The 144,179-nt window shown below is 40.9% G+C and overlaps 1 pseudogene; it reads left to right on the forward strand.

The window, feature by feature from the left end:
- The first annotated feature begins 23,437 nt into the window (after nucleotides 1-23,437).
- LOC139170614 (uncharacterized) lies at nucleotides 23,438-119,507 on the forward strand (annotated as a pseudogene).
- Nucleotides 119,508-144,179: the final 24,672 nt, after the last annotated feature.

Consider the following 144,179-nt stretch of genomic DNA (forward strand, 5'->3'; position numbering starts at 1 on the left):
CACTGAATGAACTGTTGTAAGTCGAGGACTACCTGTACAGACACAGATACCAAGGTATAAAATACAAGTGTCATTTATTAAAAGAAAAAGAACCTGTGTGTATTTTCTTATAATTTCACAGTATTTCATGTTGTCATTGATTGTATTGATTCTTAGTAGCTGTGGTGGCACAGTGGTGCAGTATTGCAGTATTGCAGTCCTTGGAGAGGGGCGGCATATAAATCCAATAAATAAATAAATTCTGCTGACTGCAATTTGGCAGATCAAATCTCCCCAGGCTAAAGGCTGACTCAGTCTTCCATCCTTGAGGTGGGTAAAATGAGGACCCAGATTTTAGGGGGCAATATGCTGAGTCTGTAAACCGCTTAGAGAGAGTTGCTAAGGCACTGTGAAGCAAGATATAAGTACTATTGCTTTTGGTAGTAAGACATAAAGAAGCCTTCTCCAAAATGACAGGTCCCCAGTCTGATCTTCCAACAGGGCAGCCTTTGCAACTGAAGTCCACAGTGTTGCTAGGCTGTCCTCCTCTTTTCATTCATTCACTGTTACCAAGATTAGAGCCAGAGGTGGGTTCCTACTGGTCCCACCTGGTTCTTTAGACCCGTTAGTAACTCAGTGATGATGTCATGGAGCTGGTTCTATTGGTGTCTGTGTGGGCACCGCCATCTTGAATTTTGCTTCTTCACATGCACAGAAGCTATTTTTTATTGCTGCAAGGGCACACATTTATTTATTTATTTTATTTATTTATTTAGATTTGTATGCCGCCCCTCTCCGCAGACTCGGGGCGGCTCACAACAAAGTGAAAAACAATTTATAACAAATCTAAATTTCTACTAAAAAACATTTTAAAAACCCCATTTTCTAAACACACATACATACACATAAATTGTATATGCCCGGGGGAGATGTCTCAGTTCCCCCATGCCTGACGACACAGGTGGGTCTTAAGGAGCTTACGAAAGGCAAGGAGAGTAGGGGCAGTTCTAATCTCCGGGGGGAGTTGGTTCCAGAGGGTCGGGGCCGCCACAGAGAAGGCTCTTCCCCTGGGGCCCGCCAACCGACATTGTTTAGTTGACGGGACCCGGAGAAGGCCCACTCTGTGGGACCTAATCGGTCGCTGGGATTCGTGCGGCAGCAGGCGGTCTCGGAGATATTCTGGTCCACTGCCATGAAGGGCTTTAAAGGTCATAACCAACACTTTGAATTGTGACGGGAAGTTGATCGGCAACCAATGCAGACTGCGGAGTGTTGGTGAAACATGGGCATACCTAGATAGGCCCATGACTGCTCTCGCAGCTGCATTCTGCATGATCTGAAGTTTCCGAACACTTTTCAAAGGTAGCCCCATGTAGAGAGCATTACAGTAGTCGAACCTCGAGGTGATGAGGGCATGAGTGACTGTGAGCAGTGAGTTCCGGTCCAGATAGGGTCGCAACTGGTGCACCAGGCGAACCTGGGCAAAAGCCCCCCTCGCCACAGCTGAAAGATGGTTCTCTCACATGCGCACAAAGCATGCGAGAGCGCCCAGTGCATGCCTGAGCAAACCAACAGCAAAAAGATCCAGAACTCACCCCTAATTAGAGCCTTCTCAAGTGAGCTTGATCTTCATGTAATGTATCCAAAACTGATAATTTGAGTCTGGTCATATATATCTGAACTTGGGATTGATTTGTTCTGTATTGTGTTTGTACTGTATTGTATTTGTTCTTTTCTGTATTCTAAATTCTGAATTCTTGATTGGAAACGAAAAGACAAAAAAACAGCTGAAGATATGCAACTTAATTATTGAAATCAATACCTCACAGTGGTGGGACACAACTAATTTAACAACCGGTTCTTCCTAATAATCAGCTGAGTGGGTGTGGCTGGGGTGTCATGTGACTGAGTGGGAACGGCCAACTCTACATCACTTGGTAGGTGTTGACTGGATGTGCCAGGAAGAAAGAAAGATCCAACCTCATGAGTAGACCTCCAGCAGAGTAACCTTTTCTGAATTTCTGCTTTTCAGCAGCCTTTCCTGCTCTTGCATTCAGGCAAAGGAGTAACCTCTCCTTTCTCAGCCCTGCCAAGAGGCACCACAGGCTTCCAAAGGTTCTGGCTTCACAGACTGCTAGGCAGGCCACAACAGATCCAATCACTAATGTCAATACTGTGGTTTCCACAAAGTTAGCAGAATATCATCATAATATTATTTACTTTTTTTCCCTCTTATGATACAGGCCATTATTTGATAGTATACATTTTTTTTAATTTCCAGTAGTTAAATGATAGGCATTGCAAGCCTTCAATACGGTTCCACATAAAGAGCTGATAGATAGTTGCAGCTGGCTGAAGCTTAGACATCAGAGGATTGTTGTTAATGGTAAGTATTCTGAGCAGAGACTGGTTACAAGTGGTGTGCCACAAGGGTCTGTTATGGGTCCTATTCTTTTTTTCCCCCCTTAATTCTTTATTCTTTTTAATACCTTTGTGAGTGACATAGGGGAAGGTTTGTTAGGGAAAGTTTGCCTATTTGCCTATATGACTCTATTTGCCCATTTGCCTATATGACTTTAAAGTGTGCAATAAAGGAGGCATCTGTAATATGGCAAATGATTTAGCTTTACTAGATAAATGGTCAAAGCAATGAAAACTGCAGTTTAATGTTTCCAATTGTAAAATAATGCACTTAGGGAAAAGGAATCCTCAATCTGAGTATTTTATTGTCAGTTCTGTGTTAGCAAAAACTTCAGAAGAGAAGGATTTAGGAGTAGTGGTTTTTGACAGTCTCAAAATGGATGAACAGTGCGGTCAGGCAGTAGGGAAAGCAAGTAGAATGCTTGGCTGCATAGCTAGAGGTATAACAAGCAGGAAGAGGGAGATTGTGATCCCACTGTATAGAGCGCTGGTGAGACCACATTTGGAATACTGTGTTCAGTTCTGGAGACCTCACCTACAAAAAGATATTGATAAAATTGAACGGTTTCAAAGACGGGCCACAAAGATGGTGGAAGATCTTAAGTATGAAATTTATCAGGAAAGACTTAATGAACTCAATCTGTATAGTCTGGAGGACAGAAGGGAAAAGGGGGGTCATGATCGAAATATTTAAATATGTTAAAGGGTTAAATAAGGTTCAGAAGGGGAGTGTTTTTAATAGGAAAGTGAACACAAGAACAAGGGGGCACAATCTGAAGTTAGTTGGGAGAAAGATCAGAAGCAACGTGAGAAAATATTATTTTACTGAAAGAGTAGTAGATGCTTGGAACAAACTTCCAGCAGACGTGATTGGTAAATCCACAGTAACTGACTTTAAACATGCCTGGGATAAACATACAGTATATCCATCCTAAAATAAAATACAGGAAATAGTATAAGGGCAGACTAGATAGACCTTGAGTTCTTTTCCTGCTGTCAATCTGCAATGTTTCTATGTTTCTACCAAGAAGTATATTTACCTGAAGATGTTCCTTGCATGACTATTGGCTAAAAAATAAGTTTTTTTTAAAAAAAAAACCTTTCCTAATAAGCTTCCTAATAATCACCTAAAGTTTCTAAAATATACATTTTCCTAATGTATTTTTATCTGAAACGTATATGAACTTTCAGCGGAGATGTCATTTCTAAATAAAATTCTGTTTTATGAAGCTTGACATCAAGCACAGGCAATTAAATTAATATGTGAACATTACTTCTGTTGTGAGATTTCATAGGTGTTTTAGCCTAGATATAACACAGAGAGAGGAAGACAATTCAATGCATAAAGAAGAGCATTAGCCATGTATATTCTTTGGAGTCTCCCAGTGAATTTTCTGCAAGATGACATTAATTTGAGAATCAGCTGCACAGAAAATATGCATTGGAGAGGTGCATTTATTTTATCTTTTTATTTATTTATTTGTATCCTGCCTTTATTATTTTTTACAAATAATTCAAATCATCACCTGCTTCTTATTTTTCCCACAACAACCTGTCAGGTGGGATGGGCTGACAGAGAGGGACTGGCCCAAGGTTACTCAGATGGCTTTTGTGGCTAAGGTGGGACACAGCCCACAGCCTCTTATCATTTCATTTTAATCTGGTACCATTTGGCTGTTACACCTTTAGCACCACACACTCCCCCACGAAGTCTGCTTAGGACAATATTGTTTTTTCAGGATTTCTTTGGCTTAGTACTGATTTCTCTTCCTACCCCAGTCTTTCCTATAATATGTCCTCAGGAAGAAAAATAAACTATATGGAAAGTGAGCTAGAAGGTTTAACCTGATCAAAAAAGGCAATATTTCTAAAATATATCTTGCTTATTTTCTGACTTGGTACAAAGATGTTAAGAAAATAATCATTGACTATTATTGGAAAGTAACCCTTTTTTAGAGTCAAAGACTCTCAAGTCTGCTGCTACGCAGTTAACTTTAGGATTCCCATAATCAAACTCTTATGATATGGAAACCTCAGAAAGAGGCTTTCAAATGTTCTTCAATCACCTTCAATGTATATGCAAATATGAAAATGCAAAAATGGAAATGATTAGATGAAATTATCTTTAAGCTTTAATTAGAATAACCATGTGTCCTACTTTAACAAAGCATAGACTAGTATTTGAAGTGTAATCAGAGAGCTGCTTCCTATATGAACAGAGAACATGAAACCAGATACATATGTTCAGTGACATAAGCAAAGGCTGATAGACAGCATCATGCAAATGCTGGGATTTTGTATTTTCATCTTGATACTTTAATCAAATATTTTAGCTGCAGCATTTGCATGATGAGATCATTATGCTTTGTTTATCATTTGCTCTCCTTGCCACAAGACACCATTGGACCTACAATGACCATGCACAAACATCAATTATTCCTTTCACTGAAAAACAACCAGCTCTCAACCTGATGGGATATTTGAAGAGGCAAAAGAAAAATTAGTCTTGACTCTTGGGTAATAAGATAGACAGACAGACTGACTGACAGACAGAGACAGAGACAAACAGAGAGATGAGAGAAAGATGAGAGATAGATAGATAGATAGATAGATAGATAGATAGATAGATAGATAGATAGATAGATAGATAGATAGATAGATGATAGATAGATGATAGATAGAGATAGAGATAGAGATAGATAATGATGATGGAGAGAGAATGGTTATATACAGACTTACTGTAGATATGCATTTTCTGTCTTTCTACTCAACAGTCCTTTGGGATTGGGCAGCATAGAAGTTAAAGTAAGTGAGTGAGTGAGTGAGTGAGTGAGTGAGTGAGTGAGTGAGTGAGTGAGTAAATGAATGAATGAATGAATGAATGAACGAACAAACAAACAGCTTTTCCACTACTGTGTCCTTGAATTTCTGCTTGTTACCATTCGAGTTTGAAGCTGGGTGACACCTGGGTAGCAAGAAGTGAGGATAGATAGGCTAAATTTGTATGTATTCCTGTCCTTTCCTGTCCTGACCTGTCCAGAACAACTACCCAGATGAATGCCCTCCAGTTGAAACAAATGGAATGTAATTAATCTACTCCAGCAACATGAGTAGTTAGGTTAGACAGATGGCTTGTTGAGAAATGCAGCAAGAAGGAAGGAGGGCTTTGGATTTGAGAGGCCTATGGTTTTCTTGCTACTCCAGCCTGCTTCATATATGATTCTTTATTCCTTCTCAATTTCACAGCTTAAATACTAGAAAGAACATGCTGGTGGCTTCCCTATTAAGGATACTCTGACATTATTTATTTAATACAATTCTAAACCACTCAGCATTCATAAAATAATCCCAGTGCTGGGGCAGAACAAATTAAAACAATTTGCAGTGAAACAATTGCACAATAAATGCCCTCCAAGAATGCTTGCATCTAAAATAAGCCATAAATTAGCTAAATACCCTGGAACACTGGCAAGAACAGGCAGAAAATCAATAGCAAGACAGAAGGCTCAGCAGCACAAATTTAACCAAAGATCTGGGAGAGCAGATACATCTTCAGTTGGCACTGAAAGCTTACAAGATCCAGCGCCAGTCATAACTGAGCAGAGGGAAAAAATTTGCAGACAGCCACTTGAGAATCCTTGCTCATGGGTGGCGAGATAAAGGTAGAGATATATTCTCTGTCTCTGTGTTGCCTATGCATGCCCAGAGCATAGAACTTTTCTTTTTGAAAACAGGAACTTTTTAACCCATGTTGTTGTTGCTTTTTTTTCAAATCTGCAATGCGTAGTAAATTATATATAACAAGTAAAGTAGTAGTAAAGTATATAACAAGTAAATATAACATAAATGCTTCAAATCCCTTTCCAAAATATTATTCTGGCTGTACCTAACTATCAAGCCTTTACAGTAGAACATCTACTGTAATTATCCACTAAATTTTATGAGAGCTTTTTCAGAAACTGGATACTTTCAGATTTCTGAAATGCACATTTTGTATATTTTATCACTCTTCACCAATTCCTATATGAGCACTGGAGATTTCCCAATATAAAAAAAGATGTTGAGACTCTGGAAAGAGTGCAGAGAAGAGCAACAAAGATGATAAGGGGACTGGAGGCTAAAACATAAAGAATAGCTCAGGAATTTAATATATCCAGTCAAAAGTAGGACTAGGGATTGTTGCAATGTTTGAGGGGATGCCACAAAGAAAGGGAATCAACTATTCTCCAAAGCACTAGAGGACATGACAAGAAGCAATGGATAAAAACGAGTAAAAGAGAGAACCACTAAGAATGAAGGAGAAATTTCCTGATAGTGGAACAGCTTGCTGTCAGAAGTTGGTGCTCTATCACTGGTGGTTTTAAAACGAGATTGGGCAACCAATTGTTTGAAATGGTTTAGGGTTGTTGAGCAGGGGGTTGGACTAGAAGACTTCCCAGGTCCCTTCCAACTCTGTTATTCAATGAGAGAATCCCTATATCGGAGTGAAAAGTTAGTTGTTCATTGCTATTACAAAATTGGTCCCTTCTCCTTGCCCGCACTGATCTTATTCAGTAACAAGCATTTGACTCTAGGATTCAGTCCCAAATCCCAAATCATTTCATACTTACAAAAGCAAATGCTTTTTTCTTTTCTTTTCTTTTTTCCTTTTTCTTTCCTTTTTCTTTTCTTCTTTTTTATTTTTTCTTTGTTTGCATTATCTGAATACCCTCTCATTTGTAGTATGGGGATTATCCTATTCTGAAATATCTTAAAGCACCTACATGTTAAAAAAAACAATGAGATTCATGGAAGGATTTTAAAGAGTCTTCAGCAGCATGGCTAATGTATTATTCTAAGATCCCAAGGGCTGGACATGCCATTGATATTCAGAACTGTGTGCAATGTTTCTCACTAGTGACATTTGCCTTGTTTATTTTTACAACTGATCTAACTGCATGTTGGCAGAGGGAAATTCACTTGTTTGGCTTTGCTTTCCCTTGGTGGAGAGATTAATATTATAGTGAGAAGGCTATTACCATCATCTTAGAATCTTTACAGGATATAATCAATAATGTATTAAAGGACCAGGTTTACATTCTTTGTGGAATAAAAGGGCAAACACCACTCAGTGAAGAGGCTAAAGGGCCCATTCAGAGCATAACAGAACACAACCTTTACTATGATGCTTTGAGATGTGCTGATGTGTTTACACATTATCTCAGACTTTTAGAAAATAAGGAGCAGATGAAGTGGACAAGCTTCATATTATATAGATCAATCCATATAGCCATGATGGCGAACCTACGACATGCATGCCAGAGGTGGCACACAGAGCCCTCTCTGCTGGCACCTGCACTGTCACCCCAGGGCAGCTCTCCCTGGCATTCCTTTCATGAGCTTCTATTTTCCTGCAAATGACAAAACAGAAGCTCACCAAAAAAAAAGTTCTTACCTCTTGCCACTTTGCCAGTGTTGGGATGCCCCACCTCCCATCAGCCAGGTGGTGTTCGGGTCTCTGCTGTGCATGCATGCATGTCTGGCCATGTGCATGTCCCGGCATGTCCATGCATGTGCACATTCTCACATGTCCATACATGCAAACACACATGTCCATTCATGCATGCATTCGCACATGTGGATCTTTGAGTTTGGGCATGCGCACGCAGTTTGGGCACTCATTGTCTAAAAAGGTTCACTATCACTGCCCTACAGCGTTCCCAAAATGCCATTTTGGTAATATATACTTCTCTCTCTCTGCTCCTTACTGTTTTGTTTTACATTTTATGCAGAGATACAGATACAGAGGGGAACAGGCATGAAGAACTAAGGAATCACCACGCTTTCATGACAGAACGACCATTTAAGAAGTCTAAATATAAAACAAAAAGGGGTTTCACTATTGAATTGAGATCTCTCCTCTCTCATTTGGGTCTTTTAAGCTGCCATTTTAAGAGCCAGTAAAATCCTGAGGACTGAGGCAGACCAATGATAGAATAACAGAGTTGAAAGGGCCCTTGGAGGTCTTTGAGCAGGAGACCCTATACCAGTGATGGCGAACCTATGGTACGGGTGCCACAGGTGGCAAATGAAGCCATAACTTCTGGCATGTGAGCCGTTGCCCTAGTTGAGCTCCAGTTGATTTGAGGCTCACACAGGGGCTCTGGAAGGGCAGTTTTGGCTTCCAGATAGCCTCCGGAGAAATGGGGGAGGGTTTTTTACTCTCCCCCTGTGCCAGGGAAGCCTTTGGAGCCTGGGGAATGTGAAAAACGGGCCTATTGGGCCCACCAGAAGTTGAGAAACAGTCCATTTCTGGCCCCAGAGGGCCCCGGGGGGGCAGGGAAAGCTGTTTTTACCCTCCCCAGGCAAATAATAATAATAATAATAGTAATAATAATAATAATAATAATAATAATAATAATAATAATAATAATAATAATAATAATAATAATAATAATAATTAGATTTGTATGCCACCCTTCTCCGAAGACTTGGGGCGGCTCACAAGGTACAATATAAAAAAAAGCGTACAAAGAAATCAAATTAATTAAAGACTGCAAACTAAAAACCCAATATATTAAAATCAACCAACCAACCAATTCAATCACAACCATACATCACATTTAGTCATGTTCAATGATGGGTGTGGGTACTCGTGCATGTGCAATAAAGTGCATGCACACTCTTTCGGCACCTGAGGAAAAAAAGGTTTGCCATCACAGCCCTATACTATTTTAGACAAATGGTCTTAAAAGCCTCCAGTGTTGGAGCACCCACAACTTCTGAAGGCAAATTGTTCCACTGATTGATTGTTCTTATTGTCAGGATATTTCTTCTTAATTTTAGGTTGCTTCTCTCTTTGTTCAGTTTCTGTCCATTGTTCCCTGTCTTGCTTCTGGTGCTTTGGAAAACATTTTGATCCCCTCTTCTTTATGGAAGTTATGCAAATGTTGCTTCTAGTTCTTTTCACCAGAATAGAATAGAATTTTATTGGCCAAGTGTGATTGGACACACAAGGAATTTGTCTTAGTGCATATGCATAAACTATGGATCAGAAATTTCTACTTCCAAGAAGAGCAGGTGCAAACAGCCTTTACTTGGCCTCTGCTTTGATCCTATTTCCTGCTTGTTGCCAGCAATTTCCCTCTCCAAACAGACTCCTATGTCCACTGCAATTAATCTTCTCTTGTGGGACAAGGCCCCAAGGAAATATTGCCTTCTTCTAGGTTTTGCCATCATGAATCTTCCTTCCAATTAGAAATATAACCACATAGCTTTGGTGGGCCAGACCAAACACGTGTGGGCAAAATTTATACTAGTGACGCATTCACAAAAGAGAAGGAGAGACATGAGCTGTTCTTCCATACAGTCAGATAGGCCTTACTGTTCCTTTCCCCTCCAAATATATCCAAGCCTCCAGACTTTCACATTACCTCCACCAACCACCCCAGCATGGGAAATTGACAAAAACCGAAGAGATAGATCTGTCCATTACTCTGGGGGGAGGGGAATTCTGACCCCCTCAGAGAGGGTATGCAACTTGGGCGTCCTCCTCGATCCACAGCTAACTTTGGACCATCATCTTTCGGCTGTGGCGAGGGGGACGTTTGCCCAGGTTCACCTGGTGCACCAGTTGAAGCCCTATTTGGACAGGGAGTCTCTGCTCACAGTTGCTCATACCCTTATAACCTTGAGGTTCAACTTCTGCAATGCTCTCTACATGGGGCTACCTCTGAAAAGTGTTCGGAAACTTCAAATTGTGCAAAATGTAACCGTGAGAGCAGTCATGGTCCTCCCTAGGCATGTCCATATTTCTCCAACACTCCACAGACTGCATTGGTTTCTGATTGGTTTCAAAGTGTTGGTAACGACCTATAAAGCCCTACAAAGCATTGGGCCAGATTACTTGCAGGACCACTCTCTGCCGTATGAGTCCCAGCGACCGATTAGGTCCCACAGAGTTGGTCTTCTCCAGGTCCCGTCAGCCAGACAATGTCTCTTGGTGGGGCCTAGGGGAAGAGCTTTCTCTGTTGGGGGCTGGGCCCTCTGGAATCAGCTCCTGCTGGAGATTCGCACTGCCCCCACCCTCCTTGCCTTCTGTAAGAGTCTTAAGACTCTTAGGGCAATTAGGTCTCAGCCCCCTGGCCAATGAAATGAGATATATGTTGTATGATTGAACTGATATGACTGTTTTTAAATATTGGATTTTTAGATTGTAATTTTAAATTTAATTAGATTTTCTGTTGTACTGTATTGTCATATTATATGTTGTTAGCCGCCCCTCAGAGGCAATGGTGACATTGGCATATATGCTCACCCAAGACTCTCAATAGAAACTTTAGATTTATGCCAACAGAATGATTGTTTAGCCAATAGAAAGGAGTCATAATGAATACAGTATTTGCAAATATTCGTTTATTTATTTATTTATTGGATTGGATTGGATTGGATTGGATTGGAATGGATTGGATTGGATTGGATTGGAATGGATTGGATTGGATTGGATTGGATTTCTACGCCACCCTTCTCTGAAGACTCAGGGCACCTTACAACATAGGAATAAATACAAAAACACAGCATGGTAGAAATCAAAATTAAAATGGACCAATTAAAAATCTGTCTCCCTTCCAGAAAGTAAAAGGAAAGGATGGAACACTTAAAAACCGGAACATCTGTTTTTAATCAACAAATTTTGGGGAAATGGAAGGATTGACTTTTTTTAAAAAAAATCAAGTTTCAGATTCTTTTGACTTCAAGGCATTATTTTGCTACCTAGCTCTTCCATAGAGCTAATAAAATTGATTAATTTGCAAGTACTGTGACTATTCAGAAAAGAAGGTGGGTTGCTTTCTGACATAATTGTGGTTCTTCCATGATAAATACGAAGTCTGTCTTCTTGCTCTTCAAGACTCTTATGACAAGTGTATTATGAGCATAATTTATCGTGATCGTGAGTTTATGAAATCAATTTATTATGTTCCTTTCAGTTCCACAATAATTGTTGACTGCAAATATTACAAAAGTTAATATATCTCAAAACAGACAAAGGCAGCTGAGTTCAAAACCAGAAGTGATCGTTCAGGGGAAATGCAACATAGAAAAATTCTTCCAATATATTACTACAGTGGCTTTGAAAACAGAGACAACTTTCTTCTTCATATGTTATACAACTTATTAATAGGTTTAAGATAAATTCATTGGTAATCCTGAGGACAGCTTTGCCTAATTACAACAAATAATTCTACAGCAGAGGTGGTATTGATAATTCTGTGCCTTTTATTTCAGCTGCTGATTATGTATTTAATGTTAGGTTGTTGTTTGTGGAGATTTTAATTGTTGTTAGCTACCCAGAAAGCACCAACTTGAGCCAAGCCACTGTACTTTTGGCTATAGCCATTAAATCAGTGCTTCTCAATTATTTTCTGTTATGCCTCCCCTTAGGAAGAAGTAAACATTTTGTGCCCACTCCAACTCTCCGCCGGGATGATTGTTTGCAATGTTCAGCATATTTTCACTGAAAAAACTCAAGCGGCTTATCAGCGTAATTGGGGTGTAATGTGTTTAAGCGATGCCTTAATTTATTTGCCTTCATGCTGTTCACTGCCAACATTTTGAGACACATAAACATATTGGTCTTTCCTCATCTCCTACCATAGTCACAGTGAAGCCAGGCAGTACATACGCTTCATCATATTTCCTCGTCTTAGCTTTCAGGAGACTTACGTTTGTCTCATTATCTCCATCTCTCACCTCCTTTCTTTTTGTCCCTGTTAATATTTTTCCATGGTGTCTCTTAAGGATTTGTTTTCTACACTTCATATCTCCTGCTCTGTGCTGTGTGCTGTTGTTCAGTGCAAAAAACCCCTACTCTCTGTGGCAAAAAAAGTTCATATTCCCTGGGATCACATGCCCCCCTGGTATTGTTCCATGCCCCTCCAAGGGGGGCACTATTTGAGAAGCACTGCAATTAAATAATATGAAGTTACCATAAGCCAGAAATGCAATGAAATACTTATAACCCACCAGCATCCTGACCCACCCCATAAGAGCTGAGGGCCTAACAATTAATGTGATTTTTCATTTGAAGGAGATTAAGGTGCAAAGTATTTTTTAATACTTTCAGAGGCCTAAAGTAGCCAGTTCTCACATTCTGTGAGCATCCAATAATTCCTTTCCCTTTTTATGCTATCCATATCTAATTTTGAATTGAGACTCTTAACATATTGTGTCAAGCCTAATGTTATTGTTCTTGTGAAGTGGTGAGAAATTGTTTAAAACCTTGGCCTTTGAACTAGTGAAATTTTGTCTCCTGCCAAAGGGAATGTTTGCAGCTCCAGTTTTTGAAACCATCTTTATATGCAGAAGAACGAATCATGAAAAACTGTTCCATCCCATTACTTATCCTGTTAAATATTCATTATTTGTTGTAAATAGTTTGAATTTAAATGCTTGTGTTTGATTGGTTGTTGGGTTGAGCGGAAATTCATTTGAGTGTCAGTTTCTTCTAGTGGGAAAAAAGTAACAGTATAAAAGAGGAGACCCGGAGCCGTTTTATTCATTCCACACTCTCGAGTACTTGACTACTGTTACAGCGATACTTTGTTAAGACAATAAATGTCTATTAAGATTCGAGTGTTTCAACTCAATTTATTTCATTGGCGACAGAGGTCATATCCACGCTCCACTACCATGGAAAATCAAGGACTAGCGAAGGCACCCGACCTTTTCAATCCTGAAAAAATGACGTAGGAACAATACATGGGAAAATTCGATGTGTTCCTGGAAGTTTCAGGTATGAAGGATGCAGTCAGTGGGTGGAAAAGGGCTATTTTTCTGAATTACTGTGGGATTCAAATTTACAATTTAGCCCAGACCCTCACTGACCCTCTCCCAGCAAACTCTGTTTGTGGGCCACATTAACATCCAAATTGGCTGACCATTTTAAGCTGACTAAACCGGCCATTGTATACAGACATCAATTCTCCCAAATGGCACAAGCCGAGAGAGAATCCATCAATCAATTTGTGACACAATTGCGCACAGTATTATCGAAGTGCAAATTTGATAATCCAGAGGCTAGAATCATTGATGCCTTAATTTTTGGAATGAAGAATGTATCCATGCGAAATAAACTCTTCGCTGAAGACAAACTGTCCCTGCAATTAGTAATAAAGACTGCGCACACCGTGGAGGTTTTGGAAGCCGCTGCAGCTGAACTAAGACAAAGTGACAAAATCACTACTATCTGCAAGATAGAATCGCCAACAGCAACCGTAGATATCGAAGATCCTTTACCACATCAATATGAGGCAGAAGACACATGCCTCCAACTCAGAGCGACCCCGACCAGACAGCAATGCCCGTTTCACCAATGGACCCCATGCCCGGGATGCAAAGGGAACCATCAACGTTCTTTCTGCCCCTTCAGAGAAGCGATCTGCCGCCACTGTGATTGCCGAGGGCACATAGCCGAAGCCTACAGGGCTAATTTGTCTGAAGACTTTCCTCCAAACCAAAGACCCACCAGGCAACAACAATCATCCTGGCAGCCGAGAAACTACCGTTCATCTCGTTTTCCTGCTCGTCATGTCTCCAGAGCAACAGGGGGTTCAAGCCGGGATTATTTCCAAGGTAATAGCTCCTGTCAAATTAACTCTATCACAGCGAGCACACCTGCTAAAATTGTTATTCCATTGTGTATTAACAACCAACCATGCTAAATGGAATTAGATACGGGGTCTAAATACTCAATTATGCCGTGGGAAAAGTTAAAATTATATTTGCCCAAATTGCAATCGGCTCATTTGGAGCCTGTTACAGCTTTAATCTAAGATTTTCAAGGGGGGGGGGGGGATCTCGATATTAGGTAAGGCATTGGTGCCAGTAACATTTAAAAAGATACAATGTAATTTACCATTGATTGTGGTATCAGGGGCAAGACATATGTTGCTGGGGTTACAATGGATGGCACCTTTAGGAATAGAAGTGACAGGAGTGAACAAACTGTCAGAGAATGTGTGTCCGTATTTTATTAGAGAATTTCCTGATGTGTTTAATCCTACTTTAGGTTGTTACAGGGGTCCACCTATATTGTTTTCATTAGACCCAAATATACCACCCTTAAGGCTTAAACCTCATAGAATGCCCCTTCCATTATTACCTAAATTAGACCATCAACTAGACAAATTAATTGCACAAGGCATACTAATTCCTGTTGATCATGCTCCATGGGAAACTCCTATTGTAACCCCCCTAAAACCACCCCTGCATAGTGGGAAACTCCAAGTGGTCCCTGGTCAAGGGTTCATATAGATTTTGCAGGACCAATTGAATCACATTCCTTTTTAATTATAGTGGATGCATATTCTAAATGGTTAGATATTATTGCAATGAAAAGTACTACCACCAGTGCTGCTATAAGAACATTACGCTGTTTATTCACAACACATGGGTGCCCGGATGTTGTGGCCTCAGATAATGCGCTACAGTTCACTTCTAGACAAATGGAACTATTTTTAGACCAATTGGGTATTAGGCATGCACTTATTTCGCCCTACTCCCCCTGGGCAAATTGACTTGTAGAGAGGTACGTAAGGGTAGCAAAGGAAGCTTTGAAAAAATCAGCACCTGGGGAAATTCAGGAGCACCTAGATCAATTTTTGTTAACACAGCATATCACCCCAAATTCAGTAACCAACAAAAGCCCAGCTGAATTAATGATGGGTAGAAAACTGAGATCCCCATTGCACCGATTGCATCCATTATATTGTGAAACTAATAAAGTAATACAGGTCACCCCAGAAAGAATATTGAGTGTGAGGCAAAATGTATTTGTAAAGAAGTTTGATGGGGGTTGAATTGGGAAAGAGATACTATTGTACGACAGATGGCTCCAAAAACATATTCAGGATGGCCATACTTGGAAATGGCACATTGATCATTTGAGGAGGATGGCCATACTTGGAAATGGCACATTGATCATTTGAGGAGGCGCCTGGAACCGGTGAATCTCCAACAAAGACAATTATCAGCAGGGCCACCATCAGGAATTTTGGGGCCCCATACAGCCTAAGTGTCTGCCCCCCCCGCCATTTTAAAACTACTTTTAAAAAGTTTTTAAGAAGATGTTAGATAATCATCTGAAAATAGCTGTAAATAAAACCCGATGTTCCCAGAATTAACTTTATTCATAAGATTATGATAGCAACAACTTGACCTTAGTTTTACTGGAACTATAGAATAATCATATAATAACCGCTGATGTTACAGGCCGTATAACTATATAAAGAAGGAACTGTGAGGATAACAGTTCAAAAGGGATGGGGGTGGTGTTTGTTATGTTGTGTTGTTTTGTTGCTTGTCTTATAAAATGCAAATACAAAATTTAAACAAACAAATAAGTATATTGTAAAATGATAGATTATGTACTATCTTATTTTTTAATGTTTACATAATAACTACTTTTTTTAAAAAAAATCATCTGTCTGAAGTAGTGTAGGATTCCTGTCTAAGCAGGGGGTTGGACTAGAAGACCTCCAAGGTGCCTTCCCACTGTTATTCTATTCTAATTATCCAGGGGGTTGTGTAGTTATCAGTGGTATTAAAATAGGAGCTGTTAAAAAAAAACCAAATACAATTTCATATTGCTTCACATCTCAATATCCTTTTCGATCTAATTTTTACGCCCATCGGTGAACGCAGGTCTGAACGAGCCCGTGGTATCCAAGTTAATTTCAAAGTACACTGCTCAAAAAAAAGTGAAGGGAACACTTAAACAACACAATATAAACTCCAAGTTGTCAATCAGCGTTGCTTCCTAAGTGGACAGTTTGATTTCACAGAAGTTTGATTTACTTGGAGTTATATTGTGTTGTTTAAGTGTTTCCTTTATTTTTTTGAACAGTGTAGATAGAGCAGGAGGTCTCCAATCTTGGCGACTTTAAGACTTGCGGACTTCAACTCCTAGAGTTCCTCAGCCAGCGAAGCTGCCTGGGGAACTCTGGGAGTTGAAGTCCGCAAGTCTTAAAGTCTCCAAAGTTGGAGACCCTCTGATAATACAGGGATTCTATCGTTGTATAAGTCAGTGTTTCCCAACCTTTTTTGAGCCGCGGCACATTATTCATATTTTCAAAATCCTGGGGAACATTGAAAGGGGGGGGCGGGCTAAAGAAAAGTTTGGACAAAAAACCCCTCTTTCTTCCTCCCTTTCGCTCTATTTCTCCCTCTTTCTCTCTTTTCCTTCCTTCCCTTCTTTCTCTCTCTCCATCCGTCTTTCTTTCTTCCTCTTTTTTGCTCTCTTTCTCTCTCCCTCCTTCCCTTCCTCTGTCTTTCTCTCTCCCTTGCTCTCTCTCTCTGTCTCTCTTGCTATCTCTTTCTTGCTTTTTTCTCTCTCTCTTTCACTGTCTTGCTATATGTCTCTTTCTTTCTCTTTGCCTCTCTTGCTATCTCTCTTTCCTTCTCTTTCTCTCTCTCTCTGCCTCTCTTGCTATGTCTCTCTTTCTCTCTCTCTTTCTCTGCCTCTCTTGCTGTCTCTCTTTCTTGCTCTGTCTCTCTTTCTCTGCCTCTCCTGCTATGTCTCTCTTTCTCTCTCTCTCTGCCTCTCTTATATGTCTCTCTTTCTTTCTCTTTCTCTTTCTCTCTCTCTGCCTCTCTTGCTAAGTCTCTCTTTTTCTCTTGCTATGTCTCTCTTTCTTTCTTTCTCTCTCTCTCTGCCTCTCTTGCTATGTCTCTTTCTCTCTCTTTCTCTGCCTCTCTTGCTGTCTCTCTTTCTTGCTCTGTCTCTCTTTCTCTGCCTCTCTTGCTATGTCTCTCTTTCTCTCTCTCTCTGCCTCTCTTATATGTCTCTCTTTCTTTCTCTTTCTCTCTCTCTCTGCCTCTCTTGCTAAGTCTCTCTTTTTCTCTTGCTATGTCTCTCTTTCTTTTTCTCTCTCTCTGCCTCTCTTGCTATGTCTCTCTTTCTCTGCCTCTCTTGCTGTCTCTCTTTCTCTGCCTCTCTTGCTATGTCCCTCTTTCTCTCTCCCTCTCTTGCTATGTCTCTCTTTCTCTCCCTCTCTGTCTCTCTTGCTATGTCTCTCTTTCTTTCTCTTTCTCTTTCTCTCTCTCTCTGCCTCTCTTGCTAAGTCTCTCTTTCTCTCTCTGTCTCTCTTTCTCTGCCTCTCTTGCTATGTCTCTCTTTCTCTCTCTGCCTCTCTTATATGTCTCTCTTTCTCTCTCTCTTTCTCTGCCTCTCTTGCTGTCTCTCTTTCTTGCTCTGTCTCTCTTTCTCTGCCTCTCTTGCTATGTCTCTCTTTCTCTCTGTCTCTCTTGCTATGTCTCTCTTTCTCTCTCTCTCTGTCTCTCTTGCTATGTCTCTCTTTCTTTCTCTTTCTCTCTCTGCCTCTCTTGCTAAGTCTCTCTTTTTCTCTTGCTATGTCTCTTTCTTTTTCTCTCTCTCTGCCTCTTGCTATGTCTCTCTTTTTCTCTCTCTCTGCCTCTCTTGCTATGTCTCTCTTTCTCTCTCTCTTTCTCTGCCTCTCTTGTTGTCTCTCTTTCTTGCTATGTCTCTCTTATATGTCTCTCTTTCTTTCTTTCTCTCTCTCTCTCAATTGACCGCCACGTCAGGGCTCCCGCTTGCAGTCAGCTGAGAGAGAGAGAGAGCGCTCCCTCTCGCCGCCGCCTGGAGCTCCCTCTCGCCGCCGCCTTCTCCCTGCGACTGCCTGCGGCCGCTGTAGCCCCCCCTCCCACCGGGCCACAAAGGACATTTGCCGCCGACGCCAGTGAAGCTTCAGCTGGGCGGGGCGCTGCCGGTACTTCCCTCCTGGGGCTCCCGCTCGCAGCTGTCCCCCGGTTTCTGCTCAATGCCGCGGTTTTCGGTGCTGTCCTGCTGTGCCCCAAAGAAGGAAGGCAGGAAAAAGGCGAGAAGAATGGAGCTCTCCTTCTTCCTGCCTTCCGTCTTTGGGGCCCAGCAGGACAGCGCCGAAAACCGTGGCATCGAGCAGGAGCCAGGGGACAGCTGCGAGCGGGAGCTCAGTGCAAGGAGCCGCTGATTGCGGGCCCCAATTTGCCCGGGGCCCGGTAGCGCGCTCCCTGTAGTACCCGTCTATCGGCGGCCCTGATTATCAGACTCAAACCAAGACTGTTCCTATTCACAATCCACAAGGAACACAAACCAACGGACTTGCCAGCAAACAAATGACGAACCTGGAAGTATAGACTTTGATCTGTACTTACACAACCAGAGAAGACCTTCCAGAACTGTGGGATCATCTGTCAAGGAGGCCAGAGGCATGTCAGCAGATTCAACGCAAGGGTCTGCCCCAATGGGTAATTTGGGGGCAGCCCACAGAGTCTCTGATGAACCGACCTCCTCATCCAACGAAATCCTGGACTCGACTGATCTGCGCAGGTCCGAGTAGGAGACCCGCAGACCCAGTCGATTGGAGGACTATGTTACATGGTTAACTGACTGACCGTGTCCCAAACTAAGAGGGGAGGGGTGTTAAACATTTATTATTTGTTGTAAATAGTTTGAATTTAAATGCTTGTGTTTGATTGGTTGTTGAGTTGAGCGGGAAATTCGTTTGAGTGTCAGTTTGTTCAAGCGGGAAAAAAGTAACGGTATAAAAGAGGAGACGCAGAGCTGTTTTATTCATTCCGCACTCTCGAGTACTTGACTACTGTTACAGCAATACTTTGTTAAGACAATAAACATCTATTAAGATTCATGTGTTTCAACTCAATTCATTTCATATCCCATCATTGAAGAGTACACTGAATTTTTCCTATACAATGGGCTTCAGGAAAAAAAAATATGTTGTTGCTAGTGCAGCTTGGGAAACAAGGATTTCTTACCGTTTCTTTGAAAGCATGATGGATTCTTTCAAAAGTCCTCCTTACTGTTGACATCAATTCTGATTCTATTATTCATCTGTCATTTTTTTATGCCAACTTACTATAAGTTAAGAGTTAACATTCTAGTGACAAATACATGGGAGCAGTTAAGTTGGCCATCAATTAGGCCATCTGGGTGCACAAAAATATTAATTCAGGCCATGTTAAATTGCACTCTTAAATTTCCTTTTTTATAACTCCTCTGAAGGAACTAAGGTTGATGGATGGGAGATGTTTTAGGATTAATAGAACATCTTATAGAGTCTTACCGTGCTGAAGACTAGATCAATCATAACAGCTGAGATACCATGATAATGAACATGGAATAAATATCTAGAAAGACAGTAGATCAGAATTTGCTGGAACAGTTGTACTTCTTTGTCAGTTTGCCTAAAACCTACACAGGTAATGAGTCTCCATATTTCATGTCTGCAAATTTCAAACAAATGCACGAAATGCATCATTGTAAAGCTTAAAAGTGAACAAACAATGCCAGAATGCTATCTTCCTTCACATCCACCTCAATAACACCATGATTCCATGAAGCCTTCAAACATTTGAGGTGCTGATGAAAGACAATCAATATGTTTGTGTGCTGCCCAAGAAAAATTCCCTCTGAGTGTACAAAAGAACCAATTTTTAAAAAATTGTGTGGGTAATATTCTTTGTTGCAGGTTAGAACAATGATTTATTCTTCCTAAGCATGTTTTCCTTGATTTTTATTTTTATTTTTAAATTTTTATTTATTTTGTCAAGTACGTATTGGTGATATACAAAGATATAACAATGTTATATCTTTGTATATACCGTATTTTCCGGCGTATAAGATGACTTTTTAACCCCTGAAAATATTTTCCAAAGTGGGGGGTCGTCTTATACGCCGGATACTGATTCCACAGTATAGAAAATTCGCCGGATACTGATCACACAGTCTGTAGAATGTGTGATCAGTATCCCATTACTACCGGTACCTCACTGCAGATTCCGTGATTCGGTTCCGTGAAGGGCCGCGCTCTCTCACTGCCAAGAAACCCCTCCCACCCAGTGAAATGGTGTGCTCCCCGGCTGCCGATAAGCTCCGCCCATTTCATGTATCTGGCCCTCCTATTGGTTCCTTCCCCTCTGCCTTACAGACCTCAGCACACGCTCCGGCTGCCGATAAACCCCGTCCCTTTGATGTGTCTGACTCTCCTATTATAGTAATTGCTTCCCTGCCTCCCACATGTGCACCACTTCATTGAGTGACATCTGCAAGCCAGAGGGGAATGTACCAATAGGAGGGCCAGGCACATGAAAGGGGTGGGGTTTATATACAAGCAGGATTTGGATACAACAAATCACCAACAAGGAACCATACATCACTTGCTGTGATTGGATGGTTGTTATATACTGTGTACCATATACAGTACATCACAGCATCAGTATATATACCTGTTCATACAGTATAACACCAGTACATACTGTATAATACAGTATACAAATGTCCAAAAGTCAAAACCCCACCATGGCTACACCAGCAAGAAGAAAGAAATATGAAGCCAGTTTCAAAGTTAAAGTTGTAAACTTTGCCACGGAACATAATAACTGTGCTGCTGCAAGACAATATGGAGTAACAGAAAAAATGGTTCGGGACTGGAAAGCAAATGAAAAAGCATTAAAGAATATGCCAAGGGGTAAGTGTGCATTAAGAAGAGGCACCCCACACTGGCCAGAACTCGAAAAACATGTAGCAGACATGGTAAATGAGCATCGCCAAAACGGTTATGTGGTGACACGAAACCAAATACGTCTGTTTGCACTTCAATGGGCCAAATCTAACCCAGATCACAGCAACAGATTTAAGGCCACTATATCATGGTGCACTAGATTCATGGGAAGGCATAATTTGGCATTGAGGCAAAAGACAAAAGTTGCCCAAAAATTACCTGCAGATCTTGATGGCAAACTAAATAGCTTCCATGGATATGTAATAAAGCAGCGCACTAAACATGGCTATGCATTAAGTAGTATTGGAAATATGGATGAAACTCCAATGAATTTTGATATGATTGGAAATAAAACTGTCCATCAAAAAGGTGAAAAAACAATTCTAATTAAAACAACAGGACATGAGAAGTCCAGTTTTACAGTGGTGCTAGCATGCACAGCTGATGCTGCCAAACTGAAACCAATGATTATTTTTAAAAGAAAAACAATGCCGAAACTCAAGTTCCCTGCTGGTTGCTTTGTACATGTGAATGAAAAAGGCTGGATGGATGAAGAAGGGGTAAAACTATGGTTTGATAATATATGGAGCAGGCGACCAGGTGGACTTATTAAAAAACGTAGTCTACTAGTGTGGGATATGTTCAGGGCTCATTTAACCCCCAGCACCAAGCAAAGGCTTACAAGACTAAACACAGATGCAGCAGTCATTCCTGCAGGTCTGACATCGTTGGTACAGCCACTGGATGTCTGCCTAAACAAGCCATTTAAGGATCGCATTCGAGAACAGTGGAATGAATGGATGGTTAGTGGCGAAAAGTCATTCACAAAAGGAGGAAACATGCGGGCTCCACAGCTGGATGTTTTGTGCCAGTTTGTCATAAAAGCCTGGAATGATATTGATGCAGAAACAGTAATCAGGTCTTTCAAGAAGTGTGGCATATCCAATTCATTAGATGGCATGGAGGATGACTACTTGTGGCAAGATGAAGAGGAAGCCAAAGCTGAGACCACACTATCTGATGCGGAATTCAATCCATATGATGACTGCCTTACAGATGTACCACAAGATGTCATTGATGTATTTATGATATCAGATGACGAACAGGAGGATTTTGAAGGCTTCTAAAGGGAAACAGTCACGGCAGAAAAACTTAGCTTGCAGTTATAGGTGTTGCTAACTCGCCAGGGACTTGCCCGGCACTTGCTCTCTCTATTACCGTATTTGTTATCTTCCTCTTATCATCATCAGTTTCAGTTTGGTTGACAGTCTAGAAAACAAACAGCATGGCAGCTCCCATGGGTTTATTTCAGCTTTAGAGTGAATTAGGAAAAGTTTAATCCACTTGCACTGTTTTATGTTTGATGACAAGCAGTCTTATGTTTTCCTGCTAAGCACCTGCATGTCATAAGCAGTTGAATTAAAATTATTATCATATTGAAATCAAATCTGATGGGGGTTTTTTCATTTTTATTTGGTGTGCGTCAGAAGAGGGGTAGTCTTATATGGCGAGTATATCTCAAATTCTATATTTTAACTGGAAAAGTTAGGGGGTCGTCTTATACACCCAGTCGTCTTATACGCCAGAAAATACGGTACATGATATTTGTACTAATAATAGAGGAACATTAGGGCAGGGACAGTAGGCTTTCTTAGTGCTCCCGTCACCGCTGCAAATGCCACTGGCCTTAAGGCGGCCAACGGTCCCTTGTTACGAGTAGAGGAGTAGATGGCTCTTCTTGTAAAGTATCTCTGGACATATTCTAATGTATTTATGTCTGAAATGTGGTGTGGGTTCCAGACAGATGAGCTGTATTTGAGAATCTTGTAGGTTCTCTCCAACACACTAGCACTGCTCTGTCCCAGCTCCTGTATCTGATCTCCTTTAACAAAAGTTGCCATGAATTGAATATCTACGGAGCTGTCTTGGTTACCCAGTTTGAAAAAACAAATTGAATTGTCATTTGAAAAAGCACCTTGGAACATGAATTGAATATTGGACCATTTTTAAAAGCATGGGCTCTACCAACTGAAAAGGTTGCCTTCAACAAACTTCCAGTAGCACCTTATTATCACTTTTACAAAAAAAAATCTTTAATTATTTCTTTGGTTTTTTTAGTTACAGTACTTCCTTGGTGTCGTGATGATCTAACTCAATTATACTCACATACATGGTATCTCACTTTATTAATGTTCCCTTAGAGAATATGTGCTCTACCTGTTAATTGGGCAGAACAAAACTCTCTCTCCTCCGATTTTAGTTTCATAACAATAAAACTTTTGACATAGATTAGGTAGAAGGATAGTGTCCAGCTGAAAAGGATTCAATGAGCTCTATAGCTAAATAAGAACTTAAATCAGTACCTAATCCAACTCTCTAATCAACATACCATACACATATACAAACTCTGTGTGTGTATATATATATATATGTGTGTGTGTGTGTGTGTGTGTGTGTTTTCGTAGATTTTCACAGGTACAGGTATGACGGTCTTGGCATGTTCGGGTTTCTTCCTGTGTAGCATTCACAAATTTCTGGTGACGTTTCAACGAGGTCCCACTTGTCATCTTCAGGCTGGTGATTCTGTCCTTGCCCTAGAACAAGGACAGAAGCACCAGCCTGAAGATGACGAGTGGGACCTCGTCGAAACGTCGCCAGAAATTTCTAAATCCTACACGGGAAGAAACCCGAATATACCAAGACCGTCATACCTGGGGTGGAGGGTGGGGAGGTGAACTGAGGGAGCTGCTTGATTGCCCAAACTGAAACTACATTCCACAAATGTTTTTCTGCAGATTGTATCCTAGATTACCAGAGTCAGCAGGAGGGATGTGGGTTTTATAGCCTGCCAAATTGCCAACATGGGTCATTGGAGAATATGATTTATGACTTGCCCAAGGAGAAGGTGGGAGGGAGACGGGGTCATGGGGGCCTGTAAATTACATGAGATTAGTTCTGACTCCATCGGAGTATTGCTGGGATGTTGCTCCTAATAAATGACTGGATTTCTTCTGAAGCTTGGCTGGTGGTTCATGAATTACTTAGGGCATCTTTGGGAAAAATTTCACACTTGCCTTTATTACTTTTACAAATAACTTAGGGTGGAGAATATATCCAACACATCTCCCTCCTTCTATTTTCTCCACAACAACATCCCTGTGAAGTGGGTTGGGCTGAGACTGGCTCAGCATCATCCATCTGGCTTTCATGGCTAAGATGACACTTGAACTCATGGCCTTCCCTTTTGTAAACTTCTCTTTCAAGTAGCAGAAATTAGTTTAATCCAACTAAAAAGGAATAGAAGTAGAAGTAGAAAAGGTTGAAGCAGGGTTATGGCAATGGAGTTGTGTTGATTTCATCATCCCTCATAAACTAACAGAAGCCATCAAAGCTTATTTCAACATTACAATCTCCTTCACTGCAGCTGAGAACTGAACCAGGTCTGATGTTTTTAACTCCACAGTTATCTTTGCAATTAAAGACAACCGTTTCATTTTACTAATGCCAGGTTTAGGCAAAGGGATGAATAAATCTCTCAGAACAAAAAAACTTTGCTTTGTTTTTGTTCATTTGCTTCTTCCAAATCTCATATTCTTTCTGCTTCGTTCATGAACAAAGATATGGATTCTGGCAACGATTGGTAAAACAAGTAAAACAAATAACAATTGCACCAGCCCCAGCCTGGGCTGCATTGAAAGGGAGTGTCACTCATAGGAAGAAAAATCCACAGTACATATGTTACTTTCCTCTGGATTCTAAAACCCTTAGCTGCCAGACAACTGGGTTCTTGGTTGCTTTCCCAGTCATGAAGGCAATCCAATATTGTCATGGTTTGAAATGAGACCTAGCAGGAGCTGAGCAAAAACTTGGACTTTTTCTGCCGGGAAATGATGTGAAATGGAGCAGCTAAAAGGAATCCTGTATTTAGCCTGACCTGCCAAGATTCAGAGAACTTCTTGCTCTTTTATGCATTGTCAATTATTTATTTCTAGATGAAAACTAAAGGCCCCACTCCAAGACTGAAGCCTTGAAACAACATGTCAGGGAGTACATTTATGCATTCTTTCCTTGAGAATGCACCTGCTTGGTTCTTTAATTATCTTACTTTGTTTGTGGCTCTCACATTCTTCTTTAGCGTTAGACTTTTTTTGACCCATTAACTGTCATTTGGCCACCATCAGGGTACACAGGACAGGAGGACCCAGGGGGACGGGGGGAGTGACAAAATGTGCGTCACTATCTGGCAATGTAAAGTCTGCCTGCTTTGTATTTGTGTGTGACTCACAGTCCAAGTTCAAAAATCTGGTGCGTACATTATTTTGTTGGTATCATGGTGGTTAAGAATGGAGGTCTACTTTCACTGTTTTTCCAGTGTCTCTTTGATACATGCTTAAGCAGTGGTTTCAGAACCATAGTTACACCACCTTATAAAGCAATATTGAGCATACAGAGCCTCCAAATTGTTTTTCACATCCACCCTTACATCAAAAATACTCATTTCTCCCTCCTCTCCTCCTCTCCTGAAGTGTATCATTTCTGGTCCATCGATTCTATTATTAAAAAAGTTCTGTCTCCCAAGTAAGCTCTCTAGTCCCAGGCAGCCCTTTTTCTGACCTATTTCTAGAAATTCACAATAAGGTGTCGGTGATGATTAAGCACTGTATATATCGGTAACAGCACTTCCCTAAACAAATGGATTGCAGCAGCTGAGAGACCCAAATGCTGTTTTCTAAATATGATGACTAAATAAAGCAGAGCCACTGGCCTTTGGAAGCAAGTTTGTGGTCCTCAGAGGATGCCCACAATTGCAACTATATTCATCATCCATTCTTCCTTCTATTTATTGTTTTTCCTCTTTGGGGTGTCCTTCATACTTTGGAAAATGATTCTGCCTTTCCTAATTCTGTAGTAGGTTACATTTTTATGACTGACGTTATCTTTCCAGCTGAAGAACATTGAGTAATGGAGGCAATTTTAATTGATGCTATTAATTGGGGCAAGTCATCCAAAGATATTATCCGTTCTGAGGTTCTGTGAAGCACTTTTATAAATAATACCAAAGAAGACTGTAGAATTCTGGACTGTGTCTGTAATATGGAAAACATATGTTTTAATGCTAGTTCTCTAAAGTTTCCTAACCATAACACATCAACTTTCTATAGTATGGAAATTTACTGATACAAGGATCCTTTTTAAAATGTAATGCCCTAAATAGTACAGGTCAATCTTCAACTTATGACCATTAGTTCAAGGTCATTCATTTGAATTTACGATACTGTGTTTCCCCAAAAATAGGACCTGCACCAAAAATAAGCCCTAGCCTGATTTTCGTGCCTGTGCCAAATATAAGCCCTGCCATATAAGTCCCCAAAGGGACTTATGACTGGTCCTGAAGTTATGGTTCTTGTGCTACCCTCACAGTCAAGTGGCAACCTGCTTGCTCTTACTATTGCAAGGGCACTTCAAATTAAGCATTTTCAACATATTTTTATCCATTTCTTGTTAGGTCTTCTATTTTATTATTACAAAATTCATTTTCAATTTTTTTTTTCATCCATCCAGCATTTTTGTTATAATCTCTCCAAGTTTCCCATACATTTTTCCAAATCTTGGTTGTTGATTTTTGTTTTGTTTTCCATTTTCAGGTTTTCAATTACCATCTATGCTTTTGTAGAATCACCTCTAATATTTAAACAGGTGATCTGCCTTAAATTGTATGATTTATGCTTCATGGCATGCTATTTTCCCACCTATTGATATTTGTTGCTTTATTGTTTTCAAAGATTTTCCCTTTTTTTAGTGCTTAGCCACTAGAATTATTAGTTTTGTCCTGATTTTTCCATACTTCATTTTTTTCTCTTTCATGGTTTTTTTTAAAAAAACTACTTGCATCTAGTCTTAATTTCTTTTCCTGGTCTCTAGTCGAAAGTTCCTCTTTGGGATTGTAATGTGATTTTGCATTTGATTTTCTAATTTTGATAATCAGCCCTTCTGTAACCACCACTAGTGTACTGTAAGCAAACTCATTGCTCTGTTTGATAGATGGTATTTTTTATCCTTGCAAGTACCTTATTCATATCCAGTATTAGAGATACCGGATCTATTTGGGCATTACTTTCAATGCTGAAAATCTTTGTCTCAACACTTCGCAGGTAATTCTGCAAATGTCATTTTTTCTTGTTGGGTACTCAATCCATAGGTTGTTTCAGGGCTGCTTTGTAATAGTTCTATTGTTACATCTTCCTCTAAGTTATCATTTGTAGAGTTCATATCAGTTGCTTTTCTTATTTTTCAATTGTTGTCATCTACGTTTATTCTTCTATTATAGTTTTGAGGTCTTTCATTTTCACAATTGTTTTGAACCCTTTCCAGTTCAATTCTTCTCTCTGATTACTTTATTTCTGGTAATGAATCCACTTTGATCTGCTAATTGTTGTGAAATGATATTTGAATCAAGATAAATTATTTTCCAGTGTTCAAACATTTATTTCAAGTGGCCTCACTTTATTGGCTTCAATTTATAATACTGGCCATAATGCTGCAATTTTCAAACACAGTATTCTTCTCTCTTCTTCCACTAATTGTTCTTCTTCCACTAATCCTACAGGACTAGGTTCTGGTTGCTCATACCTCCTCAGCCATATCTCCTGAGTCTCATGGCTCACCTGTTGACAGATGCCAGGGAACTTTAATATCTGACGTGATCCTTATTATCCTGGTTATTGACTAATTCAGTATTGGATTCTTTTTCTATTTTGTCACCGTATTAATTGGATTAATATGGATAAATTGATAACTGATTAGTCTGGCTCCTCTGCTGAGGCCTATCTCTTCTAGTAGAGTTAATTCCTTTTGTGCCCAACCACACTTGATCAATAAAGAATTCTATTCTATTCTATTTGATTTGATTCGATTCGATTCTACTCTACTCTACTCTACTTTTCTCTACTCATTAGTGAACAATTAATCAGTGGAACTTCTCCAGAAGTTGTGAATTATATTTTAAGTGATATAGAGTTGCCTACCCTAGGTGATTGCGCTGAAAGGAAGGAGACTTGAACACTTTCATCCATATGCCTTGCAACACCATCTTGTCTTCATCTTGTCTCTAGCTCATGACTGACACTGCTCTGTGTGTGTGTGTGTGTGTGTGTGTGTGTGTGCACATGTATGTTAGACTTTGCAACCCATCATTTTGGAGAAAAGTAAGATGAACAATCGGGTAATCGGAGCAGGTAGGGATCAGCAAAACTCCTACCACTATAGTTTCTCCATAGTGGATAACAGTACAAAGCAGTTTGATTTATTGATTGATTGATTGATTGATTGATTGGATTTATATGCCACCTCTCTCCGAGGACTCTGAGTATAGTACAAAAGACCCTTTCTCTTCACTTAGATCAAAAGGAGTCACTAGAATATATGTCTATGAAGGTTCCTCTAAACTCCAGTAGTTTACATGTGTCACAACATTTAAAGAAAACCTCCAAATATTCCTTGGACTTTTTTAATATGGGAATACGCTTGCATAATTTGAATTTCATGAAAAACTTCATCTACGTAGAGACCTAATTTTTTTTAAAAAAAAATTGTGGAGATCCTTCAACTTTTTTTCTTTTTAAATCTAATCCATGCATAATGCTCAGAGTATTAAAATTTGAATTTCTGAATCAGGTCATCTTTTCACTAATTAATTTTCTTATCACCTTCAAATACAAAGAGGCGGGGGGGGAGGCATGACAGATCAAAGAATGGGGAGAAAAGAATGAATCGTGTCTTTTGTGGGTTTCCCAAATGTGGGCAAAGGATTTCCAGCACTTCCAGTCTCAGCAGTTTTGCTGTTGTCGTAGCCTGTGAACTTTTGGCAAAATCATCCTAGGGCAGTGGTTAAGTAGCAATACAATAGTTTTATTTAACAGTACTTGCAGTTGGAAAAATCAGGGCATTTGGAACTCTTCACCACAAAAGAGGGGATGTATTTATGGTTCCAATAAAATAAAAGGCAAAGAAAAAACATATAATTATGTTTGCTTTCCTAATTCATATCAGTTTTCTCTCCATTTTCTTTCCTCTGGATTACATTGTGCACTAATGTCAGAGAACCCCAAATAAATAGATTGTACTGCTTTATATAAATATTTGAGTGTCTCTAGAGGAGAACTCCTAACATGTGAATCCATGATCTTAATGGCTCATGTGCCAGGCAATACTACCATTTTTATTTTTACCATTATTATTGTGCAGTATTGATTAAAAATAAAATAGTGGGAAGTATAAAACAAAAAATGGCCACTGTAAAGCCCAGGTTCAAAACCCAATCTCTATGTGAGCTCCCATCCTCATCCAAGTTCCTGGCAAACTAGCAGTTTGAAAGCATACAAATGCAAGTAGATGAATAGGTGCCATTTTGATGGGAAGGTAACAGCACTTTGTGACATCATGCTGGTCACATGACTGCGGAAATGTCTTCAGGCAGTGGCCTTGAAACCATTGGAGATGAGCATCACTTTCTAGAGCAGCAGTCACCAACTGGTGGTCTGTGGACTACTAGTTGTCTGCAAGAAAACTTTGGGGGTCTACAGAAATAGCGCCAGCGGACTCACCCCGCTGGCAGCGTTTGTCGGAGGGTCGGGCAGGCACCGGACTCCTCATGGCTGCCGCCATCTTGGATCTCGGCCGAAATCTCGCGATGCGAGATTTCGGCTGAGAGTCAGGCCTGCAAGGCCTGATTGGCTGCTTGGTCCGGGCGGGGCTTGCTGGCCCTATAAAAGGGCGTGCAGGCCCGGGTTCGGCCTGTTCGCCCGGACCACGTTGGCAGAGCAGACACTCGGCTGTCTGCTCTTGGAGCCTTTTTCGGCGGCCTCGTGGAGACGGCCGTCATTTTTGAATGCCTCGTCGGAGGCTTGAGGCGGCTGCTGCTCGTGGCGAGCAGCTGGGGGAAGACCCTCTTCGGCCCGTCCGAGGCCTGCGGTCTGTCCCTCGTCCACTTGGAGCTCTCGGGCGGCAACCAGGAGTTCGGCTGGAGGCTGGCGTGAGCCCCCTCCCCCTTAGTAGGAGGCAGCCGCGTCTTGCGGCCGCCATTTTGGGAGCCTCGTCGGAGGCTCGTGGAACGGTCTAGGGGCTTTGGGTCCAGTGGAGGCTGGGCCTGGTGCTGTTTAGGCTGTTGCCCCCTCCATTTCGTCAGGGGGGGGATCGTTCTGCGTCGCCCCCTCAGGAACATGGGGGATCGGGGAGGGCTCGCGTGTGCGACCCCCCCTGGGTTCGTGGCCCCTGTACAGAGGGCAGTTAGGCCCTTGGCGGCAGCCTCCTGCTGCTGCGCTGCCTGTTAGGGCAGAGGCCACTTGCTGCCCTCTTTCGGGGGCCTGGGTGGCCCAGTTGCCTTCTGTGTGAAAAATAAAAGAATAAATAAATAAATAAAAATTCTCCTTGGGGGAGCGGGGAGGGCGGCGGGGGGTCAGTTTGGGTCCCCTTTCAATGGGTAGCACCCCTACTGTTACTCCCCTGCCTTCCTAGGTGGGGGTGTTTATTTGCTTTTGGCGCCGGGGCCTTTTTGGCTTTGGCTCCTGGTTCAAAAAATAGAAAAGACACACCACTGAAATAGAATTGAATAAGTTCCTCCATACATACATACATAAGTATGATAATTTATAAAAATAATAATAATAATACACACGGGTCGGGATTGGACACTGTAGCCTTGAGGTTACTTCTCTGCCTTGCAAGGCAAAGATTGCAGGTTCAAGTCCCAGTGCTGGTATGGCCAGCTGATAGGCCAAAATTAGGCGGGCACCTGTAATCAGGTGTGGTCCCTGCCAGCTTTGGCTGCTATGGCTCTGGCCCCAGTGCTGGCTTACCCATCGGGGCCTGGGGTTTAGTTAGGAGCCTTTACGGTTTGGGCGTCCCCAGTTTGGGGCTCCTGGGCCGTTTTTCATTTGTCCTAGGCCTAAGATGGGGAAGGACAAGAAGGGTGGGGGTCAGGCGATGCAGCCCCCGCCTGCTGGGGGGTAATGGGCCCCAGTTCAATTAATCTTGTTGTTCTCGCAAGAGAATGAACGCTCTTCGGCTAGGTTCAGCTGGGGGGTAAAGGGGCCCAGCCCACTTAATTTTCAGGCTTTAGAGGGTTGGTTGGAGGACTACCACCCTCGCTCGAGAGCGGAGGCTCTCTTGCTAGTTTTTCTAAGGGATTTAGGATCCCTTGGTGGGGGTTAGGAAAGCCTTCATGTCCGATAACCTTGTCGGTTGTGGGACATGAAGCCATTGTTCGGGGAAGGGTCCGGAGAAGGTGGCCGAGGGCAGGGTCCTTGGCCCTTCCCGGAGCCGCCCTTCCTGAATCTTAGGGTGTTCCCATTGGGCGTGGTCCCCAAAAAGGCGGGTGGTGAATTAGGTTGATTCACCATTTGTCTTTTCCAAATGGGGAGTCAGTGAATGACTTCATTCCAGACGAACTTTGTTCAGCCCGGTACGCATCCTTTGATGCGGCCGTGGCCGTGGTGAGGGAGCGTGGGGTCGGAGCCCTTATGGGTAAATGCGACATTAAGTCAGCATTCCGGCTCCTCCCCATACACCCCGACGACTTTGAGCTCTGGGGCTTCCACTTCGAGGGTGGTTTTTACGTGGACAAGGCGTTACCTATGGGTTGCTCTGTTTCATGCTCTCTGTTTGAGGGCTTTAGCACCTTCTTGGAGTGGGCGCTCAGGAGGCGCAGTGGTTGGGGTTCGGTCGTTCTCTACCTTGGTGATTTCTTGATGGCCGGGCCTGCGCATCCGGAGCAATGTTTGGCTCTGATGCAGGACTTTGAAGCCCTTTGTGCTCAGCTGGGGGTGCCTTTGGCCCCCGGGAAGACCGAGGGCCCTGCCACCAAGATTACCTTTCTGGGTATTGAATTGGACTCGGAGGTACAATCTTCTAGATTGCCCCTGGAGTAGTTGGTTAAGATTCGGGGTGAGCACGATATGGTCTTGGGCTGCAGGAAGGTCACTCTTCGGCAGCTCCAGGAACTGGCTGGGATCCTCAGTTTTGCCTGTAGGGTTGTTGTGCCTGGGCGGGCTTTTTCTAGGAGGTTGTATGGTGCGATGAAGGGGCTATGTCTGCCCCATCATCGTACCCGCTTATGCACAGGGGTCAGGGCTGACCTGTGCGTATGGCGGGAGTTCTTGGAACGTTAATGGATTGTCTTTTTGGTGGCAAGAGCTTCTTTTGGAAGCTGCGTTGCAGTTGGGTTCTGATGCTTTGGAGCCTGGGGGGGCTCCCGGGCAGTGGAGAGTAGAGGTCTGCTGGGCTGTGGCCCTCTCAGGGGTGCCTGGCACTCTGGGGGCTTAGCGGCAGGCGGGTAAAGAGTTTGGGGATTTCAGGCGGGACAAGGGTTGCCCCTATAGTTGGCCTGCCCCAGTTGTATTCTTGGCCATAATTTGGGTCCAGCTTAGGCAGCGTGGCCTTTCAGCCAGGTCTCTTAGGTCCAGGTTAGCCGGCCTCGCCTTTATGTCCACGGCGGGGGGGGGGGCTTATTGGTTTTTCTGGATCTTCCACTTCGGAAGAGGTGGGCGGGCTGTGCGAGGAGTCTCCTCCGTCGCTAGTCAGGCCCTGACGGTGTAGCAGCTGTCGCTGATTAGTCAGGTTTTGGGCAGTCTGTGCCTCTCTGTACGAGGCCCGTCTTTTTAGGGCAGTGGCTTGTGTCAGGTGTTGCGGGGCCCGATGGGTTAGCAAGGCCAGGGCCGTATCGCAGGCTGCCGAGTCACTCCGTGCCTTCCAATTTTCGCTTTAGTCTAGCTGGGTTATAGGGTCCAGGGTTTGGCCAGGCCAAGTATGGAGCCCGCCGGTTAAGAAACGCTTGTTCCGTATCGGCACTGCCACTAGTGCGGTAACGGCATTCTCGATATGGAGGATTCGGGGAAGTCGACCGCTGGCGGTCAATGGCCTGTTTTAGGGTACGAACGGCCTGTTGAGGGTCCGGGGTTAGATCTTAGGCCAGGTTCCCCCTTTTTTTGGTCCCCTTCTATTCAACCCCGCCAGGACGCGACCGACGGTGTTGCTTTGGGGTCATAGAGCGCTCCACCGACTACTCAGCAACAATGGTACCGTCGGGGGGGGGGGTCCCTGCCGTCGTGGCGACTGGGTCATTGTTGTCTGGCTGGGGAGAAGGGGTGTTGCGGTGGGACGGGTGTTTCTACCGCTAGGGCTGGGAGGGCAGCATCCCAGTGCTGCGCCCAGGTACATTGCTGCGCCCAGGTGGTACTGGGGGGGGGGGTGGCATCCCATTGCTGCGCCCAGGTACATTGCTGCGCCCAGGTGGTACTGGGAGGGCAGCATCCCATTGCTGCGCCCAGGTACATTGCTGCGCCCAGGTGGTACTGGGGGGGGGCGGCATCCCATTGCTGCGCCCATGTACATTGCTGCACCCAGGTTGTACGGGGAGGGCGGCTTTCCATTGCTGCGCCCAGGTACATTGCTGCGCCCAGGTTGTACTGGGAGGGCGGCATCCCAGTGCTGCGCCCAGTTGTTCGGGGAGGACGGCATCCCAGGCTGTGCCCCAGTGGCCGGTCTTGCTACTATGGGCAAGGACCGGTATTTGCTTGGGGGTCTGTGGGGGACCTGCCAGGCTGGCGGAGGCCTGCGGTGGCTTCGCGCTGTGTGGCCCACCACGCATGTGGTGGGGTCTTCGATCTGGGAGGGCGGCATCCCAGTGCTGCGCCCAGTTGTTCGGGGAGGACGGCATCCCAGGCTGTGCCCCGGTGGCCGGTCTTGCTACTATGGGCAAGGACCGGTATTTGCTTGGGGGTCTGTGGGGGACCTGCCAGGCTGGCGGAGGCCTGCGGTGGCTTCGCGCTGTGTGGCCCACCACGCATGTGGTGGGGTCTTCGATCTGGGAGGGCGGCATCCCAGTGCTGCGCCCAGTTGTTCGGGGAGGACGGCATCCCAGGCTGTGCCCCGGTGGCCGGCCTTGCTACTATGGGCACAGACCGGTATTTGCTTGGGGGTCTGTGGGAGACCTGCCAGGCTGGCGGAGGCCTGCGGTGGCTTCGCGCTGTGTGGCCCGCCATGCATGTGGTGTGGTCTTCGATCCTCCCGGGGATCATTTGTGGGTCGCCATTTCCCTTAGGGCCCTTCACCGGGTTAGATGGGGAGTTATTAAGGCCCTGGGCACAGTAGTCAGAGAGTTAGGCGGGGTGGTAGTGGCCCATCCCTGCATCACCATAGTTCAGCTGTGGTTTTTCCTGGCTGCTGGTCTTCCTCTGTCAGAACAGAGGACCACCATTTTCTTACAGGACCTGCAGCGGTCTCTGCGTGAGCTGGCGCAGCTAGAGGGGGGAGTCGGGGGGCCAAGATAGAGATCTGACCCCCGCTCCTTGGCAGGTTAGGGGCGGAAAACTGGGTGGTGGTTTAGCGCGTTCTCCCTTGGGCATCTTTGGGGATGATTGACAGGTTCTCTCCAAGCTCGTGGTGGGGGCTACCTGAGCAGTTGGGGGGAACCTGTCTTTGGGTCCCGCACCTTTAATTCCCCTGTTAGGGGTTAGCTGGCGGGACCCCCTCATGCAAGTGCATGGCAGGGTCTCACGTGAGGGAGGGGTCCCTCACCTGGACTAGCATCGAGATACGCCCATATGTTGCCCAGGAATGTTTATTGCTACGTCATTTCCGCCCCGGAAGTATTTGTTTGACCCTGCAGGTCCATTGTTGGGTCATAGTTAGTTATGTGATTATGCTAATTTATTAAAATTAAATTATGCTAATTTATGTTAATAAAAATGACCCAGTTTATATCCAGCTCTTGTGTCCGTGTCGTTACTCCGTCTCTTCGACAATAGCGCCAGCAGACTCACCCCGCTGGCAGCGTTTGTCGGAGGGTCGGGCAGGCACCAGACTCCTCATGGTGGCCGCCATCTTGGATCTTGGCCGAAATCTCGCGATGCGAGATTTCGGCCGAGAGTCAGGCCTGCAAGGCCTGATTGGCTGCTTGGTCTGGACGGGGCTTGCTGGCCCTATAAAAGGGCGTGCAGGCCCGGGTTCGGCCTGTTCGCCCGGACCACGTTGGCAGAGCAGACACCCGCCCGCCCTCCCTATTTTGCAGTGTGCTATTAGGGGTCGCCCTAGGGGGCCGAATGGGAATTTTTTGCAGCTTTGCCCCTTAGCCGGGCCGTTTTTTCGCCCATTCCACACTGGGGAGATGGATGTGCGGTTAAGGGGTGCTTGCACCTTTTAGGCTGATTGGCTTACCTTTGGTCATTTGGGTAGGCAGGTTAGGGGTGGAAAACTGGGTGGTGGTTTAGCAACTGCGCGTTCTCCCTTGGGCATCTTTGGGGATGATTGACAGGTTCTCTCCAAGCTCGTGGTGGGGGCTACCTGAGCAGTTGGGGGGAACCTGTCTTTGGGTCCCGCACCTTTAATTCCCCTGTTAGGGGTTAGCCGGCAGGACCCCCCTCATGCAAGTGCATGGCAGGGTCTCACGTGAGGGAGGGGTCCCTCACCTGGACTAGCATCGAGATACGCCCATATGTTGCCCAGGAATGTTTATTGCTACGTCATTTCCACCCCTGAAGTATTTGTTTGACCCTGCAGGTCCATTGTTGGGTCATAGTTAGTTATGTGATTATGCTAATTTATTAAAATTAAATTATGCTAATTTATGTTAATAAAAATGACCCAGTTTAAATCCAGCTCTTGTGTCCGTGTCGTTACTCCGTCTCTTCGACAAAATCATTTGCATTTTTTATACTATACTAAATCAGGGATCCTCAAATGACGACCTCTGGGGCAGATATGAGCAATGAACGCTTGTGCTTCTGCATAGACTGACCCATTTTGGGGTCTTTTGTGCAGGTTGGAGGCGGGCAGACATTTCAACTTGAGGGCCTGCTCCAGCCGCCTGGTGCACCATTTGTGTGAAGACTGAAGGGAAGTGCCACTGGTGACAAGGAGCCAGAGGGCCTTGTTCCAGTGAGACTGTGTCATGGTCTGGAACTGGTTAACCATCTCAGCCCACTAAGCCTACAGGCACCTTGGCCTTGCACTTCTGCAGGTCTTCCCTCTGCTTGAAAAGCCTATGCATGTAGTCCTCAGTGAGGTGCTTCTGCTGAGGAGGAGGGAGTAGAGATCAGCAAGGTGCCCTTCGATGTGAGTGACATTAAGTTGGCCACACCCCACAGATCATATTAGTGGCCCATGGGATTTAAAATTATGAATTTAGTGGTCCCTAAGGTCCAAAGGTTTAGGGACCCCTGCTCTAGAGTCACCAATGACTAGTGGAGTAAAATCTGCAGGGACTCCTATAAAATAAAAACACTTGAACCATATAAACTAATTTTGAGTCAAAATAATGGGTGCAGCAAAAAAATAATTTTGCCTGGCAGGTGAAAAGGGTAAATCTCTTTGTACTAAACAATAAACTAAAAGCAAAAGCTTCAAACTAAAAACATTAGAAGTTTGCCATGCTGCATGGCAAATTATATATTATCCCCCATGGTGCCTGATTAAGTAGCAGAGATTTAGCATGCTGTTAGAACTTATTTTCTTCTTATACACCCATCATATTCTTTCCTCCCATTATACCAATTAGCAGTAATTATCTCATTACATTCTAAAAAACTATTTCAAAGATGAGAACCTGGTTGCTTGGGACTCATTAGCCCTCTTTAACATATTTATTGCATTTTTTATTTCTGACCACATGGGGGTGAATTGAAAGATTTAAAAAGTGTCCTGTTTTTTTTCTTTCCCCTGTGATATTCTATTTATGGGAATAAATGTCTTCTCTTAGAATTGTGTCTTAATTTTCTGTCAGGGTTCAGCTGAAAATAACAGTTGGTCAAATCATGTTGTGTCATTTATCTCTTTCCTCCTAACCATGTTAGTAGTTACATTTGCAAAATGTCCCCTTTTTATCTGCTACGCTATCAAAATATCACCTATTCATTTCATAAATAGGAATTCCTAAAATGCAAAATAGCCCTAGAAAAGAGCTGAGTTCCATTCACACCATATATTAGTCTATGTAAAGGCATGTGGGAATGTTTTAGGAAGACGGGTGAAAAACTGCAGCTAGGCAACAACAAGATAAGCAGCACAGTATGCATAAAAAATGTGAGTATGGCAAGTATCTCAGAAAGCTCCCATTCTAGTTTCTTGAACTGTAAAGGTGAAGGGTGGAAGCAGAGATGGACTTTGAGACTTGCAAGATTCTCAGTAATGCAACTTTAGAATAAAATATAATTAGTTCAACTTTGTGCTTCTTGTGTGGGCTACTTTGTAAGGCTGACAGTTTTGTCAAATGTGAAGTCCCATTTGACAAAATAACACATAGGTGTGGGAAGCCTCCCCCCACTCCTAGAAGAATGAAATATTTTGGGGAATATTAAAATAAGCAGAATGTTACATTTCTCCAAAGGGAGAAAGGGAGAAGCATCTTCTTAAAGGCAGAAAGCAGATTTAGTCTTTCTTATAGCCCCTGGCAGATATTTTGTGTCCATTAAGAAATATTGAGCCAGACTATTCACAAAATAAATTACCTTCATCTCCAGAGATGAATTAAAAATTATATTCTCCTCTCCCATCTGAACCAGATGGATTTTTCTTCCAACAAGGGTAGGAAGAGTAATTAACTCATGTCACCTGAAAATATGCATATTACAGCTAATTTTTAAAAATTGGCTTTGAAAGAATTGGTTGAGATATTTAAAACTAACAATCTTAAATAAATTAAACTCTTTGCTCTCCCTCACTGTTTTCTTATGCAACCACCACTCCCAACTCAATTTTCTCTCTGCAGAGTTTTATCCACCTACTTGCCCAGTGGAACCCTGAGAAGTGGGAGAGAAACTAAAGGTCTTCTAAAGGTCTGTGAGAGAGACAATGCACTACTGCATATTATTTCCCAGGCATCCAAATAAACCTGGACATGCATATCAGATGTATGTAGCTCATATCCAGCCTTTTACTTTTTTAAGCTTCTAGTGTGTAGTATTATTGTCCACTCATTAAAGTGAGTTTATTATATAATTATAATCCAGCACTGTATGCTGGATCTGAAAATAAATAATGAAGGACTGTATTTTATTTTATTATTTTTTTAAAGATGGATCCATAGTCACTAGCTTCAACAGCTACAGTCAAAACAAGATTTATAGTTTCTTATGTTTTAACTATATTATACTTTAAAACTCTGTTAAATAAATGTCACTTTTACTGTTTATCATAGTGGTTAGATTCACACAAGTTGCTAAATTCAAAATTCCCTTAACAAAATACAATCCAGATTATATACAAATCCCAGATTAAATTACCATATTACAGTTTAACGTATCTGTCTAGTAGTTTGCACAGCATATGACAATGTACACTACTTACGAATTACCTAACCTCATTTTAACCTCTTGTGTATTGAATATACTAGTACTGGCAAAAGCTAGAAGTAAACAAACTAAAAAGTTCTGCTTGTCAACGCAAGGAGGCAAGCTATTTATCTTTCAGCAGCAAGATTTTATGCCACTTTAAATTATGTTCCCAGAAAGTCCCTTAGCCATCAGATTTTGTTACAGGGGAATGAAAAAGAATGGCATTAAGAGTAAGTATTAAGCCCCTGACAAATATTATAATCCAGTTCAGAACTATGCATACTTAAAACTATGGAAATTGGAGACTGTTTTCTCTTAGCCTTCTCCATTCCCTTGTTAGCCATTCTTTTACTAAAACCCAGCTTTCAAAAAAAAAAAAAATAGATTCCCCTCCCACTCCAAATTCATGAGAATGGTTACTATAAAGCACACTCTCACTGTTGGTGAATCTTTGCCTTTTTAAAGCAAGCTAGTTTGCCAACACTGAAGTAGGAAGAACTGGCTAAATAAATGAATAAATGTGAGAGAAGCTGTCTGATATATTTCATTATCTAATAGCATTGTAGAACTAGAGGGACAATCATGTTAGCATTTTAGCAATTGGCTAAAAGATATTAATTGAGCCCATTGTCACATTGGCAGGGACTGTATTTTGATAATGTATGGTAATGTAACAGTTTAATGAGAATGTTGTCAGTACAATAAAAATGGCTCCAGCTGTCACTGCTGTAGGGTAGGGTTTGACAAGTGGTAGAAGGAATTTAATGATAGTCTGGTGCTAACGGGGAGATTATATTAATAAAAGATCAATAGCAGAACTCTGTTTCATTGTGGATGATTATGCTCTCTGAAGAGAGTGCTTGATTTTGATTGATTCATTAGGCTGCTTCATGATAAAAGGCAGGGCACTGTATCATACATGTCAGCAGACTAAAAATTCCAAGCTAAACAACAGAAAGAAAATTGACATCTGTTATTTGGGAATGGAGTAATAAGTTCAAGGTAATAAGTTCAAGATATACTGATCAAATCTTTGCCACCGAGTTTGGTCAAATGTACTCTCAGGTAAATGAGCAGAGAATTACAGCCTCATTTCTCCTGAAATTACCTCTTAGAGAATTGTGTAGACCAGGGGTGTTCAACCTTGGCAATTTTAAGACTTGTAGACTTCCACTCCCAGAATTTGCCACTTACCCTGGGCAATTAGGCTACAAACTGACATACAAAATGGATAAAGGTATAAATAAAGTAGAAGGGAAGGTATAAAACTAGACACCTAATCATAACATTTCTGCTTGCAGTTTCAGTTCATAAGAGTAGTTAAATTATTATGCCTACTTAAGATATGCACACATCTAGGGCACAGATGGTGGGCTGCTGCCCAGACAGGGTGAACACAGTAGGGTATTATGCCTACTCAAGACATGTGTGTACACTCATGCACACATCTAGGGCACAAGGGTGGGCTGCTGCCCAGACGGGGGTGAACGCAGTATGGTAGCGAAAAGAGAGCTCCACCCAGAGCTTCCAATTTGCACTGAAAGATGTTGAAAGAAAATGCAGGGCATCCTGCATAAGCCACGCCCACAGTGTGGTAGTAAAAATTTTGGTAGCCCTTCACTGCTATTACAGTTCCTGAAAGAATCTCTTGGTATATCCTGGTCACAAAGATATCATGACACCAAATTAGTTAATCATTTTATGACTTTTCATGATATCCATAATGGCCCAAGATAGTTTCCTTATAAAGCCTAGATGTTTCCCAGCCCTGCCCAGGGCCACCATCAGGAATTTTGGGGCCCCATACAGCCTAAGTGTCTGGGCCCCCCCACCATTTTAAAACTATTTTAAGTCGCCGAGCCACTCCATTCCCCGGGGATCATTTCCCGCTTCATGCCAAGTGAGGCGGTCCCATAGGCCAGTGTTTCCCAACCTTGGCAACTTGAAGATATCTGGACTTCAATTCCCAGAATTCCCCAGCCAACAAACGCTGGCTGGGGAATTCTGGGAGTTGAAGTCCAGATATCTTCAAGTTGTCAAGGTTGGGAAACACTGCCATAGGCTATTTCAGGAACTGGGTTAAGCCGATTGTGTGGACTCTTCCAGGAGAAAGAAAGAAGCGGGAGCGGCAAGGGAAAGAAAGAGCCTCCTGGCATTGGTCAGGCGGAGCATGGCTTATTTACAGCTCCTTGGCACTTCTCCCTTCTTGGAAGAGGCCTTGTTGACAAAACCATGTGCTTTCTAGCGAGGGGAGAGGGGAGGGGGATCCCACACCTGGCAGCCACTTGCGAGGAGCTGGAAAGGACGAGGGGAGAGAAAAAGCAGGGTACCAGCAGTCGGGCAGGTGTCTTGAGGGGGCACTCCCATCTGGAAGGAAGGGAAGAAAGGCAAGGGCGAGCTAGGAAGGAAGGAAGGAAGGAAGGAAGGAGGAAGGAAGGAAGGAAGGAAGGAATGGTAAAAGGGGCGATCAAGAGAGGAATGGGTGAATGAATGGACGGAGGGTGGGAAGGAAGGAAAGAGGGAAGGGACAGGAACAGAGGAAGGGTGCAAAGAAGCAAGGAAAGGTGTGAAAGGGGAGAGTAAGAGAGGAAGGAGTGAAAGAAGGGAGTGAGGGAGGAAAGAAGGGAGGAAGGAGAAGGAAAGCAAGAAATGGAGGGAGGGAAGGAAAGAAAGAAGGAAGGAAGGAAGGAAAGAAAGAAAGAAAGAAAGAAAGAAAGAAAGAAAGAAAGAAAGAAAGAAAGAAAGGGGGAAGGGACAGGAACAGAGGAAGGAAGCAAGGAAACTTATGAAAGGGGAGAGTAAGAGAGGAAGGACTGAAGGAAGGGAGGGAAGAAGGTAGGAAGGAGAAAGAAAAGAAGAAATAGAGGAAGGGAAGGTAAAAGAGAGAAAGAAAAAGAGAAAGAAAGAAAGAGAAAGAAAGAAAGAGAATGAAAGAGAAATAAAAAGAGAGAGGGGGAATGAAAGAAATGGAAGGAGGGAAAGAAGGAGAGAAAGAAAGCGAAAGAAAGAAAGCAAGAGAAAGAAAAAAGAATGAAAGAGAAAGAGAGAAAGAAAGAAAAAGAAACGAAATAAAGAAAGAAGGAAAGAAAGAAAGAAAGAAGGAAAGAAAGAAAGAAAGAAAGAAAGAGAAAAGAAAGAAAGAGAATGAAAGAGAAATAAAAATAGAGAGGGAGAATGAAAGAAATGGAAGGAGGGAAGGAAGGAGAGAAAGCAAGAGAAAGAAAGAAAGCAAAAGAAAGAAAAAAAGAATGAAAGAGCAAGAGAGAAAGAAAGAAAGAAAAAGAAATGAAAGAAAGAAGGAAAGAAAGAAAGAAAGAGAAAAGAAAGAAAGAGAATGAAAGAGAAATAAAAATAGAGAGGGGGAATGAAAGAAATGGAAGGAGAGAAGGAAGGAGAGAAAGAAAGAGAAAGAAAGAAAGAAAGAGAAAGAAAAAAGAATGAAAGAGCAAGAGAGAAAGAGAGAAAGAACAAAAGAAAGAAAGAAAGAAAGAAAGAAAGAAAGAAAGAAAAAGGCAACTCCAAAGAAAGGCTCACTGAGCAGATGCATGAAAAGAGGGACCTGGATCTCCACTTGCCTCCTCCTCGCGCTTACCTGCTCCCAGCGCCAGCAGCAGGAATACAAGCGAGTAAGCCGGCGCCCGCCCAAAAGAAGCTATTGGCTCCGGGCGGCAAGCGGTGTTCACGGCCCCCCCGAACCCATGGCCCAGCACCTCCGAAGGCCGAAAGGCGTGGCTCTCTTGCCCTCTCAATCCTCGGGGGGACACAAGACCGGCAGAGAAGCCGGACGGGCTCAGCCCTCTCCTGGCTTCCTCAATTCCGCTTCCCCAGCAGCGCGGCTTGGCTTCCGGAGGGCCGAGACTCCTCCTTCCGCAGCTGGCATCGGGGCTCCATGCCTGTCTGCCGGCCTCCCTGCCTTCTTTCCTCGCAGGGGTGGGAAGAAGGTACGGGGCTGCTGTTGGAGAAGCTCCGCATAGGCAGAGTTCGTCGCAATCGGGGTTGGGGAGTTTTTGGCAGGCGCCGGGCCCCCCCATTTTTCAATTTGGCCGGGCCCATGACACCACTCCCAGTAATACTGGTCTATCGGCAGCCCTGGCCCTGCCCATCAGCATTTTCACCTCTTTTGTTGATTAACAAGAAGTTCTGTTTTACTGTTTACTGACTTTTTGCTTATACGAAGCAAAAACAAATGTTGAAAAAGGAGACTTTCTGCTGGATGAGCTCTTTTTGTGAGGTAATATGCTTTTTTAAAAAAATGTGGAACATGCACATCAAATTTTCTATGACAAATCAAAGGAAAGCTTAGAAAATTAAGAAGCCTGGGTTAGTTGTTTTGCTGCTTTTTTAAAGAGAAAAGAAACAATTTCAAGTACAGACACTTCCTTTAAAAGGGAATGGAAAGAATTTTGAGATTGAGAAATATTTATCCTCCTTAGCAAAACTTGATTCTTTACAAACTTTTCTAAACTATGTGTAGTTATATACATATAAAACCAAAGATCAGTGGCATTCTATGTTTTATTGTTCTTCTTTGTTTATGGTTTTCAAGATAACATCTAGCATAACTTGATTAAATTGCTCATTATCTCCAACATTCTGTTGTTCTGACTGAAACAAATCATACCATTAAAAAAGTGAATGACAGTTTATCATCTCCATAGCAACTTAGGTCCTTACATATATCTCAGACTGCAGTCAAGTAGATATTTGAGGGTCTTTCTTCATCAGTGCTTGAGTTTTGAACCTTCCTGCTTCAGCCACCTTAGCTCATCACTTCATTATAATTACCTGCAACACTGAAGTGGATCTGCAATAGCATAAGTAACAGTATTGACAATATCCATTGACTCAATAGGTTTCTGGATGCAATCTGACACAGGTTTTAGGGGACTGTTTTAATAGATACAACTTAGAACAAAATAATGACCAAGAGTCTGCTAACATGTCTCATTATCTATTTCAATATCTGCACAAGGACTCATGCATTTGAAAGCATAACCGGGAAAGATATGTGCCCCAAATACCATATTAGGGTAGTTCCATTAGTTTGTTGGTGGGCTCATTTATTTGCTCACCTTATGGTGATTCTAAAGCAAAATATATTAGAGAAAATTGAGCAGTAAATCATAAATATCAGGGGAAATTGTGAATAACATCAGCTGCTGGTTTCAACGGTTTATCATGGTTTGTCACACAGCCAGCCAGATGTTTAGATTGAATTTTTAAAAAAACATTTTTATTGATTTTTATAATATAAGAAAAACACACACACAACATATAACAAGTGCTCAGTGATTGTGCCCACCACCAGACAAACATTCATACCCCACCACCAATTGGGGGTGTTTCTTATATAAATCGTTTTAACCCAAGAGCGAAATATTTATTTACATATTATAAAGTGATTCCAACTTGTTTCTTATAGCTTGGTCTCGGATCCTACTCGCCATATATCATCTTACCTTGTCCCATCGCCCCATCAGTGGTCGCAATTCAGTTTCATTAGTCAGATTCATCCTTTTGTCCATAGTCTCAAATTGAATGTGGTCCACCATGTACCTATACCAATTTTGCATTGTCCATTTTGTCGTGTCCTTCCAACCTAAGACTATTACCGCCTGAGCGCTTTCTATTGCTACTTGTTTTATTTCTCTAAATTCTCCCATCTCATTACTTTTAACTAATACTGCAATTTCCTTAGTAATTATCCATCTTATATTTAACATACTATTAATATCCTCTTGCACTTTTTGCCAAAAATTCTGCACTACTGGGCATTCCCAAAGCATATGCATGAACACCCCTTTATCTTAGCACCCATGCCAACAAATACCTTTAACATTCTGCTGAAAATGTGCAAGTTGAACAGGTGTGTAATACCACTTATGTAATATTTTTCTTCTCATTTCCCTAACTCTTGTATTCTTAGTTTTCCTTATATTCTCTATTATATTTTTCATCTCTTGCACCTCTACTTGAATTTGGCATTTTTAAATCTATCTAGTGAATCCTTCCCAAGTATCTGGATGGACATGTTATCTGACAGTGTTATTATTGCAGGATATAAGAAGTTCCAAGTAAAGTTGCCTTCTGCAATTGACTTATGAAGAGTGTTTCAATGTCAATGATGTTCAAATGGTGCTCCAGATGTTTTGGGACTGCACACAAGGCACCTATTCTTATCGGCCTGTTTTTTCTTAATTCTACTGTTATTAGAAGACTTTTGTAGATGATGATGATGACTGTGATGGGGGGGATGGATATGACATTGAAATATAAATATTTGAAAAGGCAAGATATTAGAATTAAAGTTGATGAATGATTCTGAAGTAATGTGGTGCCCAACATTCGCCTCTGGTTTGTGGGGAGTCTCTATTCCTAATTGCAGTTACAGTATCTTGAAAATTGTATTGTCTGCAGCCACAAAATCTCAATAGAGTCCATGGTGTCACCTTTCTTTTAGTAGTATGGAATGATATTTTTTTCAAGAATTTCAACAAAGAGAGTATAGATGGTAAGTGAAACAGTAACCTCTGGAGAACCAAGACAAAGGAAAAAAACAAGAATTGTTGGTGCCCATGGTCTAGACTCTAGGGCTCTAGGTGCCTGTTATGGATGCAAGCTAAGTCTCACTAGCAGAACCCAAGGGAAAATATAGCCATGTTCAGTCTTAAACTGGCAGTTGTTCAGAGACAAATCTCCCAAAGTGGTAAAGAAACAGCCAAGACAAATGGATTACTTAAGCCTGATTTAATATATAAATGATCCAGATATGTCACCTTTTTTTAAGTGAAGCAGGTGGATTCACCTTTGAGGTTAGGTCAGTGGTTCTCAACTTTTCTATTGCCATGACCCTTCATGTTGTGGTGAAGCCCAATCATACGTCTAGTGCCAATTCTCCCAACAGAGCTTAAAGCTGATTGGCAGGAAGGTCAGAGAGACACCCCCACTGTAAATGCCTGATTGGTCAGATTGTAAAAATATGTTCCAAGGCGTCAGAACAGAAGCTTTAGTTCCTAACACCATGGGAAATTTGCTCTTTTCCCATGGTCTTAGATGACTCCTATGAAATGGTCATTCAACCCCAAAAGGGGTCTTGACCCCCAGGTTGAGAACCACTGGATTAGGTGATTGCCTTGTATATATTACACCTAACATAATATGCCCATGGCTAACTTCTTGCCATAAATATTTTTAAATCTCCTAGAAGCACACTTGTGCAAGCACATCTCATATATTATTTATTTGTTTCATAAGAAAACAGTTTCTTAAAAGGGTATATCTAGGAAATGCTACTTTAAACATCTGGTAGAAGATCATGTGATCACCTCTCTCTCTCTCTCTATCTCTCTCTCTCCCCTCCATACCAAATATATAAATAAACATTTTGCATACATAAACTTGCCTTACAGGGGAAAGACCGGACAACCACTGTTTTTCTTAAATATTAAATTTTTACATAAAGTATTTATTTTATGGGAATAGGGACACATGTGCACCTGAATTCTATATTTTCTGTTCTTCATACTGTATGTAAACAGAGCCCTTCTAAAAAATTTCCATTGCAGACTCATTAGGGAAACTGCTTCTTAAACCCAAGGCAATACTGTATTTGTGTTTAAAAGCAGCTTTAACCTTTGCTATAGGTTCTCTGCTTATACATATACACACTTCTTGGAAGTGCCAACATACTGCATCAGCACAGATGAATTTTAGGAGTGATCTTAAAATATCTTTGTTCATGTAGCTATCCATTGGAAAGGCTAGCAATTTGTCCCCCAAGTTGTGGCAGCTGTCAAAAAAGTAGTGATCTGGCTTAAATTAGCAAACCGAGCAGGACACACATAACATATCGTTTCAACAAGGGAAGTTTTTGATGCCAGCTTATATGTGCATGGTATTTGAGATGGCAGCTAATGAAACTGACAGAACTAAATGAACATTACATGCTCACGGATGAAAAGCTGTTAAGTGTTGAGAATCTCAGTGGCTTAATGAACAAAGAATGGCAACAAAAGAAAAGGAGCAGTCATTCCTCAGAAGAGCTGAAGCCAGAAAGCACAACAAGAAGTAGAGAGCCTGTCAATTTGGTTTGACTAGATCACCTTCACGGAATTGTCCTTCAACAGATTTTGAATGTTATTTGTTCTTGCCCATATTGATACAATGCAAGAGACACATCAGAAGTAAAGACAAGTACCTAGTGCTTGGAACTGATTTTGTTCCAAGAAAGGGGTGGGCTGCTGGGGTTCGTGAAAATCTCTAGCTAAGATTCTGTGCAGTTTGGAGAACCCCCAAACCCCACTCCTGGCTGGCCCTGCCAACTCCATCCTGCCCCTCCCAGGAGTCCCCACGTGACCGGTTTTGGTTGCACAAACAGAAGCTCAGGGAGGGCAAAAAATGAGCCTACCAGAAGTTTGAGAGGCTAAAAACAGGCCTGTTTCTAGCTTCCAGAAAATGGGGAAGCCATTTTCAAGAAAGCCTCCAGAGCCTGCAGAGAACAAAAACATACCCTGCCATGGTACAGGAAGCAGAGGAGACCAAACCTACCTTGTCCATGTCCATCCAGCAACAGGGCAGAGAACCCCTTGCTAACATTTTTGAAGCCCACCCCATTCCAAGAGTATCAATCTTAGAACCCAAGATGTTCACTTCTTTAATTTCTACTATGAGACCATTTAGAGACAAAGAGACAGCCAGATAGATAGATAATTATGTGACATAAGTTATGGCATTCAAAATAATATGTACCATTGTTTTTTAATGGAGTGGACTTAAATTATGGCTGCAACATCTAGTTCCAGAGGTTTATTACATGGAACAGCTAGAGACCAGATGTAAGATTTTTTGTTTCTGTCTTTAGAATTTCTACATAGGTAGCAGAAATTTCATGCATGCACAACAGGACATATTTAGTGAAATGTTTCTCATATTTTTCTCCCCAAAGGAAGTTGGCAATTTGAGTGCAGGTGTGAACCTACACTGTATAATCTCAAAAGAAATAATAAGTTTATTATGCTTATAATTAAAAAAAAACATCAAGGGACAAAGTTTTGAGGTTCTCTTCATCCCTAGCAGAAATCTTTCAAAAGGTACTTAATTTCAGCAAACTTTGTAGGTTTCATGAATGTGTGCTATAGAAAATTGCTGCATTGTGAGAGAGTTAAAGGTTTGGGATAGGTCAAATCATAACCACTCTGTGGAAGCAAAGTTTATTGAGCAAAGTTTAGAGTCAAGACTTCAGCATTCAGCATTCAGATCCACAGAGAAAACTGAATAGGATCTAGTGCTAAAATCTGACCAGTATTCACTACAATACAATTGATTAGTTCCTACAATCAATTTGTGCAAAACCTAATGTCTAAATTTTTGATTCAGAGTGCCTGTCAATATATTGCATAACATTTCAAGTTGGTGGTAGATATGCAGGAAATAGCTTGGTATCTTAATTCAGTGGCCCTAGTTTGCATTGAATATCATGAGACCTTCAGGATAGCAAGAGAAGCTTGGTCTTCTAGACAGGTGTTGGTGAATTTATGCATTGAAATGAAAATATTGAGCTAATTATGAATGAAAGAGTGAATAGAATAGAATAGAATGGAATAGAATAGAATAGAATTCTTTACTAGCCAAGTGTGATTGAACACACAAGGAATTTGTCTTTTATGAATATGCTCTCAGTGTACATAAAAAGAAAGATAAATTTGTCAAGAATCATAGTGTACAACATGTAATGATAGTCATAGGGAACAAAGAAGCAATCAGGAAACAATCAATATCAATATAAATCCTAAGGATACAAGGAACAAATGATACAGTCATAAGTGGGAGAAGATGGGTGATAGGAACGATGAGAAGATTAATAGTGAATAGTTTGAGAGTGTTGAGGGAATTATTTGTTTAGCAGAATGGTAGTGTTCTGGGAAAAACTGTTCTTGTGTCTAGTTGGTCTGGTGTATGTATATCACAAACAATGAACAGCTACCAACTACATTATTGTTGATGAATATAAAACACACAATCTGGTGGTGGTTGGCATGCATATTCCAGGAAATGGTGATAATGAAAAAGTACAGAATGATTTTGGGATGCCATCTTGGGGTGGGGATGGGAAGATTAGATGGTCTATTGGATATCATAAATGAATAGATGAGAACAAAAATAAAGGAGTAAAAATTGGGCCATTTCAGAAATTCAGAAGTAAAAATGTGATTGCTTAGTGAGTCTTTGCAAAAAAAGAAAGCTTTGCCGACAGGAGATAGTTGGTGTCATATCCCCTCCCCCTCTGTTGATGCTAGACGTATTTAAAGGTAGCAAATGCTGAAGAGTGCAACCAATGACAATGTGATGAATAGCACCACCCAAGAAGGTGTATGTGGCATTAATGGAGAAATGCTAAGTAAAGATTGTGGTGTGCTTATGGATTTTTCTGCAATTCGTTTAACATATGTGTGAAGGTCATATCCATGTCTGACAATGTAAAAATGCTATTGTTGTTTTCTTATGAATAATATATTTTGAGATCAGTTTACTAAATCTGCATGAGAAGAACTTAGGGTTAAGGCCATGGTTTGAAATGTGATAATGAGCAAAGGTTGACAAGGGCACTCTAGATCTATGCCATGGAGTATTCATATGAGAATTTTGTATCTTGACAGAAATATAGTTATATGAGAAAGAAAATTATGGCCATCTATTGATTTAAAGAAAGCATATGAAAAGTGAGCAGTGTTAAACACTGTAGGTGAACATTGAATGCACTTAAATAATGAACAAATAGAATGCAGAAAAGGTGGTGTGTGTGTGTGTGTGTGTGTGTGTAGCAAGAGCAACATAAAAGGGATATAAAGTTGCATGAAAAAATTGAATGCTTAGCAAATTATTCAACACTGCAAAACTAGTATTAGGGTCTATAATGTCCTCTCAGTTGATTTATGTATTTAGAGATAGACATATAAAGGATGCTTATGGCTGATATTAGAATTGTGCTGCTTGGGGAGTTGAATATGTATGTGTTTGCATTTGTACAAACATAGTGGTGTGCTTTTGTCTAAGAAACAATGATTTGCAACAGATTTTGACTGTATAATGCAGCGAAGAGTTCAAATCTGATGAAGAAAGAAAAGGGCTCAGAAATGAATAGATGATAAATGAATGTGAACTGAATACAAAAGTGCGGGATCAGTATAAAAGAAGTACATTGAATAGTTTGGCTCACTGAATAAATGATGATCACGTTGTAAAACAAATTTATGGAGGAAGGATGAATAGGTTAAAAGAAAGTGTGGTTGGATACAGTTGGTGAACAATAATGAGAAGAGTGAGAAATTTAAAGGATAAAAGTCAGCAAGAATGATTTTCAAGGACATAAAGAAGATTTGGTGGTGTTGATATAAATTAGATCGATTTCTTTGATATTTAATGTGCCCCACATTGACACAAGAAAGTGTACCCAGGAAGGAAATGCTTCCCTGTTAGTCATCAGAGAGCCCATCACGAAGAGAGCATGAGGCTCTGCCCAGATGCCCAGATGCTACCATTTGGGTTCATTTGCCTTCTGTGCATATAAAAGAACCCAAGTGGTGGCATCCAGGTTGGTGGGCGGAGTCTCGTGCTCCCTTCGCGACCAGCTCTCTGATGTTTAACAGGCACAAGCAAACCGGGAGCGTTTCACCACTGAGTGTACCAGAATAAAAGCCAAAGCCAACAGAAAACAGGCCTCTCTACATCGCTATGACACTCATAACTTAATTACCAGAAAGTAGAAACAATAAACAGAAAAAGAGAAATCCACCATTTCTCAAATGCTTCTCAGAATGGAATTGTTTTCAAAGCTTTCTAAAAAGCTAATCTGATGGAGGCCATCCCAATGTCAGAGGATAAAGTATTCCACAATGTTAGAGACAAAACTGGAAAAGATTGCTCACTGTCCCTCACTCCTGTTCATGGAGTGGGAAGCCTAAGCATCCCTCTTAGAAAGACTCTTTGGGTGCTTAGTTAAATTTCCTCTTGCTTCCTTTTATTTGCTTTTTCCAATAACTTCTATTCAATGCTTCTTACTCTCTTTCGGTGCTTTGCATAATGCTGCTTAGCTCGAAACGGAAGTTAATGAACTTGCAAATCAACTTTTCATTGCAGATCTCTGTCATTAATAAACATGTGGACCTTTATTAATTCTCATCTCTTGCTACACATCAAAGCAAGGACTCCCATACACATTTGCACAGAGAAAGAGAGGCATGGGCAGAGACATCCACATCTACAGATGCTATGGCAAGATGCAAAGACAATTTTCTGTGCAGTTGCTCTTTCAAACAAATACTTTTGTTTTCCCTTTGGTTTGGTTTGTCTTCCTTAGTTTGTGTCCAAGGCTGGATAGTGATTGCAGCATTTAAATTTGAAGGCACGCACATGTAACAGCCTACATGTTTTCATACTTACTTCTCCTTATATCTTCGTATAAGGACATATTGACAGATTGATGACATGCCTTGGTCATCCCAGCATTGTGTAAGGCATAAGACTACTGTTTCCAGTGTAACTCGGTGTTCAGACTTTGTCATGAGAATACTCTGAACCTGTGTGCACAAATAAGCCTGTGTTGCTCCATCCCTTTGTGGTCTTCACTGCCGCAACTGGTAAACTCATTCAGCTGCAACAAAGTAGCGGCGAGATTTAAATATGACTTAAACTGCATGTAGATTTAGTCTTTGTGAAATAAATTGGAGCAATAGAGAAGGATACATAATATTCTAAACTAAGAAATATGATCATGGAGTGGGATGATTGCCAAAGTTGCACTCTAAAACACCACTACCTCAAATTGGTGGCATTTGGTTAATTGTGAAACTGCTTCAGATGTAACAGGAAATAAAAAGACCTGTGGGGTGGGGGGAATGTAGGCTTCTTTTCTAACTTTGATTGATCGTCACACTTCAGTGAATTGATCAGTTTTCACATTTTGGATATAGAAAGCTCTTTCGCTTCTTCAGGTAGGGCTAGAAAAAAGAAACCTTCCTGAAAACCTGATGAGCTTCTGCCAATCTAGGTTGACAAAACTAGGCTCCATGGATCAATATCTGACTTAGTATGCAAACATTATTGTGTGTTCTTGTCAGTCAATTGATTAAAGGGAGAGAGAGGATTAATCCAGCAATGCCCCCTCCCCCTAGACTAGGAGCCCAAATCTATGCTCTTTTTCGCTTGTGTGCAGGATGCAACAAGCCAAAACTTGCAGCAACTTGTTTATTTTATTATGAGATAAAATGCTCTAAATCGTCATTGTGGAAGGATATTTCCAGTGTCAAGCAATTAACACCACCTGTGGCAAGTAAAGATTGGGTTCAGGTAAGTATACCTGGAGAAACAGTGCATTGTTTTCCAAAAGAGCTAGCAAAAATGAGTAGCCCAGGTTCAAATTGCTCCATTGTGGCTAATTAAAACACCAGACAGCTCTTACTTCTGGCAAGCTTTCCTTATTTTATAACTGGCACTTCACCAGCTTCTGTGCATAATGCTATAGAGCCAGGCAGGTCTTTCTATTTAAATTGTGGCTTGACTTCCTGGCTCCAATCCTTCCCTGTAGAGAGGCAGAACCGATTAGATGTCTGATGGACCCAGAGGGCTTTCACAGGGCGCTTGAGGTTATTTCAGATGCACTCATCCACAGTTCGGCAGAGTCTCTTGCTGAGGCCTGGAACAAGGCTGCAGCGGAGGCTCTTGACCAGATTGCGCCTTGCAACGTCTCTGCGGCACTAGACCCCATAGAGCTCCATGGTTCAATGAGGAGCTCTGGGATTTGAAATGCCAGAAGAGACATCTAAAGAAGCGATGGAGGAAGAGTAAGTCCAAATCCGATCGAACACTTGTAAGAGCTTATATTAAGACTTACAAAGTGGCGCTCAAGGCAGCAAGATGTGTGTATCATGCCGCCTTGATTGCATCAGCGGAATCCCACCCCGCCGCTCTGTTTAGGGTGACCCGCTCCCTTCTTAACCAGGGGGGAGTTGGGGAGTCCTTACAAAGTAGTGCCGAGGATTTTAACATGTTTTTCACTGATAAAATCGCTCGGATCTGGGCGGACCTCGACTCCAATTGGATAACAGATTTGACTGACAATGAGTCAGTCGAGGTGACTGGGGCCCCTACTTGTCCACCTGTCTGGGAAGAGTTTGATCTGGTGACACCTGATGAAGTGGACAAGACCATTGAAGCGGTGAGTTCCGCCACCTGCTTACTGGACCCGTCTCCCTCCTGGCTGGTCTCGAACAGCAAGGAGGTGACACAGAGCTGGGTCCAGGAGATTGTCAACACTTCTCTGGGGAGGGGGTCCTTTCTGGATCCCTACAGGGAGGCACTTCTGCGGCCCCTCCTCAAGGAGCCTTCCCTGGACCCAGCCATTCTTAACAACTATCGGCCAGTCTCCAACCTCCCCTTTAAGGGGAAGATTGTTGAGAAGGTGGTGGCACTCCAACTCCAGCGGTCCTTGGAAGAGGCCCTCAACAGTCAGGATTCAGGCCCGGCTACAGCACGGAAACTGCTTTGGTCGCATTGATGGATGATCTCTGGCAGGCCCGGGAAAGGGGTTTATCCTCTGTCCTGGTGCTTCTTGACCTCTCAGCAGCTTTCGATACCATCAACCATGGTATCCTTCGGTGTCGGCTGCAGGACTTGGGAGTGGGAGGCACTGTTCTTCAGTGGTTCTCTTCCTACCTCTCCAGTCAGTCACAGTCGGTGTTAGTGGGGGGTCAGAGGTTGAATTCTAGGTTACTCCCTTGTGGGGTGCCTCAGGGGTGGGTCCTCTCCCCCCTGCTATTTAATATCTACATGAAACCGCTGGGCAAGATCATCCAGGGGCATGGGGTGAGGTATCATCAGTATGCTGATGATACCCAGCTGTAGATCTCCACCCCATGTCCAGTCAATGAAGCAGTGGAAGTGATGTGCCGGTGCCTGGAGGCTGTTGGGGTCTGGATGGGTGTCAACAGACTCAAACTCAACCCTGATAAGATGGAGTGGCTGTGTGTTCTGCCTCCCAGGGACAATTTCATCTGTCTGTCCATAACCCTGGGGGGAATTATTGACTTCCTCAGAGAGGGTCCACAACTTGGGCATCCTCCTCGATCCACAGCTCACATTAGAGAACCATCTTTCAGCTGTGGCGGGAGGGGTTGCCCAGGTTCGCCTGGTGTACCAGTTGCGGCCCTATCTGGACCGGGAGTCACTGCTCACAGTCACTCATGCCCTCATCACCTCGAGGTTCGACTAGTGTAATGCTCTCTACATGGGGCTACCTTTGAAATGTGTTCAGAAACTTCAGATCGTGCAGAATGCAGCTGCGAGAGCAATCATGGGCTTCCCTAAGTATGCCCATGTTACACCAATACTCTGCAGTCTGCATTGGTTGCCGATCAGTTTCTGGTCACAATTCAAAGTATTGGTTATGACCTATAAAGCCCTTCATGGTATCGGACCAGAATATCTCCGGGACTGCCATCTGCCGCACGAATCCTAGCGACTGGTTAGGTCCCACAGAGTTGGCCTTCTCCGGGTCCCATCGACTAAACAATGTCGTTTGGTGGGACCCAGGGGAAGCCTTCTCTGTGGCGGCCCCAACCCTTTGGAACCAGCTCCCCCCGGAGATTAGAACTGCCCCCACCCTCCTTGCCTTTCGTAAACTCCTTAAAACCCACCTCTGCCATCAGGCATGGGGAAATTGAGTCATCTCCCCCAGGCCTATACAGTTTATGCATGATATGTTTGTGTGTATGTTTGCTTTTAATAAGGGGTTTTTAATGTTTTTTTTAAATATTAGATTTATTGTACATTGTTTTATTATTGCTGTGAGCCGAGCCGAGTCTGCGGAGAGGGGCAGCATACAAATCTAATTAATAATAATAATAATAATAATAATAATAATAATAATAAATATTACTACACATCCCACAGCTTGGAAATTCCTTTCTTGAAGGAAAAGCTCCAGTGAAATCAAAGACATGATGTGGATGAGTAGAACTCTATTACAGTTAGTCCTCATGACCATTCATTTAGCAATTGTTCCAAGTTTCTACAGGACTGAAAAAGAGTGACTGGTTCCTGCACTTATGATTGTTGTGTGTTCCAGAAATTGCCTTATCAAAATTTGGATCTTCTTAACTGGTATATATTTGTGATGGTTGTATCATCACAAGGTCATATAATTGCCATTCATGAACTTCCCAGATGGCTTCTGACAAGCCAAGTGGGAGGAAGCTGGATTCATTTAACAAGCACACAAACTGGGCACTACTCATTTAATGATAATTGCATTTAGTGACAGAGGTTCCTGTCCCAACTATGGGCCTAAGTCAAGAACTACCTGTATATACCTTCAAATCAACTGTTTAATGTGCACATCCCAAAGAAATACACATTATTCTATGTAGCTTGTTCCTGGTTTCTCCAAATAATGTCTACACTAGGGAAAATCCAATACAAAAATATAGTACAAAAAATACCATTTTAAGGGTAAAAATCTGGTGTGGCAAAATGTCTCCTATATATATAAAACTGAATAACAAGTTTCATGGGTTGTTTTTTTTTAAATGATGCAGAAGTCAAAGGGAACAAAGGTATTGAAAAGTGCAACTCTTTGTAGACAAAGAAAATCCCTGACAACATTCACATCATGGTTAGAGATGAGTTTGATCAACCTGTCAGTTGGATGCTTGTGGATTTTGTTTTAACTTTATTGCTGTGTTGCAACAAAAGACGAATGGAAATGAAGCAAAAGCATCAGTGGGATATCCATCCCAATAGCTATAAATCCACATCCTCAAAATCAAGGGGAAGCTTTTTTCTTAATTTATTCTTTTTTTGCTTTACAATAGTGATGAAATAGAGGAAGGGCAAGAGCAAAATGCAAAGATCAAAATACATCTATTATCAAAGAAATAAGAAAAAAAGCATAAAATGGAATTTTTAAAGAATTGAAGTAAAATGCAACAAAGGAAAAATTGAATATGTTATTTTAACAGTAGTTACAACTCCACATATCTAGTGCAATTATTAGCAATCTTTATATATATGTAAAGGTGATTCAACACAAAAATATGTAACCCTTCCCTGGTGCAGAGCTGAAGGGATTGGATTCTGTAGCCTGGAGGATAATTCTCTGCCTTACAAGGCAAAGGTTGCAGGTTCAAGTCCCAGTGGGTATGGCTAGCTGATGAGGCCAAAATAAGGCCGAAATAGATCTATCCTAGTCTCCCTTAATTTTCAAATTCAGCAAAAAAAACATGTGACACATATAGATAGAATTGTCGGCTATCAATAAAATTAACTGCCTTGGAAATGGCCCTGGGTTGGGCCGAGAACCAAATAAGGAGCTGTGATGTTCCTTCGATACACCAGGGTGATTCGACACAAAAATAAGTAACCCTTCCCTGGTGCAGAGCTGAAGGGATTGGATACTGTAGCCTAGAGAATAATTCTCTGCCTTACAAGGCAAAGGTTGCAGGTTCAAGTCCCAGTGGGTATGGTTAGCTGATGAGGCCAAAATAAGGCCGAAATAGATCTATCCTAGTCTCCCTTAATTTTCAAATTCAGCAAAAAAACATGTGAGATATATATATATATATACACACACACACAGACAGACACACACACACACACAGCTGGAAGGGATCTGATCTGATAGCTCAACTGCTAATTCTCTGCCTTACAAGGCAGAGTCCACCGGATCAAATCCCAGTAAGGAAGGGTGTGGCTAGCTGATGAGGCCAGAACAAGGCCGAAATGGGACCATCCTAGTCTCCCTTAATTTTAAAATTCCAGCTAAAAAAACATTATATATATATATATATATGATGATGGTGAATGTGATTTCACCGAAACGTCGCATAAACATGCAAAATATTACACAGGGCAAAACCCGAACTCAGAACAATCTATATACATGATGATGGTGAATGTGATTTCACCGAAACGTCGCATAAACATGCAAAATATTACACAGGGCAAAACCCGAACTCAGAACAATCTACATATATATATATGGCAGCCTAGGACATACTATCTACCAAAAGAAAACCCATACCAACCGTTATCTAAATGCACACTCACACCACCACCCCGCACAAATCACCTCAGTGGCCAAAACTCTCATCACCAGAACCAAACGCTTAGCTGACCATGAGCACTTAAAAACTGAATTGAACAAACTCAAAGATGTACTAATTTCTAATGGATTCAAAGAGAAAACAATAACAAACCTAATCAATAAAGAGACACCCCCCAAAAAACAAGATCAAGAACAGGACAATGGCACCACCATCCTTCCTTACATCAAAGGCACCACGGATAAAATTAGTAAAATTCTACAAAAACATAACATCAAAACCTCATTTTGCACTAACCAAAAAATATCTAATATCCTAAGGAGCCCCAAAGATAAAATCCAATTAGAATACCAAGGTATCTATGAAATCCCTTGCAAAACATGTGCAGCCACATACATTGGACAAACTAACCGAAGAGTGAGCCAGCGCATGGCAGAACATATGAATGCAGTCAAGAAACAGGAGAAGACCTCCTCCCTTGTCCAGCACATTAAAAAAACAGGGCACGAAATTGACTTTGAAAAAACTAAATTACTCCACAAAACAGAGAATTTATATAAAAGAATCTCTCTAGAAGCTATTGAAATTGAAAAGAGGTCCTTTTGTTTAAATAAAAGGGATGATACCTCGCGCCTGCCAGAGATTTGGAAACCAGCCTTAAACAAAATAAACACTTCATTATAATCAATATGTCAATCCTTTAATTATTATGATTTTAGAATTTTATATTTGGAAATCAGACTTAAACAAAACACTTCATAATCTTCATGCCATTCCTTCTATAACCATGATTACACCAACCAATCAGATCACGGAAGCATAGTCACCCAATCTATTTGCTACATTCAAAGCAAATCTCCACCCCCACACTACATGCTAAGAAGAAATGTCAGTTGCTAATATTCATTTGCAAAAACACAAAGATTGGAACTCCAGCCTGATGATGGTGAATGTGATTTCACCGAAACGTCGCATAGACATGCAAAACATTACACAGGGCAAAACCCGAACTCAGAACAATCTACATATATATATATATATATATATATATATATATATATATATATATATATGTGTGTGTGTGTGTGTGTGTGTGTGTGTGTGTGTGTGTGTGTGTGTGTGTGTAGATATATATATATATGTAGATATCAATCAATAACCTAGGACACACTATCTACCAAAAGAAAACCCATACCAACCGTTATCTAAATGCACACTCCCACCACCACCCCGCACAGATCACCTCAGTGGCCAAAACTCTCATCACCAGAACCAAACGCCTAGCTGACCATGAGCACTTAAAAACTGAATTGAACAAACTCAAAGATGTATTAATTTCTAATGGATTCGAAAGGAAAACAATCACAAACCTAAGCAAAAAAGAGACACCCCCCAATGGTACCACCCTCCTCCCTTACATCAAGGGCACCACAGACAAAATTAGTAAAATTCTGCACAAACATAACATCAAAACTTCATTTTTCACTAACCAAAAAATATCAAATATCCTAAGGAACCCAAAAGATAAAATCCAATTAGAACACCAAGGAATCTATGAAATCCCTTGCAAAACATGTGCAGCCACATACATTGGACAAACCAATCGAAGAGTAAGTGCACGCATTGCAGAACATAAGAATGCAGTTAAAAAAGAAGAAAAGACTTCCTCCCTTGTTCAGCACATTAAAAAAACAGGGCATGAAATTGACTTTGAAAAAACCAAATTACTTTCCAAAACAGAAAATTTATATAGAAGAATTACTTTAGAAGCTATAGAGATTGAGAAACACCCCCTCTGCATGAATAAAAGGGACGATACGTCCCGCCTACCAGAGATTTGGAAACCAGCATTAAACAAAAAAACACTTCATAATAATCACCATGTCAATCTTTCTAGTAATTATGATTCCACCAACCAATCAGATCACTAAAACATAGTCACCCAATCTATTTGCTACATTCAAACCAAATCTCCACCCCTAACACTATATACAAGAAAGAAATGGCAGTTGCAAACATTCCATATTTACAACAGCACGAAATTTGAAACTTCAGCCTGATGATGGCGACATTTCGACGAGGTCCCACTCGTCATCTTCAGGCTGGTGTTTCTGTCCTTGTTCTAAGGCGAACACTGCGAGACCTGAACTGCCTTCCTTCTATAAATACTGGTGGCTGGGTGTGGTCTGATGGCTCAGCAATTGCCTGCTGTGTAGAAACTTCCTGGTGAGTCAGTGGGGTAACATCTGGGGTCATTGATGTAGCTGAGGTATGCTGATTACTTAATGGTTGTAGATTAGGCGTGATATCCTGAGTAGTTGGAACTTGCAGGCTACTTGATTGTTTTGTAATGTGTGTTCTGAGTCTGGTTTCTATGGCTGGGATACGTTTGAGGGCTGGTTTCCAGATGTCTGGTAAGCGGGAGGTATCATCTTGCTTGTTCATATTTTGGGGATGTTTTTCTATCTCGATGGCTTCCCTGATTATTCTTTTGCTGTAGTGTTCTGTTTTGAAAATTAATTTGGCACTGTCAAAATCAATTTCATGTCCTGTAGTTTTGAAGTGTTGGAAAAGGGAGGAGGTTTTTTCTTTTTTCTTTAATGCATTCTTATGTTCTGCAACATGTGCATTTACTCTCCTGTTAGTTTGTCCAATATATGTGGCTGGGCAGATTTTACATGGTATTTGATAAACTCCCTGGTTTTCTAGTTGGATATTGTCTTTCGGGTTTCTTAGGATGTATGCTATTTTCTTATCTGTACCAAAGGCTGTCTTGATGTTGTGTTTGCGGAGAATTTTACTGAAACACCAGCCTGAAGATGATGAGTGGGACCTCGTTGAAACGTCGCCAGAAATTTCCAAATCCTACACGGGAAGAAACCCGAATATACCAAGACCGTCATACCTGTACCCGTGAAAATCTACGAAAACAAATATATGTATATATAGATAATTTTAACCTATTGTATTTTATATAAATGAGTCCCACATTTTATTATCCATTCAAATTCTATGTCTATAGGCAATCCACTCACAGGTGACAAGTACAATCAGGTCCTCAATCCATTAAGTAAAAGGGGGCATACTTTTATCTTCCCAATGTTGCAATATCAGACTTTTGGTCATAGTAAAGGCATAGAGAATACATTGTCTAGTTTCAAATTTACATTGTTCAGTTTCAAATTCCAAGTTCTATGATAGTTATATAGTTCAAAAGAATATTATCCTCTGAAAATTTTAGTGATTGTCACATATCTGTAGTCCATTACTTTCTCTCAAAAGTTGTTAAATATAGGACAGTGTGCAAACATCTATTTTAAAGTCAAACAAACAAACAAGCAAACAAACAAGCATTGTCCTTGTGAATCTCTAACAAAGTGCTACACTAGGCAATCCTTTTGTACAGAGATACAATGGAATCCAATTTATTTTATTTATTTATTTATTTATTTATTTGTTTGTTTGTTTGTTTGTTTATTTATTTATCTATTTGTCAAGCATGTACAGGGTAATAGGTATTGTAGGTAATAAACATTTGCAAGGTAGGTTCAGGTAAATTGGGCAATAGGAGAGTAGGACAGGGACAGTAGGCACAATGGTGCACTTACAGATTCTTAGGAATGGGGTGAGGTCGACTGTAGATAGTCTAAGGTTAAAGTTTTGGAGGTTTGGGGAAAAAACCCACAGTCAGGTAGTGCATTCCAGGCATTGATTACTCTGTTGTTGAAGTCTCTGACGTTGAGTTTGGAGCAGTTTACATTGTTTAAATCAATTGTGTGCTCGTGTATTGTTGTGGTTGAATCTGAAGAAATCATTGACAGGTAGGACATTGTGGTAAATGATTTTGTGAACTACGTTTAGGTCAGATTGAAGGCCATGAAGTTCTAAGTTATCTAAACTCAAAATTTCATGTCTTGTGGAATAAGATATTCTGCTGTGAGCAGAGGAGTGGAGAATTCTTCTTGTGAAATATTTTTGGACTCTCTCAATTGAATTGATATCTGATATGCAGTGCGGTTTCCAGATAGGTGAGCTGTATTCAATAATTGGTTTAGCAAATGTTCTGTATGCTCTGGTTAGTACATTAATATTGCTAGAGAAGAGAGAAGGGCATGGGGTGAGGTATCATCAGTACGCTGATGATACCCAGCTTTACATCTCTACCCCATGTCCAGTCAACGAATCAGTGGAAGTGATGTGCCGGTGTCTGGAGGCTGTTGGGGCTTGGATGGGTGTCAACAGACTCAAACTCAACCCTGATAAGATGGAGTGGCTGTGGGTTTTGCCTCCCAAGGACAATTCCATCTGTCCGTCCATCACCCTGGGGGGGAATTATTGACCCCCTCGGAGAGGGTCCGCAACTTGGGCGTCCTCCTCGATCCACAGCTCACATTAGAGAAACATCTTTCAGCTGTGGCGAGGGGGGTGTTTGCCCAGGTTTGCCTGGTGCACCAGTTGCGGCCGTATGTGGACCAGGAGTCACTGCTCACAATCACTCATGCCCTCATCACCTCGAGACTCGACTACTGTAATGCTCTCTACATGGGGCTACCTTTGAAAAGTGTTCGGAAACTTCAGATCGTGCAGAATGCAGCTGCGAGAGCAATCATGGGCTTTCCCAAAAATGCCCATGTAACACCAACACTCCGCAGTGTGCATTGGTTGCCGATCAATTTCCAGTCACAATTCAAAATGTTGGTCATCACCTATAAAGCCCTTCATGGCACCGGACCAGGGTATCTACGAGACCGCCTTCTGCCGCACGAATCCCAGTGAACGGTTAGGTCCCACAGAGTGGGCCTTCTCTGGGTCCCATCAACAAAACAATGTCGTTTGGCGGGGCGCAGGGGAAGAGCCTTCTCTGAGGCGGCCCCGACCCTCTGAAACCAACTCCCCCGGAGATTAGAATTGCCCCCACCCTCCTCGCCTTTCGTAAGCTCCTAAAAACCCACCTCTGCCGTCAGGCATGGGGAAACTGAGATATTCTTTCCCCCTAGGCCTTTACAATTTATGCATGGTATGTTTGCTTGTATGTATGTTTGGTTTTACAAATAAGGGTTTTTTAGATGTATATGGTTTGGATTTACATGCTGTTTTTGTTACTGTTGAGTCTGCAGATAGGGGCGGCATACAAATCCAATAAATGAATGAATGAATGAATGAATGAATGAATGAATGAATGAATGAATGAATGAATGAATGAATGAATGAGATGTGTGAGATTAGATTAATAACCCTTAGTACCTTTTTGGCAATGTTGTTACAGTGGGCTCTGGCACTTAGGTCATTAGATATGAGTACTCCAAGGTCCTTGACAGAGTGAGGTTCATCTATAAGGACGTATATTGAGACAAAAGTCAATCATGCTGTTGTCACTGTTGGAAAAGATTCTTTTATTTGTAGTCCATAAATTGAGTGTGAACTGTTGCAGAAGATGAGATCAAGACAATTGCTGAGTTTAGTATTGTTTGTGACTAGTTGTTTGAGTCCTAGATTGGTAATAGTCATTACCAATTACCAATTGGTAATGAGCATAGTAGCAGTTAACATTCATTTATTTGGAGCTGACAGCAACTATATCCCATCCTTTAAGATGGGATATGCTGGGGAGACCTGGGATGGCATGCCAGAAGAAGGAGCTAATACACAGCTGATATCTTTCTGAATAATCCAGTGAAGCAAAGAAGCAGCAGAAAGTAGCTGCTGTCTGTATCACCATCCATCAAAGAGGTATCACAGAGAGCAACAGCAGTTACTTTAATCTAGAGTAAACTTGCAATATTTCTATGTCTAATGATGCCTAACAGCTGCTGTTCACATCACTGTAACTCAGTAAGTTCTATCAGGAAAGGGGAAGAGATGTAACCAAAAATAAATAAATAATTACAAGCATTGACCCGAAATAGCAAAAAAAAAACCAAACAATTACACAAGTGACAAATGAAAGTAATTATGAGTTCACAACAAATTTCAGGGGGCTTTAGGCTCAGCTTGTAATAGGTGGATATGACATGGAATTCTGTATACTGAATTCTATGATTACAGATTTTGCATCACTCTCAATTCGTTCAATAGAAGGAATAGAAAGCATAACTTTTGCATATGTAAAAGTTTCCATGCACAGTCTCTTACAGTGAAAGACTTTGTACTGAATAGAAGCACCACTGAGCACCATTGCTTAATATACCAAGTACAAGTGCATATTGTACATTGCGAGGAAGGGTATTGATCAAACAACCATAATGGGTTAATGGTCTTATACATTCTTTTTTCTACAATTTAATGTTCTTGCACAAAACTTTGAATATCTCTAATCGTCAGTTCCAGAACTTAACATTACATTTTCTTTTTCTCTGCGACAATCTTGGTTGGATTTAATTCAAAGGAGTTATTTTTTTTTCAAAGGAACACTTGTTTTGAAAGAGTTCTCTTCCCCCAACCCATTCAATACTTTGTTTGCTGGAGAAAAGCAGAGATTAGTACACCAAACTGTTGCTATCAACAGAGCTTGACATCTATTATAGATTTCCGTTCAATCCTTGCTATAATTGGCATACATTCAGGCACTGAAACAGGCTGTATCCCAAATTGTTCTCAAGGAAAATAACAGACCTTGATATATTCAGAATCTGATAGGGTACATGCTTTTAATTCAAGTAAGGAGAGGATTTGTTTACAGGGCCCTATTAACACACTGATGGAGAAGACACCTAAGTAAATAAGGTGAAGACATATGGCACAGAATTTCAGTTTGTACATAGTAGAAATAACCACATTCCAAAGGGTATTCATGCTGAATTTCAGCAATCCCAAGAGAATCATTCATCTGAAACCTAAGGTAGAAATCTTGCACATGATCATGTTGGTATTTTCCTAAGGAACAATCTGACCTTATGAATTTTCCAGATAACAATAATAATTAACAATAATCAACCTTGAAGCAAATACTATATCAAAGCCAGGAAACTCACTTTGAGGTCAAAAGGATAGTGAAGAAATAAAATAAAATGCAATTAAGAACAAACTCTGTTTCAGACTTAAACCCACATGGCATATTTCAGTAGCAGCATTTCCTACCAGCATCTATTTTAGGGCTAAGAATTCCTGCTGCATTTTTCCCTACCAGTTCTGAAGTGGAGGGAACAAATTACTTTGGACATATTTAAAGGAGAAAAGTGTGGTGATATTCTGTAGTTAAGAGGAATATTTGAATATCTTTCCTTTCTCTTCTTCCAAGGAAACATCAAACAGAAATGTACTGCCATTGAAAAGAGATGGGAGAATATTTCCTCCTCCTCCTCTTCCTGGAAAAACTTTTCCAATTAAGTCCTCTGTTGACCATAGGGGCAAATTATAATATATGCACTGCGACCCTGCATGCAAATATATTGGAGGCAGAGCTTGTATCATGATGTCATGGCGCACATTTTGACAAACTCTCCACTTGATTTTGATGACCCTCAAGTCCATGTATTTGGTGGAACATATTGAAACTCTGTTACTCAATTCTCGCTGAAGTTGAATCTAACACTCATTATTCTGGGGAAGAAAATGACTGCAAGAATAGAATGCAATAATTCTATTGAATATAGAATGATATTAAGCAATAATGATAATATTTGTGGAATGGGTACCGTTAGATTAAAAGTGAGGAAGAAAATATCATTCTGTCAAATATGATGTGAGTAAGGAGGAGAAGCACTCAAGGGAGGGCAAAAGAGGAAGGAAGAGGAAGGGAGAAGTGAAGGGAGAGGAAAAGAGAGGAGAAAGAAGAATTGGAAGAAAGTAAAATAGAGAGAGAAAGTGGATGGATGGAGGGAAGGAAGGAAGAAGAGGAGAGAAGGAATAAGAAAGAGGAGAGAAAGGTAGAGGTGGGAGTGCAAAAGACAGAGATGAAAAGGAGTGAAAAATAGATGCAAAACAGGATGCTGGTTTATGATTGATTTAAAATGTATGTATATGTATATTATTGATACATTTTAAGGTATGTGTATATTGATGTGTAGATGGAGTTTGTAGCGAAAATAATTTTTTTAAAAAAGGAAATGAATGCAAGACAATTTAGGATATTCCCATTGATAAAAATAGAAATGGGTGGTGGCCCTGGAAAGGTAAAAGGCCTCTAAAGCCTTTGGATTAAGAATTTAGGGTAAGATTGGAGCCAAAACAAATATTAAATTCCTTTAATTACATTTAATTAAATCAATTGTATAGTTCAAATTATTGCTTTCCAGGTATTTAATCATTTCTCCTTTCTATTACATTAAATTTATAGTTCATTAATAACCATGAAATAGACTTTGGAGATGGCACTGAAGGATTTGATGTAGGGAGAGGGCAGATAATGTCAGCCTTAAAACACTTTTATTGAAATTGTCTATAATAACAGACTCTTGCAAGTTTGACTGTGCTGTACTTCCTTCCCCTTCTTATATTCCAGTGAATCACAAAGTTTCTGCCTGATTCATTTCCCAATATGATCTTGTTTCCCAGGACTTTAAAAAAAATGTTTCAACCCCTTTGGTGTAGGTAGGGTTCTCACACATTTCCAGCAAGGTCCTCCTCTTCCTTGCTATCTACAGATCGCCCATGGGTAACCAACTCTATACTTCTGCTCTATGACCTTGTCAAAGGTTTAAGGACTGATTTTATTTATTTATTTATTTTATTTGTCAAGTTCATATTTGTAATATACATAAATATAACATTGTTTATATACATGATGGGTACTGATAAGAAGGAACAATTGGACAGGGACAGTGGGCACACTGGCGCGCTTATGCATGCCCCTTGGAAATTTTGAGGAAACTTTTGAGGAAAAACAACAGTCTTCGGAGAGGGGCGGCATAACAAATCTAATAAATTGAATTGAATTGAATTAAGACTGGAGGGCTTAGAGCAGGCCTGCACAATATGTGGCCTTCCAAGCAACCTCTGGCCCACCATTGTTTTGTTTTTGTTTTTCTTAAACACTAAATTCATTGCTAGGGCCACGTTGAAAGATGCACTGCCAAGCACCTCCAATGATTCCAGACCTCACCACTATTGCCAGTTCATGAGTTGTTCACACCCTACTGGCCACCAAACCACAAACTGGAAGATGAGGTGTTCCTTTGTCATCCACAAAGATTTTAAATTTTATATTTGTTGTCTCCACAAGTTGTGTAGGGCTTATTTACAAGGATACAGAGGAAAGAAATAGTTAATGGATATATTTCTCTGATTCCAAATCAGAAGTAAATGTAGGCCAGGTACCTTTTGGAAACAGTAATCTTAAGAATATTTAATAGTCTGTTGGTTTAAGGAAAAAAGAAGAGAACAAATATTCAGGAAGTCTGGATTGTCTGCCTCTCACCAGTTGTATAGATTTGATTGGATCCAAGTTCTAGCTTGTATTTTAGACATATGTCTATCTCCTTTGGGTGCCACAAATCACTTGTTTTTGTTTCACTACATAAAATGACTGCTTTCTTGGGGGGGGGGGGTTCTTCTGTAACAAGTGGGGTTTTCTTCAGATATGTCCATTATACATTAGTTTAAGATATTCCTACTCCTCTAGGATTTTAGTTAAAAGGGTGATATGCCTTCATAATTTGTCTAGTCTGGTCCAATTAGGTTTATTTTTTTTTTCCCAGTATTATCATCAGGTTTCAATTTAAGGCAAACTTTTTTCAGTGTATTATATTCTATTTTGCAGTAGTAAAAACCAAAAATCAAATACAATAAATAGCCGTATGGATTTCTATTTGAAATTATCATCATGTCTGCAAGGTTCAGGATACCTTACCTAGAGGGTGCAGCTTGGCAGCCTTCAGAAGTATTAGATCAGCAATTTTCTGAACCCCCAGACTGCCTATAGTGCAGGTCCATTCATGGGAGGCAGTACCAAAAAAGTCAAAGCCTCATCCCTTTCTATACAGTATTTTATTCATGTGTTGCACATCAAAAGGCAGCAGGGCCTCAACAACACAATTGTGGCAGCCATCTTGACTTTGTAAAATTTACCTGGCATGAATGTCCCTAATGTAATTGGTAAGAATTTTGGGAATTGGAGTCACATTTATTGTATTTTTTGAAGGTTACTATAGCGTATTTTATGACAATTGTGACATCACATTTTATCCCCTGCACCTTCTCCCCATCATTCTGCTAAAACCAAGGCTCGGGATGGCACATTGGATTGGGTCTAATGCTAGTTTTCTATTGCTTTACTTCCTTAATTAAAATAACAAATCTTCACAGCAGCCTTCTTTAGATTCCCTTTTATCACCATAAACTAATTAAAGTAACACCACTGGTGGCAACTCATTAGATGTCAACTATATTTTCTGCATAATTGCATAGCCTACAGAGGAGAATATGTGCAGAAGTGCTCAAAAGGGATGGCTGCTCCTTCCTCCATCTTCATGAAGCACAGGGAAACTAGATGTGCAGAAATTATCAGTCTTCGGCAGTCGAAAGAACTTGTGGCTTCTGATATGTTGGTTTCAGTCTAAATACCACGATTGCCCACAATCAATTCATCTTTCAAAACCATCTGAGTCAGGGTTGACCAATCTCTGACCTTCAGTAATTGGTGGATCCATCATCTCTAATTGTAGCCTATAGCAGGTTGGTTCTAATAAGAGTTGGGAGCCCCATGACAAATGGAGGGCTAGAAATTAACTCTATATTACCTACAACATTTGTAAGAGAATATTTGGAATCTGGGAAAGAAACAGGGGATTTTCAAAATTTCCGTAAAATAAAATACCACTTTAGAGCTTTGCATAACCCTGATGCAAGTAAAAGATATGTATGGACATGTAGTGTAGGTATAAATAAATATTTTTTTAAAAAAACAAAAACCTGTTTTTCGTTATCTTGCTTGAGTTTGCCATTGCTCGGAAATTTAATATGAATCCTACACATTTTAAAGGGGATTTAATCATTTATTTACTGTAAGGCCATTATTTTAATTGGCACTTTCTCAGGTTTTTCTTTCCCACCCACTCTCTGCAACTTCTCTTCAAGTTTTGCTTGTGAAAATATGCCTTGACTTTTCTGAGCTGATCCCAGCTTCTGAGTCTTTTTTGTAAAAAGTAAAACTCTATTTTATATTCTGTATCTACCAGAAGCTACATTAAAAAAAAAACTAGGCAGACAAATTGTATGTATATATCCACTTCTTTTATAACATTTCTTTCACAAGATTGTTTCCCATTCCTAACACTTGAAAGTAGTGCAATGCAGAAATACTCCCCTGTATTTTTCTACCTGTTCTCCTTTTGTTTCCTAAAACATTTGGATCAGACATTCATTGACAAAGGAAAAATATATTGATAACATTGTTAGAGGTAGATTGTGACAACATTTTGTTCTTTTATTTTATTCTATTCTTTAATTTATTGGATTTTTAGCATCATCCGGTTCCAAAAAGAAAATATGCATTTTAAAAGCACACTTAAAAACATAAATGCAGAGGCAAGAAAAATGTCTATGGAGATTCTCAGTCATCCAGGTCATGATTGTTCCAATAGTGCTTTTTCAAGAGGCAACAAGACTGTTGTTTTTTCTTGAAGACGTTTTGCTTCTCATCCAGTAAAGTTCTTCAACTCTGACTGGATGGTGAGGAATTAAAAGATTTATGCTCCTTGCAGACAGCAGGTCATTTGCAATTTTTTAGAGAGCCATTGCGGCCACCTGGAGGTTGCTCTGTGTCATCAGTGTCACCTCAGTAGGGCAAATGGGTGCAGAGCCTTCTTGGAAGGACTGCGTTGTAGGCTGGAGCTAGATGATGTTAGATTCACAAGTAAATGTATGTATGTCAGGTTTGTCTTTTTATGGAAAACTTAATAAAGTTTATTTAAAAAAAGATTCACAAGTAAATGAAGAGGCAAGTCACAGGAGCAGTTCAGCACCTTTATTTTCTCCTAGCTGAAGCAAATATTAAATGCCGGCAAGCAACCCTTAAAAGCAGTTTCCCTGCAGTCTGTTAGCCACTGACAGGGATTTAAATCTCCCGCTGCTAGATTAGCCAATCAGCAGTGGTTATGCAAATATTTGCTCCGTATGTCAGTATGTAACAGATGATGTCATATTCCTCTCTGCTTTGAGAGAGGGCTGTTCAGCTTTGAGATGGATGGCCTCTTTGACCCCTCTTTCCAACCAGCAGTCCTCTATGTATAAAATGTAGACTTTGTCTTGCTGGATATTGTCCTGCTGGGGTGGTTCTCCTATATTGTGCCATGCATTTATAAAGTGGTTGTTTTGTTTCCCCAATGTACTGCACTGCATTGTATTGCATATACCATGTTGATGCATTTGAGTCTGGGTGTTTTATCCTTGGGGTGGACAAGCTTTTTCTTGTATATCCTTGGGTTTGAAGTGTGCACATATTTTGTGTTGGCTGAAGATCCTCCTGAACTTTTTTGATATTCCTACAATGTTTGGAATGACAACATTGGCTTGTTTATTGTTCTCTGTGTTGTTTCCTCCATAATAGACAGAGATACAGTACAACATCATATATCTCCAGGCTACAACACAGTCCTTTCAACACTTCCAAGAAAGCTCCACACCCATTTGCACCACTCAGATGACCCTGATGACACAAGTAAACCTCCAGGTGACTCCCAAGTACTCTCTAAAAGAATGCAAATGCAAAAAGTATAAATCATTCCATTCTCTACAATCCAGTCCAGTTATCTCTTGAAAAAGCAACTTTGGACAAGAGGCAAAACAAATTAATATTAAAGAAGATTTTACAGGGACAGAGTTAGATTCTTAAGGGCTTTGCAGAACCACAGGAGAGTTGGTACTGTAAAGGGGTATGCTGTTATGGAGGCCAGCAAGGGAGAAGGCAGTCTTGCTCAGTCTCACAATTTGACAAACATTTAATTGAGAGACCTACAGTACACCTATTCTGCCTAAAACTGGAGAAAGGCAATCCTATGGGCTTTATAAATATCGATAACCAGCATTTTGAATAGCACCCAGAAACCAACTAGCAACCAATATAGTATGCAGAGTAGTATTGACACATGGACATAAATAAGAAGTGTCCATTACTTCCCACATTGCTGCATTTTGGACCAGCTGTAGTTTCCATTAGTTCTTCAAATGCAATTCTGTGTAGAACACAAATAATGCCAGAATAGACTCTCATTCAAGGAAGGAGCACAATGCTACATAAGGTAAACCTGTGCAAAAGCCCTCATGTTATTATCAAGAAATAGCAGAGGTAGGCTCTTCCCGGTTTGGTGCAGTTCTTTAAAACTGGTAGTGGGAATTTCTCATTGCTTGCCAAACTGGGAGGGATGGCCTGCTGGCCATGCCTATGAACTGGCTCTCTCAGAAGTGCTATGGGTGCTGCCATCTTGTTTTTTTTGCTTCTGCTTATGCACAGAAGCTTTCAGCACCCTTCACCAGCAGCTGGGTAAAAAAAAAGCCTCTTGGCTTCCAACTTCAGGCTCGGTCCCTTCACAGGGTCACTTTTCTCCGTGCCCAAGAAAGATCAAAAGGTGCAGAGCAGCCTTTAAGGACAAAGTTGGCATAGCCACCAAGAGGCAAGAAAACAAATCACTGAGGGAAGGAGCTCTCTGGGACGGGTAAACAAATGTGGAGAAATGAAGGGGAGAGAAAAGAGAGAACACTGGACAGGAGCCATAGGAGGAAGTGGGCCATAAGAGCTGGCTGGAGAATTCTGAGAGCTGAAGTCCACAAGTCTTAAAGTTGCTAGGTTTGAAGACCTCTGCACTAAAGCAACCCTCAGCCTTGCCCCGACTACAGAAGGAAATACTTTTCACTTCCTGTTATCTCCCTGATTTTTAATTTTTTTCTTTTCTCCAAAGAAGAGAGAGAAAGAAGAAAGAAAGAAAGAGGAAGTGTGTGTGCATGTGTGTGCGTGTGAGAGAGAGAGAGAGAGAAATCCCACCCCTCTACTTCTCATTGGAAAATAGTTAGCATCTCCCAGAATGCTTGATTGCCATTCATTTAAAAATTATCATTTACATTGTAGGATCCTCACTTAAGAATAATCTACTACAGGTGTTTTAATTCTAGAATTCTTACAGGTTCGCCTGGTGCACCAGTTGCGGTCCTACTTGGACAGGGACTCATTGCTCACAGTCGCTCATGCCCTCATCACCTCGAGGTTCAATTACTGCAATGCGCTCTATGCTCTACATGGGGCTATCTTTGAAAAGTGTTCGGAAACTTCAGATCGTCCAGAATGCGGCCGCAAGAGCCATCGTGGGGCTTCCCAGATTCGCCCACATTTCTACAACACTCCGTGGCCTGCATTGGCTGCCGATCAGTTTCCGCTCTCAATTCAAAGTGTTGGTAATGACCTTTAAAGCCCTGTATGGCATTGGACCAGAATACCTCCGGAACCGCCTTCTACCGCACAAATCCCAGCGGCCGATAAGGTCCCACAGAGTTGGCCTTCTCCGGGTCCCGTCAGCCAAATAATGTTGTTCGGAGCGCCCCAGGGGAAGAGCCTTCTCTGTGGTGGCCCTCTGGAATCAACTCCTCCCGGAGATTAGAACGGCCCCCACCCTCCTTGTCTTTCGCAAATTACTCAAGACCCACCTATATCGCCAGGCATGGGGGAACTGAGACATCTCCCCCAGGCTTTTATATTTTATGTTTGGTATGCATGTATTGCATGGTTTTAATTGCTGGGGTTTTATATATCTTTTTCTTTTAATATTTGATTTGTTTCACTATTATATTGTCTTTATTATTGTTGTGAGTCGCCCCGAGTCTTCAGAGAGGGGCGGCATGCAAATCTAATAAATAATAATAATTATTATTATTATTCTCTACTTGAAATACTGTAGGTTGAAGTGCAATAAAGTGGAAGGAATCTTAATGGAAGAGGAGATTCAAACTTTCATTTGAATGAAAGAGCCATGGTGATGCAGTGGTTAGAATGCAATATTGCAGGCTAATTCTGCCAACTGCCATCAGTTTGATTCTGACCAGCTCAGGATTGATTCAGCCTTCTATCCTTCGACCAGCAGTGGGTTGCTCCTGGTTTGATTCAGTTCTCTGAACCAGTAGCACCGGAGGTGGGAGCCTCTGCTACCCATCCGGGATGCTTCTGCACATGCACAGAAGCATCATTCACATGTGCTTGCATGTGTGCGAACCAGTAGTAAAGGATCTTGGAACCAACTACTGCTTCTGACGTTGGTAAAATGCAGACCCAGATTGTCGGGGATAATATGCTGACTATGTAAACTACTTAAAGAGGTCTGTAAAGTAATATATAAGTCTAAGTGCTATTGCTATCTTGAGCAACACATAGCTTCTGCCTAGTTAAATCAAGATATTTTGGGGGAAATTGCATTTCCCTTTGACAATAAACAACTATATAGAATAATTTGTGCTATTACTATCAGATCATTCATTTCAAATGCCTGCAAATTTAAATTACCAATATGTTGAAATGTCAATAGAAAGATTTGCTGGTGTGGCAAGAGGAAGTGCAGTTTGCTTTCTATGAAGCTTGATATACAAATTACATTGTTAATTTGAAGTGATTCCATATAAAGTGAATCTATTTTTCTCTTCTGCAAAGAAATGAGCAGCTTGAGTGTACCCTAACAGCTTTGTTGTGTTTTCCTATATTCTTTGCAAAAACAAGATCTCTGTGAAATGAAAACTACAAGGAAATCACGCATCAATAGGATTGTACTATTTAGGAAACTGAACATACAATTGCTCCAGAGAAGCTTGTAGGATGCAGCCTGTATATTCCAGGAAGAATGTCTCTGCTTTCTAGGTAGGGATTGTCCATCCAATTATCTATTCTGCAGAAAATAAAGTGTATTGTTCATTTCTAAGGCCCATTCAGGGTCCTGGTATACATGTTTACATAGCTGAAAGCAATGTTTCTCAACCCTGACAACTTTAAAATGTATGAAGTTCAACTCTCAGAATTCCCCAACTAGTTTTGCTGGTTATGGAATTCTGACAGTTGAAGCCCAGATATCTTAAATTTTCCAAGGTTTATTCTGTTTATTTATCACATTCAGATGAGTAGTGGGTTCTAAAACCCTTTACTACCGGTTCGTGCACATGCTTGGGTGCATGCCCAATGCTTTTGTCCATGCACAGAAGCTTTCCAGGCATAGAGCATGGCTATCTAAAAAGCTACCTATTTCCTTGTGGATTTGTATTCAATACCCAAAGCCTGATTATCTGAACCTCCTCTTAAAACAAAAGAAGAGGAGAAGAATACCAGTTGAAGAATTTATACAGCTGAAGATTATCAGTTGTAAAACTTGTTTGAGGGAAATGTTGTTTTCTTTCTTGTACTGTCTTCTACTAGAATGCTTATCAATTACATCTTGGGTGCTTAGAGGCTTTATTGATTGATTGTCCATTCATGTTTTGTCTTATTTCTTATTATTTTTAACTGAGAAGCACGCATTGCATGGAGTGTTAAAAGGCTATACTGCCAAAATAAATGACATTTATTCAGAAATATCATATATTGACTATAGATATTTTTTTTCAATTATTTTATCAGAAATGGAATCAAATAGTATGAGTGGAAACTTGAACTATTGATATGAACAAGAAAGAAACAGAGTCATTTTTCTCTAACGTGATGCAACTAGAAAACGTGAATGAAGAAAAGATTCTGTTTAATGAAATTCTGCCTGACTATATTATGAAACCAATATTACATAGTGGGAATTACTTCTTTTCTTGACCTGACCAGTGATGGGATACAAATTCTTTTACTACCAGTTCTATGGCTTGGTGGGTGGGGCATGTTTGAAAGGCATGGCAGGGGAAGGGTACTGTAAAATCTCAACTCCCTCCCCCCTCCAGGGGAAGATTCTGCAAAATCATGCGTTCTGCATGATCTGAAGTTTCCGAGAGCGTTGCAGTAATCGAACCTCGAGGTTATGAGGGCATGAGCGACTGTGAGCAATGACTCCCTGTCCAAATAGAGCCGCAACTGATGCACCAGGTGAACCTGGGCAAGAACTGGCAAGGACCTGCTGAAACCCACGTCTATTCCTTCATTGTAGTTTCCTATCAAAGGCTCATCTTATTGTCTCTAAAGTATGTTTCAACCTTAGCAACTCTAAGATATTTGTACTTCATGATGACTAGGGAATTCTAGGAGCTGAAGTATCAGGACAGCCCTATGAAGACAATGTGTGATGCAAAGTATACAGTATATACGTATATGGAAGAAGGAGGGGTGCTTTGTATAAATGCATTAATACTGACCCAAATGCAATCATACCCATTGGGACCATGACCCAGATTCCGTTCATGGGCTGTAGCAAAAAAAATGCATAATTGCTGGCATAACTGTTGTCTTAACATTTGGCTGGTTTGACTAACAAGAGTTGCTTGCCTTTTTTACATGGAGCAATGCATGACACAGAGTGTCAATTACCCTTGAAAGTCTGTGCTAATAGTTCAGGTAACATTAGGTAATGGAGTTGTGGCTTGGAAATAAGCTCCAGCCATGAAGAAGCCATTGGAATCAATCCTATGCTTCTAAAACAAAGAGCATCTCCTTTGAAAGGCAGGCAAAACAAGACACTGCTTAAACACTAGCTTGGACCATTCCCATTTCCTTTCAGTCTAAATCCATGTCCTTTTACCATTAATATTCATAAGTTGCTCCTGGCTGTGCTCCAAAAGGCCATCAGAGGTCTGCATCATTAACATGCTAATTGGGCAGCTTTTCCCTGTGGACTAAGAGTAAACCAACCTAGTTAGCTCTACTTTCCTGACAATACAGTATTTTGCAAAGGGAAGCCAAGTAGATTCTCTCCTCCCCTAACTTGTGGAATAAGGCAGAAGATGCATCACTTGTCTACTATTGTTCAACAGGAAACTACATTCGGTTCTGTGAGACTTTTTCTTCAAATAATCCTATTGAAGACTCAACAAATATTGAGACATAAGCAAAGTTGAGTGAAATAATGGGATATGTTTTGTCCTCTTCCCTTAAGGATCCCAATAGTCCAAATGTTAGTTTTCTATGATCTTTTGTTTCTAAGAAACTCCCATTAAAAGGATGCTAATATTCACAATCATAAGAGAGGAGTTCTACGAATTCAGGCTTTGTTAATTTGGCATTATCAACAAAGTGATTACTTAGACTGAATCATATCTATTTACATGATACACCCCCACCCTCACCCCACCCCGCCCACATACTAAAAGCAGGAATCACACATTGCAGGAAGCAGCCACCTGCCTCTTCTGCCAATCAAGTGAGTCACTCATCCTAAGTTTGTTTAGCTCACTAAAACAATTCCAGCAGCAAGTGGGTTGAGGAGACTGCAGTTTCCCACTAATAGTCTTCAGTATTTTAATTCATATGAGGTGTGCAAGAGAATTGGGATTTGGGGATAAGCAATACTGATACATAAAAAAGATAGTAGTCCTTGCGGATTTTACTCCGCTAGTTGTTATCAACTGTAGGGGGCAGTGCTCATCTCCATTTCAGGACCATTAAGCCTGTACTGTCTGAAGATATTTTTGCAGTTTAGTGGGAAGATAACAGCGGTCCATGAAGTCAAAATCATGGACTGCAGTTATCTTCCACCAAAGTGGTACCTATTTATTTATAGTTATAGTTATAGTTTATTAGATTTGTATGCCGCCCCTCTCCCAAGACTCGGGGCGGCTCACAGCATAACAGTAATACAATACATTACAAATCTAATAATAAAAAATTAAATTCATTTAAGAAGGCATTAATAACATAATAAAACCCTTAACTATACACATTCAACCTAATCTATCATACAGTATTTATTCACATTTGTATGCTTTTGAGGTGCTAGGTTGGCAGGAGCTAGGGCGAGAACTGGAGCTCACCCCATCGTGTGGAGTTTGGCTCTAAAAACTGGGCTGCTGACTTTCCAGTCAACATGCCAAAGTCTTTATCACCACACTGCCAAATATTCATATGTATCTGCCTGTATTTCCTAGGATCATGTTATTATTTCTGTAGCAATATAACAGTAGACCTGCAAATCAGGGGGAAATCCGTTTTTACAATCCAGAATCCTTGCAGTATTAAAAGATATATTTGACATGTAACACAGACATTTCTGAAATATCCTCTGAGAAAACTTATCTCATAATACAGTATCTATGTTTCTCCTTCCCCCCCCCTCCTGCATTTTTCATTGTGGAGAAAGCAGTTGATACCTAACCTATAAAACTGATCTTAAACAGCTGAGTGTGACATTCAAAGCCATTTCATTAAAAAGAAGTCGTAGTAGTAGTAGCAGTAGTAGTAGAGAAATATAACTATTAAACAACCATAGACAGTCATTCAATAGCAGCAAAATTCCATGTAATAATCTCATATGACGGGATGGGTGGCAGAAGTGGAGAGACAAAGGGTTAGAAATTCAGCAAGATCATTCTGTAGAGCAGACAGAAATATGAGATTCTAGGAATGCTTCTGCTAGAAATCCATTTGAGATGTCCTTCAAATGACAAGAAGATGAATCCAAAGGGATATGAAAGAGAAAACCAAGAAGATGGTGTCTGACTTTGATACATGCTTAGTGTGATAGAATAACTTACTCACCACACAGATCTCTCTGTATAAGGCAAGAAAGGACAAGGAGAGAGGAAGGAACCAATAATGTGTCACCTTATCTAAATAAGATACCTGTCATTCCTGAAATATTGTTTAAGCTGTGATAGTGGCTTTAGTCAAGGGGAAAGAACAAGACTTTACTGCAACGAAAGCCAGCCTTTTTTAAATACATAGGGTTACAATAAGCCCACATTTCCTGCTTGATGATGGATATGGAAGAAGAGAGAAGAAATCCAATTTTGTTTACAGAGAAGCTGCTATATTTCTACCTCCTTGTCTTTCAGCTTGGAAGTTTATTAGAGCTGGATGAGCACTTTGCAAATTGTCGGGGAAAAGACTGCAAACTGTTCTTGTCCTTACTGGCCTGAAGAAGAAGATTTCACTCCTATTAATGGAGGGAGGCACACACAGAGAAATGTGCACACACACACACACAGAGCCACCAAAATTAGTCAAGTTAGAGGAAAGGAATGAAAGATGGACTGGGGGATGCTATGATTAAGTATGAAAATTAACAGGTGCAGAATGCCTGCAAGTGAAAAATGAGTAAGTTCCTGAGAGCTCAGAGAGTTTTGGCATCATCATTTTCGCAATGAGAGAAGGACGAAGCTTTCAGAGTTTAATCACACTGCAACTATTCAGGTCAGTTTCCAACTCAATAATGAGATAAATGCGACAGGCAGCAAAAAATTAAATGGTGCCCTCCGCACCTCCTAAGAGAAATGTAGGGTGTTTCAAGTGCAATTCTTCCAGCCATTGAAAGAAAAGCTTGTGTTCCTTTGTCAGACGTCCGATCACCTGTGTCTTTTATTCTGAATAGTCCATTCCAAAGCTCTGGTTCTGAGGTTCAGTGAGCTAGATAAATAATTCCGATAGATCTAAAGAAGAGATTGTTCACCATTTCTATGGTTTCCAGTTCTTTTTCCAATGTTTTCTATTTTAAGTCAATTAAACAAAACCAATCCTCATTAACTAGGAGGAGGAAGGAATTCACTGAGGTTTAATAATAATAATAATAATAATAATAATAATAATAATAATAATAATAATTTATTAGATTTGTATGCCGCCCCTCTCCAAAGACTCGGGGCAGCTCACAACAATAATAAAAAACAATATTATAACGAAACAAATCTAATATTAAAAAAAGAAGCATATAAAAACCCTATCATATTTAAAACCAAACAACACATACATACCAAACATAAAATATAAAAAAACCTGGGGGAAAGGTGTCTCAACTCCCCCATGCCTGGTGGTATAGGTGGGTCTTGAGTAGTTTACGAAAGACAAGGAGGGTGGGGGCAGTTCTAATCTCCGAGGGGAGTTGATTCCAGAGGGTCGGGGCCATCACAGAGAAGGCTCTTCCCCTGGGGCCCGCCAAACAACATTGTTTAGTCGACGGGACCCAGAGAAGGCCAACTCTGTGGGATCTTATCAGTCGCTGGGATTCGTGTGGTAGCAGGTTTGGTTGTTGTTTGTTTTTTCTTTTTTAACATTTCTCCTCCTCCTCAAAACATGTTTCTCGGCATCTTTGGGTAGTTCTCGTTTATCAACCACAACCGGGATCAACAAATCAATTGTTAAGTGAAGCAGCCGCTAAGTGAAACTGCAACTATGTTTACTTCAGATTTCCTTTGCTTTACAGTCCAATGAAAGTTATAAATCTAAGGATTGGTTGTAAAGTTATTTTTTATTATTATTATTACTGGAACAGTGAACAATCATTAAATGATGCAGTCATTAAATAAGGGCTACCTGTAACCTTTTCATCCGCAATATACTCAGCACTCAGTGGAGTAATTGAGGGTAGACAAAAATGTATACATAGAACTTTGTTGTTGAAAATATCCTTAACTTGGCTTAGCAATAAACACTAATCTGTTTGTCTTTCAAAGTATATTATTTATTAAATTAAAATATGTCATATGCTCTTACAGACTGCCTCTTTCAGCAGTCTAGTGCTACTGAAAGAGAACTATCCTATCTGATAGATATGCCCAGTAATGGGCAGCCAAATTTTTTACTACCACACTGTGGGTGTGGCTTATTTTGTGGGTGTGGCTTGATGGTCATGTGACTGGGTAGGAGTGGCTTGCTGGCCATGTGACCAGGTGGGAGTGGCTTGAACAGTCATCATCGTTCAAGTGAACTGTTAAGTCCTCGACTTACAACCTCACCAGTCTCGCTCTCTGGGGTGACAATTTGCTTCGCGTTTCCCGCGCTCTCCTTCCTGGGTCACTCCCAACCTCAGGCTGGGCAGCTAGGTAAATGGTGCCAATCAGCTGTTCAGAAAAGAGTGGGAACGAAATGGGACCCTGCAACTCCTGCCGGTGCTGGTCTCCCAGCTGCTTTCCGAGGAGGAGGAGGAGGAAGATGAGAGGGTGGGATGGTCAGCTGGAGCTGGGCACACAGCTTCATTTATGTTGTGAATTGCCCCAAGTCCTCGGAGAGGGGTGGCATACAAATCCAATAAATAAATAAATAAATAAATCCAGAGTTCTTAAAGAACTCAGATCTGTCATTGCTACCCCCCTGACTGATTTGTTTAACCAATCCCTGTTAACAGGAGATGTTCCTGAGGATTGGAGAATGGCCAGTGTTGTGCCTATCCACAAGAAGGGCAGTAGAGAAGAAGCTGGAAACTACAGGCCAGTTAGCTTGACATCAGTTGTAGTTAAAATGATGGAGACTCTACTCAAAAAGAGGATAAATCAGCATCTAAAAAACAATAACTTATTGGACCCAAATCAGCATGGTTTTACTGAAGGCAAATCGTGTCAGACTAATCTCATTGAGTTCTTTGACTATGTCACAAAGGTGTTGGATCAAGGTGGTGCCGTGGATATTGCCTATCTGGACTTCAGCAAAGCCTTTGATACAGTTCCACATAAAGAGCTGATAGATAAATTAGTGAAGATTGGACTTAATCCCTGGATAGTTCAGTGGATTTCAAGCTGGCTGAAGCATAGACATCAGAGAGTTATTGTTAATGGCGAGTATTCTGAGCAGAGACAGGTTACAAGCGGTGTGCCACAAGGGTCTGTTCTGGGTCCTATTCTTTTTAATATGTTTGTGAGTGACATAGGGGAAGGTTTGGTAGGGAAGGTTTGCCTATTTGCCGATGACTCTAAAGTGTGCAATAGGGTTGATATTCCTGGAGGGGTCTGTAATATGGTAAATGATTTAGCGTTACTAGATAAATGGTCAAAGCAATGGAAACTGCAGTTTAATGTTTCCAAATGTAAAATAATGCACTTGGGGAAAAGGAATCCTAAATCCGAGTATTGCATTGGCAGTTCTGTGTTAGCAAAAACTTCAGAAGAGAAGGATTTAGGGGTAGTGATTTCTGACAGTCTCAAAATGGGTGAGCAGTGTGGTCGGGCAGTAGGAAAGGCAAGTAGGATGCTTGGCTGCATAGCTAGAGGTATAACAAGCAGGAAGAGGGAGATTGTGATCCCCTTATATAGAGCGCTGGTGAGACCACATTTGGAGTACTGTGTTCAGTTCTGGAGACCTCACCTACAAAAAGATATTGACAAAATTGAACGGGTCCAAAGACGGGCTACAAGAATGGTGGAAGGTCTGAAGTATAAAACGTATCAGGAAAGACTTAATGAACTCAATCTGTATAGTCTGGAAGACAGAAGGAAAAGGGGGGACATGATCGAAACATTTAAATATGTTAAAGGGTTAAATAGGGTTCAGGAGGGAAGTGTTTTTAACAGGAAAGTGAACACAAGAACAAGGGGACACAATCTGAAGTTAGTTGGGGGAAAGATCAAAGGCAACATGAGAAAGTATTATTTTACTGAAAGAGTAGTAGATCCTTGGAACAAACTTCCAGCAGACGTGGTTGGTAAATCCACAGTAACCGAATTTAAACATGCCTGGGATAAACATATATCCATTGTAAGATAAAATACAGGAAATAGTAAAAGGGCAGACTAGATGGACCATGGGGTCTTTTTCTGCCGTCAGTCTTCTATGTTTCTATGTTTCTATGTTTCTAAATTTCCACTGGCGTTCCACCCCATCCTGCCTGCTGCCTATCCTGGATATGCCTATCCTTGAAAACTAACTTCAAGGGTAGGTGTTCCATATATATTGTGTTTTTGATACTGGCTATACCAGGGATTGGCAACTTTAAAAACTCAAAAGCCATTTGGACCAGTTTCCCACAGAAAGAAAACCCTTTTGACATCTACTATGAACATCACATTGCATATATCATTTTTTACCTTTATTCTATGTATATATAAAAAAAACTACAGTATGTTGCATTTATGAAACAAATGACCTGCTATAGAGAAAACAAATTTTTATTTCTGCGTGCAACAAAACATTTAGAACTCCGGAAAATACAAAGATGGGTAAAAAATCACATGCTGGCAGGTATCGCACATTGGCAGTTGTGATGCATATTTTGAGAGACAGGGAACCACAGCAGAAAGATGAAAGAGCCATATGCGGCTTCAGAGCCACAGATTGCAGACCCCTGGATTATACCAATGTGTTGTTTTTGATTGTAACAACATGGCAAGTCTTAATATCATAATGAACAATCATTCATAAAAGTAGTAGATTAGAAAACTCCGGCCTTTAGCATTTTGGTATAAGTTTCAGAAAAACAACATAAATTCAAAATCTGCAACCCATGTTGCACTATTCGTATGCATTTTGTTTGCCCACAGACAATTAGAGGGACTGTCTTATACATGTATCGGGCAAAGAGAGCCAACTGGTTTTGCATTAATAGTACCAGTTCATAATGCCACTTGTTTTGTGATCCATCTTGATGTGAAGTTGTGAAACTATGTTGAAGGTGAGTTCTGCTAGGCAACAAATGAATATTTCATTCACTGAGTGTTTCACTGTTTGTCCTATCTTTTCATCAATTTGCTGCTCACCAACCATGGAAGAATCTGATGGATGAGACCTATCTAATTTAGTCTATGTCTGCCCAACATCTCAGCAGGAGTAGAATGTTGAGTTTTTGAACTAGATAAACAGCATAGTCTAATTCCAGTGAGTTTAGAGATGTTAAGGTTAATTTATTCTCTTTGGGTTCTTCACAATGCCTATTGTATTATTTTTGACTAAGTTCACTCTCTTCACTTTTTGCCTGTGAATAATGGGAGTTATAGTAGTACATATTTGGACAGCAAAAACACCTTAAGCCTTACATTTCCTGTGATGGCATTTTAAAGGTCAAGATTTTGATTGTCCCTCTTTTCTAATGGTGATCATGGGGGTTTCATGGCTTTGAATATGTTACTAGACATTGATTTGTATTATATTTATAACCTATGTTTCCCCCCCCCCCTGTAAGGTAAAAATAGCCCATATGTAGGTATCACCCATTTTACCCTCCCAAAAACAAACTTCTGAGGATAACCATTGTGTCTGTTTGAAAGAGACCTGGTAGACTTCAAGCCACCTTGTGAGCTGTCATGGCTACAGACTGAAGTTTGATCATAAGTGCTATTGCTGTATGACTCTGACTCTAAGAGCTAAGAATTTAATATTAGTTCTGTTTTAAATGATGACAGGCATACTGTTTTTATGAAGAAGAAAATGTAGAAATATTAATGCTTATTTCTAACTATGCAATAAGTAATTGGATCATTAACCAGAGCTGGAATGGAACTATTTTAATTTTCCTAAGTAATTCACCATTCTTCATTTTGGCATCTCTTCAGTTGTACCATGTGAAAAAGTCTATAGACTACAATTCCAGTCTGCATACCATAGAGATCTCAATCTGGTAGAGGTGCTATAAACCAGTGAGTAGGTATTTATGCTGCTTTGCCTGCATCCACTCCTTTTTGGCAACAGCTGTTCAGCTCTGCAGCTGAGCTTCTATGCAAGACTTCAGAGCAATTGAAATGTCTGTTTCTCTTTCTTTTTTCATTTAGGGATGTGTTTTTAAAATTGTCACTTTTTGAATAGAAGACGGTTATTGAATTGCCGGGGAGCTAATTCGCTGCTCAATATCATTATTTAGGCATATGTTAAGAGAAAAAACAGGCAATGTTGCTAAATAAAAGTAGAAACACAAATAAAAAGAAATAAAATATTTTCGGGTGGTGGTGGTGGTAGAAGTAGAGACTACCTAAAAGAAAGCAAGACTTGCTATGTCTATAGGGTTTTCATTGTTCCAATTATTCTGGTGGGGTCCAGGAGGAGGGGCCTTCTCTGCTGCTGCTCCTGCCCTCTAGAACATCCTACTTTCCTTATGTGAGGTTGGCCCCAACCTTACTATATTTTCATAAGGGGCCTAAATATGTGGCTTTGCCAGTCGTCTTGGGGGCCCAATTTGGCAACAGAACAATGGCAATGGTTGATTGAGTAATTACAAATCCCATCCCACTCCCCACCGTTCCCATGTGTCCTTGGTTTTAATGACTGGTTTTAACTTTTTATGTTTCAACTGTATTTCTAACTGTAAGTCTCCTAGAGTTACCCTATGGTGAGGTGGGCGGCCAATAAATTTTATAAATGAAAAAATAGACAAACAAACAAACAAAATTGTCTCTCTCTCTGCATTTTTTTTAAAAAAAGCAGAATGGACCCCAAGTGAAAGAGCCATTAGCTAGATGCATCGCTTTGCTATTTTCATCTACGTTCTTCATCCCCTACCTTTCTCTTTCTCTCTCTTTCTCACACACACACACTTGTTTCCTCATGTGCCATACATCTCCTTTGTTTGGAAGGACTAGCAACCACAGTGGAGAATAAATCCATGGAGGATTAAGGCTGGGGTGAACAACCTACAGCCTTCAGGTTGCAACCATAGAGTCCTTGGCCTACTCACAAAAACCCACAAATAAATAAACCAGCTCTCTGGAGAAAACCATTGGTATTTTCCCCTGGCAACTCTCTTCTTGGAAAGGGTTAGTGAGAGATGAGACAGTGACATAAATTAAGAATGAAAAAAAATAGAGAAGTTGTAAAAACAGAGGAGAAAAATGAGGTAACAAGAACAAATCAGTTGTTTTACCCCTTCTGTTATTTATTAACTACTTTTATGGAGGGTTTTGAAAAGTACTGTTTTTACTATACTTGAATTCTGAGTGCAAAAACGTTAAGTATAGCTCTGGTGAGACTTGTAAACATATTCTTAGTCCAGATTATGAAAACAGAATGACTTTGCTTAGGCATAAAAGGAAAACATCAGTAGATGTAAAGCTTCCCAAAGGCATAGCAAAAGGTTTAGACAAACGAAGTACAGACTCTCCCACCACCACAATTACAACAAAAATGAAGAGAAACACCACTGTTGCAAAATGCTAATAAATAACTGGGAGTGGCAGGAAGGAATCATACTAAAATCTCCTGAAATATGATATGACTGTCTGAAGAGGAATATTTTTATTTAACACAAGGACAGTTTTTCCCCCGAATGCCATCACTCTACTAAACAAATAATTCACTCGGCACTGTCAAATTATTTACTAAGGCTACATTACTGTTACTATTAGTCTGCTCTTTGTTCCTGTCTCCCATCTCCTCCAACTTATGACTCTTTATTGTAGTTTGTTGCTTGTATTCTTACAATTTATATTAATATTGATTGTCTCCTGATTGCTTATTTGTACCCTATGACAATCATTATGTGCTGTACCTTATTATTCTTGAAGAATGTATCTTAGGTTTTTTTATGTACACAGAGAGCATATGTACCAAAGACAAATTCCTTGTGTGACTAATCACACTTGGCCACTAGAATTGTTTTCTATTCTATTCTATTCTATTCTATCTAGATCTTTCTCTGTAGAGATGACTTTAAGCATTCCATTTTCCTGCCTACCTGAAGATCTTTTGGAACTTCTGATCTCCCTGAATGGGCTTTTCATATTGGATTAACCATCACAACTAAGCAGTGATGGGGATTTAAAGGTGCTTTGATATAGTATAACGCTGTCTGCAACTCCTTAAAGCAACTATGTCTTTTCCTGGCATCACAAAGTCATACAGTCATTCTAACTGTAACATGTCTCACTGGAATTACTTTTGAAACAGATGGATACTATATGAATCTCAAACTACAAGCCAAATGGCAATATATAGAACTGTTAGCCCAACAAGGTGGTATGCTTACCAAAAGTGACTTTATATTGACTGACAAATTCCTAGATGAATAATCACTCAAGCTTTCCTCTTAATCTGACTTTATCTTTTTCCTGCTATTTCATTCTCTTTCATGCAGAGGAAAAGATGAAAAATACTGAGCTCAACCAGGGCCATTTTGCCCAGTTGATTGGGAGAGGTGGTGGATTTTTTCTTTTCCCTTTTTCCTTTTCCTTTCTTCTTTTCTTTTCTTTTGGCAAACAATGCCAAAAGATGCACAATTTTATTGTTTTTATCGAATTAATCCATTATAGAGCCAGGGTGGTGTATCAGGTGGAGTGCTGTACTGCAGGCCACTGAAACTGACTGCAGATCTGTAGGTCAGCGGTTGAAATCTCATCACCAGCTCAAGGTTACTCAGCCTTCCATTGGGTAAAATGAGGACCGGGATTGTGGGGGCAATAGGCTGGCTCTGTTAAAAAGTGCTATTGATAACACATTGTAAGCCGCTCTGAGTCTAAGGAGAAGGGCAGCATAAAAATCAATCAAATAAATAAATAAACAAACAAACAAATAATTGTCCACCAACTTTCTACTCAATTTTAGAATTGGGAGAACAGTTGAAGGGTTTTAAAATGGGTAAAATGGAGTGCTCTGAATCTTACAAAGGCTTAATGTCATCTCTCAACTAATATGGGGAGTTGGAAGGGGGGAAATATATCAAGAGTAAGCACCCATTGTGTTTCTAGAAATAGATGTTTATTTATTTGTTTATTAGACCAAAGTGACTCTGGATAGTGTACCAAGATTAAACCCAAAAAGAAAGAACAACTTTCATAAAAATTAAGATTCCCAAATCTTATTATTGTTGTTATTGTTATCATCATTATCATTATTATCATCATTATTAATTTATTAGATTTGTATGCCGCCTTTCTCCAAAGACTCCAAAAGGAGGCAGAATTTTGGTCCCATCCTCTAGGAAGGCTTTGAGAGCTGCAAACAGATTGCTGAGGATCACATATTTTGGCAATGAGTTGTCCTCCTAATTCCTATGTCATATATATGAGAGACTTTTTGTATCCAGAACCAATCAGTTTGAGTATTTAACAGTTGTAGGTAACAGTTGAGTCTTCGGAGAGATGCGGCGTACAAATCTAATAAATTGAATTGAATTGAATTGAATCATTCACAACACAGTTATATGTTCATTCACAACACAATGAATGACACAGCTGCTGGTTTACAGAACTAACTTAATAACTAACTGTAATACTAACTTAGGGAAGGAGCAATGTATTTAATGATGTGACAAATACATCAAGGAAATCACCAGGAGTCCGAATGAACAATAAAAAGCATTTATTATATTCTTTTGCAAATGGAAGGAAAATTTTGAGTTCTCCAACTAAAGGCAATACTGTTACCTGAATACATCATATAAATACAATCTCTATAGACAAACAACAATTTTACTCCTCCCATTCCATTGTTCCATTCTTGACATTTTATTCTGGTGACTTCCAGCATGGAAATTCCCTAGAACTTCACATCTGCACACTTGTTATTGTTAGCATAACCCAATCTCACACTCTAGTGTCAGCATAATACATCCTGTTATTCTCTTTTTCTGTGAGAACAAAGAAGCAGAAAAAAGGCTGACAGGCAAAACATATACATTGATCATACAATATAATATGTAATAAAGATGGCTGTGCCATTGCATTTATTATGCCTTTGCTCTTATTATGGAATAAAGTTCCATTTCTCACAAATGACAACTGGTAAAGATGTGCCCTGCCTAACCAAAATGTCAAAGAAACTCTCGGAAGGGTTAAAGAAATCCTGATTATTCAGAAGCCAAACTGAGAAACCCTGTTTGGCCTAGATATAACTATGTTTTATGCCATCATCAACTTCCTGACTGCTTGCATATAGAAAGATGTACAACATTACCTGTGGAAACCAGCGTTCTCCCAGCATTCCACATTTGTTTCAAACCAGACTGATTATTCCATAAGGATGTCTGTAAACCACTAGAAATGCAATGCTCTGTGGGGGCCTCAGCTGCGTATTAGATTATTCATAATTGCAGCTCTTGGATTTTTTGTGAATCAGAGGCAGTTTGTTGTTTGTAGTAACCAAACATGACTGGAGTTTTCTTGTGATTTTTCAAGCAGAAAACAGCACCTCCCCTTCATTATCCCCTTCAGCATGTGAGAATTACCTTGGGGGGAGATATGAAGGTGACAGATATGCATACCTACTTTATTAAATATCACTAGCTGAAGTTAAAAGCAACACTGCAATACTTACAGTTGAGGTCTTTGATTTTAAATGTTAAAAACTAAGGGGTTATTACAGTTATTAGGAAATATTGCTTTGATACCATGGTAAATCTTCCAAGAAACCACAGGAGACAGTGAAATTTCCATTCCTCAGGGTTGAGCTTCAGTGCAGGAGGTCCCTCCATTCAACAAGAGTAATCTACTTGCTTTCTGCTGCTTTCACCAACAGCAGAAAGAATAATAAGAATAAAATGAGATGAGCCAGAAGCAAGGCGGGAGTAATTCAAAAGAGAATTATAGGTGCCAAAGCAACATTGTTCTCTGGCATCCCTCCTCCAAATAATGGATCAACCTGGGCAATATGAATCTGGCTGGGATTGAATGTTGTAGTTCCTTTTCCCTGGACTTTTTCCATCCAAACTGTCATATTATTCTGCTTTACTTTCAGTGCATTGTTGATGAAATTTATGAAACCAAGTCAAACCTGCCAATGTAAGCAAGATAAGTTCCTCGGTGGGAATTGCCTCTACACAAGCATTCAGAGAGATTTCATCCTTGATTATGAGCTAAATTGATTATATTATAATCCAATTTTGAGTATAGCATTGGTTACTTACAGTACCATATGGTACAGATGCTGATTCCTCAAGAGCACAATGATATGACAGGAAGTTAAAGGAGGAGGAGAAGAACGACATTAATGAACATGTTGCAATGGGGGGGAAATTGTCTTTTACATGGCATTCCTTAGCTCGGTTTTTTTTTCCCATGAGAGTAGCTGAAAAATGGAAAATGCAATAGCTTGAGAAGCACTTTTTTCAGTCATCTTGGAATGCCCTTCTACAATTTCCAGATATTGTGGATTCTACAATCACAGATATTTTAGATGCATACTTTGATACCTTTAGAGAGGAAGTGGTTAAAAAGTGAAATGAATACATCCTGTTCCAACGGTGAATAGGCAACTAACAATAGAAGTCATTTCATTAACATTAATAGTGAAATAATGACAGGAAAGCCAGATCAAGACAGGTAGAAAATCACCTTTTCCATAAAGTGCTCTGCACTCAGGTAAGAAGTCAGTGGCCGATAGCTGTTGTGATTCAGCCTGAGGCTCCTCAGGGACCGGCTGCGTCTCTGCTGGATCCATGCCCAGAGGAGGAGGACAGTGAACAGGAGGGGGAGGACCAGGCAGACGGGGAGAGGAAAGTCAGGAAGAGGAGGAGGGAGAGCAGCCTGAGAGCCCGGGGGGGGGGCTCTCCCCAGCTAGTAGCCTGGACTCATTGGATGAACAAGCACAGGCTATAATTGACATGAGACAGTGACGTGCAGCTCAGAGACGGGACCAATTAGAAAGGTATTTGCATCACTGAATTGGCAACAGCTGGGTTCTCCTCAGCAGGGTTTAAAAGGCAGGCCCGCCCTTGCAGCCTTGTGGAGCGTTATCAACTGGAAGTTCTGTGACCCTGCTTTGCTTCTCAGCGTCTCTGATCTTGGCTTGTGGCCTAGAAGTCTGGAAGACTTGGGGGAGGCGTGTGTTTGTTATCCCCAGCGTTGTTTTTGACAGCAAGAATCCTGTTTTATTTCATGGCCTTCGTGAAACCTCTGTGAAGTTCCAGCGTGTTCCTGTCTGTAAGAACAGTTTCTGTTACCTGTGTTGGCTTTGAATTATATAAACTGCCTTTGCTTTTTACCAGTGTGTCTGGATTCTCTTTTTGCTTGGTGTTGGCTTCTGGAGGGACCCAGACAGAACAGATAGCTATGGATGTAATCAAGATAAAATCTATTTTGAGTTATGCTTAATTCCTGGTGTCTAACAGAGGCAAACCAGGAACATTTCATATGAAAGTGTATTGTAACTGCATTTTTCTGACATGTTTTTAAACATTTCAGTCTGGCTTTGCATAGACTGGGGAGTCACTTAAATTGTTTCTTAATGACCTCCTATTAGCTATCCTACAGTACACCTCCCTTGTCAGAAACAGTATGACTTTGAAAATCTGCTTGTGCCTGATTTCACTTCAGGGGAGAAATTCCAAAATTTTCCCTATCGGTTTTGTGGGCGTGGCTTGGTGGGCATGACAGGGGAAAGATACTGCAAAATCTCCATTCCCACCCCACTCTGGGGCCAGCCAGTGGTGATGTTTGCCGGTTCTCCAAACTATTCAAAATTTCTGCTACCAGTTCTCTAGAATTTGTCAAAAACCTGTTGAATTTCACCCGTTCCACTTCTATGTACTCAAGAGAAGCCAGACACTATACTTGAATCCAAGAACATAAGAGTGATATCATGAAAGTTTTGTCAAGCTAATATATTCCAAACTGTAAACAAGAAGAATCAACATATTCTTCACCTATATTCAGGATGAATTTTATTTTTTTTAAAAAAAATTCTACTAGAAGTAAGAACATTTTCTAGTTCTCATCTAATAATATAATCTAATTCACCTGTTTAATTCTTCAATTTAATTAAACCTAAATTGAATTCAATAGGATTTATTTGCAGATTACATCTTCAATCACATGAAGAATCAAAACAAAAATTAAAGGGGATCTTTTATCAGAAAATTAATACAAAAATATGAAGGCATATTGGGTTTCAAGCAGGAAATGTGCATTAAATGAATGTTATTCATTATATGATTATATGGCATGATAACATCAAGCACACTGAAACGCAGTGGCAACAGGGATAAAGACAGGAAAGTTGAAAGGAGAAGACAATAATAGACAGGAAATGCCTTCTCTACAAAGACCAAACTGTTGTGTCCATAACAAAGCAACAATGGTATATTGGAATACCTGTAAAAATACCACTTTACTGAAAGAACTAGGGAGACCACAAAAAAGACAAAGAAGCAGAAAATAAAAATGCTCAAGCAGTGTGGGACTTTAGAATTCAAACAAACAAGCGAAAGATCTTCCTGCAGGGAAAATGGAATGAAGAATACAAATGGAGGAATGTTTACTTTGTTAAAGGACATGCTAAATCACTTAATATTAGGAGTTTAAAATGAATTTAGGATTGCAAGCCCATCTCTAAACTAATGGCATTGCCAGATTGCATTTTTGGGGAAATGTTTTGTATATTGCTCTAAATAACACAAATTTAATTATTTAATCCCATTAATTGATCTAAACATCAATCATGTTTCCTATTTGCTTGTGGTAAACAGACAAAACATAGATTTCAGTAATGAATTTGCAAACATTGATTTCTAATCAGCATACACTTGTCTGTGCATAAAAACATTGTGCTAGGGAATCTTGCTTACACACACACACACACACACACACACACACACGTTTAAAAAATAAGGATTTTTGTTGCTGCATGATCTGTAGTTGGCTGGGACAATGATTTGGACTCCTTATTTTCATTGTTCTAATCCTGCAAAAGTGAAATCGATGAACATCCACTGACCAATTTCATCTATTTCACTGTGAAATGATATTGAAAATTGTAGCAGTATGAAAGTGCCTAGAAACAGAAGCTCTGCAAAAGCTGGAATATTTCTCCCCAGACTCTCCATGGAAAGAGAAGGCCAGAGTACAATAGAGGCAGAGAAGAAAGAGGTGACATTTTGAGGGTGGCAGCTATGACTTCTAGTAATAGCAGACGGATTCATCTAGACTCCCCAGTCACAGTGCATTAGTCCAGAGAAATTGAATAAATAGATTGCAGAACTATTTTGTCTTTGATCTGTCAGAAGTTAACACCCACCCCTTTCTTAGAAAAATGAAATATCCTAGTAAATATTAAAAAGGCAGAATATTATATAGAATATCCCTGGAAGCATGCTTTTAGACAGAAACAAGACTTACTCTGAGTAGCCCCCAACTTTGTCAATGTGCCATCAAGGAATGGCCCAGCTCATTCATCCTCCCCACCTTTGTTAATAGCCTGGACCAGTCTATTCTACATAACAAAGATCTACCTCCTTCAGACAGAGTCATATTAGGAATTGCCCAAAGCCCTTTCATTACACCATCACCCAGCAAGGCTCAGCCAAAACTGAACTCAAAAACACAATTTACAGGGTTGTCCCTGATGGTCCCATGGGAGTCTGACAGCCAATCAGAATGCATTTTTTGCACAGGAGCATGAGGCCCCTGGGGCAGGGCCCAAGAAAAGGCATAAAATAAGGAATGTCATCATCTCTTTCTTTCTCTCCTTCAACATACTCGAGGCATGTGATCCCTCTTTTTCTTAGGACCTCAGATCATGTAGCCCTGCTGTCCTCCATTAAATCATCTTTCTAAGCAGTCCCATACTTCCAGTGTCTTTTACCCCACTTGGAACTGAAAACAGAATGATATTCCTTACAATAGATACAAATAAATAAGCACACATACACAGTTTGAGAAACTAACTAACTAACTAAACAAACAAACAAACAAACAATGGACAAAAATAAAACAAAAACTTGGCATCTCTTCAAGGGATTCATTTTAGAAAAGTTTGCATTGCATTCCCACCCACCCCAGTTCTGCCAAGTAAGTTCTAAAAATGGATATACCGTACTTCTTTTCACTTTAAGGAAATTGTCACCCCACCAAGTAAACCTGGCAGGAAACATGAGTAGATGAGCTCATTCTACTTTATTATAAGGCCACATTAACAGAAATTTGCAAGTCTGAAGGTTCCCACCATCAGTTTTAGCCACCCAATAAATTAAGGTAGGTTCTTCCTACCAATAAAGCCATTGTGTGTTCTTACTATATCTCTTGATTGATTTTTTTCCCCTAGACATTCTCCCCTCCCCTGAAAGTCATTCTCACCTACCATTATGGAAATACGGAATGTTTTATCCAAAAAGTATTGAAAACTATTCTGATTTTTCTATCATAAAAATTCATTTCTTGATTTCTAATTATTGTCACTGGAAAATATGAGGATAAAAACCTCTAATCAAGATTTGGGTCCAAAATTAAATCAGGGATTTCAACCCTGCCTCCTTCCCAAATAAGGAAAGCAATGGAATCCGGCCCAGTGGCCACTCCAAGTTGGAATTGTAAGGCAGCTTTCTATTTAAACAAATTCAATAGAATATTTTTTTTGTTGAATTAATACATTCAGCTGACTTACCTTTATACATTTGAAAACATAGTTTTAAGTTGCTTAGTGCCATCGCAATCCCTTGCCTTTAAAATATATATTTCAAGTACAATATGATAGATCAGACAAGAAACATAGAAACATAGAAACATAGAAGAAATCCCAATCACAAATCTTCCCTTCTTACTTCAGAAAATAACTTTATAGCTATTTGTTCTTCAACATGAGCTTGATGTGAGAAGTACATGGGTGAAGAACATGCATGAGCAGATGATGAGTGACTATGGTAGGTCTTATCTTAAATGCACCTTCTTTTCTGTGGTATCTTCAACATGTAGGCAATGTTAGACTAGAGCCGAGAGGATTCTCTTCCATTTTCTTCACATGAGGATAATTATGAATGAAACATCTTCCTAATGATAAGTCCACCTTTCTAGCCTTTTAGAAGGCCACTAACATTTGGAATTTTACTGAGGCGCTGGGATTGTATTCATGAAAGGCAGTAGTGAAATCCAAATGTTTTTACTACCGGTTCTGTGGGCATGGCTTGGTGGGCATGGCAGGGAAAGGATACTGCAAAATCTTCATTCCCACCCACTCTGGGGTCAAGTACAAGTGGTATTTGCTGGTTCTTTGGACTAGTCAAAATTTCCACTACCGGTTCTCCAGAACCTGTTAGAAGATGCTGAATTTCACCTCTGATGAAAGGTATGGAAATAAGGTACCCAAGCTTGCTATGAGGCTTCCCAAGGGGGACAAGTACAACACAAGATTTTTGTTTATTGTTTTATTTTTTTAAAATAAATAAACTGCATACACCATGCAGTCTATAATGGTAAGATCCTAAATAATGGCAAATAATGCTCCTTCCTGATGCCTTTCTTAGTAGTACAAATATGTTACCGGACTGGAATTTTTTTAAGCCTCCAATGCTGGAGAATTCTGAAAAGGACAGTAGCAATTCTGTGTAAAGCACAGCCTGCAATCCCATGAACTTTTCTACTGAAAACATAGCCCACGGAACCCAGTGGGGCATACTTGTTCTGCCGGGCTCTTTGATAGGGGCCTCCCGAAAATTCAAGGATACAAATTTCAGACACACACACGTTTGAAAATTCAAAACAATGTTCTTTATCACAAAATGCAAAATAAACAAAGCACTCTTTTTGTATTGCAAAGAGCACTCATCCCAAAACAACAGGGTAGTCTGTACAATTACCCTTACACAGTCATTAAGTACTTAGCTAGCTTCTGTGAAGAAACTTCACACCCCTTCTTCTTCCAACGAAGTGAGACACACACACACACACGTTGCTCTGCTTTGTTTTCCAAGGCATGAAAAAACAACAAAGTCCAGAAGACACAGGATTCCTGACAAACTCTGATCAGATATTCTTCCACAATGGTCAATCCCACATGCTGCTATTTATAGCAGCAGCCCTAATTACTGGAGCCCCACCCAAACACAGGTGGCCTCCCTTATTTCCTGTAATGTTCTTACTTGGTCTCTTCTACGCATAATTCTGCGCTTGTGTGGGTCCAAAACGTCATCATCTGAATCAATGGAATATAAGGGAGATTGACTGCCTTGGCTTTGTGCCAAGCCCTCCTCTGCCGAGTCACTCCCACCTTCTTCTTTGTCCGAGGAAACTAAACTCTGAACTGATTCTGTCGGCAATAACACAGGCCTGTGACATGTTGAATTTTCCCCTGCATCCATCTCCCCATTCCCTGGGGCAGGAGCTGGGCCAGAGCCAACCACAACAATACCTATGAGCAAATCTTCAATGGGCGGAGAGGGGCGGCATACAAATCTAAATAATAAATAAATAAATAATACTTCTATTATTATTGTAGCTGACGCAACAAGTTTCAGACCTTTTCACTGTGTGTCAAATTCATGTCCCATTATAAAAGACTGCTAGCCAATGTTTTAGTTCTAATAATAATAATTAAAGTGATTTTTCAAACCCATATGTTTTCCTTTTAATCAGAATGCCATTTAAATTAACCTTCCCCCCACCCCCCACTCCCCCTCAAGAAACCTCAATAACATCAACTCCCATCTTTGCAAATCCATCCTCAGGGAAACATTTCATCAAAGCAACAGAAGGAACAATGGATCCTCTTTTCCTTGCAGTTCTCTCCAAAGGTCTTTTCTTATACAGTCATTTTTTGGCAATATTCTCAGAATGTGACATGGAAAATGTGACAATGAATATTTGATGGGTCACCCCCCAAAAAACTATGCTTTTGCAAATATTCCAAGAAAAGATTTCTGAAGCTATCCACAAAGGACAGAGATTCATTTTCTTTGTATGCAAACACTGTGCAAGATCTAAAACAATCAATTATATTATTTATATTTTTAAGGCTTCTGGTGGCAGTTTGCTTTAGCATTATCCCAGCATTATTCCAACTGTACACTACCCAGTAGATAGACAGTAGACCTTCTCAATCAACAAAATGGCAAAATCCAAAATCCACCCAGTTCCAATCCGGTGCTAACAAAAAAAAAATAGGAAAAAAGAACTTTTTTTCTTTTTAAAAAAGAAAGAAAGACAATAATGGGAATATATAAAAGAGAGAAGAATGATTGCTCTCCTAAATCTTAATTTAAAATTATAATCCACAAGAATCAGGAAGGTGCAGGGAAAGAAGCAGAAAATATTAGGTAATAGGTTTAGCTAGAGATATGGTGTAAGATTATTTTTGAATGTGTTGGTATTTATCAATTTGAATTGTTATTTGTCTATAAGCTCTGAACAAACTCAGCAGTTGTGTGTTTTTATTCAGCTTGGACCATAAGGAAACATCTAGAAACATCTAGCAATCCCATTCATACATCTTAAATTATGAATCAATATGTAGATAACATCTTTGTCATATTAAAAAAGGAATCACTTGAGAATACCCATCAACAGCATCTTCAAAGGGAAAAAAATAACAAGGGAAGAAGAAAACAACAACACAGATATCCTGGATATTCTCATCAGCAGAGAAAATGGTGGCATATTAAAAAAAAGACATCTATCATTGAACTACACACACTAATCAAGTGCTCCTCTATCATAGTAGCAATCCAATTTCCCATAAGAGGAACTGGATAATAACATTATTCACCTGAGTACCAACATACAGCCGCAACCAAGCACAACAAAAAAGGAAAACAGCCTGCTTATGCAACATCTTCCAACAAAATGGATACCCATGCAATCTTATTAAAAAGTGCTTGACTCTTCAACTCACTACTGCACAATCAATACAAGCCATGAAAAAAGATAACATTGTCATGCATCAAAAATGTCTAGGAAAGACAGTTGCAACCATATGGCATCACCTTACTAGACAAATCAATTAAAGCCTGCCAAAACATATTAAGTAAAGCAAAAGACCCAACCCAAGAAAACAAAACAACCCAGGAGTCATCTCCAAAATATAGCATAAGGTTTATAAGAGCCACTATGAAGGCCAGACAGGCAGAAGACTAGGAGAACATATCCATGAACACCAACTAGCAATTAGAAGATGTGATGAAAACACAGAGACAGATTTACAATAATTTCAAATGGAAAACTGGAAGCATCCTCGACCAAGCTAAATGTGAAAACATTAGAGAATTCCTAGAAGATTGGCATTCATACAATCAGCCATCAACAGGTGCATCAAAATAAATACCATCTACACACCATACAAAAGAGGTAATAAAAAGCAAAAAAGGAAACAAAAACACCTTTTCACCAACACTCAATCAGATAAACAAGCATTAACATCCAGATTAACATCAAACAGACCAATAAACAACCAGTAAATCAAGCAGTAATCAAGGAACTACCAACTCAGACAAGCAATTAAGCAATGAACAACAGCTCAATCAAGGAACTATCAGGAAGAAAAGAGTATCCCCAATAACACAAACAAGACAAGCTACATATATAAACAGACAGTAAATCCCATTCCTTTCTAGCACTAAAGATATTATTTAACCAAATAACAAAATGTCTGCAGGAAAACAGCCAAGCTTAAAGAGAACCAAGAACTCCACAGCTGGGAACTTTTTCACTTCAGGATTGACTCTAAATAGAAGCAAACCAGGGTTATATTGTGGTTTCCAGTCTTATATTTTCCAGTATATTTTCCTATGCATCCTAGAAGACAGACACAGATTTCAGGGGATAATTAGAATTGCAGAAAAAACCATTACTACCAATCTGACTTCCATTGAGGACCTGTATACTGCATGAGTCAAAAAGAGAGCTGTGAAAATATTTAGACCCCTCGCATCCTGGACATATATTGTTTCATCTAATACCCTGAAAACGATGCTATAGAGCATTGCACACCAGAACAACTAGAAACACGGACAGTTTTCCCCCCCGAATGCCATCGCTCTGCTAAACAAATAATTCCCTCAACACTGTCAAACTATTCACTAAGTCTGTATTACTATTAATTTTCTCATTGTTCCTATCACCCATCTCCTTCCATTTATGACTGTATGACTGTAATTTTGTTGATTTTATCCTTATAATTTGTATTGATTGTTTCCCAGTATGATTTGATTGCTTATTTGTACCCTATGACTATAATTAAGTGTTGTACCTTATGATTCCTGATGAATATATCTTGTTCTTTTATGTACACTGAGAGCATATGCACCAAAGACAAATTCTTTGTGTGTCCAATCACACTTAGCCAATAAAGAATTCTGTTCTGTTCCATTATTTTCTTCTATTCTAGTTTATCAATCTCACAGATATGATTGACTTTGTCATTTTATCAACTCCTTTGCTCCTGACAAATTGCTGGCAATTGTTTAAAAGCAAAAACTGACTTTTATATTCTGTTTTCCTAATAAATACTGTAAATAAAACTTTGATTTTATTTGTATTGTATGAGATTGGTGTGTTTGAAAAAGGATAAAAGGTAGCATACACTGTTTCCCCTGCCAATAAAAGACACCTAAGAAATACTTTCATGTGGAAGATAGGTCACAGTGGTCAGTTTAACCAAGGTGAAAATAGAACTCAATATATTTAGTGAGAATATGTACTAGTGTGTGGAAAGATCTTGGGATATGAGTCAAAGAAGTGCTATCTAGGGAATATTCAGACAAGAGACAGCATAGCCTGCAGCTGAATAGTGGGACAAGAGACTCCAAAAGGACTTAGTTTTTGGACTTATAAAGAAGATGGTGGGAGATTTGTACTTTCACACTTGCAAAGTTCTGCTAATGTAGCTTTACAATAAATTGGAATTAACTTATCTGATTTCTCATCTTATCTACCTAGTAAGTCTGAGAGAAGACTGTAATATAATTTGATCTGACTGTAAATCTGTAACTCTGACAATCTTTTTTAAAAAAGCAAAATTGTTGAAGAAGATGAATTAGAGATAATGAATGGACATGCCTTAAGACACCTGGTCCCAGAAAAAAAGACTCAAATACTTAGAATTAATAGAAGCTCCTGACATGACTAAATTAAAAAGGAATGCTACCTCTAACACTTGGCCTATTCCAATTCTTAAATATACTGCAAGTATAATTGATTGGACACAAGCTGAGTTAGACATACTTGACTCTGTAAACTGATAGGAAAACAAGAAAATTAATGGTGGTGAATCATTTTCTCCATGAAAGAAGTGATGTTGACAGGCTCTACTTTTCCAGAAGTGAAGTACAAAACAAAAACAAAACAAAACAAAAGATTTAAGTGCCAAAGCCCACTGCAACAACATAGCCAAGAAGGCTTCAAGAGTTGTAAACCTAATCCTATGTAGCTTCTGCTCTGGCAATCTCACACTACTTACCAGAGCTTACAAAACTTTAGCCATCCTCGAATACAGCTCATCTGTTTGGAACCCATATCGCACCTCAGACATTAACACCCTTGAAAATGTCCAAAGATACTTCACCAGAAGAGCCCTTCACTCTTCCACTCGAAACAGAATACCCTACGAGACTAGACTTTCAATCCTGGGCCTAGAAAGCCTAGAACTAAGATGCCTTAAACAAGATCTAAGTATTGCCCACAAGATTATATGATGCAACGTCCTGACTGTCGGCGACTACTTCAGCTTCGACCACAACAACACAAGAGCACACAACAGATTTAAACTTAATATTAACCGCTCCAAACTTGACTGTAAAAAATACGACTTCAGTAACTGAGTTGTCGAAGCGCGGAACTCATTACCGGACTCCATAGTGTCATTCCCAAACCCCCAACAATTTACCCTTAGATTATCTATGGTTGACCTATCCAGATTCCTAAGAGGTCAGTAAGGGGCGAGTACAAGTGCACTAGAATGCCTCCCGTCCCCTGTCCTATTGCTCTCCTACATCTCCTATACCTTTCTTCTACTCCTATATCTCTTCTTCTATTCTTTCATTGATATGTTCTATTACTATATCTTCTTTTCTATTCTTTCATAGATATATTTTACTATGAGTATCTCCTCTATAACCTTCATCATGTATTTTACTATGTATGTATGTATGTATGTATGTATGTATGTATGTATGTATGTATGTATGTATATACCCACTAAAACCCTCATTGTGTGTTGGACAAAATAAATAAAAATAAAATAAAATAAATAGTTCAGCTCCAACATGCATATGTGTGCGCTGGGAGGGAATTTTTGGCTTCCAGAGAGCCTCTGGGGGGATGGGGAATCCTTTGCACTTTTCTCCCCTTTAATTTTTATCCCTTTGTGAACTCTCTAAATGTTTCCCTTATCATAATTCGCTAAATCAATTGAACTGCCAGATTTTAAAGATAACATTGTAGATGACTGAGGAGATATCGCACTAGGTAGTAGTCAAAATAAACAATAAAAAATATATACAATGGGTTGACATATTTTTGTCTCCTTTTATATCAACAAAGTCCATGTGACCAGGCATAGTATTGATATCCTTAACATTATCTATGTTTTTTAAAATTAAAATATTTTAGTGACTCCTTACATTAACATGTTTCACCTTAGTAACTTTGACATACTGGCTGGGAGTGGAATTCCACATGCTTTAAGTAAACATATTTTATGTAAAAGTCCTGTGTAATAGTATGTATTTGAGGCTCACAAGTTTAGAAAGAAGCACTGGAAGAAAATGCCATGGGGAGGGAGGTGGAAAAATGTAATATTAGTATATATTATGACCATCTGGATATCAGTTCTATTTAAAAAAAAAAAAAGAATAGTTGTCTGTGTTATTTGGTGACATTTGAGAAGGCAGCCTGACAGAGATGAGAGAGAGAGAGATAGTAGGATCAATCGAATGGTCTTATTCATTTCTGGTTGGCTTGATGTTTAAGGATTACATTTTCTTACCATGGATCTTAAAACATTGAAAAGATCACTAAGTCAAAGACATCTGCTTCCCTTTCCCAACTAAATTATATGCAAACATTAAGGACCATCATCCACAAAGCAGAGTTTTCTTTCAAGTTTCTACTAACTGGCTGAAGGGTGTAGCTCAGTGATGATGAATCTTTTTTTCCTTGGGTACCAAAAGCGCATGCGCCTATGCTATTGCGCATGTGTGAGTGCCCACATCCATATTTCAATATCTGGGGAGGATGGAAATGGCATCCCATGTCCCCCTGGAGGCTGGAAACTTTCTGTTTCCCAATTTCTATTGGGCCCCCATCCTCTGGAGGTCCTCTGGAGCTGAAAACCTCCTCACAGAGCCTCCATGTGAGATGAAAATCATCTGGCTGGCACGCACATGTGCGCTGGTACTGAGCTAGGACAACAGCTTCCATGACGGCAGGTATGGCTACGTGTGCCATCACTGGTCTAGCTGCTTTTCATTTTAAATGTAAAGTTAAGAGTTGTCTCTGCAAGCTACAGGGGAACTATTTGGCTCCGATTACAGAGGTATTTCATTATAGCATTAGGAGAAATAGTTTCATCATATTTCACAACAAGCTACTTATTATTATTATTATTATTATTATTATTATTATTATTACTATTATTATTATTTTATTAATTCATTTATTTATTCATTCATTCATTCATTTATTTATTTATTTATTAGATTTGTATGCCGCCCCTCTCCGTAGACTCGGGGCAGCTAACAACAGTAATAAAACAACATATAACCAATCTAATATTTAAAATAACTAAAAACCCTTATTAAAAATCAAAACCCTTATTAAAAACCATACACACAAATATACCATTCATAAATTGTGTAGGCCTGGGGGGAATGAATATCTCAATTCCCCCATGCCTGAGGACAGAGGTGGGTTTTGAAGAGCTTACGAAAGGCAAGGAGGGTGGGGGCAATTCTGATCTCTGGGGGGAGCTGATTCCAGAGGGTCGGGGCCACCACAGGGAAGGCTCTTCCCCTGGGTCCCGCCAAATGACATTGTTTAGTCGACGGGACCCGGAGAACTCTATGGGACCTAACTGGTCGGTGGGAGTTGTGCGGCAGAAGGCAGTGCCAGAGATATTCTGATCCGATGCCATGAAGGGCTTTATATGTCATAACCAACACTTTGAATTGTGACCGGAAACTGATCGGCAACCAATGCAGACTGTGGAGTGTTGGTGTGACATGGGCATACCTAGGGAAGCCCACGATTGCTCTCGCAGCTGCATTCTGCATGATCTGAAGTTTCCGAACACTCTTCAAAGGTAGCCCCATGTAGAGAGCGTTACAGTAGTCGAGCCTCGAGGTGATGAGGGCATGAGCAGTGACTCCCGGTCCAAATAGGGCCGCAACTGGTGCACCAGGTGAACCTGGGCAAATGCCCTCCTCGCCACAGCTGAAAGATGTTTCTCTAATGTGAGCTGTAGATCGAGGAGGACCCCCAAGTTGCGGACCCTCTCTGAGGGGGTCAATGATTCCACCCCTAGGGTGATGGATGGACAGATGGAATTGTCCTTGGGAGGCAAGACCCACAGCCACTCCGTCTTATCAGGGTTGAGTTTTAGTCTGTTGACACCCATCCAGACCCCAACAGCCTCCAGGCACCGGCACATCACATCCACTGCTTCGTTGACTGGACATGGGGTGGAGTTGTACAACTAGGTATCATCCGCAAACGGATGATACCTCACCCCATGCCCTTGGATGATCTCGCCCAATGGTTTTATGAAGATATTAAATAGCAGGGGGGAGAGGACTGACCCCTGAGGAACCCCACAAGGGAGAGACCTAGAGGTTGATCTCTGACCCCCCACTAACACCGACTGTGACCAACCAGAGAGGTAGAAGGAGAACCACTGAAGAACAGTGCCTCCCACTCCCAACCCCTCCAGCCGGTGCAGAAGAATACCATGGTCAATGGTATTGAAAGCCACTGAGAGGCCTGTCCTGGGCCCACCAGAGATCATCCATCAATGTGACCAAAGCAGTTTCCGTGCTGTAGTCGGGCCTGAATCTTAACTGCTGAGGGCCTAGATAATCGGCTGCTTCCAAGGACCGCTGGAGCTGGAGCGCCACCACCTTCTCAACAACCTTCCCCATAAAGGGAAGGTTGGAGACTGGCCGATAGTTGTTAAGAATGGCTGGGTCCAGGGAAGGCTTCTTGAGGAGGGGGGCGCACAAGTGCCTCCTTGTAGGGATCCAGAAAGGACCCCCTCCCCAAAGAATTGTTGACAATCTCCTGGACCCAGCTCCATGTCAATTCCCTGCTGGCTGAGATCAGCCAGGAGGGGCACGGATCCAGTAAACAGGTGGCGGAACTCACAGCTCCAATGGCCTTGTCCACTTCATCAGGTGTCACCAGATCAAACTCTTCCCAGACAGATGGACAAGTATGGGCCCCAGTCACCTCAACTGACTCATTGTCAGTCGACTCTGTTATCCAATCGAACTCGAGGTCCAGCCTGATCCAAACGATTTTATCAGCGGAAAACGTGTTACAATTCTCCGTACTACTCTGTAAGGGCTCCCCAACTCTCCCCTGGTTAAGAAGGGAGCGGGTCACCCTTAACAGAGTGGCCAGGCGGGATTCTGCTGATGCAATCAAGGTGGCATGACATGCGCATCTTGCCTCCTTGAGTGCCATTTTGTAAGTCTTAATATGAGCTCTTGCAAGTGTTCGATCAGATTCGGACTTACTCTTCCTCCGTTATTGTTATTGTTATCGTTATCGTTATCGTTAGTTAGATTTGTATGCCGCCGCTCTCTGCAGACTCGGGGCAGCTCACAACAATAATAAAAAACTGTACAATGAACAAATCTAATATTTAAAAAATATCTAAAAACCCATTATTTAAAAACATACAACACAAGCGTACCATACATAAAACTATATACAGTACTCCGTTACCAGTATTTAGGAAAAATCCATGGATCTGCTGAATCGCATGAGATTACCTTTTTTTTCGGGCCAGCTCTAATAAAGAATTTTATACTCTGATAAACTACCAGTTTATAATTGAAATACTGCATAGGAACTCCTCTTAAAAGAATGAGATATGAAAGTAATGTCTTCCTCTATGGGATATAGCAAACTTGCTGGAGCTTCAGTTCTGCTGAAATAAATGAAATTGTATGATTTGCCTGTCATTGAATATGAAGAACAAGAAAAGGATTCACAATGTAAGACCAGAGGCCAAATAGAATCTCTCTAATTCTCATTGAAGAGAGACTATTCTAATTGAAAGGGACATCAGTAAAAAATGAGAAAAAAATGGAAATTGGTTCATCAATAAAACAGAGTGATTCATGTGGACCCAAACAATGTAATGCAAGAAGATTGCAGAGCAGTTTCATTTCCTAGTCAGTTTCATCATTAGGAAATTGTTTCTAAGCAGCCTTGGTTGATATATATTTTATTTTCCAAGGAAAAAAGCACTGTCTTAGTAATGTATATACGGAGAGCAATGCCCTAATCTAAGATTAAAGCATATTTGCATATACATCACTAACCATATCACATCCACAGTATTTTTCATAAAGGTCCTCATGCGAAACTCATGGGATAACAGCCTTTCTCTTCTAAATAAGACTAAATCCTATTTTATTTCATAAGGTTTTTTTCCCCCTCACAGTGGCCTACTACGGCTCGACTTCCTGGCTCCAATCCTTCCCCGCAGGGAGGCGGAACCAATTAAGATGTTCCGCCCCAGACGCCTGATGGACCCAGAGGGCTTTCAGACGGCGCTTGGGGTTATACCAGAGGCACTTGTCCACAGTTCGGCGGAGTCTCTTGCGGAGGCCTGGAATACGGCTGCTGCGGAGGCTCTTGACCGGATTGCGCCTTTGCGACCTCTACGTGGCGCTAGACCCCGTAGAGCCCCATGGTTCAACGAGGAGCTCCGGGAGTTGAAACGCCAAAAGAGACGTCTAGAGAAGCGATGGAGGAAGAGTAGGTCTGAATCTGATCGAACACTTGTAAGAGCTTTTATTAAGACTTACAAAGTGGCGCTCAAGGCGGCAAGATGCGCATACCATGCCGCCTTGATTGCATCAGCGGAATCCCGCCCGGCCGCTCTGTTTAGGGTGACCCGCTCCCTTCTTAACCAGGGGGGAGTTGGGGAGCCCTTGCAGAGTAGTGCCGAGGAGTTTAACACGTTTTTCGCTGATAAAGTCGCTCAGATCCGGGCCGACCTCGACTCCAATTGTAAAACAGTGTCGACTGACAACAAGTCAGTCGAGGTGATTGGGGCACGTACTTGTCCATCTGTCTGGGAAGAGTTTGATCTGGTGACACCTGATGAAGTGGACAAGGCCATTGGAGCTGTGAGTTCCGCCACCTGCTTACTGGATCCGTGTCCCTCCTGGTTGGTCTCGGACAGCAGGGAGGTGACACGGAGCTGGGCCCAGGAGATTACCAACGCTTCCTTGGGGAGGGGAGTTTTTCCATCACTCTATAAAGAAGCGCTTGTGCGCCCCCTCCTCAAGAAGCCCTCCCTGGACCCAGCCATACTGAACAACTATCGTCCAGTCTCCAACCTTCCCTTTATGGGGAAGGTTGTCGAGAAGGTGGTGGCACTCCAGCTCCAGCGGTCCTTGGAAGAAGCTGATTATCTAGGTCCCCAGCAGTTGGGTTTCAGGCCCGGTTACAGCACAGAAACCGCTTTGGTCGCGCTGATGGATGATCTCTGGCGGGCCCGGGACAGGGGTTTATCCTCTGTCCTGGTGCTCCTCGATCTCTCAGCGGCTTTCGATACCATCGACCATGGTATTCTTCTGCACCGGTTGGAGGGGCTGGGGGTGGGAGGCACTGTGCTCCAGTGGTTCTCCTCCTACCTCTCTGGCCGGTCGCAGTCGGTGTTAGTGGGGGGTCAGAGGTCGGCTCCGAGGTCTCTCCCTTGTGGGGTGCCTCAGGGGTCGGTCCTCTCCCCCTTGCTATTTAACATCTACATGAAACCGCTGGGTGAGATCATCCAAGGACATGGGGTGAGGTATCATCAATATGCTGATGATACCCAGCTTTACATCTCCACCCCATGCCCAGTCAACGAAGCGGTGGAAATGATGTGCCGGTGCCTGGAGGCTGTTGGGGCCTGGATGGGTGTCAACAGACTCAAACTCAACCTGGATAAGACGGAGTGGCTGTGGGTTCTGCCTCCCAAGGACAATCCCATCTGTCCGTCCATCACCCTGGGGGGGAATTATTGACCCCCTCAGAGAGGGTCCGCAACTTGGGCGTCCTCCTCGATTCACAGCTCACATTAGAAAACCATCTCTCAGCTGTGGCGAGGGGGGCGTTTGCCCAGGTTCGCCTGGTGCACCAGTAGCGGCCCTATCTGGACCGGGACTCATTGCTCACAGTCACTCATGCCCTCATCACCTCGAGGTTCGACTACTGTAATGCTCTCTACATGGGGCTACCTTTGAAAAGTGTTTGGAAACTTCAGATCGTGCAGAATGCAGCTGCGAGAGCAGTCATGGGCTTACCCAGGTATGCCCATGTTTCACCATCACTCCGCAGTCTGCATTGGCTGCCGATCAACTTCCGGTCACAATTCAAAGTGTTGGTTATGACCTTTAAAGCCCTTCATGGCACTGGACCAGAATATCTCCGAGACCGCCTACTGCCGCACGAATCCCAGCGACCAATTAGGTCCCACAGAGTGGGCCTTCTCCGGGTCCCGTCAACTAAACAATGTCGGTTGGCGGGCTCCAGGGGAAGAGCCTTCTCTGTGGCGGCACCAACTCTCTGGAACCAACTCCCCCCAGAGATTAGAACTGCCCCTACTCTCCCTGCCTTCCGTAAACTCCTTAAAACCCACCTCTGCCGTCAGGCATGGGGGAACTGAAACACCTCCCCCGGGCATGTTTAATTTATGCATGGTATGTTTGTGTGTGCGTCTGTTAGTTTATGGGGTTCTTTTAAATCTTGTATAAATTTTAAAGTTTTCTGATTATTTATGATTTGTTCTATTCTGTTGTGAGCCGCCCCGAGTCTTCGGAGAGGGGCGGCATACAAATCTAAATAATAAATAAATAAATAAATAAATAAATATGAGCCAAGGTGCTCACAAGCAGGTGATGGAGAAAACTGATAATTAAAAGTATGGTTAAGATTACATTAAGATGTCTGGGTAAGAATGAGGGAAGAGGCATGTCCAGGTTTCCCTAGCAGGTTCTTCCATGCTCCTTGTGGCAAAAACCTGTGTGCCAAGACAAAGAATGAATATAACTAGGATGGAGTGTGAAACTGAAGATCCAGGGGCCAGATCTGGTCCATGAAGTGCTCAAATGTTGCCCACAGTGCTAACCTGGAAACAGCAAAGGACTGACCTGTGGTGCCTCTGCCAGAGAAAATGGAGCTCAGAAGGCCATGGGGGACCCTTGGGAATTCCATTTTTTCTGACAGACCGCTCAAGTTACCAAGACTGGAAAATACCAATACTACTTGGAAAACAGCTGCCAATATTGTTGAATTTAGGGGCATTCTGGGAGTAAGTGGCTTCCACATTTCTTTAAAAAAAACTTTATTGAGTTTTTACAATGCAAAAACAACACACAAAACCAACCAACCAACCAACAAAACAAAGACTAACAAGCATTACAAACAACAACATTGAATGAGTAATAACTTGTACAGCTTTGCCGAGACATTTGTTACATATTTAAAGCTATATGTACAATTGATTGTTCTCTTATCATATTATCATTGTCTATAATTCTTATGATAAAACAAGATAAAAATTATAGGCTTCCACATTTCTTGCTGCTTGTTTTTTGAAACAATAATTTTCCAACAGTCAAAAAGTTCTGCAGGTACAATGTTACAAGTGGAAAGCTCACAGCGGTCAGTTCCCCAAAGCCTTCCATCTATTCACAGTCCAATTTATTTAGGTACAATAATGATACATCATCAGATACCCTCAAACTATTCACTGATTAGTATAGATGAATTATTTTGTATGAAATATTCTAGGAAGTGTGGAGGTGAGGAAAAGCTATTCATACACTGGATTTCCTTCGGCAAACCAGTGTATTGCTTTTTATTTTAATTTATTTGTCCAGCCATTAGGCCCAATGAAGTGGCTGCCTCAGCAGCTGATGTAGAGAGATGAGGAGCAGTGGTTGAAGAAAACAGGCCCACTTTGAAAGCTACTTTCAATAATCTAAGGAAGTTTATGATCCTTGTATGTAGGGATCTGCCACCCAGTGGTGGGATCCTGGTGGTTTAACAATCAGTTTCATGATTGTGTGCTTTGCACATGTACGCTTTGCGCGCAAATGCAGTTACATGAAAACTTATCTACTGCTGAGGAGAAACACAGCGGAGGCATGGCAATCTGTTCTGTCATGTGAATCAGCTGAGAAGATACAGGTCAGTAAAGTGCAGGTACAGGTGGGCAGGCCCAGCTGATTGTTGGATCATCTGGTTTCCCTGAATGGGTCTAAACTGGTTAGAATCCCACCCCTGTGTGGATTCTGTCAAAGTTACTGATGAAAACAATGTCTTCAAAGGGGCTAAGAGCAACCCAGCCGTGTGGGATCACTCACGAACGCGAATCCTAGAAAGAAGACTTGGACGCATATTCTCTCTGGGTGAAGTGACACAGTATGGAGCCATGTACCTCTTTTTATTTGGGAGCATAAGCAAAATGGGGATAATTACACATACATGTCAAGTGATACACAAACATCCAATAACATAACTTCAAACATGACATATCTTTGAGTTCTTCCTTTCCCCCAGATATCACAAACCAATTTCCTAGAAACACTTCCTCAGAGCAAATGTTTCTCACACCTAATTTCTCTGAAGCTTTCTGCCTTATCACAACCAATCTCCTTAATCACCATCTTGTCCTGTGTTTGCTTCAGGCAATGTAAATCCCCCCCTTTGATCGTATAACGTCCTGTCTGGAGTGATGTAAACTTGTTTATCAGTGAGATGTTTATTGATCCCTTTTGTTTCCCTGTTGCAAATTTACCAGAGATACAGACTAAGCAGTTAGTTCCGTCCTATCCTGGCTTATAATAGAATCAGGGTAAGCAGAGCATTTTTATGCTAGAGGTCCAGATATATATAATATGATATAATCCTATTCTAACATTTTTATGCTATACTGCAACACCCCTGCTGCCACCTTAACGTCAACATTGAAATAAAATTCAGTTCTGAATCTGTGTGGCTTTTAGATATTGAGGTCTACTCTTCTGGATGAAAAGTCCTGTCTCTTTTATTTTAGACACCCTTCTTCACCTGCAGCCTGGCTAAGGAGTGCTTCAAAAATAAAGGGGAATCTTCTCTTTTTCTCCTAAAAAAAACTGGTTTTATTTTATTTTTCAGACCTATGTGGGATTTATGTACTTGAGATTCCATAACTGTTTACATGGCGACTGGTTTTGCTCCCTATCGTGATCCCCATTTCTAGGTTGACAATTCATCTAGTTTAGACGAAGCAAGTCTTCTTGTCAACATGACGGTCTTCAAAAATCACAGAAATTGTGGACATGTTGCTGGAAAGGGTGGTGGGCAATAATTTTTAAGTCTTGGTTTTATAAAAGGCAGGGGGAAGATGAGAAGTGAAACAAATTCAAGGGAAAAGCGCCTTTGGAACTGGATTAAAGACAATCTGCTAGGTTGCATGCAGAAGTGATATTCAGCCAGTTTTGTTCATTTTGTCTGAACTGATAGTGGAAATCACAGGTGCCCCTGCCCACCTGCCCCGGCTCTATTCTATCCTATTTGTGCACAATTTTTAGGCCAGGTGCATGCGCAGAATGTTCACGTGCGAGCAAAGAGTGTGCGCAAGTGGCACGCTCACACTCATATTTGTGAAAAGGTAGGGATAGTAAGTAAAAAACATCCCTTGTTACATGTGGGTTGCAGCTGCAAAGAGTAACTGAGGAGAAGAAATGGTTTAGCTGAGGGCATGTCAGGAATGAGTTGCTGAAACAGAATAACATATGACAGAGTTTAGGAATAGGATATGCTATCTTAGCCTTTGCCTCAGGCAGCAAACATTTTGTCCTAGCGGTGTCTTTAATATTGCAAATGACATGTACAAAAAGCAGTATGCAGCATCATTTGAAATGAAAGGTGGGGATTGTGGGGCTCTCCAGATGTTGCTGAAGCACAGTTTTTAACATCCTTTACATACTAGCTGAAGCTGAAGGGAATTATTGCTTTGTTTTGCAACATCTGGAGATTCCCTGTTACTGTGCTAAATAATAATTTTCCCAGTTACCTAATTAGCTAGATAAAATGTCAATTATTTTGAAACATTGTATGATTATCTTGGTCACTTGAGCCTTTCTCATATATCTATTTTTCTTGAACAATTTAATTTACAGTTCAGAGAACAGAGAGAAGGAACAAAGATTTCAGAAGATGAAAATTCTGGGTCAACAGCTATATGAAAACCAATGCTGCTTTAAAAAAGAAAATAAAGAATAATTAACTGTTAGCAAATGACATTTTGAACCTTAGGAGATAAATAAAAAAGTAAGAAAAAAAATTCCCTAAGTCATAAGTGGGAATTTTATTAAACATTTACCTTTTATTTCTTTTTATATCTATACAATAGTGATACACTTTGACAGATACATGAGATATAGTATAGGTTTACTGCACATTTACTTATAAAAATTAAAATACTAGTAGTTTCAAGAATTTGAAAGACTTCTGTTTCAAATGACAAATAAAAATTGACCAAAATTCATTTGTCAAACAGGAATGCCTTTCATTAATTTGAAATTCCCTGATTCTCCACATTCCTAATAAAGGAGAATATTTAAAATACCTATTGGAGAAATTCAATTTTGCCATTTCATAGCTTAAGTCTGATCCACAGATTTTTTATAGAAAACCTAATGTCTAATTTGAATTTCAATAGGATCTAGCTATTCATAGTTTGAGTCATTTATTATTCTCAATTCCTTTATTTTTTAATATCAGATTACTATATTTGCCCAGAGCTTCTGTACTTTTGAGGCCATAAAAGAGGTCATTTTCATTCATTTGTGATTAGATATGATCTCAGTACCTTATGAATTTCCTAGTCTCAAAAAATCTGCATTAATGGTCACTCTCAGTCATTCTTTTATATAGTAGAATGCAGACTTTGGCAGAAAAAGTTTGAAAAAAGCGAGGGAAACGCAAATATGAAAAACAAAATCATACTTATGTTACTAAGCTTGATTCGTAAGTGGAGCTGTCAACAGATGAGATGACATTGGAGTAGTTCCAGTTGTGTATATTTCCCGGACAAATAGACAATTGGGAATTAAATTCTTCTGCCCCTTTGCTCCTTCTTATGTACCTTCATATCTGATATGCATTGAGAGCCTTTCAGAAGAAGCGTTCAGATTCACATTAACAGAGTTACCTTGCAGATAGCCACCCTGAGTTCCATGGGATTGGGCAGCATATAATTAAATTAAATTAAATTAAATCATCTAGTACAAACTCCTCCCCAAGCAGGAGACCCTACATCTGCCTTTACCTAGGATCGAACTCACAACCTCCTGATTGTGAGGCAAGAACTCCACCTCTAGGCTACAGCAGCTAAATGTTTGCATGGATTATAAAATATGCAAGCAAGAAATTTATATCAGTGGAATGAATGGGTCACTCCTATGGCCTTTAAGCTTCCTGCTACCATTTTCAGTAATTCACATTGACTTGTGGTTTTGTGATGTGTCTCATTTTGTACATGTTTATTGTTCTTAATTGTAGAACCAATTCAGTTCTTCTCGGTCAAATTTACACCTTATGGTGTCAGTGCTATCTTATGTCAACTGTTTTCCCAATTTTAGCACATGTATATTTAGATGAGCCAAGTAGTGAATTTCATTTGAGAAATTGAGAAATTGGCATGAATCCTTGCTGTCTTTTTTATATTTGTTATACTTTTAACATCTCTTTTCTTGCTGATGCTGCAAAAAAGTTCAAGTTTGTACTGGTGAACCCAAATAATCTCAAAGCATTAAGAAATGAGAAGGCATCTGTTTTAATAAAACTTCTGACAGTCAGGTGTGATATAAAGTCTTAAAATATGAAGGAATGCCTTTCGTTAATTTGATGGTTACATGGTGGAGCTCATGGCCTGGCATATAAATAAAGTATTAGCAAACTCCATCCAATACCCATTGTCCTCTACTGTACTTTGAAGGAGAAAAAGTGATTCAGCATAAACCCCAAAGCACATGATTTTCTGTATCACCATAAAGTAACCACAACTTTTTGTACATGGTTGGGAATTGTGTGAGGAGGGTGTGTCTGTGTGTATGTATGGGTGCACATGCATACATATATATACTTATGTGATTTATGAATGTATTGCATCAGTGAAATTTGTACTTGGCATATTTTTTTACATTTCACAGTATGCATGAACACAGTAGTACAAATTAGAAAACAGGTATATCTTCCTTTCAAAATTTTGTATTTATCATTACTTAGGTATATATGCAGGGGTGTTCAGCAGGCAGGACAGGGTAGAACACAGTTCCACTGGCGGAAATGAAGATGTGTGCGCAGCTCCAGCTGATCAGCGGCTGTCACTTCCTGGATTACTTGTTTCGGTTCTGCTCTCCTTTATTTCCCTGCTGCTGCTGCTGCTGCTGCGCTCCTTGCTTTTTTCTTCTTTCCTCCTTCCTGGCCTTGGATGAGCTTCCCTCTCTCCTGTCCGGCTCCCCTCCAGCCTCACACAGCCACCTCCCACCTGAGGTGCAAGCAGAAGGCATGGGTGGAAGCGGAGCTGGCAGCATTTATGCTTCTGGCAGCACCTATTCGCCCACACCCCAGCCTGAGGTGGGGGGGTGACCCAGGAAGGAGAGCACGGGAAACGCGAAGCAAATTTTCACCCCAGAGAGCGACACTGGTAAGGTTGTAAGTCAAGGACTTAACAGTTCACTTGAACAATGATCGTTCAAGCCACTCCCACCTGATCACATGACCGGCAAGCCACTCCTACCCAATCACATGAACATTAAGCCACACCCATAAAATAAGCCACACCCAGAGTGTGGCAGTAAAATTTTTGGCTGCCCATTACTGTATATATGTATGGGTGTATGGATGTATAAATGTATGAAACTATATAGAATTTATTAATTTAATTTATTTTAGTATTTACTTCATACTTTCTAGTATGCTTAATATTAAAGATCTGCTATCTTAATCATTGTGGGGTGGCTTTAACAATTATACCAAGTGATAATTTCAAAAGCCTTATTCTATCCCATATAGCCTGTGGATTTTATGATGAATTGGTGAATTGGGACATTGTGATTATTAAGTTTTAACCCATTCAAGAACAACCTGAGTCTTATGGCTGGTAATGATGGGTGCCTGTTATATAACAGTGTAACTGAATAACAGAGTTGGAAAGTAATTTGGTGATTTTCTAGTCCAACCCCCTGCTCAAGCAGGAGACCTTATAACATCCTGGACAAATGTTTGTTCAATCTCTTCTTTAAAAACTCCAGTGAGGGAAAACCCACAATTTCTTGAGAGAAGCCATTCCACTGTAGCTACCACTTCTCTGTAGCTGCGCAGCTCTATGGAACCAACTCCCCACCACCACCACCAGCACCAATGTTCATACTGCTCCCACCCTATTAGTGTTTCGAAAGGCTGTGAAGACCTGGCTTTGCCGGCAGGCCTGATTTTCATCCATGTAATCTTCCCAAGCTCTCTTTAAGGTTTTTTTAATCAACTTAAAGTCTAAAACACTAGTTTAACTTGTGCTGCGTTATACTGAATTCTAATATCACATGGTCATTCTTCCCCAAAGCTCCTACAACTTTAGCTCCTTCTATAATTTCATCCCTGCTAGTGAGAATTAAGTTCAGAATAGCTGACCCTCTAGTTTTCTCCTCTACCTTTTGGGAAACAAAGCTGTTGGCTAGTTTCATCATGGACACTTGCCATTCCAGTTTCAGGACTCTAAGAAATACAAAGTAGATATTTTAGTACTGGTGCCTGAGGATGTCTTCAACCATGGCCATCTAAGGAAAAAACACATGTATTTCTTACTATAACAAATTGGCAACAAACCACACTACAGGAGAGTTTTATTTTTGAGTTAATTGTTCTTGCAGCTGGGAAATAAGGTACATTACTAATGCCTCCAGATATGGAACATCCATTCTTCTTGGCACTTACTTGAGAATGAATAGAAATTGAACACTTGGGGCCCATTTGGTCTGCTTTACCATTTGCCCTAAAGCAAGTGCACACCCCTAATGAGAGCAATCATCACAATGAGGTCTGCTGGGTTTTTGAGAGTGTTAGCTAGTTTGGAGGTCGGTGTAATTTTGACCGATAGCAGGATTCATGAAACGTAAAGAAGTGATTTTTTGAAGCTATACAAAAGTTTCCCAATTATTTTCTGTGCGATCTTGGAAAACAGGCAGGCAGGCAGGAAAAGATTTTTTAAAAACACATGGACTCTAGACTCAGATTCAGTCTCTAAGATCAGATGCCATTAAAATGAGATTTCATTTGTTTTACTGTTCAAGACCTAGAAAGAAAATTAGAGCACTATGAGAGTTCAGAGAAAGCTTGGGTAGAGTTGGTAGGTTGGTAGTTTATCCAACAGAGTCTTCTTCCAGGCTGAATGGAATTTATTAAAAATAATTAGAGGAAGGAGATTAAATGGGCAGAATTATGTTTTAACAGTGATCACCCAGAATACAGTCTCCTTCTTGGATAAGCCAGACTCCAATCATAGGACATTAAGAAAACAGTCAGAAATCTAAAAGATTGCTCCAGGAATTCATATATCTCTTTAGAAGAGATTAATTGGGATAGAACCCTCACTGAATATTAAATAAATGCTGTCCTAGCAACCTAACCTTAACTTTAACCTTAAATGATCTGTGCAAAGTAACCTTAAATTATTTGAGGACAGTAAATTGATGAAATGGAGAAAAAAAAGTTGAATTAATTAATTAATGCTTCTCTGTATAGTTATTTCAATATTCTTAAAGTCATTTTTTTTAACCTGAGACTTGAAATAAAGCCCTCTAGGTATTTAAAGCATTCAATCTGCTTTAAAAATGTTGTCTTACCTATTCCAATTAGGCATCTTGGGAACTTTTATTTAAATTTCATTGTTAAGAGCATATTTTCATTTTGTATTACTCTTTTCCCTCAGAGTAAACTGCTGTTTAGTGCTAGCCTCTTTATTGTTTTTAATTTCTTCTTTTCTCTTATTTGATTTTTTTTTTCTATTGCTGGCCAACCCCAGGTAGCAATAAAACTGACTTGTTGAGGTATCTGTAAGCTTAATTTAGAAAAAATATAGCTTTTCTAAGATCTGTAAGCTTAATTTAGAAAAAAATATATTTTAAAGCATAATTTGATTACTCATTATCACCAAGAACACCAAAGATCCTGGTCAGCCAACTAAAATTTATTTCATAGATATATCAAAAAGGACACTTGGAAAGATCTCTTTTGAAGACTGTCTTTGAATGGAGTGCCATAACAGGCATAGGTCAAGAGTAAAGAAAGTTTTTTATATCCCTACATAGGACTTTGTTCATAAAACTCTAGTACCCCAAACCCGATCTAAACAGAAATATGGCCAGCAAGTTTAGGATTGCATCTGATATCTGCTAATTAGTTATTAAAATTAAAGGTTAACAGTTTTAACCTTTACAATTGTTCCCATTATTTATCTCAGTGCCATGCAAATAACATTGAAAAGAGAAGAAATTCAATCAGGAAAAAATAAGTCTCTTAGTAACCATCCTTTCACTATCCCCACTCAAAAGGGATATCAAATCAGGCTATTTCTCCTTCTATCTCCAGTTCTCTAAGTAAAACAAGCAGGAATAATCTTCTAACATTTTATTATTAAGAAATGTCATGCAGCTCAAAAGCAATTCTTTAAATGGAACTTCTCTTTTTGGGGGAGGGGGGGTGTTCCATCTTACATTCCAAATCCACTGCTCTTCTCGCAGGTTTCAGTTGAACTTTAGTTAAATTGTATTACTTACAGCAGATTCCTGAATTTGTGATATCAAGGTGATAAGAAAGGTCATTGCAATTTGAAATGTCAGTAGTTCATGGCATGGCAAAGTTTGAGAAGCCCTGCCTTATTGGCAGTTCTGACTTCCTGTGTCTTACATGTCGATGTCATACAATTTTAAAAAGAATTGACAGTATGCCCTGGTTATTGACTAGACTAAGTTATCTTTGGAAGGGCTAACTTGTTGGAACCATTCACTGCCCAGCATGCACTGTACCATTAAATGGTGTGTTTGTCTTCTGAACAGAAACATAGTATCCGCACTTGCATCACTGCCGTTAAAAAAATGAGTGGCAAAATTTTGGCCTGTGTAGTTCCTTTTGTGGGATTTATTTTCATCCTTAGATTGGCTATTCCACCTCAAATTAGAGAACATTCTGCAGGGAAGATGAATGCTGCATTGCACAGAGCATAAAATTTTTAATGGCAGCCATTATGTATAGTTATGAAGCAATTTTGGATCCTTGGAGATGAAAGACACCACGGAAGTGAAAAGGCAAATGATATTATCTCAAGATTTCTTACGTCTTTAATATTACCTGACTTTCTTCTTCCTTCCAGGATCCCAAAACATTTTATGATATTTTTGTGTGTTCAAAGGCAATGACCACCTCAAGTGGCTTTGTCACTCAGCCTTCCTTCTTATATACAAACATACAAAATGGAGGGACCAGTTCATGGCATCAGAGAGCACAGGTGATCTAAGAAATCACCTTTGGAGGATGCAATCACATTGACTCAAGCAGTACAATATGTTACAGTGATACCTTGTCTTGCGAACTTAATTGGTTCCAGGATGAGGTTCGTAAGGTGAAAAGTTCGTAAGACAAAACAATGTTTCCCATAGGAATCAATGGAAAAGCGATTAATGCGTGCAAGCCCAAAATTTGCCCCTTTTGCCAGCCAAAGCGCCCGTTTTTGCGCTGGTGGGATTCCCCTGCTGGGATTCCCCTGCAGCATCGCAAAATCCGGAGGTGGGGTTTCCCATAGAGGGGAGCCTCAGGAGAATCCCACCAGCGTGAAAACGGGCGCTTCAGCTGGCAACGGAAATCCGGAGCCGGGGCATCCCAGTGGTAGCGGCGGGTTCGTAAGGTGAAAATAGTTCGGAAGAAGAGGCAAAAAAATCTTAAACCCCGGGTTCATATCTCGAAAAGTTCGTATGACGAGAGGTTCGTAAGATGAGCTATCACTGTATATCCAAATGATTGTTTATTTTTCAGACAGTGGTATAGTATCCCAAGAATGCAGATATGAAAGGTCTTCCTTGGAACAAATGTTCAAGGGTGTGTGTGTTTGTGAGAGAGAGAGAGAGAGGGAGGGAGAGGGAGAGAGGGGGAGAGAGAGATGGGAGATACAGTTAATCAGATAATTAGTTCATATTAGAATTATGACCGGGGCGGCATACAAATCCAATAAATAAATAAATTATATGAATTGTGCCTTCCAAAACCAAAATCTGCACATGGAAAACTAATATGTTTAAATAGGGATCGCCAACCCCCAGGCCAGGGTCCAACAGCAGGCCTCAGCTTGTTAGAACCCTGCCATGGAAACAATTGGGCAACATGTGCACGCAGCTCCACTTGCACAAGTGTGAGTAAGTGTATGTATGCGCACATTTGTTCAAACAGTAGGTGCTCTCTGAGCTTGCTTGTTATTTTGCAGACATTTTATTACCCTAACCAGGTAATATCATCAGTGCTAGTAAGGAGTGCTGTTTGCTGTCAGTTTATATTCTGGTGTCTTGCCTGTCTGTATGAGTGGGTTAGGGACAGGATGGGCCACTGCCAGGACCAGGGGGAGGGAATGCATTGGGGCAGTGAAAATGGAGCTCCACCCCAGAGTACCCAATTTGCACTGAAAGATATTGAAAGAAAATGCAGGGAGTCCTGCATAAGCCACACCCACTGTGTGGTAGTAAAAACTTTGGTAGCCCATCACTGGTTAGGGATTCTTTGGTTGAGCTGTTTATAGATGGCTCTTTGGTGTTTTAAACTTCATAATCAGCATGCAACTACATTTAGTCAATAGCAGGGTTTGTATTAATTTGCTCATTTGTTTAACTGAAAGATGGCATGTTTTTAAATATGAGTGGAAACACAATTGCCAGTTTTCCCAAGTTAAATTTCATTTTTCATAATCCTACTTTTAAAAAAAGAAATCATTTTAAACAATTCCATATGTAGAAACATTTTCATGTCGAGATGACACTGTTGGGTGGAGAGCTTCCAGGTTTCAACCCTTGAAACCAGTACTACACCATCTAGTGGATATTTCTAACCTGCTGCATTTCTAGAAACTGAAAACTGGTTGTCTAAATCAGCGTTTCCCAACCGGTGTGCCGCGGCACACTAGTGTGCCGCGAGACACAGCCAGGTGTGCCGCGACAGCGACAGCTGGGCGGGGCGCTGCCGGTGCCTCCGACCTCCCGGCTCCTGCCCGATGCCGCGGTTTCTGGTGCTCTCCTGCTGGAAAGAGAGAGGAAAGAGAGAGGAAGGAGGAGACAGAAAGAGAGGAAGGAAGGAAGAGAGAAAGAAAGAGGGATGGAGAGAGAAAGGAAGGAAGAGAGAGAAAGAGGGAGGGAGAGAGAAATAGAGCGAAAGGGAGGAAGAGAGATTTTTTTTGTCCAAACTTTTTTTAGCGCCCCCCCCCCCCAATGTTCCCCAGGATTTTGAAAATATGAAAAATGTGCCGCGGCTCCAAAAAGGTTGGGAAACACTGGTCTAAATAGTGCAAAGAATGCAGAAATTAAAAGTTTCATAAATCTTATAAATTGAAAATACATCTGAGGATTTATAGTAAACAGAAAATATTCTGCCTGATCCTGCATAGGTTGGAAATGCTTTGAACGTTTATGTAAAACATTTTAAAATGTAGGGAGTTTTTATTTTTGGCTTTATGGTCAATTGAGACTTTTTGGAGGTTAAAGTGATATAGTTATCACCTTCTTTTTTAAATGCCTGTTTTTATTCTTTTCTAAAAAGCAGCAGACAGCAGAGGGAGAAACATTGGTAAGAATCCAGATACCTTTCCATTTTAGCTTTTATGAGAAAAATAATAACTCCAACAGGAGCTGGGCTAATTTAAATAGTTCTTCTTTTTTGAAACTATTGGACTATTATGAGGCTTTTTGTATACTATCCTGTGCTATACAGTCTATGCCAAAACCATAAACATGTACAGTCTCCAAAATAACTATGAGTTTAGTCATTTCTGTTTAATTTCAATAATACATCTGCTGGAAGAGCTAATGTTCATAATTCCAAATCAACTAAATAAACCATTTCCTCAGTTACACTTGATGCGCAAGACAAAAAGGAAAGTTTCAAAATTCTGGAGGTTGTGAGAATATAAGCAAATTGGATAATCTACTTGATTTCCTAAAAAGAAACAAAAGGAGAATACTAATTTTTTTTCCTGTTTTCTGGAAGGAAAATGATCCTGGTAGATTCTGATTTAATCTACCTGGTAATAAAACCATATATTTTCAAAAGGTATAGAGGCAGCAATCTTCTTTTCTTCAGAAGAATCCTTTCATATTCAAAATGTGCTTTGGACATTTGGGAGATGAAAGAAATTTTCCAGATGACACTAGCATACAAAATCAGTAGATCAAGTAGTGGTTATCTTAGTTCTATTATAAATATTCAGTTGGCAAATAAACCTTTTCCCATTATTCCAGGGCAATTGAAAGGATGCGATTAATACATCTCCAAGAATGAATAGCTACCACGGCAGTTACATGTTTAAGGTCTTGCATATGATGATGGGAAATGGAGCATGGTGTTGTACCATGTATTCTTATGAGTTTCATCTACAAAATCCAGAAGGACATTGTTCATTATTCAATGGTAATAGTACCATCAATCATTCAAGGGAGAAAGCAGTCTTGAGAACTTATTGGAGAATTTCTCTCTCACCTAGAAAAATTAGAAGAAATTCTCCATCAAATTAGTTTGGTTATGAACTTCAAAAGTCCAACTCTGTAATGAAATATCAAAGTAATCAAGCCCTAAGTTAAATATAAAATTATGAAATCATACTAAAGAAGGGTGAAAGAAATCTCATCCAATTTCATGCTCAGTCAAAGAATTCACCACTAGCAGCATCCCCCACCTGCTATCCATCCTCTCCTTGAATGCATCGAATCCCTCTTTTTCATTATTGAATTGTGAGGAATTGTTTCCCTTATGCTTAGATAGTATTATATTTTAAAAACTTGTATAACATGTCATTCTTGCTGAATGCGTGAGCTGACTTCTATAAAATTTGCTGAGTTTGAAATGACATGAACTAAACTTTGAACTCTACAGATCAGTGATGACTTGGTGTTGGTTTCATCATTTTGCATGTGTGAACCAGAGCTAAGTCTGTCATATAAATATGCCCCTACAAGCCACTTTTTAGCATTGCCATCTGTTGCTGATTTTGGTGAACTATTCATATTTTTAGAACTCTCTCATCATAATTTTTAAAAACAATTTAGTATGAAGTGAATATGTCCATATTTTGTGTAAAAGCAGAAATATGTTCTCAATCCATTTTTCAATTGTGCTATCTTCACTTTCAAAACCATGTGTTGAAAAAGTCAGGGGAAAAATATGTGCAGCAGCAACATGTTTTTCCTCTTAAAATAATAATAAATAAAGCAGGTTATTTTCCTGAAATAGTACTGTTATTGTGTTGTTCATGATAGAATAGAATAGAATTCTTTATTGGCCAAGTATGTTTGGACAGACAAGGAATTTGTCTTCAGCTCTTGGTAACTCTGGTCCAAAAATATGAGTTCATTGTGGAATTTTCTTTCAGGACTGCTATTTTCCATTGTATATCTATTTACCTGGTTTACCTGGAAGACTTCAAATGGGCAGTCTGAGGAGGAGACAGAAATGGTGGCAGCGGTGACTAAGGATTCCCTGGAGGAGCCAGACAAGGGTGAGCTGCTCTTCCCTGCAGGGCTGCAGTTGGACACCTGGCTGAAGATGGCGGTTGGTGGTGGTGAGGCTTCCCCTCTGGGCTGGAGCAGGACAAGTCTGCCAGCTGAGGCTATGCAGCCTTCAAGTTCTTCTGGGCGGACGCAGCTTGGTAGCAATTACCTGAAAGTGGCGGTGGCAGCTCATCTGAATCGGCAGAAGAAGAAGCCCTACATGCAGAGCCTGGTGACACAAGGCCTGGAGATGTGCCTGCAAGGCCTGGCAGCCAAGAATTGGCAGCTGTGTGACTCAACTGGGCATCTGCCATCACCTGCGTGACTTGAAGCAGGAGATGGGCTGAGAGCACTTTGGGCCACCTACTCAGTTGCCTGGCTGGAGGTGGCACCTGGCTGGAGACAGCCCCTGGCTGGAGACGGCACCAGAAGCCTGGGCCTCTGCATGAGGATCAGCACCAAGAAACGATGGTCAGATCCTGAGCCTTTAGCGAAAGTGGTGACCATGACTATGTGCTCCTGATCCCAGTGGAGAAATTGGCTGAGAAGCTCTCCTCATCAGCTTCATCAGCCAGCCCTGATGGCATTTGCCTCCACATGGACCACAACCACCTTTCAGTGGAGTTTTGCTCTCTGTGCCCCTAGCAAGTGACCAGCTCGAAGACTTTGGCGGCCACTGCTTCTTCTCCTCTTCCTCCTCTGGCTGCTGCTTCCTCCCTGCTCTCCAAAATTTTCTCTTTTAGGTACTTGCCCTGCCAGGCTTTGTTGTGTAGGGGTTAAGAGAATCTTTTTGCATGTTGATGGGGTTGAGGCCTTCCTGCCGCAACACCAGTTCTATTCCATATAAAACTCCTCACTACCTACAGACATTTGTTTTACAGACTATCCTTGAAGTCATCCAGGGTTGTATTTACAACCTATTTTAGTACATAATTTTACTATTTACCACCTTTTGTAACTCACAGATTAAATTTGTATACCAGTGTGTGGTGTTTGTGTGTATGGGTTTGGAATTTGGGATGAAGGGAGGGATTTGCTTTAGAGTGGCTGGGGAGCTGAGACAAAGAATAGATCCCCTTCTGGAGATGGGGGCACAGATATTTGCATCTGGGGTAGCACAGGGGTTAGAGTGCAGCACTGCAGGCTACTTCAGGTAACTGCTAGCTGTTCAGCAGTTCAAATCTCACCACCGGCTCAAGATTGACTCAGCCTTCCATCTTTCCGAGGTGGGTAAAATGAGGGCCCATATTGTTAGGAGCAATATGTTGATTCTGTAAACTACACATAGGGGGCTGTAAAAGCACTATGAAGCAGTATATATAAATCTAAATACTAAGTCTAAATGACATATGACCCCTAGTGGGGTTTAAGACATTTAGCCTCCGCCAGTTGGATGAAGCTCTTTCCTCCACAGCAGCTGATCGGCCACTGCCTTTATTCCCTCGCCCAAAGTCCCCTAGCTCTTCGCCCCAGCCCTTTGGTCACAAAAATCCAAATACAGCCACAGCCTTTTGGCCACATGGGACTTCGCCACCAACCAATCAGAACGGTTGTTACAAAATGCTACTTTTGGAAGGAAAGAATGGGACAGTTTGCTCTTTCATACACACACACACCAGTTAAATGATAGAGAGGGAAGGGGCCCCTTTATGACCTGCTCTTCATGATTATCTGTGGAATTTTTACGATGCCTCAAGGCAGATGCAAAAGGAACATTGGCTGGGGGAACACACTGCTACATGCTCCTCTCTCAAACTCCCTTTGCATTTCTATCTATCTATCTTTCTCTTCATGGTCCCTTCCAACACTTGTTAATTTTTAGGGGAATCTGTAGATGTCACAGACTTGAGAAGAGGGTTGGACTAGATGACCTCTGTGGTCCCTTCCATCTCTCTGATTCTGTAGAAATCTGCAAACAGGGAGGGATCATTAGCCCTCCAACTCTTCCCCCCCTCCCCCCCACTTTGTGGACTGTCCACATGAACAGAGGAGGGGGTGAAAAGGGCATGGGATCGTCTAGATGCCCACAGCACGAAGGGACCTCTCTCTCTCTCTCTCTGTAAACAGGGAGGGATCATTAGCCCTCCAACTCTTCCCCCCCCCACACACACTTTGTGGACTCTCCACCTGAACAGAGGAGGGGGTGAAAAGGGCATGGGATCATCTAGATGCCCACAGCATGAACGGACCTCTCTCTCTCTCTCTGCGAACAGGGAGGGATCATTAGCCCTCCAACTCTTTCCCCCTCCCCCCACTTTGTGGACTGTCCACATGAACAGAGGAGGGGGTGAAAAGGGCATGGGAGGGCATGAGACCACTGAGGTCCCTTCCCTCTCTATCATTCTGTAAGTCTCCTGAATGAGAAGGGGGGTCAGACTAGATGGCCACTGAGGCCCCTTCCCTCTCTATCATTTAACTGGTGTGTGTGTGTATGAAAGAGCAAACTGTCCCATTGTTTCCTTCCAAAAGTAGCATTTTGTAACAACCATTCTGATTGGATGGTGGTGAAGTGTCCCATGTGGCCAAAAGGCTGTGGCTGAATTTGGATTTTTGTGACCAAAGGGCTGGGGCCAAGAGCTAGAGGCCTTTGGGCGAGGGAGTAAAGGCAGCAGCCAATCAGCTGCTGTGGAGGAAAGAGCTTCATCCAACTGGTGGAGGCTAAAAGTCCCATCCCCCCAAGCGTGATGTGGATGGGATACCTTGCCTGCTGGGGAGGAGGGGGGTCGTTGAGGTGGGGAGGGGCTCTCTGGGATATTGGAGAGCTGGAATATCATGACTATGACTGGCAGAAGTAGATATGGTGGGAGCCAAAGGGTAGGCTGCTTTCGGGGAACCAGGTTTCACTATCTTAGAGCAATTATTTGTTCCAGCCCCTCTGATTCTGGTTCATTGGGCTCACCTCGTATATCTGGTGACATGGGATGTCAGAGCCCTGACATAGGTGGCTGCTGTTTAATGCCAGGTTAGTTGTTAATGAGACCCTCCTCATTCGAGATTTACTCCTGTGGGAGGAGGCAGACCAGGTATGTATAACTAAAACCTGGCTGGGCCATGAGGGGGGTGTTCCCCTCTCAGAGATGTGCCCTGACAGCTTTCAGGTATTGCATCAGCCACAACTCCAGGGAAGAGGTGGAGGAGTGGCAATTATTATCCAGAACAGTCTTTGCCATCGCAGGATCCCTGCTCCAGAGTCTGAGGGGTGTGAATCTCTCCTCTTGAGGTTGGACTCAGTGGTTCAGTTGGGGTTGTTGATGACATACCTGCCTCCCAGCTGGATTACAACAACCCTGCCTGCTCTTCTAGAGGCAGTTGCCAGGTTGGCAGTGGAGTTCCCCAGGGGAAGGTGCTGGGGAACTTCAACTTCCCATCACTCAACAAATCCTTAGATGTGGTTCAGGAGTTCATGGCTTCCATGACAACTATGGACCTGTCCCAAGTAGTTCAGGATCTGACTCATATGAGGGGGGGGAACACACACTTAACCTAGTGTTCCTCTCAGGGCAGTGTATACATGATCTGGAATTAAGAGATACAGAAGAGATATCTAAAGCAATGCTGGAGAGCCAGTAACTCTGAATCTGATTGAACACTTTTAAGAGCCTTTATTAGGACTTACTTAATGGTGATATGGATGGCAAAATGTTCACATTTTTCTGCACATATTGCATCCACTGATTTGTGCCCAACCGCCCTTTTTAGGGTGACTCATTCCCTTCTCAATGTAGAGGGAACACAGGAGCCCTTGCAGGGTAAAGCTGATGAATTTGTTCAGTTTCTGTCAGATAAAGTTGCCCAGATTCGGATGGACCTGGACTCTGATTGGGCAATTCAAACCAAGATGGCATGGGCAGATCTTAGTTCTATTGGGTGGGATGAATTTGACCCTGTACTCCTGAAGATGTGGACAAGGTATGGGAGTGACAAGTTCCTCCATGTGTTTATTGGACCCATGCCCCTCCTGGTTAGTTTCAGCCAGTAGGGAGGTGACACAAAGCTGACTCCAGGCTTTGGTTAATGCCTCCTTGAGGGAGGGATCCTTCCTGCAACCATTAAAGGAAGCAGTTGTGAGGCCTCTCTTCAAGAAGCCTTCCCTGGATGCAGCTGAATTAAAGAACTTTTGTTCAGCCTCCAGCCTACCCTTTGTGGGAAAGGGGACAGAGAAAGCAGCAGCACTCCAGTTCCTATGGTCATTGGATGAAATGGATTAGGTAGACCCTCTTCAATTGGGCTTCAGACCTGGCTACAGCATGGAATCTGCTTTGGTCACTCTGATCGATGATCTCTGGCGAGCCCGATATGGAGGTCATTCTTCTATGTTGATGCTACTTAGCCTCTCAGCTGCTTTTGACCATGGCATCCTTCTGCAGTGACTAAGGAAGTTGGTAGTGGGAGGCACTGTGCTACGGTGGTTCTCCTCCTATCTCTCTGGCCAGTCACAGTCGGTGTTGGTAGGAGGACAGAGGTCGACCTCCAGACCTCCCTTTTGCGGGGTGCCTCGAGGTTTGGTCCTGTCTCCTCTCTTTTTTTAATATCTACTTATCTGTAATATGCTGATGACACCCAGTTATATATCTCCACCCTATGTTAGTTCAGTGAAGCAATGGATATGATGGGCTGGTGCCTGGAGGCTGTGAGGGTCAGAATGGGAATTAATAGGCTCAGACTTAACCCTGACAAGACTGAGTGGCTGTGGGTATTGCCTCCGAAAGACTATATCAACTGTCCATCCTTGGATCTGGGGAGGATTACCTCCCTCAGAACAGGTTCGCAATTTGGGTGTCCTCCTAGACTCACAGCTAAGATTAAACCAACATCTGACAACTATAGCTAGGGGGACCTTTGCACAGATTTGCCTAGAGCACCAATTGTGACCCTACTTGGATCAGGAGGCTCTTCTCACAGTCACTCGTGCCCTTACCATCTCACAGCTAGATTATTGCAACACATTGTACATGGGGCTACACATGAAGAGTATTTAGAGACTACAGTTGGTCCAGAATGCAGCTGTGTAAGCTATTGTGGGTGCACCCACATTACATCAATCCTCCAAAGACTGCACTGGCTCCAGATTGGTCTCCGGATGCAATTCAAAGTATTGATCATTATCTTTAAAGTCCTACATGGCTTAGGACCAAACTATCTTCGAGACTGCCTTCTACCACATAGTTCCCAGTGACTGGTAAGAGCCCACAGAGTTGGTCTTCTCTGGGTCCCATCCACTAAACAAATCAGCAGTAGGCAGACATGACTGGCTGTTATTCTGGTTTCGGTTTATAAAACTGACCGGTGAGCAAATCTGAATTTCACTGTATTGAATATTATAAATTACTGCCATGTGCCCAAAGAAGTAGGAAAAGTAAAAGATGATAAATCTGGCTAGTTAGATGCCTCCTAAATATTATGGTTGTGGTTGCCTTGTTAGAGGCAACAAAGTTCACATCAAAGCAACCAAAAATTTGTGGTTTCAGATTGTGGGTGAAAATGCAAGGCTAAAGAGCCAAAAACTGAAAGGCAGAAATGGTGCATTTCAAATCTGCCATTACTTTTGGTCCTTTTGCTTTCCTTCCCCCCACCCCTCCCAATGTGTTTTATTTCCTGTTTCTCTCAATAAAGATGCTTTCCCTGCATCTTTTTTTAAAAAGCCAGGTTTTCTCTTCATTTAAATAATAGGCTTTTGCAACAATTCTTTCTGCATTATCACATCTCATTTGGCCTGTAGTTCCGGATGAGGGCAGGTTGAATGTGGCTACTTACTGTTTTTTTCCCAGAAGAATTCACTGCGATATCTGAATCATGCAAGGCCCTGCACACCAATGAGAACTGGAGAAGTTTGAATCCGAGGAGCTCCATTTAACTGGATTATAGAACAGCCAGTCTGTTCTCATCTAATTCTCTGTTGAGAAAAGCAAACCATGATTCATTCATATGAAGAAAAGCATATGTTCCGAGACAACAGGATGCTATCAAATTGCATCAGTAACTAAAGTGGAGCATTATCTTCCCCACCCTAAAATGTCAAAAAAAATGATAATTCAGAAATCTGCTCCCCTTAGGCATCATTTTCTTTACAAACAGCCACTATTCTGTAGCTCGGGTTATGAAGAAGAGGAGAATTTGATTTCCTGTCATTTAAAATTGAAATTATTTCCAACCAGTGAGAGATTGGAAAGCTTTAAATTGGCTATTTGTAAATCAGTCCTCCATTTCTCTCCCTTCCAGCACCTATTTTGCTAAAATGTCTGCTTCAGGGAGAGCTAAAAGCACTATGTTATTTATTTTAACCAACTGAGTGAAGAATTCCAAGTTAGTTTTTGTTAAAAGTGTAGGAAAGAATTGCTTACAAAGGCCAATTCTAATTAACGATCAAAACACCGCTTCAGAACTTTTCATCAAAAATGTAAATAGCTAATCAGCACCAGTCTAATGGCTTTGTTTTTTAATTAGCCCCATGCAAAGTCTCCTTGAGGTTTGAAGAGTTTGGTCTCCTGCCTCAGATTTTGCAGGCTAACCAATAGCTTCAAGCTGGTGTTCTTTGAACTGCTTTCTCAGGAAAGAAAAAAAATCCATTAGTCTAAATGTTACATTTACATATACTATTTTTCACTGCTGTACTCCATAGAGCCTCAGTGGTTCAATCTCTGAAGTTAAAAATATGGAAACAAACTAGTGAATACTCTGGAATAATAATATAGATTTTTGTTAAAAAAATAAAAATTTGCTTGAATTATATTACACTTTAATTTGCTTTGGTTATGTTAAAGGGGCCAGCTCTCTCTGAGGTAGTGATTTTTCTGCCCCCACATCCTTCCCATTCTTCTGCTTATCTACCTTGGTAGATATCAGCCTCTGTGGGACTGTTTGTAACACCTGGTTCAGTCATGGATTTAAAATGACAAATGGACAATAAGAGAACTAGCTCAAGCCAGTGCTCAGCTCAATATTGTCCTTAGGGCACAACTCTAACTGAACAGAGGAAGAAGCAGTTACATTTAAACTACTGAGGATTATTTGTAACCCTCACTTAAACCCTAAAATAAGTCCTAGAAAGGCTAAAACAACTAAGAATAATTGTAAATAAAACAGTAATCTGCCCATTAACACATGAGATTACTGTTGTTTCTTTCAAGGGCATGAAGGTATCTATGTCTACCTATATTTTTCCTATTTTCTTCTCCCAATCCTGTCAGGAGGGTTAGGCTGATGGAGAATGGTCCAAAATAATTCAGTTTAAATTTCATAGTCAAATCTTAGCTCAACCATGCCGCTAAACCATAGTAGTTGAATGGTAGCAGATGTGCAAACCATTTATTGTTAATATGACAAAATACCCACCAGCTCCTAAAACAAATATTTGAAACGGAGAAGCTGGTAGGCAAGGTTTGCTACAGATGTTCTCCTGTAAAACTGAAGTACCGTAAATCATTACTGAGAAGTCTGTCTCTAGCCATTTATCCAGTTTGGGTGAGCTGCAAAATATTTGGGGAAATGATTTTAAGGTCCGAGTTGGTCTGTATCTAAATGACAAATTGGTCTTTTATCCCTCTGAGTTACATGTACTGATTCAAACCAGAAATCAAGAGAGTAAAAGTCATGACTTCACAATTTTGCTACATAGAATTGGCAGTATATCCAGCATTTGGTAACTGGAATTTGAAACCTGATTTGCTATTCTGTTCCAAAACAAGTCTATAAAAATGTAATTATTTGTGAGAGATTCTTAAATCTGATCTTGTTAAATAAAGTACCTTCTGAGTAACCATCCTGGACAACAATCATCAATTATGTTTGAAACTTAAACAACTATAATATAAGATGGCACCGGACCAGAATATCTCCGAGACCGCCTTCTGCCACACGAATCCCAGCGACCAGTTAGCTCCCACAGAATTGGCCTTCTCCAGGTCCCGTTGACTAAACAATGTCGGCTGGCGGGACCCAGAAGAAGAGCCTTCTCTGTGGCGGCCCCGACCCTCTGGAAACAGCTCCCCCCCAGAGATTAGGACTGCCCCCACCTACCTTGCCTTTCACAAACTCCTTAAAACCCACCTCTGCCATCAGGCATGGGGGAATTGAGACATCTCCCCCAGGTTTATATAGTTTTATGTATGGTATGCTTCTGTTGTATGTTTTTAAATAATGGGGTTTTTAGATATTTTTTAAATATTAGATTTGTTCATTGTACACTGTTTTATTATTGTTGTGAGCTGCCCCGAGTCTGCGGAGAGGGTCGGCATACAAATCTAATAAATAATAATAATAATAATAATAATAATAATAATAATAATAATAATAATAATAATATACCTGCACTGCATATAAAATTGATGGATGGTGTTTTTAATAGGAAAGTGAACACAAGAACAAGGGGACACAATCTGAAGTTAGTTGGGGGAAAGATCAAAAGCAACATGAGAAAATATTATTTTACTGAAAGAGTAGTAGATCCTTGGAACAAACTTCCAGCAGACGTGGTTGGTAAATCCACAGTAACTGAATTTAAACATGCCTGGGATAAACATAGATCCATGCTAAGATAAAATACAAAAAATAGTATAAGGGCAGACTAGATGGATCATGAGGTCTTTTTCTGCCGTCAGTCTTCTATGTTTCTATGTTTCTATGAATCTATCTATTCCCAAATTACATGTGTGCATAGATAGCACATAGATTGGTCATCAATGTTTCTCTTCAATTTCAAAAAATAAAATCAAGGCTCCTATAGTGAAGAGCCAAAAATGACTCATTGCACTTTCTGTCATCATTCTCTGTAAGTTATTGATTGCTATGTTGCAGTGTATTTACAGACTGGTATGATCAATATGCTATTTCTGATCCAGTCATTCTTAAAGATTCTACAGCTGGGATATTTTATAGGGAGATTATCCAGCACACAACAGACTTAAAAACATTTGAAGTGTGAAATATTACCAGCAAAATAGGTGAAGCAAGACTTTTGATCTATTAATATTGAACAAATTACAGCAGGGTGATGCAGTGCTCGGAGCACTGCAGACGCTTTGTGAAACATATTCTCTAATGTAGTTTCACCAAAATTAATAGCTTCCAAAAGTTTAGGTAGATAGTAAAGTCTATGCAGATTCTCAGTCATCCTGGTTGTGGTTGTCCCAACAGTGCTTTTTCAGGAATGGATTTTCTTGTATTTTTTCTTTAAAGTTGTTTCACTTCTCGTCCAAGCTGTCTGCAAGGAATATAAATCCTTCCATTCTGTTGCCTCCTGAAAACGTGTTAGGACCCAGATGATCACAGTTAGGCAAGTCTCCAGAGAGTTTTTTTTTTCTCTTGGGAATGATTAAACAAATGAGCCTCCACTGACCAGTAAGGCTCCACCTTTAGTCCCTCAAACAACAGGTTATAGATTACCCAGTCAGTCCACAATGCAAAAGTTGAGGCATAAGGTAAGGGCAGTTCCGAAGGCAAAGTTTTCAAGGCTAGGACAAGACAAGAACATCCTCAAAGCAAGGTAAAGCAGTCCTTGAAGCAAGGCAAAACCAGTCTTCACAGCCAGGCAAAAGGTCTGAGTCAAGGCCACGGAAGTGTAATCCAAAAAACAAATACTTGTTCCTGGCAAAAGCCCCTCTTCCTGGAGTCTCCCTAAATACTATTCCCCAGACGAGTCTTGTGACGACCCTTCCTCCTGATTAGTTGGTCTATCCTTCCTTGATTCCACTTACTTCCCATTTTCTGTACTCTGGGATTGGGTGGAGAGGCAGTTGCTCATCTCCAGAGCTTCATCACTCTGCTCTGCTGCCTGCCCTTTCCCTCTCCTCCACCCCTTGTTCAGTCATCCTGTACCCTTTCTTCCTCTCTTCCTACTCTTCCAAGGCCCAAGGACAGCTCCTCTTTCTCCCCAGGTTATTCCTTCTGGGCCATAGAGACTGTGCCATCCCTCTCTGTCAGCCCCAGCTCCATCTCCTCCTTCTCCTTGAACCAGGACTTTTAAAAAGGCACCTTTAGGTAGACAGTTCCCATCAAGTGAAACAAGGTGAGAATAATGGAAACAACAATCCACAATCTCTACCAGGTTAAGGAAAATAGCTGTTTTGCAATATTTGCTAATTATAACAGGGCCTATCCATGTGACAGTTGGATTATTTTAAAACTTTTTTACATTGGCTAAACAATAGACCTACATCCAGTTTCTCAGGATCACAGTATTAATGCATTCTCCCTGCCCAAGATATGTTTCCAAATAAGGTCTACACAGATTAGTTGGTGACAGATCACCTTTTCTACTTTCTTGGGAAAGGCTATCCAACTTTCATGAAGTTAAATATTTCCACTGGTCACATGGACAGGCCTAGTTATAAGTAAGAAAAAAAGACATAAAGACACATAATTTGGAGGGGTTTTTTCATCTTACAGTTGTCAGATGGCAGGTGTGGCCAAGAAGACCTTTGCCCACCTTCATCTGATGCTCTAATTGCAATCTTTCCTTAGATTGAGGAGCCCTTCAGAAAGTTACTCATGTCCTGGTCATCTCAGAACCTGATTAGTGCAATGTGCTAATACATGGGGCTGTCCTTGAAGATTACCTGGATGTTTCAACTGGTGATGCAGCAGGTTAGGGTTATATAACACCTCCATTCTCCATAGTGGATGGAGATATATCCAGGAGTGGGTTGACCTCATCTGTTCAGTAGATTGGACTGAGTCTGTCAGAGCTGAAATGCCACCCCTCTATTGCTAGGGCTTCCCAGGTTTTGACTCAGTCCTCAGCTAAGCAGATGTGTCAAGCTTCCTTCCCATTCCTGACTTCTGATATAAGGAGAGTTTGGGACTTTATTATTGTGAGTTATTCCCCAGATGACTCCCACTGCATCTGGTAGAGTGTCCGGGTCAAATTGGCTACGAGCTTCGGCTCTAGCCATGTACAGCCTTTCAGGTCATTGCCTGTCAAGTGATCATTGCCTTAGCACCTTAGTCTGTCACACAAGCTCTCTCACTCCCCTGAATTCAGTATCAGGCAAGCCATTAGCTAAAGGAGCTTTGTGCCCTTATTTTGTGCCTTAGCACTGCAGCCGTGGACTCAGGAGCTTTGTGCTCCACCTACAGAGAGCAGTCAACAAGCCACGACTTTAAGAGCCTTGCACTCTTCTTAACAGCTATTTTAGCGATTTCCGCCCTTAGGAGTCTAGCACTCCAATTTAACTAGCTGCCAACAAATCCACCATTCAAATAGCTTTGCGCTCTTCCTAACAGCAGTTTACAGCATTTTGAGGCCTCAGGAGCTTTCCGCTCCAATTTCAGCTATCTGCCAATGAAACTGCCATTCTAAGAGCCTCACACTCTTCTTAATGACAGACGTAAGCGTTGTGGCCGCATGAGCTTTGCGCTCCACCTGACAGCTGTGGCTGGCAGGCCACAGAAACAGGGTCACCTTCTTGGCCTGGGGCCTGGACCTATCCTTGGTGAAGCCAGTCTAGAGGGAAGCCTTTTTCCTGCATGCTCATCTTGCAAACAGGACCCAGTCAGCTCGACTCAGTGCATAAGCAGGAGTGGGGTGCTCCAGCTGAAATCATGGGGAAGGCCCATTAGAGGTGAGAAGGGACATTTTTCAGACAGGATGTACAATGGAGGGAAAGCCTAGATGAACACTGCTACCCCACGGTGTCCTGATCTATCTATCTATCTATCTATCTATCTATCTATCTATCTATCTATCTATCTATCTATTTATTTATTGGATTTGTATGCCGCCCCTCTCCAGAGACTCGGGGCGGCTAACAGCGACAATAAAACAGTGTACAATAGTAATTTGGTATTGATGATTAAAAATCTATTAATATAAAAACCAAACATACATACATACATACCATGCATAGAATTGTAGAGGCCTAGGGGGAAAGAGGATCTCAATTCCCCCATGCCTGGCGGCAGAGGTGGGTTTTAAGTTGTTTACGAAAGGCAAGGAGGGTGGGGGCAATTCTAATCTCTGGGGGGAGTTGGTTCCAGAGGGCTAGGGCCGCCACAGAGAAGGCTCTTCCCCTGGGTCCCGCCAGGTGACATTGCTTAGTTGACAGGACCCGGAGAAGATCCACTCTGTGGGACCTAACTGGTCGCTGGGATTTGTGCAGCAGAAGGCGGTCCCTGAGGTAATCTGGTCCGGTGCCATGAAGGGCTTTATAGGTCATAACCAACACTTTGAATTGTGACCGGAAACTGATCGGCAACCAATGCAGACTGCGGAGTGTTGGTGTAACATGGGCATATTTGGGGAAGCCCATGATTGCTCTCGCAGCTGTATTCTGCACGATCTGAAGTTTCCGAACATTTTTCAAAGGTAGCCCCACGTAGAGAGCGTTACAGTAGTCAAGCCTCAAGGTGATGAGGGACTGGAGTGTTTTTAAAAAGTGTCAAAAAGTCTCAAAACTTTTCGCCACCATTTTAATGGATGTGCCTTGGTGGGGAGAGTCATGTGACTGAGTGTGTATGAGTGACATCAAGTTGGCCATGCTCACGTAGTCATATACCCCCACCTAGCTACACTCATAGAACTTCTAGTAAAAAAAATTAGAACTCATCTCTGGCTTACTAGTTACTGGGGTTATGTTACTATATTTAGTAATTTTTAAAAATAATTAAAGAATTTTCTCTCTGTCATAATTATTCCTCGTGGGCTAAGAAAATCAAACTGCAGCCAATAGCTTGCCACTTTCTACCACTTTTATAACTGTATTATTTGTACATGTGGTATACCCCACACCAATTTTCAAATAGGATGTCCCCAATGTGGAAAAAATAATGTTTAATATGTATTAGGGTACATACATTCTTGAGTGCTTTTAGGAAACCTAGCTATTATGGAAGCCCAAGGGATATGGTCTCTCAGTGTTCCTTATATATGTAAAGGAGAACTAATTCTGTGCTTCTGTTAGGTCAAAGCCATTTTAGTTGGGTCTTTGGCTTGCCACACTAGTCTTTTAATGTGCATTCTTTACTGTGGAATATGGGAGGGGGAATTTCATGAAGGTCGTCTGTATATAGCTATAACAAATATAAAGTTACCTTTGTCTTCACACTCCTGCACCTGTACAGAAGGAGATGGGTGGAAGCTTGCCAGGTTGGAAGTTGAAGACTGGTCAACATGATGGACTTGGGAGTATGGGGACAAGGGTTTGAACTTTCAACTGAGTGGAGAAACCCTGGGGACTTCAGATTTGGGTTTCTCCGAGGTATGCCAACATGGTTCTGCTAATAAATTGGAACTTTGAGGAATACTTTGCCTTGGACTCTGATTTAATTTTGGATGGTATTTGGAACCCCAACAGTTTCATCATAATTCACAGAAGTCAATTCACTCCAAAGCCAATCAGTAAGCTTTACAATTGAGCAGTGATTTCAATAATTTTTTTTCTGTGCTATGTTCAGCATATGTTTGAAACACTAGTATGGCTCTCAATAGCAATATAATTCCTTTAAAACTTCATTCTGTGAGCATTATTCAGTTTCTTCCTTCCAAAATCAATGCACAAAGGTGGGGGAAGTCGAACCTTAGATTTCCCTTCTTCCCCCAACCCCCTTCTCAAGGAGTACAAGATTGTGGCCATTTTTATCTCATTCAAATCTGAGGAGGTTGTAGACCAGCCATGTTACTTGCAAACTGAAAGAATGTTAGTTTGTTTAAAAAATTTGGAAAATATTTATTTTCCTTTTCATCCTGCCAATTTTGCAGGTCATAGATCTTGAATATATCACAGATGTCCATCATCAAAGATTTTGAGCAGTATGTAAAATTGCTCAGCCAATTATTAAAATATAATGGTTATTTTAACAATTACTTTTGGGGGAGGGACAGGAATTCTGACAGCAGAAGAATATTAAAAAATACCTTTAATTGTCCTTTTAATAAAACTGTATTGATCTAAAACTTATCCAAGTTTAAGTTAAGTTTAAGTTTTATTAGATATGTATGCCGCCCCTCTCCGAAGACTCAGGGCGGCATACAAATCTATTACAAGTCTCAGCCAAAATGGGATTAAATTATTCTTGGTTGAGCAAGAACACAAATCCACCCACTCCTGTTTAACAGACCATTACATTATACCATTGTGTATGGACACAATCTTTACCTAAACAGATCAATTGATTAAGTAGTTGCAAAATTTCCCCATCGTTTCAGTGGCTTTTGTTCCTTTAAATAAAACTTTGTTCTCCTTCTGTGCTTGCTGTCGGGATGAATGTGGTACTGGAGAAACTTAGAATCTCTTGTGAGATATCAGAAATTGGAATTTAACAAGAAGAGTATATTGCTACCTAAGGCCAGTGTTTTAACCAATACAGTGCACCAAAATATGCTTTCAGTTCAATAAAGAAAGACAGCAGTTGAATGCAACTGGGTGTTTCTTTTGATTTCCACAGTAAAGAAATCAATAAGAGAACTGTTGATGAGTTGGGGTTACATTTACTATGAAAAGTATCTTTCTAAATCCATTTTTACAGAATTGATGTTGGAAACTAAAACATTACACACTATCTATAAATATATTGATTGCAGTCCAATTTCTTTGAAATTCATAGATAACTATAGTAGACTAGAAGGTGATTTCTCAATAGCAGTAGAATAGACAGTTTTGATTTATAGAATCATAGAGTGCCTTGAGAATTTTTTTTTAAAAAATGACATTTAATGCCATCTGACTTGAATCTGTAGCCAAAAATCCACTTTCCTCCTAGATACTTTTTTTTTCAAGTGGCTCAAAGAGATCATATTAAACAGCAGTGAAACATCATTTTTACAAAGTTCCCAGAATTCTATTACCACGACAGTGCCTCAGTTGAAATCAAAAAGAGATTGAAAAGGAGAGCTGCTTAAAAATGCCTGATAGCAAGCTGAAAAGCTTGGGGTAAGAAGGCATCCTATAGCAGATTACCTTTCGGCATCTGTTGGGGTTTTCTATTCGAGCAGCGGCATCTTTTTAAACAGCCTAGTGATTTCAGTTTATTTCACCTTGAGACACTTTCTCCATTACTCAGAGGAACAAGAAAGAAATAAAGCAAATATTAGCAATTTGGCTTCGGTAACTCTCAGAAAATGATCTGAAAATGCATCTAAGAAAACAGAACTTCTCCCCATCCCTTATATATATCGTTGTTGTGAGCCGCCCCGAGTCTTCGGAGAGGGGCAGCATACAAATCTAATAAATTATTATTATTATTATTATTATTATTATTATTATTATTATTATTATTATTATATGCCTGCCCAATGATTTCCAAGGGTGGCAGTATGTGATGACAAGCATGTGTTCATGAACATTTGGGGTGGGATTCTAATGATGCATGCAGAAGGGCCAATGAAACAGCAAATTGAGTGATGTAGGTAGAAGCCAATAAAGGGCTACCAAAATTTTTGCTACCACACTATGGGTGTGGCTTATGCAGGATGCCCTGCATTTTCTTTCAACATCTTTCAGTGCAAATTGGGTGCTCTGGGGTGGAGCTCCATTTTTGCTACCCCACTGCGTTCCTCCCCATCCGGGCAGTATCCCACCCTGGTAGAAGTCCTCCAGAACCTCTCCTAAAACTTTCCATTTGTTCCCCCATTGAAAGGGGGAGTTGTACTTTCCACATGGACTCTTCTGTTTGGCTTTGTGGTGCTATTTTCAGGAAGAGAAGACACTTCCTTGAAACAGGATTCAATTGCCAATAATTAAATTATATCTAACAATGGATGTAGAGAAACAATTTGCCCTTTACTTGAAGGGACAAAGTATTGTGAGTGTTACTTACATATTTGTTGACTGGTCACTGAGATGGAAATTTCACCCAGTTCCTAATGTTCCAACTCTCTTTACCATTGGTAAATCACTTTTACCTTCCCTATACTTTTCCATTTGAATTTTAGCCCATTATTTTTTTTGCTTTGTCCATTTATGGTAAATACAGAGATAGTGTCTTATAGATTTGAAAACAGCTAAGATTGCCTGCAATGCTGATTTGCCCTGTATGCCCTGTCAAAACTGGTCTTTTGATAATCAAGTTCTATATTTCAGAAAAAGCCAAAGCAGGCAACTAGTACTTTTTATATTTTATTTTATGTTAGTTTATATTTTATTATTTATTTTTATTTTATTATTTATTTTATTTTTTATTTTATTTTATTTATTGCTCCAAGCTGTAAACTCTGGATAGCATCCAAGAGGGCAAGGCTATAGCACAACAACAACAACAAAAAAAACAAAAACCAGTAGTAGAAATTTTATTGATGAGAACCAGAAGCACTGAATCCTGTTAACAGCAAAGCTGTTATTTAATAGTTTTGTGGAATGCCAGGCAGAAGGAGGCTGCTGGGAACTTCTAGAAGCAAGGAATTTCATAGTACAGAGCTTCCAACAGAGAATGTCCATGCTATCCTCTCCTTGGCTAGAACGGACACTCTAAGCAAACTTTCTCACACTATTCTTACCGAATCTCACACTTCACTGGCTGACCTGTTCATCTTTGTTGTCACATGAGCTGTCCAAAACTTCCAAACATACTGAAATACAGCCTCCCATTGCTTGGGTAGGCGAGGTCAGTGCAAAGTAGCATGATTGTGTTTTTATTCTTTCCCACCCAAAGGCAAGCAGGAGAGAATTTGTATTAAAAAAGGAAGGGGTGTGGGTGGGTGCTCATCCATCCATCTGTTCATCAGCATTGGTAACTCTCCGAAAACAAATCCCCAAATGTGTTGGGGTGGTAAGAAGCTGCCAATCCCATTCTCAAAATCAAGTTCAAAAATGGCCTGGATCAGAACAGAAGCTTTGAGAGGGGAGGAATGACTCAGATGTCCTTTATGGCGATTCAGATGCCTATGAATGGCAGTTCTGTATGGTAGAATCATTTGGATGGTGGCTTAGAAGGTTGCTGATGCCTCCTGTCTAAGCCTCTATCTCTCCTCCCTGCCAAACTTTCCTTCTTGTTTTACCCCCCAGTACATACCTGATGACAATTACAAAGCTGAGGTTAGTAACGTAAGTTCGAAAGAATTCCCTGTCATTTTTCTTCTTACCTCTCTCACTGTCCCAGAGTTGCTTCTAGTGAGATGGGCAGCTGTGTGTGTATGTGCTCGTGTGTGTGTGTGTGTAATAAATAATAAAATAAACCCCTTTTTTATCCTCTCCAACATGCTGAGCATCTTGACAGTACCTTGGGAAATGCTAGCATAGCTCCATTATTTCACTTGACTGAATAGCTTCATTATTGATTTCTACTAACTGTGTGATCTCATATGCTGTCTAGGCCAAAAAGTCATGGAAGCAACCCATCTGGGGCTAAGCATTCATTTGGTATAAAGATGGAAGGCATGTCCTCCAGGCACCAAGGCCATCTATTACATAACACTCGCTGATACCTTTGGCTTATATCATGCCTTTAAAATATTATCAAGTGTCTGACATTCAGGTGGCTGAGCTCTAGTAGGTTACAAATCGATTCTTAGATTTCACCAACCAGACTTTACAGGAGATAAATTTTTAATCCAGTCCATCATTATTCCATGTGAAAAATTTGGTGTACCCATTCTGAAACTAGTGAAGTATTCAGTTACCTGGGAACAGGAGCAGAAAGCTTCTTTTTAACCACTCTGTATATGTGGATGCTTTTTCTGTACAACTTATTTTTCCAAAATGTGTGTGGGGGGAGTTTAAAGCTAACTTTTTTTAAATATTAGATTTGTTCATTGTACACTGTTTTACTATTGTTGTGAGCCGCCCCAAATCTGTGGAGAGGGGCAGCATACAAATCTAATTAATAATAATAATAATAATAATAATAATAATAATAATAATAACTCCAAAATACTGCATTTTACCTACACTGCATAACGGAAAAGCATTGAAATTTTCCCTGCAAATCTATGCATTTCATTCTTACCAGGACCTTTCTTTATAGCTAGAAAAAAGCCCAATAATAATAATAATAATAATAATAATAATAATAATAATAATAATAATAATTATTATTATTATTATTATTATTATTATTATTATTATTATTATTATTATTATTATTATTATTATATTATTATTATTATTATTATTATTATTATTATTATTATTATTATTATTATTATTATTATTTAGATTTTTATGCTTGGTTAAACAGCCCTATGCCAGAGTCAGGCCAGAATACCTTGAAGGTTTATGGAATTCATAACAGAAGGAAGGAAGAGCTACATATGGCCTTGGAAGTCATATGTTATACAAAATAACTGCAGTGCTGTTCAATATCAACTCTATCCTTCAATTTCTTAAAAGAGGCTTTTGCTTGTCTATCATATTCATGGGTATTTTCCGGGTGATGATTTGGAACTTTCTTGATGGTTACTAAAAGGCTATGTATGTAATGATGTGATATACTGTATAGATATAAATATAACATTCTCTTTGGCTTTCTCTGGTTTTGCCTCAGAAAACTCCATGAAATGAATTCACCTGAAATACCAAGAAGACTATTGATCTCTGGATAAATTATTCCACAATAAAAGATACATCACTCAGATATCAATAGCACTTAGACTTATATAGTGCTTGATGGTGATTTACAGTCCTCCCTAAGCAGGAGGGTCAGCCTATTATCCTCAATTTTATTTATTTATTTATTTATTTATTCATTCATTCATTCATTCATTCATTCATTCATTCATTCATTTACTAGATTTGTATGCCGCCCCTCTCCAAGGACTCGGAGCAGCTCACAACAAGAAACAATAGAAATCCAATACTTAAAACAAATTAAAACCCTTAATATAAAAACAATCATACATCTCCGCCCCGAGTCTGCGGAGAGGGGCGGCATACAAATCTAAATAATAAATAAATAAAATAAAATAAATAAATCTCATACAGACCATACATAAAGTGGAAACGACCCAGGGAAATCAATTTCCCCATGCCTGACAACAGATGTGGGTTTTGAGGAGTTGCGAAAGGCAAGGAGGGTGCGGGCAATCCTAATCTCCGGGGGGAGTTGATTCCAGAGGGTCGGAGCCACCACAGAGAAGGCTCTTCCTCTGGGTCCCACCAGACAACATTGTTTCGTTGACGGGACCCGGAGAAGGCCAACTCTGTGGGACCTAACCGGCAGAAGGCAGTCCCAGGATAATTACCCTAGAAGGATGAAGGCTGAGTCAACCTTGAGCCAGTGATAATTAACAACATTGCCCTGCAATACTGCATTCTACCACTGCACCACCATGGTTCTTAATATACCTGGCTATGCAAGGACATTCCAGAATACCAGTTCACCAAAATCATATTCTTCTTTAAATAATTTTAGAGGCCGTATCTTTTGTTTTAGAACATTGGGTAAAACTGCCGAAGATATATTCAGTTTAACACGATCTACATCATTGTTTTTCAACCGGGGTTCTGTGGAACCCAAGGGTTCCGCAAGGGCCAGCCAGGGGTTCCACGACTTAATGGGGAGGGGCAAAACCCAACCAGGACCGTATCATGCAGCAGCAGCAACCCTTGCCGCCCCCTCCACCTCAGGTCTGAGCTTTCATCACCTTACTCCACTTTTGCCTCTGCCTCCTCCCAGAATGTATATTCGGGCACCGCATCAAAGTTGCAGCCCCACCCACTCATTACGGATGCCAGTGGCTGAACGCCCCCTCCTCCCACGCGTGCGGCATCCTGGGAAGTGTAGTTCTAAGCAAGCTTTTGGAAGTGCACCAAGAAGCCCTCAGCCACCTTAAGCTACAACATAAAACTATGCCTCATCAATGCTAGCAACAGCACACTCAGGTCAACTACTTGATTGGTTCCATCTCTATTCAAGGCCCCAGACAAGCTGACAAAATCATGTCTTAAGGGCCTTTTGGAAAAGCAACAAGGTGAGGGGGAATTGTATTTCTGGGGCAATAATGTTCCATAAAGAAGGGGCCATCACTGAGAAGGCCTCTTTTCAGGGATGCATAGAAACATAGAAGATTGATGGCAGAAAAAGACCTCATGGTCCATCTAGTCTGCCCTTATACTATTTCCTGTATTTTATCTTAGGATGGATATATGTTTATCCCTAGCATGTTTAATTTCAGTTACTGTGTATTTACCAACCACGTCTGCTGGAAGCTTGTTCCAAGGATCTACTACTCTTTCAGTAAAATAATATTTTCTCACGTTGCTTCTGATCTTTCCCCCAACTAACCTCAGATTGTGCCCCCTTGTTTTTGTGTTCACTTTCCTATTAAAAACACTTCCCTCTTGAACCTTATTTAAGCCTTTAACATATTTAAATGTTTTGATCATGTCCCCCCTTTCCCTTCTGTCCTCCAGAATATACAGATTTACCGCTAACATGGACTGATTTATTTAAAAACAAAAGTTAGAAAGTTAAATTGCGGGCTTGCCTTGAAGGGACATAAACAGTACCGGTACACAGTACAGGTTCCTCCAGAAATCTGATGACACCAAAGGGCAGGGCCGCCGATAGACGGGTATTACTGGGAGGGGTGTACCGGGCCCCGGGGAAATTGAATAATGGGGGGGCCCCAGCGCTTCTCCTGCTGAGCCCAGCTGCTGCGGCTGGAGGCGCACCTGCTCTAGCGTTCCTTTCGGCCGGCCGCCGCCTGTGCAAAGTTTGGCTGCGAACTCGGAAGCGCCATCCCGCCGGCTGGCTGGCTAGCTGCTGCCTGGCCCCCCTCCCTCCCGGAGGAGGGTCTCCCTCCGCACCACCAGTGGCGCTCCCCCTGCCAGCCAGCCAGCCAAGCCCCGCGCCCGCCGGAGCCGGCTCCTCACTCTCCCCCCGCCGTCCGCCGCATTTGCAGGAGGTGGGGAGGGTCGGGCATCCCGCCAAGGCCAGGAGGGACGCCGCTGCTCCCCTTCCCTCTCTCCGCCCGCCGCTGCACCTCCTTGACACCGAGAGGAAATGCCCCGGGCGGGGGAGGCCGGGGGGGGCTCGGACCCGCCACGGAGCCAGGTCCCCTCCGCCCGAAAAGCCGCCGCGGAAGACCGCGGAGAAGGCAGACTAACTGAGGAGGGGGCTGGGGCGGGGGCGCCTCGGTGCAGCAACCTGAGCAGGCAAGAGGGAGCGGAAAGTAGGGGCTGAGCGGGGGTCTGACCCGTGGGCGCTGGGGGGGAGGACATGAAGGTCACCCCACCTGGATGTTTTGGGCCTGAAAACTAGAGAGTCTCTTTCGTCCCCGGGACCTTTGGGCAGGGCGGGGCATTCCTACAGACACGGCTGAGGCCTTTGGGCTGGAAGCCCCCCCCCCCACAGCCCATGCCCCCCCCCCCAGGTTTCTACGACCTGGTCAGGCGAAACTCTAAATTTTGCTGCCCAAACAGAAATTCGCTTTGCTTGCCTGCACGGAGAGAGTGGGGAACTGTTCGGAAAGAGGCCCTTAAAGTGGGACAGAAGCGAGCCCCCCCTTTCTTGCCCTTCGAAGCCCTCGGCGGGACACTTTGGGCGGCCTGAGCCCCCCTGGCCGGTTTTGAAGCCCCCTCGGTCCCGCGCGGCGCCTGTCAGAGGAAGCTGCCCTGTCCCGGCCAGGATCCAGGGGCGGCGGAGGGCCCCGGGGGCGAGGTCGTCGGGGTTTGAGGGGCCCTAAAGCGCCTGGCAGATTGCCCAGCGGGTCTCGAACGCCACTCGGGAGCCACGGAGGCCCATTTCTGCTCAGGGTCTGGGCCGCACGCTCTCCACCCACAGCAGAAAAACAGAAAAAATAAGGGAGAGAGAAAGAGAAAGAAAGAGAGAAAAAGGAAGAGGAGAGATAGAAAGGGGGAGAGAGAAAGAGGGAGAGATAGAGAAGGAGAGAGAGAAAGAGAGAGATACAAAGAGAGTGAGTGAGAGAAGGAGAGATAAAAGAGAGAAATAAAGAGGGACAGAGAGAAAGAAAGAGAGGGACAGAGAGAAAGAAAGAGAGGGACAGAGAGAAAGAAAGAGAGGGACAGAGAGAAAGAAAGAGAGGGACAGAGAGAAAGAAAGAGGGGACAGAGAAAGGGAAAGAAAGAGAAGAACAGAGAGAAAGAAAGAGAGGGACAGAGAAAGGGAGAGATAGAAAGAGAAAGAAAGGTAGAGAGAAAGAGGGAGAGATAGAAAGAGAGTGAGTGAGAGAAAGATAAGAGAGAGAGAAAGAAAGAAAGAGAGAGGGGGGAGAGAAAGAGGGAAAGATAGAGAGGGAGAGAGAAAGGAAGAAGAGAGATAGAAAGGGAGAGAGAGAGAAAGGAGGAGACAGAGAGAGGGAGAGAGAAAGAGGGAGAGATAGAAAGAGAGTGAGTGAGAGAAAGAAGAGAGAGAAAGAGAGGACAGAGAGAAAGAGAGAGAGAGAATTAGAAAGACAGAAGGACAGAGAGAAAGGGAGAGAGAGAGAAAGAGGAAGAATAAATATTAAATATTATATTTGTTCCCATTTTGTTTTTTACTTTAAATAAGGTATGTGCAGTGTGCATAGAGATTTGTTCACACGTTTTTTTAATAGTCCGGCCCTCCAACAGTCTGAGGGACAGTGAACTGGCCCCCTGTGTAAAAAGTTTGGGGACCCCTGATCTACACTGTTCAAAAAAATAAAGGAAACACTTAAACAACACAATATAACTCCAAGTAAATCAAACTTCTGTGAAATCAAACTGTCCACTTAGGAAGCAACGCTGATTGACAACTTGGAGTTTATATTGTGTTGTTTAAGTGTTCCCTTCACTTTTTTTTGAGCAGTGTACTTTGAAATTAACTTGGATACCACGGGCTCGTTCAGACCTGCGTTCACCGATGGGTGTAAAAACTAGATCGAAAAGGATATTGAGATGTGAAGCAATATGAAATTGTATTTGGGTTTTTTTTAACAGCTCCTATTTTAATACCACTGATAACTACACAACCCCCTGGATAATTAGAATAGAATAACAGTGGGAAGGCACCTTGGAGGTCTTCTAGTCCAACCCCCTGCTTAGACAGGAATCCTACACTACTTCAGACAGATGATTTTTTTTAAAAAAAGTAGTTATTATGTAAACATTAAAAAAATAAGATATCATTTTACAATATACTTATTTGTTTGTTTAAATTTTGTATTTGCATTTTATAAGACAAGCAACAAAACAACACAACAACAAACACCACACCCGTCCCTTTTGAACTGTTATCCTCACAGTTCCTTCTTTATATAGTTATACGGCCTGTAACATCAGCGGTTATTATATGATTATTCTATGGTTCCAGTAAAACTAAGGTCAAGTTGTTGCTATCATAATCTTATGAATAAAGTTAATTCTGGGAACATCGGGTTTTATTTACAGCTATTTTCAGATGATTATCTAACATCTTCTTAAAAACTTTTTAAAAGTAGTTTTAAAATGGCGGGGGGGGCAGACACTTAGGCTGTATGGGGCCCCAAAATTCCTGATGGCGGCCCTGCCAAAGGGTTCCCTTGAAGAAAAACGGTTTAAAAAAACTGATCTACATGATATGCATATTTTTCTGTGTCATTATGTACTAAGCCAGTGGGGCTTTTCAAATTCCAAAGCAAAAAGTATAGCAAAAAAATGCTTATCTGCACCTCTTATCCCTTACCCCCGCACAATTACCCTAAAAATATTTGGCTTAAGGAATTGTGGGCATGGGTTCGGGAGCACTTTTTCTCTTGAAATCTAAAGTCTTTGGTGTTTAGAGGTAGCCCCATCTAACTGAATTTCTCTGGGCTAAAAAGCTAAATAGGCTCATAAATTTAGATGAGAGAATTCCAGATGTGGAGTCTAGATTAGGAAGTCCCAAAATACCCTAAGCAATAGTAATGGAAAACCACTTCTCTACTACCCAGACATATTTGTGAAGTCACCAGAAATCAGCCTTCACTTAGAAAAGAATCTTACATTACAATTGTATGCAAAAGACAAACATGTGAGCTCCCCCTTTTCCTTCAAATATTATTAGAATATTTCACGTCTTCCTATTCCTTGTCCCCTAGGAGAAGAGTCTAGTAAAAAACGCAGGGAACAATTGAGAAGAGATACCCGCTTCTTTCATCTCCGTTTCTAAAGGCACCAAAAATGATAAGAAATTAAAGTCAACTCTTGAGCCTTGGTAAATAGCTGCATTTACCAGGTCACATAAAGTAGTCTAACATTAGTAATTTACTTGTAAAGGAGGCTGCAATCTTGTTTACAGAGCATGCCTTTCCACCATTGAATCCCTGCTCAGCAAATTAAATTATAGTGTAAAAAATTGAGAGAAATATAAAAATAGATGCCATATTCACCATTGGAAATGAAGAATATGTTTCATTTTTTTAAAAAATATATATTTTATTGTTATTTTATTCAGTCCAGAAATTATGAGTAATAACCTACAGGACATGAGGGTCTCTTTAAAAGAAGTATATCTATATGTATTATTAGATACAGACATTGCATTAATTAATTAATTAAATAATTAAATCAATTTATATGGCTGCCCAAATCTAGACTCCACACAACTTACCACATTAAAAGTCACAGCATATACACCCATAAAAAATCCACCCCCACTCCCATGGCTTCAGAAACACAATCAGATTGATCACTTGCTCAATTCCATTTGCATTCAAGGCACCCTGGCCCACTGACAAAATCATTTTAGGGCCGAATAGAAAATCAGTAGGGTGGGGCCAAATGCACCTCACATACATAGTCCCATGGATATTAAAATATGTTATAATGGGGCTCATAATATATCCTACCTTACCATCCTGGTATGCCAAGTGGGTTTAATAGGAAAAAGATGATCCTTCAAATAGTCTGGCCCTAAGCCAAGTAAGATTTAACCCTGCTGTTCTGTTTAGAAAAAATCCCTAATTTTATGTTCCCGGGTCTATTTGACCCGGACTGCAAATTGATCATTTTAGGTACTTATATTTGGTCTTTTTGAAAGCTTTTTTCACCTGGAAACAAGTTTGAACATTTCTGCACACAATGGAATGAAAATTGAACTGAAAAAATTAATCCTTATTGGTTTATTTTGCACATAAATGTGCCTCCCCTCCGTTTTTGTGAAATGTTTTTCAATTTATGGATAGTTTTGCTTGCAAAATGCATTCTATTTTACTGAAGTTGGTGTGGGATTGGTAGCTTGAACATTTCTGCACACAATGATATGAAAATTGAAATGAAAAAAGTAAATCTTATTGGTTTATTTTTCTGATATAATGCATGCCCCCCCTGTTTCTGTGAAATAGTCTTCACTTTATGGATAGTTTTGTTATCAAAATGCATTCTATTTTACTAAAGTTGGTGTGGGATTTGTAGCTTGAACATTTCTGAACATAATGATATGAAAATTGAACTGGAAAAATTGATGCATATTGGTTTATTTTGCACATAAAGTTATTTCAATTTATATTAAAAATATGCTGTTAATTTCAAACTTACATACTTTTTTTTAGTAAAATGGATTTCTTTCATAAAATTAGTTCTCTGGCTACAATGTGGTTGATTTTCAAAAGGATATTCCAAATATTTCTAGCCAAATATGTATAAC

The sequence above is a fragment of the Erythrolamprus reginae genome, chromosome 1 (assembly GCF_031021105.1).
Source record: "Erythrolamprus reginae isolate rEryReg1 chromosome 1, rEryReg1.hap1, whole genome shotgun sequence".
Classification (NCBI taxonomy): Eukaryota; Metazoa; Chordata; class Lepidosauria; order Squamata; family Dipsadidae; genus Erythrolamprus; species Erythrolamprus reginae.